The sequence below is a fragment of the Petromyzon marinus genome, chromosome 13 (genome assembly GCF_048934315.1).
Source record: "Petromyzon marinus isolate PM22_M1 ecotype Great Lakes invasive population chromosome 13, UKy_Petmar_22M1.pri1.0, whole genome shotgun sequence".
NCBI lineage: Eukaryota > Metazoa > Chordata > Hyperoartia > Petromyzontiformes > Petromyzontidae > Petromyzon > Petromyzon marinus.
The window spans coordinates 4,114,194-4,245,939 of NC_133679.1; the positions used below are offsets into that span (position 1 = coordinate 4,114,194).

Here is a 131,746-nt window from a genome sequence, read left to right on the forward strand (position 1 = left end):
AAACTAACCTGTGTCTGCGGCAGTAGTTACATTTGGGAACTAAGAGACATGTCTCGGACCATGTTCATGAACATAAGGCAGATCTGAAACACGGTAGGACCAATACCTCGGCCGTGGCTGATCATTGTTTTAATGCGGTGGGCTCACGCGAAATTCATATCTCTAAGACGAAGGTACTTTGCAAACTAACTGGCTATCAACAAAGATTCGTTCATGAAGCCATCCCTATATACAGACACAATTTCAACCGAGAAGATGGGTAAAAAACTTAGCAATTATTGGAAGGACGTTATCAACCAGTTTAGGTCATAACTGGCTGTGATGTTCTCATCCCACCACCGTCCGATGTTAGTTGTTATTTTCGGCTCTCCGATTTAACATTAACAGGTTAAATTTCTCACACTAACACAGCCACCTCGCTCGCCGACCTAGAGGAGGCGGCGGCTCTGCGATCTCCCATTAACATGCTAACCTCTCACATTAACATAGCCACCTCAGCGCGCTCGCCATGGAGGCCGCTCACTGGTCTTACATTAACACACTAATCTCTCACATTAACATAGCCACCACATCACGCTCGGCGTAGAGGCCGCTCACCGATCTTACATTAACACGCTAATCTCTCACATTAACATAGCCACCTCAATGCGCTCGCCATGGAGGCTGCTCACCGATCTTACATTAACACGCTAATTTTTACCTGGCAGCCCTTTAATTGGTGGAAAACCCACCACCGTCGTGGTCACCGCCCACCACTCACATTAACATTAGCTGACCCGCCCATGCTGCTGACATTTGGGCTACGCCCATTTCAAACCTTTATAAATAGTTTGCCTTTAGAAGCTAACCCTCGTTTTCTGATGACCGCTTGTGTTGCAATCGAAACGTGACTTTACCGAAAGACCTACAGAATATGAATCCACAATAATTACAATTTGACCTTTTGCTGGAAATTACATCCAGCATCATCGGGCGATTTGGTCGTGTGGATTTGTATTCGAGTTCTCTGGTTTTCCCTCCACATTTAGAAACGTGTTAAAGAGTATTTGGCTGCTATACATTTCCAGGTGATAAGCCACTTTGTTGAGCTGTCATTTGTGGCCAGGTCGCTACTGAAAAAGAGCTATACAGCTCAGTTGGTCTTACCTGGTCAAATAAAACATTGCTTAGTTCGTAATTTTAGCTAATCCACTGCGAGATAATGGCCTCACCTCGCGATGCGGGTGGTGAGGGGTTATATTTGACCATACTTCACCACGATGATCAGTGCAGTTTGGTGAATGTGGGGATCATAGATGTAGCTGAAGAGTGCAGCACAACATTTCTGCATCATCCACCGTTGCCCACGAGGTAGCCCCACAGCGTCCTATAGCACCTGTTTACTGCACGTACGGTGGTCTGGTTGCCCCATCCACGCACTGTCCAGGCACAAGCCAGCTTCGCCTCTGAGGTCTGACGGGGTCTTTGACCATGGGCAAAAAAAGGTTAATGGATGAGAAATTGCATTCCTTCAAGCCACTGAAAGAGCGTGACGGCCTAATACAGAACAGGTTTTATGGCCCGCAGCTGCTTAGCAAGTGCACAATCAGATAAAGGAGCCTTTTAAAATTGATACGCGAATAACACAGCAAGCCCTTAGCACCGATTCCCACGTAAACTTGACCTCGTTAAACCCACCGTAGCAAGAGGCATCTGTAACTACGTACGAGGTGAGCTGAACTCGAGACGTGTTGGAGCATAATGAGAACAGTGCAATTCTTGCCAACACAGATGCTATTCGGATCTTCAATGTAACTTGTGAACGCAGCCAGAAGAACATCGAACTGGTGTTAGTGTAAAAGTGATTGTCTGCTTCATGGGAAGCTGTGGTGTAGCGATTATCGGCACCGGTCCTGGGCCTCCCCTAGGTCGATTCAGCCTCAATTGAGTAGCTGGTGCAATGTGTTAAAAACTTAGCCACGAGGGAAAGGCAGACGGGCGTGGTTGCTCGTTACCCACCCCCTCGTATGCCGTGCTGACCTTCTTAGGGGCCGTCCATAAATTACGTCACGCACCTAGGGGGGGGGGGTCACACATTTGCGACGATGTGTGACGAGGGGGGGGGTGAGAAATGTGACTTCACATCAAAATGCGCAACTTTAAATAAATATAGACAACACGTTCTACCTAATTAAATAGACTTTTTAATAAATGTTTTCTCCTACAACATCAGAGTGCAGCGCGACATTAAATACGCACTACAATGACGATAGTTTAAAGCGATTTGAAGCATATTTTATTTTTTTATGGGGGAGGGGCAGAGCTTTGTGACGTCATATTTTAGGGGGGGGGGGGGTCTGACCTTTTGTGACGCCGCGTGACGAAGGGGGGGGGGGGGTGGAGTCAAAAATCGACCAAAATCGCGTGACGTCATTTATCGACGGCCCCTTAGGTGCTCGCTAACAGTACTTGCCCCAACAGTCTGTCATGGCTAGAGAGGGGATCTTCGTCTTTGTCTGCTACAGGAAAGGTTAAAAAATTGGTACTGACTATTTTCAGACCTTTGTCAATGCTGTGACGTCATTGATGAAAGCCTCCCCACGCCAAAAAGGCCGTGGTGTATTTGTGACCATACTTCACCGCGCTAGTCAGTGCGGGTTGGTGAGGAGAAGACCGGTTCAGATATCACTCACCGCTGATTCTTAGCCGTGGCTCTGAATCACACTCGGGTAACCTGGATTCATAGCACACTGCGGTTACCATTGCATAAGCCTAGATATATATACACCAATATATAAAAAAAAAACACAAAGTCTACTTGTTCGAGTGAGCATGGGGGTGGCACTGCACAGCTCCGTGATGTAAATCCACATTCCCCTGGTAGGAACTGATATCACCATGCAACCTCCAACCGGCACTTTTGCTGGCCTTCCAACAAACCGGCGCTGTCTGTATCTCGCTCGAAAGGGTTGGCTGAGTCCAACCGATATTTCAACTCCAAGCTACACAGGAAAAAAAAAATCATTTGATACCAACCTCAATTCCCGACCCTCCAGAATGAAACCGATTCGCACTCTATGACTCACATGTCTCGTTGGTCGGCCGAGTGTTCGTTTCAATTGTGCCGCCCGGGTAGTAACTTTTTTAATTTCTTGTTTTTGCTTGGCGGGCTGTTTGATCAGCCGTGTTTCTATGCTCATGTCAAGGACTAGCCTGGTTCCAATCTTGCGCATGACAATATGTTAATGGGATACATGCCAATATCGAGGTCTGCTGCTAGCCACGATGAGAGAGAGAGAGAGGGCTTCAGGAGAGAGTTCGTGTAGTTTTTTTCTATTTCTCCGTTGAAGGAGCGCAGAGTGCAGTAGTTTACTCTTTGCTCCGTAGTTTGGGCCATAGTAGCCTGGTGAATATCGTGCAATGCTGGCAGCGAATGATCGGAGTGGAGTCGTGTGGCTACGTGATGAAGTGTGCAGTATCTCGCTATGTCTTGTATGCTGTCTCGTTTGTATTTGTTGTACCGTTGGTATCGTCTCATGTGTGGTATCGCGACGTCTCGGTACCACTTCTGTCCCGTTCGTACAATAGCCCAAAGGCAACTTTAAAATGAATGTCCAAATCGTAAAATAATTCTGGCGCGCACGGTAAAATGCACGCATCGCGGTGGCAGCGCACGTCTGTGACCTGTGACCTCTGCACCGTGGAGGCAGCAGCGATGGTCGGTGGATGTCGTGAAACTCCCTTCCCGTGAGTGCCGAGGAGCGACCATACCCTGGCTCGACATTAGAAGGCAGTGCAGCCAGCGGACTAATCTCTATCTGTTTCCATCTGTATGGGGATGGAGTGTGTTGCCCACTCACGCCACGTGGGTTTTCTTCAGATGCTGCGGCTTCCTTCCCAAGTGTATAAAAAAACCCATCATTATTTGGCTGAAAACTTCGTGAAATATAAAAGTCAGTGCAGGACCTGCGACTCAATATGTCTTTGCTGGATAAAAAAGTACATGTTTATTTATTTTTTAATAATAATCTATTTTCAAAAATATATATTCTGTAAATTACTAATACTTATCAAACAGTACGGACCACTCTTGTTTGTGCACACCTAAGAATTCATGTTTATTGAAGTTATTTGGCACCGTACGGAGCCAACCGTGCTAATCGGATGTGCTAAGAAACGAAGCCTCGATACAGCATTATTACAAAGCGTATTATTAACGTACAGTAGCTCAAATTAGTACTCAGTTTGGTTTGTGAACATCATCATCATCACAGGGAGAGACAAGGGCGGCCCGGTGTGGGTGGTGCTGACCTCACACCAACCCGTGCGTGGTTCAGACCTTTAAAGGGGTGCTTCACGAACAGCACTTAATTCCGCTGTAAGAGTGTAGGGGTTACAATGTGCGGGTGGGCGGGTGGGAGGGTTGCGTTGGGTTGGGGTGAGCTGCCTGGCTGCCTGACTGGCTGTGTTCACCGAGCCGCGCACAACGCGGGCGGCGCGCGCTACACGCAACGCAACGCAGGCGAAGTGAATTTGAATCGCGCGTGGCCGCGCGCGCAATTCGCTTCCGACCAATAAAACTTCCTCCAGGGGGTGGAGGGGTGGAGGGGGGCGACCCGCGTCCCTCTGGTCGATACAAAGCGGGAGGGGAAAGTGCCACGAGGGCCACTTGTGCAGTTGCGCGCCTCGCTCAAGTGCAGCTTTTTTTGGTTCATCATCCAGCCACGAACCCCTCCCCACCACCACCACCACCAACCCAGGCAGCAATCCATCCGCCGTGCAATACACCAGCGTCTTGCTGGAGCTGTTGACACATCAGTCACGGGACGCATCAGCGGCAGCAGGAGCGCAGGCTACACACACAAACACAGAGAGAGAGAGACAAGGCTCGCGTCATCCACAGGCCAGTCTCAATTATTTTGTCACCGGCCACAATTTGTAAAGACCGCCGAGGTCCGTAGTTTGGTTGCTGCTGCTGCCGTTGTTGTTGTGGTCGTAGTTTTGCTGCGACGAGATGGCAGCTGTTTACGGCACCAGCATGCGCACCAAGTTGCCGCTTGTGGGGTTCATCCTGCAAGTGTCGATGATCATCCTGTACGGCGTGTTCGTGCGCTACGACAAGGACAGCGACGCCAAGTACGAGACGAACACCACGGACCACGCGGAGAATGAATTTTACTTCCGATACCCCAGTGAGTATGGCTCTGCCAGCAGCGGCAGCGATTCCGCGTGTCGTGCCGGCGGTGCCGTCGCTCCTGCAAAGCGCGGGCACGTAAATTCGAGTACACTGCCGCGAATCTGTACGCGTGCATAATGCAGTCTCTGTGTGTGTGGTTTTTGTTTTGGGGGGTGGGGGGGGGCGGTTAGAGCGCGTAAAATAAAACAACAGCGTCGTTAAACCCGCCACCACCCGACACAGCCAATGAGTTAGGGTCGTCACGTCAACACGAACGTGACAATTCGTTACTAGTACGGCAACGCGGGTGTGCTGGAGAGCATTTACAATGTGAGTACCGCCGACGTTTTCATTACGCACGATACGTGTGACGCTCGCGCGTTTGTCGCTTGAGCGCGCGCGCAAGTTGAGTCACGTGCAGCAATCCGCAGGCTAACGCGATACTATGGGGGCGATTAAATTATTCCACCATACTTCGCCACGCTGGTCAACGAGGTTTGGTGGATGCGAGGCGTGTAGTCTCGACGGGGGGCTGGGGGGGGGGGGTTTGCTTGGAGTACAGTGCAACATTGATTTTGCTGCACTTATCTCTCTGCTGCTCGTAGTGCAGCCTTGCAGCAACCTGTTTGTGCGCGTTGCTTGCACGCATCCAAACACCGCCCGTGGTGGATGAAGCGAGAACGCGCGTCACGTCGCGGAGCGCGTTGCGGGGTTTGAATTCGGTCTCGATGCCATTTCGTTCTATCCAGGAAGAGACCTCGTTGATTGTCAAGAGCCTGTTTTTGGAAGGTCTTGCGTTGGGACGGTTTCTCGACGCGTGTTCACTGCGTGTGAACGATTGGAGCGCCCGACTCTTAATCGGAAAGTTACGAGTTCAGATCCAGTTCGGAGGTCGAATTAGGACAGAATTTGTATGTGGCGCATACATATTAAACACCGCTGGCCCTCTCCATGGTAATGTGGAACTTCAAGCACTTTTTGACCACGCGTTGAATAGCCTCTACGCGTCTCGCTTCAACAGCTGTTTTATGTTTCGCAGTACGTCTATGTAGAACAGATGTTGATTGCTACAGAGCATTTACTGCTGCTCGCTCGTGCGCGTGCGTGCGCGTGCGTGCGTGCGCGCTGCTGCGTCCCGGTGATGCATCACCTTTGGTGGAGGGGTTAACACAATGATAGGGGCGGGCTATGGCGTTATCAATTATGTATCTATCAACCGATGTTGGGAGACAAAATAACATTTGTTTCTTCAATAAAACTGCAAATCTGGAATCGTGGCGACCGAATCTAAGACTGGCGTTGGATCGGGGGGGGGGCGAGGGTGAAATCGTTAAGCCGCAGGTACAAAGGTTTCATACTTAGCCCACGTGTGTGTGTGTTACCTGTCCAAACAGGAGTCTATCACAACACCTGTAGAAAGTCCAATAAGCGTGGAGGTGGAATGAAGTCGTTGATCGCGTCTATCTGGCCATCGGTGTGTGCCTCGCGAATGTGAAATGCCTCGACTAACAAAGCAAAAACGTGCACAGCGATCCCCGCATTATCGTGCATCTTTGCCATCTTCACAATGAGCAGCAGGTCAAGTGTCTACCGGTTACGGGGGCCCCGTAGTCACTTCTCTGTGATCCTCCCCTTCCTCCTCCGTGTGCATTAACGCGAAAAAACAAACGAAGCATAACTCGCAACGTTTGTTATTGAGGGTAGCCAAAGGTAAAAGGCGCAGGCATCCAATTGCTCGCTCCACTCCTATTGGGCTCCAGGGAAACTCCCGCTGTCGATATTATTTTAGCCCATTCTTCCACGCTGACCCAGTGCTTACCAATGTGTACGTAGAAAATAACTGTTATGTTAAAATTTGCAAAGACGAAAAGTGTTTACGTATCTTGGGAGTGGTGGTGCAGCAGTTTATCGCAGTGAGCTATGAACAAGACGAAAAACTGAGTTCGAGATCCCGGCCACGGTGAACGTCAGTGGCCAATGATAATCTGAACCGGTTCTAGGTCTCCACCGTCACCAACCCGCATTGACCAGAATGGTGAAGTATGGTCAAACAATCCCCATGACACTGTCATTAGCAGTTTTCCATTGACAAAGTTCTGCAACGTATTATTACCATATTTTTCGGATTATAAGACGCAACCAAAACGTGTACCCGGTATTAATTATACAATGTGGGTCACGCACACACTCACACACCTACCGGATTATAAGACGCACCTCCAACTTTTGTTTTAAAACACGGGGGGGGGGGGCACGCGGGGGGGGGGGCGCGTCTTATAATCCGGAAAATTAATACGGTATCTTAAATAGTACAATTTTGAGGTGTGGTATGGTTTAATCTAAAACTAAACTTATTTTTTTGTTTACCAAGTAAAGCCCACTGAGCTATGTCGCTCTCTTTCGGTAGCGACCTTGGGCACACATGATAATAGACGTATCATCATGTGGACATTTATAGCAGCCAAATGCTCTTTAAACAATAGGTCTATTGTGTAGTCAGTGTTTAACAGTGTTGTACACAGCATGTTTTTTCTTCTGAAGAATGTGTTCACGTCCCCTGTGCTATGCGATGCTATGCATTGAAACTTGCTTAGTCAGTCATGCACACGAGGACACACATCCCCACACACTCCACTCCTTCCCCTGACACACCCTCTCACACACCCCCACACACACCCTCTCACACACCCCCACACACACCCCCACACACACCCTCTCACACACCCCCACACACACCCTCTCACACACCCACTCCCCATTCCTCTCGCAAAGACCCCTAAGAACTCCGCGATGCAAATAATACATATATTTATAAATGGCACTGTGGGAAAGTCAGTCTTTGTTTCTGTACGAATGTGTTAGTTCTTGCTTGCAGCCCGATATAGTACTTCTCCTCAATCGTTTGGCTGACGGGTCTTAAATAATGACTTTTGAAAGTATTTTGCATGCGCCATATGGGTGCATTTCGCCCTCACGAGTGTCATCAGCAGGCCTTCTTATTCCCTACACTAAAACTGCTACGATTGCCCATAATGAATCGTCCGCGCTGACATGTGTTGGCGAAATATGCTGAGTTCGTCCTCTCGCACCCATGACCATCACAGCACGAGGACCCATTCATCCACCAGTGGATTGACAAAGGACTGTAAATAAATTCCGATTTCAAGCTTTCGTAACTGCAAGGATTCATCTTCTTTGGTTCTTTCGGTAAAGTCACGTAGAATGAGAATAAAATAATAAAATAAAACAATACAATTCTCACGACGTTTCGGCCACAACACAAGTAGCCTTCTTAAAGCTCTGTCGTCCCGACAGTTTGTTCCTTCACCTGAAGAAGGCTACTTGTGTTGTGGCCGAAACGTCGTGAGAATTTTATTGTTTTACTTTATTATTTTATTCTCATTCTACGTGACTTTACTGAAATAACCAAAGAAGACTGTAAATAACTAGAATTATTTCATTGACTCCATCAAGTATAAGCAAGATATGGTGTGAATTTGTTTCGTTGCTTAAAAGTGGAATTTAAAGAAATACCCCACCAGTATCGTACAGATACATGCACTTTAACACATGCAAGGTATTTTCCATTTACCTTCAGAGTCTCTGACCCTCAATCACAACGTTTGTAAAAAAAAACCCTCACGGCTGAGCTATCAGGCACTGTTGGTAGCCGTGTGTCCGTGAGTGATGGATGGCTGGACAGGTAAAAGTTATTAGTAGGTGGTGTGTCGCTCATACCATCAGTTGCCTGTGTCGGGTGGCTCACACTTTACACACGCAGGCTCATTATTTCGAAAGACACGAGGAGAGAGAGAAAACCCGTTTAATATATATTTAAAAAACTATCTATTTTTTTTACCAGGTAAGGCCCACTGGGCAGTATAGCTCTCTTTCAGAAGTGACCTGACCACCACAAACGAAAGCTCAACGAAGGGGCTTATCGTCGTGTGGAAATGTATAACAGGCAAAATGCTCTCGTTAATAGGAGCACACTAAACGCGTGATGTTGATTCTAAATGTGGAGGGCGAAAACTTGAGGATCCGTAGAGAAATCCACGCGACCACGGGGAGAGAGACACGCAAACCCCAAATATACAGCAGGCGTCAGGGTCTGGATCGAACCTACGACCTCCTGTATACCAGGCGAGGTAGTTGACATCTCGCCCCTGTGGCGCCCCTTAATTGCTCTGCAAAGGAAAATAGGAGACAGCTGTCATTCTCATGATCTTCTCGCAACCCTGTACTCCGAGCTCGAACGGTAATATATATTACACACTAATACAAGAACAAGATCATATGTATCGTGATTTGTATATATCTCGTTAATAGGAGCACAAATTAAAAAGTTAGAGTAATTTTAAATTAACCGTGTCAGTCTTCTGGATCTGTTACTCCCATCTCTTGTTCCGCCGTTTCAATGCAATGTTGATTTGTGTCACGGACAAATCTCGTGTAGCCATTTACCCAGCTAGCTTCGGTGGCAACGTCCTGCAGCCACTAACTATAGAATTAGTCTCGGAGTGGAGAGGAGCCCTGCTAAGCAGCGAGCCAGGAATCTGAACGTCTGGATTACTTTTAATAGTACAGTGTTATGATTGTGTAGCAATAGTTTACAGCCCTTTGTCAATCAAAGTATGGTTGCTTAACCATACTTCATGACACTGGTCAACGCGGATTGGTGAAGTGGAGTGGGTGGCATGACCGGTTCATATATCACTCGCTTCTGACGTTAGCTGTTTGCTGGGAATCAAACTCCGTTCGCCAGGTTAACAGTGCAGTGTGCTAATCACTGCACCATCGCTCCACCCCCCAAATTTAATAGATTACTTGCAAGGTAAACCAAAGGAAGACCTTAGGTAGTTGCATATTAACTACATTAACATAAATGATATAGTCAAACAAATAAAGAATCAACTGTAAACTGTACTGTGTGTGTAAATGTCTAAAAGGTTGGATGCACGTCCGTATTTTTGGTGCACGTATACAGGCCACGCACAAATACATTAAAGAAATTGGCCAAATATCACAACCAGGACCTTTCTTTAAAAAAAAGTCTTAAGACTCAGTGAGGCTTTACTACGCAAATAAAGCATTAGCAGCACTGTTTTATAGTGTGTATCACTCGTATTTGAGGAGAGTGGTGGCCAAGCGGTTAGCACACTGTGCTGCATGAACCCAGCGAGTTTCGAGTGCCAGCCACGACTAACATCTGCACCACACGTCACTGTGCCAGCACTGAGCAGCACATTCAAATATGGCCCAGTCTCCCTCATGATCGAGATCAGTTAAAGAGACCTTCATCCAGCAGTGGATTGACAAAGAGCCGTCACGATATCTTCACCAGAGTTGTCCCATCACAAGCTGAGCGGCGCTGCGGTAAGAGAGCACTCAGGACAAGTGGGTTGGCACCGTCTCTCGCAGCCCTTGCGACGCAGCCATCCCGGGTCCAGCAGCCGGACACACGAGATGATTTCATCACTCAATCTCCACGGCACAAACGTCCGCTGGTTTTACTGACACTCACTCCCATCGTCAGTGAGTCATCGACCGTCTGCCCGCCTTCATACCTCCCCCTGACGTGCCTAGCCCAAGCCAGGCACTTAATTATCAAGAGAGCGCGGATGCCTCGGCGTGTGTTCTCTGACGCTCGTGTTCCCCTCCCTGTCTCTCCATCGTGCATCTCAATTGTGCACTTTTCTTAAGCGTTCGTTCCATTCCCTTTGCCAGAGGCCATGTCTCTGATCCATGCGTCATTACAGGTAATAATACACTAATTTAAAAAGAAAGCCTTCAGTGTGTATTATCTGCGATGGATATTTTGTAAGGCATGCTTTACTTTGTATGCATGTACGTTGAGCTTCTTTCACACCGTACGTAACCAACCGTGCTAATCGGAGGTGCCGAGGAATGACAACAAACTAAACTACAAATTCATCATTTTTACCGTTTTGCCACGTTTGGTGAACTCTGGCTTGGTGGCTGCAGAATGACGAGATTAGACGCTGGCTATAGGGGAGAAACTTGCAAAACTACAAATATACAGGAACCATTGTCAGGGTTGGGATCGAACCCACGATCTCCTGCATGCCAGGCGAGGGAGTTAACATCTCGTCACCGGCGGTGAATCCTGATAGAAAAACCTGGTGTCTCGCTCCCACCACCCGCCTGTGACCTCACCCCTCGTACTCCCCTGCCGAAGAATCTGCCCCCTCATTGCCCCTTGTCCTGTTTACTGATTCCTGGCCTCACCACCAGTGGGGTATGTCTGTGGGCACTTCCTTTGAGGACCCTTTGCTGTTTAATGGGCCTACATGCTTTGCATGTGAGGAAGGGAGATAAGGGAGCCTCCACCCGTCCCTTATCTCATCCTTCATACGCAGAGCGGCGGCAGGCACCCTGCGCTGTCTACACTCCACCCTCTGCCATCAGTAAACACTTTAATTGCATTTGCACCATCGTAATACTGTATAGTGTTTGTATACGTCCCTGGTGCGCAGCACACTTTAAATCGTGCACAGTATTATTTGTATGCGTATTCATGCTTGCTTTCGTACATACCTGTACGTGTTAGCAATAGACGTAGCCTTTCGGTGCGAGTGCTGGCGGTGGCGTTATATAATTTAACCGCAGTCAAAACGTTGCAAGTTCCAATGCCCGTCGGAAGTTTGGGGTCATCTCATCCCATTATTCCTTGGGGGATCGTCGAAATGAAGACCACTTTGTGGGAATCATCAGTGGTAGTTCTAGAGATGTTGAGCCCTGGCGTGGGAATGTGGAATGTTTTTTTTGTATCACTGGCTTTGGTGCAACAACAACAGTAACGAGTGCGCCGTTTGAGTTGGGAGACACTTTTATAGAAGGGTCACATTATGAGGTGTTTCGCCTTGGCTCTATTATTGGCATACGTGGGATGGCACATCGAGTACTCTGTTCAGATACGTGCAGGGACCAAAAATGTTTACGGGTATGTAGGAAACCTACTTGTTGTCCTGCCGCGCACTGGCTATATTGGTAGCAGTTCCGAAACGCTTGCAGCCCACCAACTCCACCTCCAGTCGCAAGTGGACTTTGACTTTTCACGGGGCCAACATTATTCCTTCATGCCGCGGCCGAGTCAACTTATCTTTCTAAATGGGCGTGACATTCTGGAGGTGCCCAACAACAACAACAACAAGCACAACAACAATTAAATATGTATCCTGTTTTCTTTCGTTCATTTTCCCTGTTATCTTTAAGAGGCATTTTGTGAAATTCCACATCAGGCAGGGAAAAAAATGTCGTCGTCGTCGTCACACTAAACGGTGTTGGCCTTGCTCCCCGCATGTGCCAACCCCAATCGGCAAAACAAATCTTGTCTTTTCAGCAAAATCAGCAGCCGACATCTGAATGGGACGGCGCCCATGAGATTTGAGATTGTAGAGCCACCACCGAGGGATTGGGAGGGGTGGTTCATTACTCCAGTTGCACACACACATGCACAAACTCCACACACACACACGTGCGGCTGTGTGTGTGACCGCATTTACGCAAGGGGCCTTAAGGGGGCCGAGGCTCAGCGGCCGGTTTCATGAAACATCTTAGCCTGGAAATTTACAAATAATTTTCACTGATTTGGATTTTTGTTTTTAACTCGCATGTTTAACCAGGAAAGCATCACCGATGCTCGATACTCTTTTGCAGGAAGGTCCTGCCAAGGTTTATCAGTAGGGAGCAATGTTACTGTCATGCCATATGAGTAATTTGCAGGTAATGGGAAGACATTAGCTACATGAGGAAATTGGATAACACGGAGGAAACCCATGCACGACAGGGGGAGAACATACACACGCCACACAGAGACACCCGACTGGGGAATCGAACCCAAGTATATAATCCAAGGGACATTTCACCCAAATAGTTTCATGCAACTGGCCTCTGGGCCTCAAATTTGTAGGGACCCAGAGATATGCAAAGTGCTTGATAACGGTTGCAACTCAATACCGTAGCACTTCGATACACCAGCCCCCCCCCCCCCCCCCAGGTAATTTGGAAGATTGAAGCCATAGCGTCCCTATGTGTAATAATACTGGTTGCGGGTCAAAATTGCAATCGTTTTTTTTACTTGAGTTTAAAAATGACGATTTGTATGTCACGTAAAAAAAAGAAACTAGAGCCGAACTAACCAACGTAATTTACAAGGGAGAGTTTGGCATAGGCGCTTCTGGAGCACCCCAATGCGGCGCTTTAAAGACGGCCCCGTGACGCCATCTATTTATTATTTATTATTCAGGACCGCCGTCTCGTTCGCATTGCAACGCGCCTCTTGAAATATTGAGGGCGGGGGGGGGGGGTACCGAATTCGATGTTTTCAACAAACAACAACAAAATATCTTTTTGTTATTTTAGTTTCGGACCCCTGGCATAGGGGCATGTGTGGTTGGTAAAATAATGAGGACATCATTGAACATCTAAAATATGGGCCCCCCCCCCCGGGGCCCCGCCACCCCCCGCCCGCCCCGCCCCGTCCGCCAACTCCCACCCATTGTAATCTCCTGCATTGTTTAACTCGAAGGTTCAAGGTCGAGCAACAACACATCTCATTCAACAAACTCTCCTGGCTTCAGCGTGCCCGCGTGCGTGACTCTTCAGCCAGTCAGTTCGCTGCGAGTAGAAACTTGCACACAGAAACACACGCATTCAAACGATACGTCATTTACAAGCGCTTGGATTAGCCCCTCTTCATTGCAATGAACCGAAACATTTTTGTTGTGCTCTCTGTGTATATTGCTAACAAACATTAGCATAACTCGAACAAATTCAGCATTTGTTTATTATTATCACAGTATTACAGGGTGCTTCAATATTTTTGTTACACTTCTGAGAATTTGCAACGATTTCACAAGAACTGTGCCTCCAGGCTCTAGAGATCACCTGGAGAAGATTCCAGGCCACGTGTTGACAAACGATGGCGAACAAGTGGGAGACTCTTTGACTTTTTGAAGCTATTAACATGACATTTGTTATCATGTCACATTGTATCGTCCGTTTTTCCATTAAAAACAATAGTCCCATATAAGTGTTAAAAATGTTTTGGAGCACCCTGTATTTATGCTTTCGATCTTTACTGTATTATAAATGTGTCTTTGAGACGCATCATATTTTTTCCTGTCACCTGGCCAGTCATGCAAATCCAAGCACATTCAGTCCTGTCTGCAATGCCAACACTTTGCTATCAAGAATCTGCAAGACGTAATTACAATCGCGTTGGCAAGTTTTGGGTTGGCAAATTACCCCTTTGCCGATGGAGAATATCCACGTCTTTTACAGCTCCATGTCAATCCACTGCTGGATGAAAGCCCGCGACGGTGGCGACAGCTGTTTGACCATACTTCACCACGCTGGGTCAGTTCAGCGGTCCGGTGATGCGGGTCGTCCCAGCATCGTTCCCAGTGGTCGTTGGCCACGCATGTTATTTGTTGGCCGGGAATTGAACTTGGGTTTGACAATTGTACGGCACAGTGTGCGAACCACTGTGCCACTGTTCCACCGTGCAACCATCATAACCTTACGTAAAGCCTTGGGAGTGCTTAGTCAGGTGCTTGTCATGCTAATTTGATGTTTGCCTTCGAGCTTTCTGCGGGTTCTTTCGATAAATTATGCGCAGGACGCTGCACCATTGCTAATGCTGATTTAAAAAAAAAACATCTTTTGAGCGCCAAGAATGTCACATTCACAACTTCTTTGCTACTGTGTGTGTGTGTGACGCGTACTACCAGAATAAGCGAGCATTATTTGAAGGGATGGATTTGAAATGTTATTGCGTTATTTTCATGCCATTTCTTCCCCCCCCCCCCCCCCCCACGGTAATGACAATTGTAAGACGCTGTGAGAACAAGTTGACTAACAGCCCGCAAACGTTATGAGGATAATCGAGGATTTTCTTGGGTTAGATCGCGTAAACATATAAATGTGTCGTTAAACCCCACCACCACCCGACATAGCCAATTTAGTAAGGTTTGTCACGTAAACAGAACGTGGCCAATTCGTTACTAGTACAGCACACCGGTGTGTTTGGAGAGCCAGGCCACAACATATACAATCCGAGTACGACGTTTTGCCGGTAATTACAACTAGCTTCATCAGGCGACAGCCAGATTTGTGGAGAAGTCTTACTGTTTCGTTCCTTAATAATACATCTGGCTGTCGTCTGATGAAGCGAGTTGATATCACTGGCGAAACGACACGGTGCTCCGATTGTATAAGTTAGAGGCGTGGATGTTCAGAGCTGATTTTGGGAGTTCGATCGCCTGGACAGTAGCTGCGTTGTGCGGCAGTCGTGTGAGGCCACCATTCCGATGGGGTCTACAAACAATTAGTACAGACAGCGGTTGTTCTCTTGTGATTACACTTGGCTCCCTCCACAGGGATGCGGAATTTCCACCACTCAGCTCAAAGCTACCAGTGACTCGGTACAAGGCAACACCAAAGATATTCGGGGTTTTTTTTTCGTACCCTTTGGCATTCACCCGATATACAAGTTCAATACAGAAAATGAAAAAGCATTACATACTTAATAGCCGGTTATGTTGACATTAGTTTAGTCTTTTTTTGTCTAATTGCTTTATCTGTGTAAATGTGCGACGCAAGGTGCGCCATGCGCGATTTGAAAACTGCAGAAGCAACTGCTCTGTTTAGTCCACGCGGTTACCACCACATTTTGTCAAATGGCTCCTTGCAACTCTCGCAGCCGTCTGCCCTACTCCTCCTCCATTCATCCCCAAAGGGCCATTACCCCAAACATCGGCCTCTAATGTATTTGTTTTGGTTCTCACTTAAAAGCCAGAGTTTGCTATTCGTGATGGCGGTACATTGCCATATCTTCCAGGCCTTTGCTTTTCCACCACCACTATCAGCACCGCTGCCAAACACGTCTTTATCTTGCTTAAACGTCAAGAAAGCGCTCCTTTTGAAATACTGGGAGAGAAAAAAATGCCACGCTTGCTTCATATCTATCGTCGCATCTGCTCGGTGGTTCAGTTCAGCGAGAGGCCTCTTCACCATTATCCATTATCAGATCAGTCGCTCGACACGGCCTCTTCAATTGGCGCATTCGCCACCCGCACTCCATCACGCCTCCCTCCCTACCCATCACGCCACGTGTGTACCACGCGTGTGCGCGCTCGCCTACAGCAACAGCGGGCGCGGTCGTGAAGCATTGGTGGTGTGCAGTAGGGAGGGTAGTGGTTAGCGCACCGCGCGCGGCCAACACCGGTGACGATTATATCTGAACCGGTCCTGGGCATCCCCTAGGTCGACTCGGCCTCAAATGAGTACCCGGTGCGGTGTGTAGTAAACATCGCCACTGGGGAGACAAAGGCGGCCGGTGCGTGGTGTTGGCCACCCCCCCCCCACCCCCTCGTGTGCCGTGCCGGCCTTTATAGGCGCTGCTACTCGCTGACAGCACTTGCCCCCAACGGTCTGTTAAGGCTACACGGGGGTCTTTTTCTTTGTGTGTGTGTCATTGTGCCGGCTGATGTACACCGAGTGCCCCCTACTGGCGTCGGGATACGTTTCACGATTATCCAAGGCTTTCGTGACCCTCTCGACCTGGGTCTTAACCTGGGAGTGCACGCTGCGCCCCCTGGGGGTGCCAGATGTCCTTAATTCTGGGGGTGCGAGACGTGGCCAGATATATTTGTTTAGAAGGTAAATAATCGCAAACGCAAATTAAGCACGGACACCTAAGTACAACTTACTGTTTCATCAAACCCTATGTATTTATTAACATTTTTTTTCGATTGAGAACCCAAGGGCTGCAGGCCTGCAGCAAAGGTGAAGAACCACTGCTGTCTAACTCCCACCAACGGCTGTGGCCACCACCACCACCACCACCCAGTCATGGATAGCGTGGGGAACCAAGCGGTTCACGAACTGCTCCACGAACCCGGCGGTCTGAGTTCGACTCCGAGGCCACGCCGAGCATTATCAGTGGCGTCGAGCGATTTTTTTAACCTGTACCGGGCACCCCACCCCACCCCCTCCACGCCTTCCACCACCGTCGCCAGCCTGAACTGAGATCAGCGTGGTGAAGTTTTTTTCCGGATAAATCTCCATGACCAACAACGCCTTCATGCAGCAGTGGATTTACAAAACGCTGCAAAAAAAACACGTGTATATTGTTTTCCGATTATTAAGAAGGCTGCCTCCACCAGGGAGGTTTAAATCTCACTGGTTTCGACTGCTCTTAGCTAATTATTATGATCAGCACCCATGGTCATTGCTGGTCAGAGTCCTACTCTACTATAATTATATCAAATCTAGGAAAATCGTGGCTACTGCCTCAGTTCCGAGCCGACTGCCCATGCGCTGCGGTGTATTTAAAGGTTGCGTAATCAGCCCAAAATTTCACGGTGTAGTCCGTTGTAGCTTCACAGGAAGGGAGGTCCACGTTGCTATTTTGGTTGGAGCCAATGAGGACATTTGTGAGTAATTTCCAAATTTGGCAAACTTGGATCGTGGCGTCGGCACACACGTGGCCCTGCTCTCCCGTAGAATGACGTCACGAATTGGGCGACATCCAATTACGTTCGATACACCCGTAGAATTGTATTTAGTTTGAACTTCTTTCGCTCCGTACCTAGCCAACCGTGCTAATCTGAGGTGCCCGGGGTGGAAAAAAAAATCTATATTAAGGACAACAAACTACACGCAAAAAATATATGTTCGAAAGAAATTATATTTCAATCTACATTTAAAAGTACATCGCTTCAATGGCTTTCTAATATCGGAAGGAAGAGGGTTCCAGACGGCCGCAGAAGCGCATCTGAAAGCGCCGTGCGATGCGGTGACCGCTGTCTTTGTGTCGATGGCCAGCAGCCAAAAGCCGCTGCTGCTGCGAGGATGACCCGCAGTGCGTGCTCCTTGACGACGGTAGCGCGCCCGGGTTCCATCCGCAAATCTCTGTTAACAGGTGGCGAACGCGCCACCCGGCATAACCGTGGTCACTTCCCCCAATCGAAATTATACCGCTCACGTTACATGCCCCTCCATCCTCTCCCCCTCCAGGCTTCCAGGACGTGCACGTGATGGTCTTCGTCGGCTTCGGCTTCCTCATGACGTTCCTGCAGCGCTACGGCTACAGCAGCGTGGGCTTCAACTTCATGATCGCCGGCTTCGGCATCCAGTGGGCCATCCTGGTGCAGGGCTGGGTGCAGCACTTTGACTCCAACACCGGCACCATCAAGGTCAACCTGGAGAGGTAGGCCACCAAGACCCTGCGGAACGGAGTTCGTCTCCTCCCTAGCCCCCCACGCCCCCCGCCACGCTTTCCGACCCTGACGTGTGCCCGTTAACACGTAGTAGACCTTCACGACCAATGTTATCCGTAATAAAGGGGTTTTTTTTAAAGGTAAAAATCACGACGGCGTCGGTCGCAATAAACGCTCGGCGCTCTTGTCTCCCTTGTCTCCTCCCGTGTCTCCTCCTCCCTTGTCTCCTCCCGTGTCTTTTCCCGCGTCTCCTCCCATGCGTCCTGTGTCCCCCGTGTCTCCTCCCGTGTCTCCGTCGTTCTCCCCGCCTACCTGCCCGCCCGCTCTCCCGCAGCATGATCAACGCGGACTTCTGCAGCGCCTCCGTGCTCATCTCCTTCGGCGCCGTGCTGGGCAAGACCAGCCCTGTGCAGCTGCTCATCATGACCGTGATCGAGGAGCTCATCTTCAGCGTCAACGAGTTCGTGGGCATCTACATCCTGCGGGTGAGGAGGCAGCCCCAGCGACCGTTGGGGCTGGTGATTTAATGACCACCTTGTTGTTGTTGTTGTTGTCGTTGTGGCACCCACTCGCCACGGTGGCGAGATGTTAACTACCTCGCCTGGTATGCCAGGAGGTCGTAGGTTCTATCCCGACGTCTGTTGTAAGTTTTTTTTTGTCTTTAGTTTGTTGTCCTTCCCCCGCGCCTCCGATTAGGACGGTTGGCTACGTGCGGTGCAAAGGAATTTGAACATACATACATGCATATATTAGGAGTTTGCATGTCTCTCTCCCTGTGGTCGCGTGGATTTTTCTCCAGGTCCTCCGGTTTTTTGCCCTCCACATTTAGAAACAACACGCGTTCAGAGTATTTGGCTGCGATAAATTTCCACATGATGAGCCACTTCGTTGAGCCATCGTTTGCGGCCAGGTCGCTTCTATAAAAAGAGCTACTTAGCTCAGTGGACCTTACCTGGTAAAATAAAAAATAGTTTTGCGCAGTTTTCAAATCCTCTTTGCACTACGACGGTGAGGGTAAAGGTGCAGCACCAGCAACTGCTCACTCACGCCACTGCTGTCACAAAGGCCTCCGCCAGAGGGAGATCTAGAGAGCCCCTCCTGGGGCTGTTTGGCCTACTCTTCCACGCTAGCCAGATGTCATGGGAGGAGGTGGGAGTATCCCCACTTGACCCCCACCACATGTGCCCTGCCAAGCGACTCACTGCGGTGTATCCACCTGACGTTTTTGGGGCCTTTGGGTCTGTGCTCAGCAATTGTGTTTTTAAATCTGTAAATGCAATTATGCATAAAAAAATAAGAATAGTATGAAAAAATAAGAATAGGTTTTACCCTTTCTGGCAATAAAACAGGTGTTAAGATGTTCAAACACCAAATAGGGCATTATCATTATAAACAAGCCTGCTTAGTCATAATAAAGGTTGCTTTGGGTTAGATCGTGTATATATAAATGTGTCGTTAACCCACCACCATCCGACACAGGCAATCAGTAAGGTTCGTTACGTAAACAAAACCTACCGATTAGTTACTAGTTGAGCACACCAGCGTGTTGGAGAGTAAATCCACAACATTTACAATTCGAGGACTGTGACGCGTCGCCGGTGGTTTACAACCAGCTTTGTCGGGCGATTTGCCAGAATTAGGTCAATGATGTGAACTTTCCCGTGGCTTTCCAGGTGAAAGACGCCGGCGGCTCGATGATAATCCACATCTTTGGCGCTTACTTCGGGCTCACGGTGACACGAATGCTCTACAGGAAGGGCCTTGAGGAAGGCCACCCCAAGGAGGGTGCCGTGTACCACTCTGACCTCTTCGCCATGATCGGTGAGCGTGCGGATGGATAGACCGACTCCTGCCCTGAGAATGTGGAATTGTCACCACTTTTTCAAAATGACCAACTTCAATGGGCCCCACTCGATGCTCATTTTAGGATTGAGATAACTTATAATAATACACGAATATGCATAATAATGTAATAATATCATTGGATTAACTTTGTTCATTTCAACATAAGTACATATAAACAATTCTAATGGGCACGTTTCAGTAAACTAATTTCACATGCAGCTACGCAATATCAACGCTGACACGTTCCTACCAACACTTTTAAGTCCTTTTTTCTCTCTCTTTTTCTTCTTCATCTTCTCTCCACTCCGGCTAAAGGTTGCTTATTGAAAACTCGCTTGTTACATGTGTTGCGTTATCAGGGGAGGGCATGACGGGGGTAATACTGACGAGTATCATGAAAAATGATCAGCCTGCGCGTAATTAAAGAGTGGGAAATTGTGTTTTTCGCAAGAAGGTATAGCCCCAACAGTGAACCATGCCTCTAACCCCGATGTGCTCACCTAGGAGCAAAGTGTCACCACCCCTTCCCCCCCTTGAGTACGTGCGAAAAATGTAATTACATTTAATTACAGCCGGCTGTCACGAATTCAATTTCCAGACGTGTTGTGTGAAGCTCTGCTCGCCATTAGCGGGGGCAAGCCCATGCACGCGGCCGTTGTGTTCATGTGCTCTCGTGGATGTAACGCAAATTACGACGACTTTGTAGTTTTCCCAAGGAACCGAGGAAGTGTGTGTGTGCGAGCTGCTGTCTGGGTCCGCTGTCGGTCGCATTGGCTGGTCTTGAGGCGAGGCGTTCACGGGTTCCCCCTTTTTCATTTCCCCAGGAAGGTTTCTCCCACGTTGAGAATGAAACGGCGGATGGTCAAAAGGCGCGTGCCCTGGAAAATGACCCGTGCTCGCTCATGCCACCACCCAAGAAAGGGTTTTATTTTTGAAACGTCAGGTTGAGGGCGATCGTTGTGACATTAGAACGTGGGGGACTTTTTTTTTCCACCTTGTGATGTAAATTTCATCGAATATAAATGCATTGTCGCTTAACTCGCGACGACGATGAAAATAACAGAGGTCGTGTACCACTGCGCGTAATAAATGATGTGGTCACCATTGTTGTATTGTGAATACTGGGACCTCGGTGGGAATGGGCGAGGACAAAATCTGCAAGCAAAATCTCAACGTGCACACGATGCGATAGCTTCTTCAAAAAGATACTACTCTATCATTAGTTGTGGTAGCAGCGGAAAGGCAGCGCCCTGAGAACCATTGTTTAAGGGCTGCTTGATCAATTAAAATTATTATCAGTGCAATTATGAAAACAACAATGATTATTGTAATGCAGCAGCAATTGCGAGGATAACATCGAACAAACGCGGGCATAGCGAGCACGAAATTGTGCAGCGTCGTCAGAGCGGTGTCGTGGTGCAGCACTACCAGGACAGTGTCAGGGTGCAGCCCTACAGGCTACCGGTCTCAGCTCGTGGTCGAATGACAGCCGGAGGAAAGTGCCCCAGACACTCGAGGGCTCGGTCGTTTTCAGCATCAGAGCTGCTGTGACCGTGTGGTGTTGCGAGCGCATCGCAGATGTGAATTGATGTTGTTGCGCTCGCTGCTGCTGCTGCTGCCGCTGCTGCCGCTGCCGCTGCCGTGCAGGAACCCTCTTCCTGTGGATGTTCTGGCCGAGCTTCAACTCGGCCATCGCTCTGCACGGGGACGACCAGATGAGGGCCGTCATGCACACCTACTTCTCCCTGGCCTCCTGCGTGCTCACCACCATCGTCATCTCCAGCCTCCTGGACAACCACGGCAAGCTCGACATGGTACCGCCGCCGCCGCCGCTACCAACGCCGCCGCCGCCGCCGCCGCTGCTACCAACACCAATTTTTATTGTTGGCATCATCATCGTCGTCGCCACCAACAACAGCGGTCGCAGCACGACCGTCATCGTTATTATTGCGGTCACCATCACCATCATCATCGCCATCATCATCATCATCATCCATTTGCGCTATGAACTTCACCAGTGACGTCACCGCCATCAGCAGCAATGATATCTAACCCCAGCACCTCCAAAAACCGCACCGGCCAGCGTCATGAGGTACGGTCAAACAACTGCCCACAACTGACACGGATAGGGGAGGCCTTCATCCAGTGAGTTGACACAAAGGACTGCCGATCAGTTGTATCATCATCAACGTCATTGTGTTGTTGTTGTTGTTGTCGTGTTTGCAGTGACTGCTTGCGTCTGATTGCGCCGGTGCGGTGCGGGCACCTAATGCGACAGTTTTATCCATCGCCCCGGGATTCATCTCCCACTCGATATTTTCCTAGAACGCTCCTAGGCGGGTGTGACGTCACACACGTCGGGTGATTCGACGTCACAGACGCACGCGTGAGCGCGTCTTGACTAAAGGCAGTTTACCTTAAGGAGACGGAAGTCACGTTTCAAGTTCGTCTCAGTACGTCTGGTAAACCACAAGCGCTACTCAGGGACGCGCGCGGTGAGATATTACCTCCCTAGCCTGATGCACAGTATGTCGTGGGCTCGATTCAGACCCTGACGCCTGTATTTTTTGAGTTTGCACGTTCCTCCTGTGGTCGTGTGGATATTTCTCTGGGTCCTTCGGTTTTTCCCCTCCACGTTTAGAATCATCACGCGTTTAGAGTACTTGGCGGCTATAACATTTTGCACGTGATGAGCCACGTGATGAGCCACGTGATGAGCCACATCGTTGAGCTGCCATTTGTGGCCAGGGTCGCTTCTGAAAAGGAGCTACATAGCTCAGTGGGATTTTACCTGGTAAAATAAAAAATATATATATGCATATATTTAGTTAGTTAGCAGTTAGTTCAAACGATTCCCCGGACCGTCTTCGTGCTGCCATTGAGCGCCGTCCTCCTCCTCCCTGCGGCCGCCCAGGTTCACATCCAGAACGCGTCGCTGGCTGGCGGCGTGGCGGTGGGCACGTGCGGCGACATGATGCTCAGCCCGTACGGCGCCCTCATCCTGGGATTTATCGCCGCCATCATCTCCACCTTCGGCTTCAAGTACCTGACGGTACGTGGAAGCACCGCTCCCTCTCTCGCGCCGGACACAACGCAGCACCAGCGGCACCAGCAGCTCCAGCGGAAGAGTAACGCACGGCTTTATTGACATTTTGCGGCAAAGCCTCAGCGAGTGTTGACATTTTTCAGAACGGTCCAGGAATTGAAATGTGTTTGGGCCAATTCCATTGACGAGTGGTCGGCAACTCGAGGCGCGCCAGCCTGCTACGGCGCTGTGGTTAGCATGCTTGACTCGTAATCGGGAAGGTTGAGAGTTCAAAATCCGGGTCAGGGTTCAACGCAGTCCATCCATCATCCCTGTGGGGTCGATAAAAAATAAGTACCACGACCTTCTGGTCCCCGACGCGGAAATGTGTAATTTCCACCGCTGGCTCAGGTGGTGCCAGGAAAGATGAGCACTCCAGCACTGCTCTGGCTTTGTATTATAGGCTGGATAGGAGTACATCTGTTATAAGCACACTTCTATTATAAGAAACACGTGCTTACATGTCGTATGATGAGTGAGACGTTCAAGTCTTCTTCGTGCTCTCTCTGACGCGAGTGTGACGGCGTACATCTCTCTGCTTGCACCTCCGAACTCTCGGCGGAAATTCCACATTCCCATTGCACATTGTCATTAACTGCTACATCAACCCAGAACGGACCGTGAGCGTACGGAGCGATGTCCCGTTTTTATTTTTTTGTTGCCGGTAATGCCCCGCTCCGCCTGATTATGCACTCTGGGCCTCGTGTTCACGTGCTCGTCTGGTGTCTCATTGGGTCCAATTTTAGTTTTTCTTCATGAAACTATCCCATTTCCACCATCAGCAATAATGGAGCAAATTGGCGACGAGATTTGTTTCGCCGGATTTTTTCCAAGCGGTCTCTCCCTCAGCCGCCGTGTGTTTATGCAGGCAGACGCTCGTGCTTTGAACTGATAAAGTTTTTTTTTTTACTGGAGGAAAGCAGTGTTATACTGTGGCCTCTTAGATGTTTTTTTTAAAGGCCGATATACAGAAACCGACAATGAAATATATTGATCTGGTGGTCCCCTTGAAATTATTTGAGCTTTGGAGGTCATAAGGCAAACAAAAAAACATCTTGTGGCTGGGAGGTTGCAGCCCTGTTTAGTGAGAATCGCTCAAAGCTGAAAGGCTTCGTGTTAAAATGTAATAAAAACAAATGAACGAATTTGCCTTATTACCTTTATCAAAGTTAAAAGCCTGATAAGGCACGGTTGGCTAAGTACGCTGCAAAAGAAGTCCAACATACAAGCTTCCATATGTTATCAAATGCTGCAAACGAGAACGCGGCGTTGAAACACACAACAACAGTAGCTGCCATTTGTCACGAAGCGGTGCTAATGTCACCGGCTGAGCGCGTGCCAGGCTAGGTGCACTTTGCGGACCCGTGCGGGTCAGAGGTTCGTGGTAGAGACCCAGATGGTGTGCGCTAACAGAACAGAGATTTAAGATCTGGATTCCTGACTGTGGCAACCCTTTGATTTAATTTTATATTGCATCATTCGAACGATTGCATCTCAAACTCCTGTACAAATATGAAATGTTACATTAAAGTAGGGGCTCAAACCCCATAAATCAACATTGTGAACACGTACGTACCCACACACGTGCATATCCTGGCCAAGGTTCAACTCAGTCCATCATCCCTTTATATTCAACAAAATGAGCGCCAATTTGTGACTGACATAGGAATGTGGAATTTCCCACACGAGCTTAGGGCCATCATCAGAGGAGTAGAGCACTTCCTTACTGCCAAGTTTCTTATTTTATAAATTACTATTGTTATACTGTACTCGGGTTATACTAGCGTGGTGTCATGGCTAGCGTGTTGGACCTGCAAGGGTGTGGACACGTTTCTCAAATCCCTCCACCTCCATCCACCAAAGCGGTATGCATGGATACAGTGAAGTTATTCAATCGGCAGGTCGCGTGCCGTGGTGGCGGTAAAGTGTGGACGTTGCTCCCACTTCTTCGAGGACGTTTGGCCAGCGTGAAAGAGTAGGCCAATATCGAACTTCTGGAGGGTGCTCTCCAGAGCTCCCTCCAGTGGAACGATTAGCAAGAACTTGCAGGGCTCCACTTTAACCTCGTGATTACAATTTTGCGTAATTATTATCCAGGATGGCCACACTGAGCAGATGGACTCTTTTTTTAAGCATTTCAACCAATTATTGATGCGTTGTGTTTATTACACAAGCGTGAGGGAACCGGAGCATCCCGAAGTAAAAAAAACCCACACGCGCCATCGACCACTTCCGTACAGATGGAAACAGATGGGGATTAGTCCACACTCTGTGCCTGCCTTCTCCCGAGCGAGCCGGGCTTACGGGCACCTCGACTCCCACGGGAAGGGAGTGATTCTCACGACACTTCAGAATCAGAACATTTATTTATACCGCAGAGGGAATCCGATGAGCCGTAAAGCTCTTTTTCACAGATGTCCAGTAGGCGGCGGGTAAGAACGTTACAATATCAAACAATATGAACACGCGATAGGAGTGAAAAGTACAAGGAAGGTGAACAAATCACCCAAACACGTACAAATGAAACTGAACCATCCCCATCGTCCGAGGCAAAGCCGGTGATCCACCAATCCTTTGCCTGCGATGTCCCAAACCCCCCTTGACCACTTTCGCAGCCCATCCTGGCCTCCAAGCTGAAAATCCAGGACACCTGCGGGGTGCACAATCTGCACGGCCTGCCGGGCATCGTCGCCGGCATCGCCGGTGCCGTGGTGGCTGCGTGCGCCTCCGAGGAGGTGTACGGGTTCAGGTACGGCAAAACGACGCGGCGGAGCGGTGGTGGCGGTGGTGGCGGTGGTGGCGGTGCCAGCGATGTACGCCGGGGGTGCGGTGGTGACGGCGCTCTCGCCTCCGTAGAGCGGCGACCTGGGGGGGGGTGCGGTTGGCGGATCGCAGGTCGCGTGCGGCGGGGGTTAAAGTGTGGATTATAATCATAATAAGGATGACACTTTCGTTTCACATATACATAACGTTATTCATGCCAACAACGCTGTATGTTGATTTATATACGAGCAGCAAATCATAAATAAGCGGCCGGCTACGTACAGCGTGACAGAAGCCCAACACATACACACACACACACCAAGCAAATGAAAACCCTCCCAGCTCTTCCAAGATGTCTTGCTGGTGTGGAAGAATAGGCCAAAATTCCCCCTCTGGGTGCGGGGGAGTGGGTGGGGGGAGGGGGTGGGAGATTCTCTACATCTCCCTCCAGTAGACGCGGGTGCCGGCGGTGCGAGCAAAGTTGTATGAACAGGGCTGCGCCGTTTACCGTCACCCCGTCCTCTCGCCCGCCGCAGCCTGTACCGGACTTTCCCAGACCTGGTGCCGAGCGACATGAACAGCGTGGAGTTCAAGCGGATCGCGCAGGTCTACCAAGACATTAAACCCGGGCAGGGGCGCACGCCGCTGCTGCAGGGCGGATTCCAGGCGCTGCAGATCCTCGTCACGCTCGGCATGGCCATCGGAGGCGGCCTCGTCACCGGTGAGATCCCCCACGTGCATCGGTAATCCACCCACCGCTCGCTCGCGCCCGTTCGCCCGTGATGAATCGTTCTCGTCGTCGACATTGGAAGAGGCACCATCGTCATTGGTGAGATTTGCTGTGAATTCGTAATTCATAACCTGGGCCAGATTTAGTTGGATGGGGGGGGGGCCGGGTTGTTATAGCTTTGAGGGGTCCCCCTCTTTGCGTGTTCACTTCCTTCCATTCACTGTTTTCCGCCAGCCATGTCCGATAATCCCAAACGCGACATTGCGATTGACCTTGGCTTTTTCGGTTCTGGCCTTTTGAATGTCATATATGAATTGTAAAGTCAGTTCAGGTGTTGACACGAACGGAACTATTTTAATATCAGCCCGTAATTGGTATTGATACACATGGTGATGCGATGGCATTAATTACCAATAGGATTTTCATAGTGCTTCATTGTTTCATTTCCGCTATTAACAAGTAAGATATATATATAAAATCGGAGGTCCCATTCATCTGGCCCTCTCCTTGCCACTCGAATAGACAAAGATTCCCCGTATAGCCTTAATAGTGCTGTTAGCGAGCACCTATGCAGGCCGGAACGGTACACGAGGTGGTGGGTGGCCAACACCACCCCCGACCGCCTTTGTCTCCCTCGTGGAGATGTTTACACACTGCACCAGGTACTCATTTGAAGCTGATTCGACCTAGGGGAGGCCCAGGACCGGTTCAGGTAGCGGGAATCAAACTCGGGTCTCCAGGTTCGTAGCGCAGCTCAATAACCGCTACACTACCGTTCACCACTCATCCACCTGCTCACCCACATGTAATAATAACCATGATCGTCATCATCGGCCAAAACCATTACGCTGCCTCCCCAAGCCATGGCAATCTCGCACAGTCCTGTGACGTAACACTCTCGCCCAGCTTGCGAGCCGATTTCCATCGCTCCATCACCACGGAGGACGCGCCCTGGGACACGTTCCATCGCCTCGGCTGCCACGTCGTAGTTATCGTCACCTGACGGCCATCATCCCTTGCAGCGGCGTGGTGCGTGCGCTCTAACCGAGGCGCCCTTCCGGGCCCAATATAACTCGACGTGGCCAAACAAATGAGCTAGACGCCAGTGCGAGAATGACTCGAGCTTCTGCGCGAAATCTTGTGCTAAATTTACACAATGATTCAACACCGTTGGGGGGGGGGGGGGTGGGGGGTTCATCTTATTCTTCCCTTTTTAATTTGCACCTACGGTAAATGTTTGCGTCGCCATTGAACGTCACTCGGTGTGACACTTCTCGCCGAGAGAGAGAGAGAGAGGGAGGAAGAAGGAACCCGAGAATCCCCCCGCGCGTGGCAACGTCGCATTTCAATGGCCGGGGTTTTTGCACTCGGATGACACGTTTGTGACCGCAACACGTTTCCCCTTCCCCGCCCCACCTTCTTTCCCGTCTGTCGCAGGATTCATCCTCAAGCTGCCCTTCTGGGGGCAGCCCCCCGATAAGAACTGCTATGAGGACAACGTCTACTGGGAGGTACAAGGCGTGCGGCGCACACACGCACATGCGCACACGCACACGCACACACGCACACGCACACACACACACGCACATACGCACACGCACACACACACACACACACGCGCTCGCACACACGCACACGCACACGCACACACGCACACGCGCTCGTACACACACACACACGCACACGCACACACGCACACACGCACACGCGCACATGCACACGCACACACGCACACGCGCACACGCGCTTGCACAAACGCACACGGGCACACACATGCGCGCACACACACGCGGACACGCACGCATGCGCCACTGTGTTTGCCGTGCCCCACGATGCCACGTGTGTGTTGTTCGCACCGTCATTGCGATCCCCTCGATGTAACCCAGGCCCGGTTCCTAACCACACACAGCAACGGTGGCAACTACCCAGTAAGGATTATCTTCCTTAGGTCGACTCAGCCTCAAATGAGTACCTGGTTGCAGTGATGTGTAAACATCATCACTGGGAGACAGAGGCGGTCGGGCGTGGTGCTGGCCAGCCACCCCCTCGTGTACCGTGCCGGCCTTCATAGGTGCTTGCTAACAGTACTTGTCCCAAAAGTCTGTTCAAGGCTATGCGGGGGATCTCTGTCTTTGTCTATTTTCTTGGACGTAAACACACGTGCCGATGTGCTTGTATGTGCGATGTTTTTCAAGGTCCCTGGGGAGGGGGAGGAGGAAGAGGAACTGGGTTCCGTTCACCAGAAGCTTGGCGGAGATGGGGAGCATGCATAAGATGAGCACAGCCACCACCACCACCATTGCCATTGCCACCACAGCCAACACCACCACCACTGCCACCATCATGGCCACCACCATCGCCACCGCGACCGCGTCCACCACCACCGCCACCACTACCGCCACCACCACCACCACCGCCACCACAACCGTGGCCACCATAAATGCCAAGACTCTCATGCAACGCTCGCCCACAGACCCTTGCCCATGTGCCTTCCAGCATCTCAAAACACTCCAACGCCAAGCGAATTTCCATAGACTCACCAACAGTCGTATTCGTCAATTGGCGTCAACACGTCATTGGAATGAATGATCAGATTTTACAATTTTGCAGCATTATCCAGTACCCTGCAGTGTTTAAAGTGTTACACGAATCGAGGCCGTTTTGCTTTCTGGCAAAATGTTTTCAAAGAGGAGGTAGGTTTTGTGAATTAAGATTGTGTTTTTAAGATATTTTTCATCATCATCAACATCACGATCAATTTCCTTCCCACTTACACATGTGGACATGTCTTGCAATGTTTACTGCTTGACAAGTAACATTTTAAACTTTTTAAAAAGAAAACATAGTGCACAACAAATCTAAGGTGGTAGTTTTCAGCGGCTGAATAGAGTCTATCAACAAGGGTGCCATGAATTATTTAATGAAGTTAAATGAGGCAACGTTTATTGAATTAACAATCGAGTCTCCAAATTTCGTGCATCAGCCTATTCTAACCAATTAAACTTTTGTACTTCCATTTTTCATGCTATATTTTACCTTATTGACCTATTCTAGCCAACACCACACACATTTTTGACAATAACACAGTTCATGAGAGGCCAGACCCACCCAGCCCTTCTAGCCTAGAAAGCCCAGCCTAAACACCTAATGCTAGGGAAAACTTTTTTCAGAGGAAAATGTTTCCTAATTTTTGTTCTAATGGGGAGAGAATTCAAATATTACTTTACGCAAGCTTCATGACACTAGTTTTGTATTCACAAACGTTCGTGCATTTGCCACCGATTTTTGTCCGCACTGACATGTTGCCCTTGACGACTCTTACCAATGCCACGTGACTTCATCCTGCCAATAACAGCGATGTTCGCCTGTGCAACAGTCAAACCGTTTTCGCCTTGATGCTGAACAAGTTGCATGTTCGCAGAGCCAAATTCACCTTTAATTAGGCACTCATTACAGCCCCTGTAATACCGAACTACAAAACAATGATCACGTGCAGCATTATTGCTGAATAGTTGCACCGTTAAACGTCAGTTTTTAGGCACATGTTCTTGGGTCTTTCGGTAAAGTCACGTGGATAGATATTATTGAATTCCTGCAGTCACGAAAGCTTTAAGTCAAGGTTTTAGGCACATGCTACAATCAACCTGTTTCAATCATTATCCTCGTATCTTTCTGTCCGAAACTAATATTCGGTGACCAACTCAACAAAAGTAGTTTTGAAAGAAAAAAAAAACGCTGCGTAACTTTAACATGACAGGAAAAAAAAATTGGTTTTGTTTAAATGCTATGATGAAACAATTTACAGGGTGCATTGCAGATTTTGTTTTATGGTCTAAATGGGTTTATTTTTATTCTCTTCCCGAATACGGCATTTGCACTGCCCACATTCAAGCACAAGCCATTCCGTACTCGGGGAAAGCCTTAAACAAGGCGGACAACACTTCTGAATGAATATATTTTCAAAGAAGCGCGTTCCCATACAACTAATCCGCCCCAGGCATTTTTTAACAGAGATGTCATATTTTAAACGTTGCTATTCTGAATTAACGCATTTTAAAAGCGTGTATGCATTTTTTACTTAGTGCTTTTGTTCCCTTATTACTCAGCCTTTTCTGTTAAAAAAAAGCATCAGCTATTAAACTACGATATATTAATAATGATAATTGCGTAACAGCCATCGCAGCTGTCTTGAGTTTAAGTTAACATCACTGTGCGCACAAACAGCTTTCACTTGTTGACGCTACCCAACAGGTTTTTTTTTACCACCCTCCTGAAATAAAGATGAAGTAGCAATAAACGGATTATCTTTTCAACCTTTTGTGTAATCTACGTTTAGTTCATTATACACGCGCTGATGCTGCATTCCAGTGGCGGTTTGTGATTCCAGGTTAAAGAGTTGGCAAACAAGGAGGCAGTGAAGTGCCCACTTCGGGATATTCCAGTCTCAGACGACGATGGACTCACGTGGACTAATTGGTAATTGGAATTCGGTGGCAATGTGCGGCGGTGGTGGTGGTGGTGATCATGATGATGATGCTGCGCCAATGTTTGGGCACTCACACCTAACCAGTTTTCCTGCAAAGCTTCACGGTGGAGCCACCGCTCTGTGTGTACCTCTCTTGTCAGTGGGGTCCACCTGTGCTGACGATGAAGCCACTGCGAGCGAAGTTTTTGTTTCAAGTTTCCGCACTGAATCCACGTGCACGTGCGACATCGACCTGATACAGGGGGAAAAAAACCCTGAGATGGACTTTGTCTCCGTATATGCGGAGCAGGTAATTGTCACGACTGCATTTTTTATTTTACAAAAAGGGGCCCCACACGGTTTCACAACACCTCTGACCAGCAGCGGTTGAAGATGTGCTCTTTGGGCAATTGTGCCAAGAACAGTGGATTGCTCGCGATTCTAAAGGCTACAGTCGGTCGTCCCAACGTTTATTGAGTTAAACAAATGTGAAGGTAAATTAGAATATTTAAAAGGCCAGGAACTGAATCAACAGATTATTTGATTTTCTTTCGGAAACGTTCATTACATGTTTTGCTTTAAAACTGACGTGAATGCAGGGATTCATATTCTTGGTTCTTTCGGTAAAGTCACGTTGAAGGGAAACAATAAAATAAAAATATAAAACAATAAAATTCTCACGACGTTTCGACTGCAACACAAGCAATCATCATCAGGTGTGAAACCACAACAATAAAATGTGAAAAAGTGGCGGTTTTTAGCATTTTTACAAACTAAGTTGCCTCTGTGGTAGTAGTTACATTGGAGAAACCAAACGACATGTCTCGGACCGCATTCGTGAACACAAAGCAGACCTGAAACACGGTAGGACCAACACCTCGACCGTGGCAGCTCACTGTTATAATTCAGTAGGTTCACATGACATTGACTTCTCCAAGACAGAGGTTCTTTGCAAGCCATCTAGCTACCATGAGAGATTCGTTCATGAGGCTATCCACATATACAAACACAGAGACAATTTCAACCGAGAATATGGATTCTGGCTTAGCAATCATTCGAATGATTTTATAAACCATTTCGGGTCTTAATTGATTGATCACGCTTAAGGTGGCTTTCAGACCGCATCCATTATTTTTCGTCTCCCTCCTTCTCTTTTCCGAATATAGATGGACTCGTCCATCTGAACAAACTGTCAAATCGCTATCCGTGGTGCAAACGTTAAAAAACGCCACTTTTTTCAAATTTTCTTGTTGTGGTTTTCACACCTGATGATGATTGCTTGTGTTGCAGTCGAAACGTCGTGAGAATTTTATTGTTTTAATTTTTATTATTTTATTGTTTCCCTTCTACGTGATTTTACCGAAAGAACCAAGAATATGTTTTGCTTATTTGTGCTTCTGTTTTCACACAGGTCAGTGTAAATTAAATGTGTGGCTAGCCCTAAAGATGTATTTTGGTGACCGCATTATTGTCAATGGTGTAAAAACACTGGGTAAAATTATTTCGGCCCCATCTTACGATTTCATGAACGCTGTATTATATACAGGGTGTCCGAAAGTGTATCATCCGTGTAATTTTAATTATTATAATTAGACGGCAGCATAGGCTGGCTCCATACAACCGCAGACACATGGTCGTGTGGTGATTTTATTGTGGTGCGCATGTCTCACCTGTAAACACCTGCATGTGTCTGCCAACATCTCCAGCTGTACCACTTTATCGCTGAAGCTTTGCAGTAAGAAAACTTTACCGTTTTGTAATCGTGAACGTGTTGTAGTTCATGCTGCTGCTGTCTACATAATAATTATTTTAACAATGGGCCGTACCTTTTTCGGGACGGCTTTTTTTAAGTGAAATGAAATCTGCACCAAGTTAATGTTGGTGACTAGGACCCGCTTTCTATGCCTCCTGAAAATGGGCCTTTTGCCTGTGGTACCGAGTGACCTATTTGTGTATGACCACAACAACAAGGTTTTGATAAAAAAAATGTGATTGCATTGAAGTTGCCTTTTTGACATCGCTTAATAGATTTGGGTTTTTTTTTCTTTTACAAAAGGGAATAGTATTTTTCAAGTGCCTTTTTTATCGTGATGAAAACTCAGGAAATGTTGGTATCAAGACTCCATAAAAATGAGTTATTGAGAGCTGATTCACAAACCTTTTTTGTGTAACCCAGCAGACTGTTGAATCTAATAACACGCATCCATCTGCCACGCGAGCATTCACTCCGCCCACAGATTTTGTATTGCAGCACACCGCGTTCTATTGGTTTAGATAATCTATAACCTTCAAAATATTGGATTTTAATTGCCAGTTCGCAATCTCTTGTTTCCTGTTTTTTTTATGTTCGATGACCAATTCTCCAACTCGCCTGCTGCAAATGTGTTTTGAGGTATTTTATTGCGTGCCAACGATGCGTGTTCATTGGGGGTGAAGGCTTAATAACATTCGTCATTTGATTCCATTTCACGTCGGATACATTGTTACAATATCGTAACTCTGTTAGGAGGCCCTCCGTTTATATCTTGTCAGGCTTGGCGCGCAGTTTATTGGCAGAGAACATTCGATGTGTTTATCCGTCGGTACAAAGAGCTAAGATCGGTGCTTAATTTCAGCCAGCATTCTCTTCAAGGGATTTATTTGGGCATGCCTAAATCCATCTCGCCGTCTGTTGTCCTCATCGTACCTGTGGTAACGTAGGATCCCAGACGTATAGTACAATGGTCATAAAAATACGTATTACGTCATAATGGATAGGGTGTGCCTAGCAGTGTTCTGGCAAATTTCGTGAGAAGTCCTGGGTAAGAGATGGACGCATGCTGAGGTGTAAGCGGGGGAAGGGCTGCACGCAGACTTGGGGGTCGGATTATATGTTGCATTGAATCTGAAAATTTCAGCCGAATTGTGACTTGTTTGTGCATGGTAAAACGGATGCGCGTCACCAGTCAAGAGCCGTGCAAGGGGTGTATGGTTCGGAGGGACGAGCAGCCAGTCGCATGTAAACGTAGGTGGCCACGTGCTTTCTCGACAAGTGGGATGGACCGTAGCAGAGAAATAATATCTGTCCGTGATACGTCTGCTTAACGTTTTTTTTTTAAGCATGACCTTGTTCAGAAATGTCACCCTAAAAAATGTGCTTGTCAAATCCATTTATTTTCAATGGTTGTGATTGCTCCATGATGGTCATAGTTGATATTACCATTTTGTTATTGCTAATAACTTAACGTCGAAGTTGTCTGTGTTTTTTTTCCCATTTTGTTGGACAATGTTACATAAAGACCCATGGACATCCCAAAGGCTTACACATTCCATCGGACAGTCGCCCAATTCCCAACCTAAAGACTCTATTGGTGTCTGTTGCGTTTTTTTTGTATTAATCACCATGCTTGGCGCACTTAATACACTAAACCAGACGCAGCAAACGACAGTCCCCCCCTGCCCCCCTCCCCCGGCTGAATAAACCCTCACCGGCCACGCCGTGCGATGATGATGGTGAAGCCCAACTGCACCTGCCCCCCACAGCCCGATTTCTAACTTCCTAATAATCGGCAATGAAGTCATATTGTGAGTATCACGGACACGCGTAGCCACCTGTAGAGACGATATGAAACTCGCAAGGCACCATTCGGGCAAGTTTAATCGTGACAGCCGTGGCCCTGAGATAATGTCGCCGATCTACGCCGGGGTTTCGTCAAACGCCAGTCCGCGTGGAGCGACCCTCCACGCTTCGTGTTTTTTTTTTCTTTTTCCGGCGTTAACAATCTTCACTCCAATTTCAAATTAGACCCGAACCACGATGCGCCCGCCCGATCAATGTTTAAAGATTTTTTCCCCCCGCCCGGGCAAGCAACGAACGCCGTCTGCGTCGCGTGGAGGTGGTGCCGACGCACGCGCTGAGATCTCCGATCGTACGAATCGTCTCGGAATAATGCAGAGGGCATCATTTTTATTTTTTTCGCGTCACGTGGGGCCGTATTTAACAAGCATCGGGCGCGTGCAGCGTGGTTTGGGTTAATCTGTGTGGGGTGTTTTTTAACGAAGTAAATCTGTTAAACGCGGAAAGACGCGCGAGCCTCGTGATGAGTGGCGAGGGCTGGAGTTGTTGCAAGCTGCTGCTGCTGCTGCTGCTGCAGTTTACATCAGGTTGGGCTTGCGTTACCTGTGTGATTTATGTTTTTGCTCTCCATGTAACGTTGCTATGCATGTTGGTTGTACGGTATTAATAACCGATATTTTTTATGCCTAAATAAGATATGTTGTTTTATATTACAGCAATTGTAAACTTACTGCGGGTAGTTTGGGAACCCCCGCGGAGTATTGTTGCACACTAAAACTGTGTCATAACATTTTGAAACCGCGGGTTTTCTTTTTTCACCATGCAAACATCACGGAGGGGGAGACTGGAAAAGCGTCCCTGATGTCCCATCTCGTTGGTGTAGATGCACAGTAGCCAGACTCTCACTGGTATCTTTCGCAGCCAGTGCTGAACCGGGTCCCCATGTATTTTGGGCATCGTCAGCACGGCACTACTTTGTGCGCCAACACCACGCCACGCGTTGCCTTTTTGGACTGCTGAGGGCGACGGGCATGTCCTGCTACATACAGAGTCCTCGGTGAAACAATGACTCCGTTCAGCTTTGTTTATTTGTTAAACATAGCGCGGCATTCTCTCCAATCGTTAAGCCACAGGTCTACGATAAATAATAATATCACCATCGGATCAGCCATTACAATCCGCTGCTAGATGAAGACCTCCTCCCTAAGCTGTGGCAATCTCTCACCCATCTGTCGATGTAATGGGTCCACGTAAAGCCTGGAAAGCGAGCTTATCTCATCTCTCCGTTTCTGACGGATGGGTGAGAGTTGAGTTGCTCTCAGGCGCGTTGGCTGACCTCGGCTGTCCCTCTGTCCCTAGGTTGTCGCCCAACAGCCATCGTCGTTGAGAAGTGGGCATTGTAGCGCTGTGGAATTAGCACCTGGTGTTGTGCATGCTTACCTTCTTCATATATACGATTGTTACCATTTTTTTTAGATATTTTATCTCGGCTTGCACACGTTTTTGGTTACCAGACGATGGAGATATATTCGTTGACTGGACGTAACGTTTCCGTGCGAAAAACTGTTTTTTTATTGGCATTATGTGTTTACCGATGACATTTTTAAAATCACATTTTTGTTTAAGATGGTATTGTTTCAAACAAACTTTAACTTGCTTTGAATTTTGCCAGGATTGTGAACACCGATTTCTGTGAATGCTATCAAACACCCTCGAGTGTAATTGTTTTGTACAATGCTCGCTTTTACTTCGTATTATGCCGCCGTAAACTCTTTAATCCGAGTTTTTTTTTATTATGCCACCGTTTATCCAACGACACAAAATAAACTTCAGCAAAAAAATGTACTTGGCCCTCTGCAACTTTCTAAGATTTCATGTTTTTATTTTGTCGTTAATGTCAAATCCAAATTAAAAACGGTCCATTTGGTATATCTAGCGCGAGTGAGTTTGCCAGTGCTCATGTCTCTTGCTAGACCTGATCCCCTCTTGTAAATTCCATGTTCCTATGGCAAGTTTCCAACGACACATTGAGAACAACTAGCATCTCCGCTGTTGGATATCCCAACAAATGGTGATCACAATGTGGAGCTTGTTAGAGCAAGCTTAGACGGATGATCGTGGTGAGAGTGCCACGGATGATAATGCTGCTAATAATAATAATGGTGGTAGCTGATGAAGATGGTGTTAATGTTGCTGCTGCTGATGATGATTACAGTGCTGATGGTTGAAGTGGTGATGAGGATGGTGAAAGTGTTGTGTGGTGGTGGTGATCATGGTGGTGAAGCTGATGAAGTTGACTGGCTGGGAATTGAACTTGTCCTCTTTGTCAGTAGATAGCGGGAGGGGGACCTTGCTGATAGACCCCCACTGCCAGACGGTTTGGTGCCAGCTCGCGGTCCTACAATTTTCCGCCATCTCGTGCCAATGCGCGTCGACCCTCCTGCTGCTGCTGCGAACACCTCCCCGTTTTGCTACGATCTCATTATTCCCCACGGCTATCCAGTCCGGTACCCAAGGACAACCGCAGGACGGTCCTGCCCATCTAAACAAATTAATTATTATTACACCTAGGAAGCCGGGGGTGCTTGGCTCTGCTTCAGCGTATTTTGATGCCGTGCGGAATGAGGCTTATGCCAGTAGGGGGCGGCACAAGTCCATGGAAGTCACAGACACGTCGACAACAAGAGGAGGGGGGAGGAGCCAAATGTAACCCCAGCTGAAACGAAAGCATCTCCAATATTTGCATTCGACAAATCTGGCGCACGATAGCGATGCAATTTAGCGTGCTTGCTAAATGAATGAGTGTGGTTGGAAATTTGCTTGCCGTGTCTGTGTGTAGGTTGTGCTGTTTTATACACATGCATATTCTACACAATTTTAGCGAGCTTTCGGCTTCATTGGAATTTTGAACCGGAAAGAGCTATGGGAAATTAAAAAAACGGTTGACACACGTGAATGTATGGAAGCATTCAGATGTGGTGTAGTTTTGTTATGCTGTACACGAAGCACCCATATCTATATTTTCCCACTGACAAGTTTTCCAACCTTTTGCACACACCCAGAGATGCTGATGCCTTGGATCGCACAAGTAAAATTATGATAATATGTAAAATAGTGTGGGGGGCATGCATACTAGAGGATTGAATGTCGCATTTTTATGACTGGAGGTTTTCTACAATCATCAACTGGGTTTACGTTGCTTGCTTTCAAGGTCACGTGTCCATTTCAAAAGCCGTTTAGCGCGACGGGCACCATCCTATTTTTACTCGCGAGCGTTAATTGTACCGTCCAATTACTGTTGCGGCGAGGCATTGATCTTCCTCGTCTCTTCAAAAGCCACGAGAAATTGCCGAACATTACCCTTTGTTTTGCAACGTTACGCGAGGCACGGGCAAGAAGAAAAACACAACCTTTTTTTTAATCACGGATCTTTTTTTTATTGGTGTGGTGTTTCTAGCGACCGTTAATCGTGTAAATAAAACGACAATTTAGCAGCTTTTTTGGATAGTGAAATCGAGGTGGGGTGGTGGACCTACAAAATTATTTTTGCTATTTTAGCTAAAAATTAATCTTTTAAATGATTAAGCCTAAAGCTAAACATTTTTTTAAACAAACTCGATGTATTTTTTTAATGTTATACAGTATAATATTGCATAATAAATATGGTGATTAAATATATTATTGCACCAGCAATTATGCGAATAAATATTAATGAACAATGACAATTTTAGGCATATTTTTTATATTCATAATGTTTTGGTAACAAAAAAGTGTTTTTTATTAAGCAAAGCTCAAATTAATCGTAATAAATCACGTTACTATCCTCCCAGTTCCCCCGATTGCAGTATCAATTGTTTTGTTTGATATATAAATTATTATGATATTAAACATTGCAATGTATAATAACACAGATGTAATATACGTAATGTTTTGGTTATATTTTAAGATATGGTGCGTATTTTAGGTCCATATATAAAATGGCTCAAATTGGCTACGATTTTGGCATATTTACAAAACGAGTAAAATAAGGAATGCATACGGTAAGGCTACGTTTATTATCATGAAACAGTTTAGCGATATTAACATATCAAGAAACTGTCAAACACGTTTTGGTTTATGTCGGTGTATAAAGCTGTCTATTATCAAATAACATTGCAACATTCATTCCAAAAGGCAGCTTTTGCGTTCAGTTTTAAAGTTGGTCTATCTCCTCCACTCTCGGAGCCACGACGACGACCACCGCCTGCACCACCACCTCATGGTCACCTTCTCCGTAGCTCAACTCTCAGTCTCTCCACTGCAGCTGCCAACCCACACCAAGATGCGCAGAGCGTTTTCCTTCTCCTGTGTTGGCCTTAATGTCTAAAATCCCTTCATCTACCCACACTGCTCAATCCCCACCCCCTTTTCAATTCCTCCAATCCCAACCACCACCACCACTTCTTTCTACAACCTACCGTTAACCCTACATTCCCTGCCCAAGAATAAATGTCTCATTACGCATACTCTTGATCTGCTTCTTCCACACAATCTCGGCTTTTTTTTTTTGCAGCTTCGTAACCTATTCCTTTTGTTCCGTTACTTGGAAGTGGCCTACATTAATTCCCAATTATGCATCCACTTCTTTATCTCCTGTGTGAGATGTTATTTCTTAATGTTGGGTGGCATTTTGACAAAATTCTAAATTTGGACGTCGCATGAATGCGACTTAAAAAAAATACAATTCGCGGTATTGCGTCCGAGCGATCAAAGCACCACTTGAACATTGCTCGCATTAAGCGCACGCGCTCGCAATCGCGGCGTGGGTGCAAACGCGTGACGAAACAAAGATCCCCCGTATAGCCTTCGCCGATGGTGAGGGCAAGTGCGGTTAGCGAACGGCATCGATTCAACGCCGGGCACGGCACACGAAGAGGGGGGGGAGGGGGTCTCTGGCCAACACCACGCCCAATTCTGGTGTTAGCGCACCACCTCGGGTACTTGTTTAAGGCTGAGTAAACCGAGGGGAGCCCAGAACCGTTTCGAATATCCGCCACTGGTGTAGACCGCGAGCGGCGATTGACGTTGGGTATCCGGGTTGGTGGGGGCAGTGCACTAACCACCTCACCACCTCTCCACCCCACCACCGCTCCACACACACACATACCACGGACACAAACATAAGCCAGCATTGCGCGTAAAAAGGAATCATTATCCAAAAAAAATCTCACAATCTTGAAATCGCCACGGACGTGCGCGCGCACACACAAGCAGCGGAACTTCATTTCTATTTTATAATGAAGACTCATTTGCCTTTGTTCTTGATTGCTCTTTTAGTCATCAAATCATGTGTGCAGGTGGTGGTGCTTTATTCTTTCGAAGAAAGAAGGCCTTGTCATTATCATCATCATTAAATGAAAATCTGTTTTCCTTATTCCACGGAATAGAAATGGTGCCCGTGGCCCCCTCTCCTTGGCGGCTGAGTCCCCCCTTGCCCAGAGAGGGCCCAGGGTTCTTAGGCACCCAGGACACCGTTGCCTGGCAACGCAATGCGAGTAGGCAACATGCAGCAGCATCGGCACGGCATGATTGGGCACGCAGCATCAGCGCTCGCTAGCGATAAGTGCCGAGTGTGCGTGCGTGCGATTGGTGTGTCCTGTGTCCTAATGAAACATCTGCGCCGGTTTGAAACATCAAGGCTGGCTTGCAGACGATCTATCCTGGGTTTAACCAGGCTGGATTCTGAGGAGCTGGCAGATCCTAGACAGATCCTGGACACACTCCCATTGATGGGCTCCTCCGGCAGGCGAGGTTGCGTTGGCTGGGTCATATAACCCGCATGCCCTGCCACCGCATGCCCAAGCAGCAGTGGCTGGGGATCGACTACAGAATTGATGGGCTGATGTGGTACAGGAAGATGTGGAGCTCGTTGGACTTGCCGAAGGCAAAGTTGTAAGCAGTCGGGTCGATAAACCCACAGCAAGTTGGCACCGTGTGTCGTACAGAAGGTGCATCTGCCAAGTCTTCTAAATCCTTCAACCCATGGCACCTTGGTCTGTCCCGTGACCTATCAGCCGAGAGCCTTTTCCACTTCCGTTGGACTCTAAGTGCACCTTGCCTGCCACCAACGCCGTGGTGACATCAACTCTTTGCCTTGTGTGTCGTGCTCGCTGACAGCACCACTTGCTCTCGCAGGCTGCATGTGCCATCCGGAGGATATCTGTGTGCGCGCGTCTCTTTGTGAGCATGTGGGGAGCGGTAGTGCATGGCAACTGTTTGTCTCCTATTCTGTCGGTCTTTCGGTAAGGTCACGTAGATAGGTTCAAAGAAAATAATAAAATAACAAAATAAACTACGACGTTTCGATCGCAACACAAGCGGTCGTCATCCTGTTTGTCTTGTGCGTCGGCGTGTGGTGAGCGGCAGTGGAGCGCAGTTCGCGCGCTGCGCTTCAGACCCGGCGACCCTGGTTCGATTCCTTTCTCGCGGTCAACAGCAGTGACGATTGTCTGAACCGATCCTGGCCCTCCTCTAGGTCGACTCGACCCTAAATTAGTACCCGGCACTGGACAGGCAGTCCGTCAGGCACGGTGCTGGCCCAGCCACCCCTCGGTTTGCCGCAGGCTATGAGGGATCTTCGTCTATGAATGGTTGGGCACCCCAGTAGCTACATAGGTCCTATAGGTACCGATTTTTTGTATGATGGTCTGTACGTCTCCTTTGTTACCGTTCATCTACATACACTTGTCTGCATCACAGAGGATGTCTTCCTGCGTGTGAGACTGCGCACAGCATCAGCCAAAGCCAGTGATAGGCGCTGTGTGTGGTGTGTCTCAAATCAATGGTGCTCGCTAACAGCACCGACACTCCAATAGCCTGTACACAACTCTGCCGCCTATACGTGGCGTCTGTGTAGTCTGTCTGTGTGTGTTCCTGTCTGTCCCCCACCCGCACGCGTGAGTGTGGGTGTGCGTGAATATTGTCTGTACGTGTCTTTGCGTCTGTCTGCTTTCCTCAGTGCACGTGTGTCCGTCTGTGGGGAGCGGTGGTGGTGCGGTTAGCGCTCCGCTGCGCTACGAACCTGGCGACCGGGGTTCGTTTCCCGCGCACGGCCACCAACACCAGGTGACGATTTTCTGAATCGGTCCTGGGCATCCCCTAGGTCGACTCGGCCTCAAATGAGTACCTGGTGTTCGGTGTAAACATAGCCCGCTAGAGAGACAAAGGCGTTCGGGCGTGGTGCTGGCCACCCACCCCCTCGTGTGCCGTGCCGGCTTTCATAGGTGCTCGCTAACAGCACTTGCCCCTACAGTCTAAGGATATACGGGTGGGGGGGGGTGATCTTTGTCTTTGTCTCTCTGCGTCATGCGATGCGCGTGCACATATGGGACACGCGCACGCGCTGGCGTGCAGGTTCGGACATGTTGGGCTGCCATTTAAACACGTGGGCTTCTCGAATAGCGTGGAGGTGGGGGGGGTGTTGCTGTGTGAGCGCGTGCGTGTGTGCGTTTCTGCGCGATGATTAAACCGATCCCTTACAATGAGCATCTCTCGTGTGGTAAAATAATAGTGTGGGGGGAGACAAAGGCGGCACGGCTGTCGTGGCCTTGACCAAAGCAACCGGCTCTAGTGGCGTGTCCAAGCATCCTTCGCAGCGTGCTCGCTAACAGAGCGCCACTTGCTCTCGCAAGGCTGCATGTGCTGTCGGAAGAATCCCCGCGTGCGCGTGCATGTCCATGTCTTTGTGAGCGCGTGAGCAGCGGTGGTGCAGTGGTTAGCGCGCTGCGCTACGAACCCGCTTACGGCCAACATCAGTGACGCGTAAACATCCAAGCCCGACCCTTAGCTTCTTCCCTCGTTCGACTCCGCACCTTTGTAACGAGTAGCTGGTTCGTTCGGTGTGTTTTAGAAAATATATATTCAGCAATGGGGAAACAAAGGCGGTCGGGCGTGGTGTTGGCCACCCGGCTCCTCGTGGGCCGCGCACAGCACTTGCCCCAATGTTCTATAAAGGCTATACGGTAGAGCTGTGCCTTTGTGTGCGCGTGTGGCGGCATACACGAAGCAACCTATACCGGGGCTCTGCGCAGGCGCGGGCATGCATTGGGAGGCGGAAACATTACACGTGTGAATTATATGAGCCTGCGGGCATGTGTGTGTGTGGATTCCAGCTCAGAGCAGAAATAAATAAAGGCATTGAACCTCCCGGCTTGATTTGGAACAATCCCAGCAGATGGAGCCACACGTCTCCAATTTGGCAAAATCGGACAGAAAAAATTTGTAACGTCACCTTGCCGCCACTGCGCTTGATTCTGTCGCCTTACAAAGACCACAGAATTATTCAGCGTGTAAAAAAAAAAATTACAGTACATTAATTTTATCTGCAATTAAACCACGTTCTTAAAGAGTCAGTTATTCTTGCGCTGAAACGCACCTGCGTAGACGACTCGAATGCATCGCAGCGGAGGGAGGTGCACGCACAAAAAAACAGCCCCACGATCAGGAGCATTACAATGAAGATGCTTTATACAAGAGGTCACCTTGGGCATTTTCATTGGAAGCTTGGCCTTATTATTCGAGTGAATGATACAGCAGACCCTACGGTAAAACGTAACAATAAATACGCGTTTATCAGCATCGCGGTCTAACGCCCCCGTCTTCCACCGCACGCCGCGTTCACGATCGCGTCGCGAATGCGGAGAGAGCGCGCGGTGATGGTGGTTTGCGGTGTTTTGCGCACTGCGCTCCGAACAATACGGCGCATTGGAGTTGGATTCCCCCGGCCCACGGCTCACTATCGGCCGGGCGAGTGTTTGGCCCGATCAGTTTTCACGGGGCCCGGCTTTTCACTCGCCATGCCCCCCCCTCTCCCCTTACGTTCACTCCCGAGCGCTCTGAACATCGCGGGAAGAAGTCGTCATCCGTCAGCGGATTAACAAAGGGCTGTAAAATTCACGCGCGCGTGCGTTCACACAACCACCACGCGTACGATCAGTCATGCGGGGGGGGGGGGACCACACGGCATCGCCGGCGATCGTGATCGAGGCCTCTCAATCTGATCACGCTCCTCTGCTGCGGCCCCATCTGTATCGCCCAAAGGATTGGCAAATCGTCCGTCCGATGTAAATTCGGCGCCTGATTAGTGCGGGGGTAAAACATCTCAATTTACGCATTGAGGTATTGACCTAAAAGTGTGCCACTGGTCGGTGAGAAATCAATGGGTGCTTGTAAATTGGTAGCAGCCTGGCACCGACGACAGGAATGTGGAATTGTCACCATTTGGCTCGGGGCCATCAACGAAGATGAGCGTCGTCTCGCGCACTCGCCTTGAGAATCGCCTTGACTTGGTAACACCAGCCTCTGCATCGCAACAAATGAATCGCGATACAAATGTGGATGTTTATACAGTCGTGTCCGAAGACGCGAAATGGCAACGGCGGGGTCCCATCTATATTGTTCACAGTATCGAGTCGGTCGGTCGTCGGGCGGCGTGAAAAGACGCGAGTGTCTTTTTAAGGCCCGGACTTGAACGAGGCTCGAGGTGACGAGCGCGTGGATGGGTGCCCCCGGGGGCTCTCTCGCGGTGCTTTCTCTGGAAGACTTTGCTGGGTTTTTTTTTCTGAATGTTTCTGTTGTGCGTAGTCACTTTATGATGTTCCTTGTTCTTGTTTGTTGCGGTTGCGCCCGATTCAAGAGCCGCATGGCTCACAGGGCTATACCTAATACATTAAAATGAAGAAAAAAAAGGAAACTGAAATCTCGCGTAAAGCGGAGCTGTCGCGCAGGTGCAGGGAAGACGCCCTGCAGGAATGCCTTAAATCACTTCGCACTGTTACTCGATTTGGGAAGCCACTCGGAAAAGATCGCCCCATCCTGGCAGCCTACCGCCTGCTTGCTCCACACAGGGACAGCTGCCACGGCGGGGGGGTGGGGGGGGGGGTCTCCTTCCGCAGGGCGCCTCGTGAAATGCGGTAGAAACACTGAGCGGTGGCGAGATGATTCACACACAGGGGTGCTGCGGTGGCGAGATGTTAACTATCTCTCCTGGTATACATGAGGCCGTGGGTTTGATCACGACCCTGAGTCCTGTATATTTGCAGTTTGCATGTTCTTCCTGTGATCTCTGGGTCTCCTCCGGCATTCCCCTCCATATTTAGAAACATGCGTCTATAATATTTGGCTATACATTTCCACATGATAAGCCAATTCATTCGGCTATCATTTGTGGCCAGGTCGCTTCTCAAAAAAGAGCTATATAGCTCAGTGGCCCTTAACTGGTAAAATAAAAAATTTAGTTTTAGTTTACATGTTATCAGTTTTGATCCACAACTCTCTCTGACTCACAGGGAGGGGGGGGGGGACACTGGCGAAATCTTTACCTCTGCCCTCATTGTGTGACAAATCCTGGCTGGAACTACTGCTGCTCGTGTGCGATTATGCCAAGGTCTCGGTGGATCTAGACCAGGGGTTGGACTGCGTCGTGACATTACGTATGTTATGCATTCCACGTGCGTTCGCGTCTCTGGAAATATTGAGTTCCTTACCGAATTCGAAAGAAATTGCCCATTGCTATTTTGGCTGCCGCGAACCCCTGATCGAAAGCGAACGTCACGGCGTGAACTCGCATCCGACGAATCGCATTCATCTGGAGCCTATACTGACGTGCGTTTACATGGGAACATAAGAGCCACCACAATGATTGTGATCCATTTGAGTCCCGTTAATCAACACATTTGCTCCGGTATTCAAAAATAATGGCAACTGCCCCGACATCCTGCCGACCTAAGTCTGGAACCCCTCTCCCCACCCCCGCCTCTAAAAGTCACAGCCATCGTGAGCTGGCTGATGATGCCCATGACGTCACCAAGTGCCACCATCACCTCCAGTCCAGCGGCACACGCTGGACAGGACAGAGTTGAGATTTGTTTTTATTTTCTAACCAATATTCATGTTTATCCAATTTTTTTTGAGTGATCGAACCGATTTGAATAAGGTAGTCATTGATTACCTAAAGTAAATAGATAACGGGCAAATATTTCCATTTCAAAGTATTCGCACGAAGGCAACTTGATTCATATTCGGAGGACGTTTGATTTTTTTTCAAACGACAACAATAACAACATCGATAAAAGCCATTTGAGGTCCGGAGTAGTTTGGAGCTTCGCATGACGGCAACAAGTCTCGCTTTGATTTTATCCACACGAGCGCATCGCCCCTTACAAGGGAGACACAATGGCCACGTTCAGACGACGTTCGCAATTCGTGTACTACGTCGTCGCTGTTGGGATTGGCCCCCAAGGGGTAGATGCCCCCTGGCGACACTGGTCCTTGCCAGTAAAACGTGGAATTTCCGCTATTTGGTTTGGGGCCACCATCAGATTTGAGTTGTAGCGTCCCCACTATTGCTTTTGTTGGTACGGAGACGCTGCGAGTTTCGGTTGGACCTTCATTCCACCACAAGTCCATCGGCTAGACAAAAGTTTCTAACTCGTTTTTGAGCACTGCCCATGATCAATTCACTGGTGGATGAAGGCCTCCGAAAGCCATCGCCATCATCCCCCGATGCTTTGCTGATGCGACAATCCGTCTAGCTCCTCATAATTGGCGGTGTACCAACGTCTCCGTCGCGTTCCCTCCATTCTGGGTCTGGCTGCCACTGCATCATTAAGTCTCAAACCAATGGCCATCATCTGGCAAACGAAGCTGTAGCGTGCACAGCGTTCTCCGCCCAATGCTCGCCGAGCTCGCGTTGGCTTCTGGTTGCCAAGCGAACACATTGCCAGGTCGCACTCGTTCCACGCAAAGGGCTCTGCCGCAAATGAACCGCAATACCTGGGCCGATCTCTCCCCAAGGAGCGTAAACCCATGAGGCGAGTTCCGATCATCCTCCCAGTGGCTTTTTGCTGGCCATCGAACAAAGACGATCGCTACATCGCACGGCGCTTTCAGATGCGCTTCTGCGGGCCGTCTGGAACGCTCTTCCTTTCGCTATTATGAAAACAACTGGAGCTATGTACTGTAAAACCATCTGGATTAAAAAAAAACTCTTTGCTTTAGAACTGATTGCGTTGAGTTTGTCCTTCCCGTGCACCTCCGATTAGCACGGTTGGCTACGTACGGTGCAAAATAAGTTGTACATAATTTATTGCGACGACGCGTCCCGCGCAAGCTCCCACTTACATTCTGAACAGATTCATCTCATACTTACATTAAAAGTTGCGTCCTATTTATAAATGCACACACCAAGACACACTTTCTTGTTGTCTCGGAACTTGTCGAAGGAATCTCCACGCTAAACTAACAGGGTTCTCCTTTTTTTAGTCAGGACGCCTTGAGGACAATAATTACCGCGCACGTGATAAAATAATTGTATTTGTGCATTTTTTTTTACCGGATTGAGCTGCTTTGCTTATTTCTTGGATTATTAATGCCTTGTGCTCCGTGTCACGTGGCCGCATTTGAAAATGACTGCGGCGCCGCTAGGCGCACGAGCGATCTCCGCTCTCTATCTCTCTCGCCGTGCCCCTGGTTGCGGTAATCAAGTTGCAATCAACAGGCCGATGCGCGCATCTCCTCCATTAAATGGGATATTTAAAAAGGCACGAGTCCACAGTGGTGTGCCACTGTGGACATGGACACCGAGGCGATCGAGCAAAGAGGACACCGCTATAGTCTGCGCTCATTCGATGGAGGAGGGGGGGGAGATTTAGCTGCTGAAGCCCCCCCCCCCCCTCTGGTCGTGGCTAGCAGCTAGAACTTGACATTGGCATTTAGCTCGTGAACATTTCGCCATTTTGCAAGAAGAATGACATTGCGCAATAATTACGTGGCGATGGCACCACGGATCGGCGTTCTGGTTCGTGACGAGTCAAGTCGCAAGTCACAAGGCGGCCACCTCTGCTCGAGCAACAACAACAAAACACTCCATCGGTGGTCCCGAATCCGTGCACGAAATTCGACATCTACAGGAGCCAGGGGAGGGAGGCAGGGGAGGGAGGCAGGGGAGGGAGTTTAGGTTGCGGTGTCGTGGTTGCATTCAACAATTGATCTCTCACCGTCGTCTCGTTTTTTGTTCGCACGCTCAGCCGAATTGAAATCCACGTGTCTCACCTGTCCTGGTTTTCCAAGGATGGGTGGCTTGACTCGGCATCACCTCCCTTTGTTTAATCGCATTAGATTGTTTTCTGCTCATTGTTCTCTACGTACAGTTTGCTTTGGTTTAATGACACAAATGTAACATTAGCGTCTCGTTTGCGTATAACATTGCAATTACCTCCATTCCTCGATTTACTGCGAGCGAGATTCATTGTCTGTTTCCGCGAAAATTCTCCCTTTGAATAGAATCGGTGCTTTGTTGCATGTCCATATCCCCCCCCACCCCCCCCCCCCCCCCCCCAAACGTTTGGGACCTGTACAGTCTTTTTGGTCAATCCACTGCTGGATGAAGGCCTCGCCATGCCATGCAGGTCATAGATTGGTATTTTAAAGTACATTTTTTATGTGTAAAATTGAACAATGAAATTGCTTCCATGCTCAAACAAAGATTTTGCGGCCCTCACCGCAAAATCTTGAGCCAGTGGTAGAAATTCCACGTTTCCATGGTCGATCACAATGCTTACCGAGGTCAACCACTACTGCTACTGACATCTCACTGCGTGATACGACTCCAGGTGTTACCCTGCACGATCGAGATGGAGTTGGTTGGTCAGATGTGTTGGTCTTGTCCACGAGTACCTACCAACGGATATTTATCTTGGTAGGTACAGCAGCAGGTTGTTGGTCTGATTTTAGCACTCTCCCATTGAATTATTAAAGTCGTCTCTCGCATAATATCACGATCATCACAATCCGCGATCTTTACACTGCTGGATAAAGGCCTCCAAGCTGTAGCCATCTCTCTGCCCTGTGACGCAACGAACAAGAGAGCATCTGCACATGACCTGATTTTCCATCCTACGACTGCCACTCCTCTGTTAGTATCGCCCACCATCTATCCATATCATCCCTTCCCAGTGGCGTGCTCTGCTCAAGACCACTTACTTTTTATCTCAATACGATGCCTCCAAAACTTGCGTTTGTTCCACCAGGCCACGTGCGCTCCTCCTTTGCGTCTTCCGGTGTAATTCCAAGCGTGCGTCTCCCCGTGCATCTTTGAACATTGTCGAGCAAGTGTTCCATTTTTAATGTCATCGATGTCCACGTTTCACAGTGGACTTGCGATCCGGACGTAGCCGATAATCCACTCGGCGATTCAATCGCCACAATGTAGCGTCGTGATTTTTTTTTGCCTTCAACGATTGATCTCTCACCATCGTCTGTGGGTTTTTTTTCCCCCTTTCGCCACCTACTTGTTTTGTTCGCGCTTTCATACTGATTTTAAACCCAACAATTCTGACACACGCGCACACAACTCTAGGCAATAATCATGAGGATACGAATCTATGCTTGATCCCTCTCCATGTGGTTTCCCTCGCACCGGAATGGATGTCGGTGGATTTTTCTTTTGCACCCTGTTACCGCAACTCTTTGACGTCGTATGTCCGGTCCCACATTTCGTTGTACAACAACAACAAAAATCTTGTCTTTTTAAGTTGCGAATCGATTCATCGTTATGTGCTTACCACTCTGCTGCTGCTGCTGCATTCGTGTTTGTGCCGGCAGTGCTTCGAGTGTGTGCTTTAGGAGATGAGCCGGTGTTTAAGGTCACGGGAATCTGAGTGAATAATGTCGCTGATATTTGGACGACTGCCTCTCCGCGTGTCGGCCTCTCTGGGAGATTCTACTTAGGCTTGTGGGAGACATTGGTGAGGAGCAGGTTTCACGTGACCTCTTGGGCTCGGTTTGTGATGCAGATTGCACAATCGGACGGATATAATAACATTGCGTCTTTGTTGTGGTTTATGGCCACAACCCAATCAAATGATAGCGTCGGACTTTATTATTTGTCCTGTTTTTTTTTGGGCCAATAACATTCACCGGCTTTGCAGGAAGTCAAATAAGGAGAACATCGCAGCTTATTAGGGCCCAATCCTGCTGAAATAATGAAATTAATACAATCTGTCTAAGATACAGGCGCAGCCCTGCAATTGCTTGCTCGTGCCACTGTTGGTGAAAGGGGCCTCCGCTAGAGGGAGCTCTAAAAGTCCCTTATTTGTTGGTCCACACTTTTCCATTCCGGCCAGACACCCTTGGAAGAAACGGGAATACTCGAACTATATCACCAACGCACGTGGCCTGTGCAGCAAACGACTTTTCAGACCAACAGGGAACGGGGAGACCTTCAGCCAGCAGTGCAGTGCATTGCGTGGCATCGACCAAAGGGAGGCTGTAAATCTGTACATTTGCACAGGACATGTTCCTCCAGTCGGGTTTTGTTCAACCAGGTGAGAGAACTCAAGGGCCCAGGGATGAGTCCTCGATTTGCAATCGTGACCTGGGTGGTTGTTGACAGGCGCCATACAACTTCCATCGCCACCTTCCCATGGCTTGGGATGCAACAATCCGACCAGCTCCTGCACGCGAGCTGATTCCATCGCTCCGTATCCTGTGGTGGACGCGCTCTGGTGGCATGTTCCCCGACTCAGGCTGCGACTGTCATGAGTTTTGACCTCCGCCCATCGTCCTTCTTTGTGAAATGTCCTTCCCAGGCCCGCGTACTTTTCTTAAAATGTAATATGATGTTGTCTCATCCATGTGTTCCACGTGTTCCTTTTCCTGTGTTAGTGTAATTCCAACTTCACATGCTCTATATACATACGTATTAAACTAAACTGTTATTTGACCAGGTAAGGCCCACTGAGCTGTAAAGCTCTGTTTTTTCAGAAGAGGCTTGGCCACATGATAGGCCAGCGAAGTGGCGTTTCGCGTGAACATTTACAGCAGCCAAAAACTCGAAAACGCATGCTGATTCAAAGTGTGGAGGGGAAAACCGGAGGAAAATCCTCGCAAACACGGGGAAAAAGACATGCAAATCCCAAATATACAGGCTTCAGTGTCTGGCTCGAACCCACCACCACACACTCGCGCTCCCCACGCACCCAGCGACAACACAAACTCGCGCTGCATAGCCACCGAGCAGTCGGTCGCGCCATAGGCGAAGCCCCGTGCCATCTCTCACGTCCACAGCCGCACCCATTACCTCGCCCAGCACACACCACCTCGCGCAGCACACCACCTCGCCCAGCACACACACCGCCACGCCCAGTACACCACCACCACCTCGCCCAGCACACCACCACCACCACCTCGCCCAGCACACACCACCACCACCTCGCCCAGCACACACCACCACCACGCCCAGTACACCACCACCACCACCTCGCCCAGCACACACCACCACCACCTCGCCCAGCACACACACCACCACCACCTCGCACAGCACACACCACCACCACCTCGCCCAGCACACACCACCACCACGCCCAGTACACCACCACCACCACCTCGCCCAGCACACACCACCACCACCTCGCCCAGCACACACCACCACCACGCCCAGTACACCACCACCACCTCGCCCAGCACACACCACCACCACCACCTCGCCCAGCACACACCACCACCACCTCGCACAGCACACACCACCACCACCTCGCCCAGCACACACCACCACCACGCCCAGTACACCACCACCACCTCGCCCAGCACACACCACCACCACCACCACGCCCAGCACACACACCACCACCACCTCGCACAGCACACACACCACCACCACCTCGCACAGCACACACCACCACCACCTCGCCCAGCACACACCACCACCACCTCGCACAGCACACACACCACCACCACCTCGCACAGCACACACCACCACCACCTCGCCCAGCACACACCACCACCACCTCGCACAGCACACACACCACCACCACCTCGCACAGCACACACACCACCACCACCTCGCACAGCACACACCACCACCACCTCGCCCAGCACACACCACCACCACCTCGCACAGCACACACACCACCACCACCTCGCACAGCACACACCACCACCACCTCGCCCAGCACACACCACCACCACCACGCCCAGCACACATCACCACCACCTCGCACAGCACACACCACCACCACCACGCCCAGCACACATCACCACCACCTCGCCCAGCACACACCACAACGATCGCCACGACCACCACCACCACCACACACACGCGAGCTGTGACCGCGCGCGCTTTCTCTTGCGCGCGTCTCGCTGCCGCCGATGGCAGCTTGGTCTTGTGCGGCGTTAGACGCCCAGCGGCGGCGGCGTTAGACGCCCAGCGGCGGCGGCGTTAGACGCGCAGCGGCGGCGGCGTTAGACGCCCAGCGGCGGCGGCGTTAGACGCGCAGCGGCTCGGTCGTGTGGGCTGAGCATCGCGAAGCCGAGCCAAGGATTTGGGGGGGGGGCCTGCCCCCCCCCCCACCTCCCGCCCTCAGGCGCTGTCTAAAATGCCCCTCGTGTCGCAATGTCACGGCTATTTTGCGCGCATTGTTCCCTGTGTGGTTTATTTTTTCATGACGCTTCTCTGTGAATTGTAGGTGCGAGCGCCTTCTCTGCTTAATGAGACGATCCGCTCCGCGCGCTGCGGGGTTTTTGGTTCCTCTTTTTCGCCCACCGTTCCGTGTCCCGGTGTCGTGGCGAAGCGAGGTTTAGTGCGGTCAGGGGCCGTCCATAAATGACGTCACGCACCTGGGGGGGGGGGGGTCAAACATTGTGATGATGTGTGACGAGGGGGGGGGTTGAAAAATGTGACGTCACATCAAAATGCGCAACTAAATATAGAATTGTTATAACAACACTCCTACAATATCAGAGTGCAGCGCCACGTTAAATACGCACTACAATGACAATAATTTAAAAATATTTGAAGCATGTTTTATTTTCAAAATGCAAATATGGTTTTGGGGGGGGGGTGGGGCAGAGCTTTGTGACGTCATATTTGAGGGGGGGGGTCCAAAATCGTCCAAAATCGCATGACCTCATTTATGGACGGCCCCCTCGTAGATTTCTTTTGAAGAACCTCTCCCTCCTTTGATGAAGCGGTAACTTCTCGAGGGGGGGGGGGGTGGGGGAGTCTCTTAAGTTACTCCGCCTGACGGATCGCGCCTGTGTGCGAGTAACTCGAATGACGTGGACAGCGACATTACACAGTCGGCTCAAGCGCTACTCACATTGGCCAATGTTGTTGTTGTTGTTGATGTTGTGCATTGTCTGTAATGGGATTGTTCTTCGAGCATTGTTGTTCGGTCTGCGATCGCTTCCTTACTGAGCGATATTGACTGGACTGTTACCTTGTTCTAACACCTCGATGTCGACTGCATGGGAGGCGCGGTATATACACAATAGATGATGATGATGATGATTACACAAATCAGACCGATTAATCATTCAGAATTGTCGCGTAATCCTGTTTCGCAACACGTGGACACATTGACATTTCAATTCGATCACTTGGGTTACTTTTAACATTCACTGGTCTCAAATGCATGTTTGTGTGCGTGTTTTGTTATTCACGTGTGCTGCTAACGCCATCATATCTCATTTTTTTTAAATCTGTTTTTCGAAAATATATTCCACGAATGGTGACCAGTACAAGCTGACAGTACCAATGTTGCCACCTAAATGCCACGTATCAATAGTCTACACACTAAAAATGGAGCAGTAGCACATTACCATAACCTGCCTTTGGTAATCTATAGTTATCCACAACGTTAAACCATATTTATCACGTAGGCTTTCGCGACCAATATTATCCATAATAAAGGGCTTTTTTTGGGGGGGGGGGTTATATCGCGTAAATATAAATGTGTTGTTAAACCCGCCACCACCCGACACAGCCAACATATTGTTGTACTTCAGCACTCCCAGAGCATTTACATTTCGAGTTTGACGTTTCGCTGGTGACTGCAATCAAATTCATCAGGCGATAGCCAGGAAATGGGACGAATTCCTCCTGTTTCGGTCCTAAATAAGTGGTTTAGTGCCATCACTGTAGGCCTATCAAGTGTGAATACCAGAAACCCATGACTTCCCAAAACTGCCTAAATTATTATTATTATTTCATGAAAATTTGCCAGCTATCGTTCAAAAATGGGACAGCATATAGGCAGGTGTGGCAGACACCTGCACAGGTGTGGCCGAGTGAAAGTGTCGCGCTATCGTGAATGCGTTGAAGTTGCTATCTATTAGCGTCAGTGCAGCGGGTGAGCGTGATGCGCTATGAAACCAGCTCCACCCGAGTTCGATTCCCGCCCACGGCAAACACAAGTGACCATTTATCTGAACTTGGTGAACCAGTCTTGGACCTCCCCCAGGTCGACTCGGCCTCGAATGAGTACTGTCTCTGGTGCGATCTGTTAACGTCTCTATTGGGGAGACAAAAAGGCGGCCGGGCGTGGTGCTGGCCATCCACTCCATCGTGTGCCGTGCCGGCCTTCAAAGGTGCTCGCGAACCACGCGAGGAGCCTCTCCAGGCTTAAGGCTATACGGGGGGGGGGGGTCTTTGTCTGTTCGTCACATGATCGCTTGCACAGGAAGCAGCACGGACGCTACGCATCAAGGGACGACTCCCTCCCGATTCCTAACGCCATCGAATGGACGATGACCAGACTCCACTGCAGCTAGATTCTACACTACAGCTAGACTCTACATGAAGGCGAGGTGGCTTGTTGCAGCCAAGCGGAAACGTGGACTTCTTATTTTTTAACAACACGCGCTCAGATCGTGTTTACGCGTTCGCGGATGTGTTCCGAGCGACGCAGCAACTCCCCCAGGCGTTTTAAAACGGCACTCATTTACAACGAGTGACATCGCCTGCATTGTCGAATGGTTGGGCACCTGCCTGTATAATTTGTTGAACTGCGTTTGAACCGCTCTTACAGTGTTTTGGGCGCAAAGAGTGCAGATGCTATGTCACTGCATCTCAGCGTCAGTGACGGCCAATCTACTGCTGAATGAAGGCCGCCCCAAGACCCTGCCGCCGCTGTCTTTCACGATCCTCCGACGCAACAATTCACCTGGCACCTGCACACGGAAGCGATTTTCATCGGAAAAATTTGCTCGGTGGACACCCTCTCCATCGTGTTCCATTCCTTGGCTGCCGTTCCGTTACTATTCTTGACCAAAGGTCATCATCCCGTTTTTTTTTTCAGTGATGTATCCTGCTCGACAATTTTGTTTTTGTATTCGCAGTTGAACGATGCCATTTTAAGCTGCACACGTTGTCCAAATCCACGTGTTCCTGTATCTGTTGCAAGAACATTCGATTACTAAAATTGCAACTACTCGCAAGCAGTTGGTGAGAAGTTACCTCCTCCTTGCACTGTTGTAAGCCCATGTAACAAAGAAGAAAAGAGTCGTTGTGTCTCATTTCCATTGGAGGCCATGAGACGGTGGTGGAAATTCCACATTTTTGTGGCGATCACCTTTGGCCACCTACGAAGATGTCCGCACTTTTATTGCACCCTGGATGGGCGATGGGTTGAGTCGTCTGACAGCTACTGTGCTTGTTTTTAAAGGGACCCGAGTAATCGACTGCAATGGAAGCGCAGTGGGTTCTAATTTATCGGCGCTCTATCGCTTTTTTTGCGACTAAATCTCTCTGCTCTCGTACAAATGTTTCTTCGGCCGCGTTTTGGCACTCTCGACTTTGCGTTGCGGGGGGGGGGGCGGGAGTTTTAAGAAATGTTCTCTTGGGCTCGATGCTGTCAAGGAAGATTGATCAAGCTGGCATTTTAAGTTGGCTGTTAAAGAAATATATATTTGTTTACAGCACAATGAGATGCATAACAAGACAAAGAGGTTTCAAAGGGATTTTATTTTATTTCTTATTTTGCGAATACACAACCACCCACTCGTTGCCTGCCGTGGGGCAATGGTGAGCACACTGGACAATCCCAGATGTCACCGGTGTAGCAACGTAATCTTAGACAATGCAACAGTCTCCGACCTACCGAGCGGTATAAATGGGTGCACCGCGGATAGCCGGTCCTCCGGTAGTGTGTGGTGGGCTTAAATAAAAAAAAAGTGTGGGTACTCCGAGTTGTTTTCCAGGATGCATGGCCAGTGTTGTGGAAGAGGAGGCCAAAATCACCCCCTTGAGGGATTCTCCAGAACTTCCCCGAGCGGATGCTCTTACGCCAGCAGTAGCGTTTAGTTTGTTGGCGAACACCCGTACCTCCGATTTAGCATGGTTGGCTACGTACGGTGCGAAAGAAGTTCTACATGCATACAGGGTGAGCAGGTGATTGCAGATGTTGTACCTGAACCCACACAGAGCAGTACTTGAATTGTGTCCATACCACGTGCCCACACAATGTGTTTTACGTTGTGATTAAATGTATTTTATTTATTTATTTGATTCTCCGAAGATTTAAAGAGTATTCTAGCGAAATAATTACATGATGACAAATTGAAAAGTTGGAAGCGATTGTAAATGAACCGTGTCAAGTCTGCTGTGTTTGTTACTCACATCACTTGAGTGTCGCTATCTATTGTTATTTGCCTTCCCAACGTTTTCTGCTATTTCAATTCGACGTTTATTTGTTACACGGAAAATGCCGTGTAGCCAGTCACCCAGATTTTTTTCCAGGATATGTTAGGTAGACTGGAGATGGGGCGGTTTTCGTGTATATTATACTGTACGGCACTCTTGAAGCCCACATTGTTGGAGCGACATTTGTTGGGTCTGCTGCACCTTTTCTAAAAACGTAAATAAATGAAATAAGAGTTATCGTTGGGGGGTGCAGAGGAGCCCAGCCAGCGGCCAGCCCGGAAACTCGAGTCGTTGATTATTTTAAATAGTTATAGTGTTGTTACTACTAAAAACACGCCTACATCACCACTCGCAGGTTCACCATAAACGAGCAAGATTGGTGCGAAACCGCTACACATGGGACATTAGTCCGGCAATCACGTCGGCTTTGTGGCTGTGTGATGGGCGCCACGGTGGCTAGGAGATGTTAACTACCTCGCCAGGTATACAGGAGGTCGTGGGTTCAATCCCAACCTCCAACGCCTGCTGTATATTTGGAGTTTGCGTGTCTCTGTCCCTGTGGTCGTATGGATTTTTTCTCCGGGCACTGCGGTTTTTCCCTCCAGATTTACAAGCAAGCATTTAGAGTATATGGCTGCGATACATTTACACGCGATAAGCCACTTCGTTGAACTATCATTTGTGTCCAGGTCGCTCCTGAAAAAGAGCTTAAATAGGCCAGTGGGCCTTACCTGGTTTTAAAAAAAAGTTTTAGTAAAAAAATATGTATATAGCCCACGACCCCGGTCCAGGGCAATCATGACACCTGCACGCGGGGCATTGCCTGGAACAGCAGCAGCAGCAGCAGCAAAAACCAAAGTTTTTCATGGATGGCGTCACTCGGCCAAAAGTTCACGCTGAGAATGGGCTCACGAACATTGATATGAGCAAGCTTCATTTCATTACCGGGGGCCATTTGTTAAAGTGTCGATTGGCACAGCGGTCGTTAGTGCAGTACGTTGACAGATATATTATTTTTAACACGAAGGCTTTCGCGACCAGTATTATTCATAATATAGGTTTTTGGGTTGGATTGAGTTATTTATAAATGTGTCGTCACCCTCCACCACCCGACACGGCCAATCAGCAAAAAAAGTGCCACGTTGACAAAGACAAATAGTTCACTACTCTAGCCCACCGGTGTGTTGAAGAGTGAATCCACAACATTTACAACTGCACATGTTATTACGAAGATGTATTCTTGCTGGTGCTTCTTATGTGTATGCTACGCAGCCCGTGTTTAACGGTTTGCGCGCTGGCATTGCAATGTCGCGGTCACCACACCAGTCTCCGAGTGCGGCCGTCTTACACGATGGCGAAGGTGCCTTTTTGTTTAATATTATTATTCTGCGTTCATTAACAATCAAGGTCAGTCGATGGGCAGGTCGCGTGCATGAGATAAAATGTTGGTCCACCCACCTCCTGTGTCCAGACGGTCCGGCCAGCGCGGAAGGATTTGGCAGGACCGGTCCGAATGTCGTTCGTGCCAATGAATGTTTTCCGCGGCCGGGAGTCGAACTCAGTGCCGCCGGGCTCCGAGCGCGGTACGCCAACCGCTGTGCTATCGATGCACCCTTCTATCTTCAATCACGTTCATTAACAATCAATAAATGAAACAAAAATGTTATAACTTGCATGATCATCATTATTTACGCCAAATTAACACACCTTTTTTTTAGCTGTGAATTCGAAATTAATCCGCATCAGCAGCCATTCTTTATCCACTGCAGGATGAAGGCCTCTCTGTTGTGATCCCTCAGTCCACCACTAATGCAGTCTTGTTTAAATGCAATTGTATAGTACATTCTATATATATACACCTTTCCGTAAGTATTAATAATACGCAGTGCGTGCGTGTGTATGTAGCCATTTATTTTCAACTTATGAATATGCACATTGCGAATCTCTTCAACTATTGTTGACAAGTGTGCACGTGTTTGTTTGCGCACAGAATACATAATTGATGTTTTGACCTTGTCACCTGCAGCTCGTAAATAGATAAACATTACCACAATGAAACATTTTCTGAATGTTTGCGAATGCGAACATTATCACCTTGGAGTGCAAATATTTGCATTTATGAAAAGAAAGCATGCTTTTAAAACGATGCAGGCGCTACAATTCCCATTACCAGCGAATCTCATGCATCTGTCAATCGTCCTGACTCTTATGAATTTCTCCATTCCACCCTCTCTCCACAACCTCTCCGCCTCCCAACGTAAACCCTCCTCTCGCAAAAGCGTTTTTTTTTAGCGTCTTCTCTTTTCTTTAAATCGTCATTTGGACCGTTCGGAAGCCGTACGCATGCACATCGCATACTAAAGGTTAATCTTGTCGCCGCTCGGGATGGGGGGTGGGGGGGTCTGGCGGCTGAACGCGCTCGGAAATCATGAAGCCATGAGCGTCTGGGTCAGACACACGGGGTCTCTCTGTCCACCCCAGGGGAGCCATGGCCATGCGGGCCCCCTGGCTACGGGGTCAAGCTAGTGGCTTCCCAGCCCGCCTTCCGAGCCTAAACCCTTAACACGGAGCCAGAGAGGAACCCCTTAGCAGGGGCCCCGTGGGAGCCAATCAGTGCCGACAACCCCTGCAGTCCCCGGGTTTGATTTTGCAAATAAAGAGTTGGGGGAGATCCACAGGCTTGCTTATAGATTAGAGAAACATTGCAAAATTGCTCTCGCTATAATACCCCCGGGTCAATACCACCCCCACCCCCACCCCCCCCCCCCAGATTATGAGCAGCCTTCTCATTTGAAATAGGCTCACACATGCCTCGACAAATTAAACTTTCCCTCCCATTCACAACCATTCAGCGAGCAGCAGAGGAGCGCTGGGAACTTTGACACCCCACGCAAACCTCACAACTAAAGAGAGAGGAGAAGAGAGAGAGAGGGAGAGAGAGTCGCCAGCACCCCCCCCCCCGCACCTCCCCCACACCTTAAAATTTTCTAATAATAATAATTCGACAGAGTTTTGCGATGAGATGTATTATTTCTAAATTGCGTTTGTGCGGCTTAGCGGCCACACTTCTTTGTTGTTGTCGCGCGACCCATAGCGGCTCTCTCCGCCGCGGCGGCGGCGGCGAGCGAAAGCCACCGTGGATTCTTCGATTCCCTCCGCTCTGCCATCGGCCCAAATTCGCGATGCGACGCAACGGGTTACACCGTACCCCCCCCCCCTCCCCAAAAAAATCCGGTTCGTAATTAAGCGCGAACTAAAATAGGGGAGGGGGGGGAGGGAGGTCGCTCGCGTTACTCTGGGGCGCATACGGCCGCTTGTCAGTGTAGACTCTTCGGCGTGACGTGGGGTGGCTTTTAATGAGCTTTCGCGCCCTCGTTTTGCATACAGAAATCCTTCAATCCCGCCCCCCCCCCCCCTGGGGGGGGAACGGTGGGACGTGAACGGGGATACAATTTTTTTGTTGCTGGACCCCCCGGTATAATTTTCACTTAAATACAATGGCCACAAAAACCACCAAGCGCCCCCCCCCCCCCTCCCACCACCACCACCACCAATGCTTTAGTTTGATAAGAATCGTTTAAGAGGAACGACTGCGCGTGCGCGTCGTGAATATTGGGCGGATAATGTTCATATTCCGACTCGATTTGAGCCGCTAAAGTCGTCATTTCAATCCACGTCCAGACCGGATAGACAAACACCACCGGTACAGACTTCACCAGACTGCTAGAGATAGACAAACACCACCACTTGTACAGACTTTACCAGACTGCTGGGGATAGACAAACACGACCACTTTTACAGACTTTACCAGACTGCTGGAGATAGACAAACACCGGTACAGACTTCACCAGACTGCTGGAGATAGACAAACACCGGTACAGACTTCACCAGACTGCTGGGGATAGACAAACACCACCACCGGTACAGACTTCACCAGACTGCTAGAGATAGACAAACACCACCACTTGTACAGACTTTACCAGACTGCTGGAGATAGACAAACGCCACCGGTACAGACTTCACCAGACTGCTGGAGATAGACAAACACCGGTACAGACTTCACCAGACTGCTAGAGATAGACAAACACCACCACTTCTACAGACTTTACCAGACTGCTAGAGATAGACAAACACCACCGGTACAGACTTTACCAGACTGCTAGAGATAGACAAACACCACCGGTACAGACTTCACCAGACTGCTAGAGATAGACAAACACCACCGGTACAGACTTCACCAGACTGCTAGAGATAGACAAACACCACCGGTACAGACTTCACCAGACTGCTAGGGATAGACAAACACCACCACCAGTACAGACTTCACCAGACTGCTAGAGATAGACAAACACCACCACCAGTACAGACTTCACCAGACTGCTAGAGATAGACAAACACCACCACTGGTACAGACTTCACCAGACTGCTGGGGATAGACAAACACCACCACCAGTACAGACTTCACCAGACTGCTAGAGATAGACAAACACCACCACCAGTACAGACTTCACCAGACTGCTAGAGATAGACAAACACCACCACCTGTACAGACTTCACCAGACTGCTAGAGATAGACAAACACCACCACTGGTTCAGACTTCACCAGACTGCTGGAGATAGACAAACACCACCGGTACAGACTTCACCAGACTGCTAGAGATAGACAAACACCACCGGTACAGACTTCACCAGACTGCTAGAGATAGACAAACACCACCGGTACAGACTTCACCAGACTGCTAGGGATAGACAAACACCACCACCAGTACAGACTTCACCAGACTGCTAGAGATAGACAAACACCACCACCAGTATAGACTTCACCAGACTGCTAGAGATAGACAAACACCACCACTGGTACAGACTTCACCAGACTGCTGGGGATAGACAAACACCACCACCAGTACAGACTTCACCAGACTGCTAGAGATAGACAAACACCACCACCAGTACAGACTTCACCAGACTGCTAGAGATAGACAAACACCACCACCAGTACAGACTTCACCAGACTGCTGGAGATAGACAAACACCACCGGTACAGACTTCACCAGACAGCTAGGGATAGACAAACACCACCACTTGTACAGACTTCACCAGACTGCTAGAGATAGACAAACACCACCAGTACAGACTTCACCAGACAGCTAGGGATAGACAAACACCACCACTTGTACAGACTTCACCTTACTGCTGTGGCAAGCACCACCAAATGATGGCCGCACTAGCGCAAGAGTGGGTGGTGTTGTCACCACCACGCCTGACCGCCTTTGTCTCCTCGCTGTTGATGCTTCTGCACCCCGTTCCAGGTACTAATTTAAGGCCGAGTCAACCTAGGGGAGGCCAAGGACCGGTTCAGATCTCAACCACGATTGTCCTTGAGCAGAAATCGATCTCGCAGTGCTGGGTTCATCCCGCATTGCGCTAAGCACTACGCCACCGCTCCCCGAATTACGCTAACCACTACACCACCGAATTACGCTCACCACTACACCACCGAATTACGTTAACCACTATGCCACCGCATTACGTTAACCACTATGCCACCGCATTACGTTAACCACTATGCCACCGTATTACGCTCACCACCACGCCACCGCCCCCCGCTGGTCCTCCCTCTCCATAGGTGCTCGCTAACAGCACTTTACCAACCAGCCTGTGTTGGCTATATAGGGGACCTTTGTCTTTGCTCGGTTAGGCCCGCACACGTGCTCGGCAAGCGGGGCGAGGCAGTCATCACGCAGCATACAACCCACGCACGCCACACCCGTGGCGCGCCGAGTTCCCCCCCCCCCCTCCATATTAAAAACCCATAAATAATCATCTTTATGGATTTCTCCGAGACTAAAAGTCACACACCCCCCCAGCTCCGAATGATCCAATTTGCTTAGCGTGCGAGCAAAGTGCATTCAAATAATGTTGTAAGCACGGGGCTTAGGCTCACACTGTGCCCGCGCTGAATCGTCTGTCAGGCACCTAAACGCGGCTGAAACGCGGGCATTGTGCCCCTGCGTTGCTGGGCAGGCGGCGTCTGGAGAGTGGGAAAGATGGGAGGGAGCGTGGTTCGGCTGTGGCCACAAAGATTTTTTCTTTATTTTCCCTTGACCGCCGTACCCCCCCCCCCATCCATCCTCCCAGAAACTTCAATAAAAACGCATTGCTTTGGAGATACGCGCATTGAGGAATAGTGGCCTCGCTTTGCCGTAATTGAAAGGAAACATTGCGTTAAAAATAAAACACACAGCTACCGCTGTTATCACCATCGCTAAATATGTTTTTAACCTCGACTTGATTGATCGCGCACGGTCGTTAATTTACTCAAAAGTTTGTATGAAACGTTGGTTCCGTGTATTTCCCCCACCCCGCCAACCCCAATGCTTTAGTTTTCACTTAAGCAGCTCCCCCCCCCCCCCCCTCACGTTCCCCTATTGACTCAATAGATTTGGCACCCTCGGTCAATTTTCTTTTGATTGAGGGCCAGTTTCTTTTTTTTTCTGAAGCCACTGGTTCCCACAACAGTCCTGAATAGTGGCCCCGGGACGACAGCTGTCAATCTCTCTCACAGCTCGGAACAAAGAGCTAACTGTGACCGCGGAGAAATTGGTATAATTCTCACACGTCGAAGGTCAATTATAAATCCCTGGAGAACCCTCGTGTCTGGAGCGCCATGCGAATTGCGAAGCCCCAAAAGGCGGCTGGGCTGCATTCACCCCGCCAGCCCCTCCACGCGGGCCTCCCCGTACCCTCCCCGCCCCTTCACACCGCACAATGTCATGGCAAAACAAAGACAAAGATCGCCCAGACAGATTTGACAGACTGTTGGGGCAAGTGCTGTCAGCGAGCACCTTAATGAAGGCCGGAACGGCACACGAGGGGGTGAGTGGCCAGCACCACTCCTGACCGCCTTTGTCTCCCTAATGGCTATTTTTACACACCCACCCTAGGTACTCATTTGAGAAAGAGTCGACCGAGGGGGAGGCACAGGACCGGTTCATAAAATCGTCAAAGGTGTTGTTGGCCATGAGCGGGAATCGAACCCGGGTCGCCGGCTTCGTAGCACAGAGCGCGAACGTCTACCCCTACCGCTCCACCCTAATGTCACGGCACATGCACAGGCACGCAAGTCACGATTAGACAATTGCAGGGCGCTCCACTGTCAAGCTTGTGCCTCCTTGATGTAGGCTAGCGTGATCATTATTGCTTCGTATTAGTTATGCATACTGCGCTCGGAACCCGGCGACCTGGTCACGGTCAAATTCGGTGGCGAGCGACGTCTGAATCGGTCATCGGTCAGCCACCGCCACATACTGCCTGTCGTCTACACTGATATTTAAGAGACGCTATTAGGTGGCCGGGTTTAAGGCAAATGCCCTATAAACCCAGCCACGCTGAGTTGGATTCCCGGCCACGGCTAACGTCATCTGTTGCAAATGATGGATTAATCCTCTTCACCATCCTCTTCACCAAGCAGCATTGACCGTTCTGGTGAAGTATGGTTAAGCAACTCCCAATGATTGATAGAATGTCTGGGGCCAACATCGAGGAGTGGATTGATAAAGGGCCATACAGTGAGGGAAACAAGTATTTGATCCCCTGCTGATTTTGTACGTTTGCCCACTGACAAAGAAATGATCAGTCTATAATTTTAATGGTAGGTTTATTTGAACAGTGAGAGACAGAATAACAACAACAACATCCAAAAAACGCATGTCAAAAATGTTATAAATTGATTTGAATTTTAATGAGGGAAATAAGTATTTGACCCCCTCTCAATCAGAAATATTTCTGGCTCTCAGGTGTCTTTTATACATGTAACGAGCTGAGATTAGGAGCACACTCTTAAAGGGAGTGCTCCTAATCTCAGCTTGTTACCTGTATAAAAGACACCTGTCTACAGAAGCAATCAATCAGATTCCAAACTCTCCACCATGGCCAAGACCAAAGAGCTCTCCAAGGAGAGCTCTACACAAGGCTGGAATGGGCTACAAGACCATTGCCAAGCAGCTTGGTGAGAAGGTGACAACAGTTGGTGCGATTATTCGCAAATGGAAGAAACACAAAATAACTGTCAATCTCCCTCGGCCTGGGGCTCCATGCAAGATCTCCCCTCGTGGAGTTGCAATGATCATGAGAACGGTGAGGATTCAGCCCAGAACTACACAGGAGGATCTTGTCAACGATCTCAAGGCAGCTGGGACCATAGTCACCAAGAAAATAATTGGTAACACACTACGCCGTAAAGGACTGAAATCCTGCAGCGCCCGCGAGGTCCCCCTGCTCAAGAAAGCACATATACATGCCCGTCTGATGTTTGCCAATTAACATCTGAATGATTCAGAGGACAACTGGGTGAAAGTGTTGTGGTCAGATGAGACCAAAATGGAGCTCTTTGGCATCAACTTAACTCGCCGTGTTTGGAGGAGGAGGAATGCTGCCTATGACCCCAAGAACACCATCCCCACCGTCAAACATGGAGGTGGAAACATTATGCTTTGGGGGTGTTTTTATGCTAAGAGGACAGGACAACTTCACCGCATCAAAGGGACGATGGGCGGGGCCATGTACCGTCAAATCTTGGGTGAGAACCTCCTTCCCTCATCCAGGGCATTGAAAATGGGTCGTGGATGGGTATTCCAGCATGACAATGACCCAAACCACACGGCCAAGGCAACAAAGGAGTAGCTCAAGAAGAAGCACATTAAGGTCTTGGAGTGGCCTAGCCAGTCTCCAGACCTTTTTCCCATAGAAAATCCGTGTAGGGAGCTGAAGGTTCGAGTTGCCAAACGTCAGCCTCAAACCCTTAATGACTTGGAGAAGATCTGCAAAGAGGAGTGGGACAAAATCCCTCCTGAGATGTGTGCAAACCTGGTGGCCAACTACAAGAAACGTCTGACCTCTGTAATTGCCAACAAGGGTTTTGCCACCAAGTACTAAGTCATGTTTTGCAGAGGGGTCAAATACTTATTTCCCTCATTAAAATGCAAATCAATTTATAACATTTTTGACATGCGTTTTTCTGGATTTTTTTGTCGTTCTTCTGTCTCTCACCGTTCAAATAAACCTACCATTAAAATTATAGACTGATCATTTCTTTGTCAGTGGGCAAACGTACAAAATCAGCAGGGGATCAAATACTTTTTTCCCTCACTGTACGTTATTTTCATTACATTATTATTGTTACATACGCAGCTACATTGTCTAGCCAGATGGTGCTCTGGTGTGGTTAGCGGATGACCGGTAATAATCGGACGGTTACGAATCAAATCCCGGTTGTGGGGCCACTCAGCTCATCATCTTCCCTATGGACACGTGACGCATCTGGAAGTCCACTCGCCTGTTGCTGAAATTACAAATATTTTACCTTTAAACATGGAGGTACACAAAGGAAGGTGATGCATTTCACATGTTAATTGAAAGAAAAATATATATTACAAAAGCAATCAAACAAGTAATGAATTAGTTTAACACGTAGGCTTTCGCGACCAATATTATTCATAATAAAGGTTTTTGGGTTAGATCGCGTTATTTATAAATGTGTCGTAACCCTCCACCACCCGACACGGCCAATCAGCAAAAAAAGTGTCACGTTGACAAAAGACAAATAATTCACTACTTTAGCCCACCGGTGTGTTGAAGAGTGAATCCACAACATTTACAGTTTGAGTACGACGTTTCGCTGGTAAATACATCCATTCTGGCGAATTGCCCGATGATGCTGGATGTATTTACCAGCGAAACGTCGTACTCAAACTGTAAATGTTGTGGATTCACTCTTCGACACACCGGTGGGCTAAAGTAGTGAATTATTTGTCTTTTGTCAACGTGACACTTTTTTGATGATTGGCCGTGTCGGGTGGTGGAGGGTTACGACACATTTATAAATAACGCGATCTAACCCAAAAACCTTTATTATGAAGTAATGAATTACTATAATCCGTTTGATTTGTAAAGACCAAATATGTGAATGTATCACATTATTCCTAAAACCACATGAAGTACATTGATCAAAAAATTATTACTTTTGAAAAGTAACCCACCCAAGACTTAGGAGTAATAATACACCAAGGTGAATTTACTGCATGTCACGTGACATCACTGTTCTCCATGTGTAGTGCACACAGCTTTGTTTACACCAGCGACTCAAAAGGCATAAGAATTATAACTATTAATATTATGATTTAAACAAACCATATGCTAAAACTATTTACACTTTTATTTTTACCAGGTAAGACCCACTGAGCTATGTAGCTCCTTTAAAAAAAAAAACACCTGACCACAAATGGCAGCTCAACGAGGTGACTTATCACGTGGACATTTCTAGCAGCCAAATGCTCTAACGCACGTTGATTCTAAATGTGGAGGGGAAATCCGGAGGACCCGGAGAAAAATCCACACGACCACGGGGAGAGAGAGAACATGCAAAATCCAAATATACGCGTTAGGGTTGGGATAGAACCCACAACCTCCTGCATACCAGGAGAGGTATTTAAGTCGTCAAAAACCACACAAATTCCTCCTTCACAAGTGAACAATTCCACACACATGCTATATGAAAAAAAAGCTATTCAAATTTGAGTGGAGCCTGCTAATGAGTGAACAAACGTTTCAGATTTCACAAATTTATACATGCATTGTTGGCAAATTCAATCCTGAAATAATCCGCAAGGATTATATACGTTTACATTTCACAATGTGAGACATTCCACGTAACTTCTGAAATTGCTATTCCAAAGATAGCGCTTGAGCGTGTTGGGGAAAACATGCCAACGTAATTTGCGTGTTTCCACGTAAAAAAATTATTATTATTTTTCCTCTCGAGATGGATAAAGAATACCCAGAGCGGTCTTTACAGTGCCGTACTGTATATCAGATACAGTGCTTGCGGTGCAGAAAATGATCTTCCTGACCCATTCTGTTAAGCGACATTTCATGATCAACGACGTTGTAAAATAGTCATGCCGCAGCATGCAAAATTAAACTTTCCTGCTGTGGGTGTGCAAGACGCATTTACACAAAGCGTGTACATAATAAAGGCGGAGGGGGGGTTAGATCACGTAAATATACATGTCGTAAAACCCGCCACCACCCGACACAGCCAATTAATAAGGTTTGTCACTTAAAAAAAACGTGCCAATAAGTTACTAAATGGCACGTTTTGTTTATGTGCTGAAGTAGTAACTAAATGGCACGTTTTGTTTACGTGACAAACCTCACTAATTGGCTGTGTCGGGTGGTGGCGGCTTTCACGACACATTTATATTTACGTCATCTAACCCGGAAAAAAAAACCTTCATTACGGATAATATTTCCCGCGAAAGCCTACATGTTGAAGCGTGTGCAAACCTGTTGTTGTTGTTGTGTGGGCAACAAAATGTGGCGCTTTATATAAAAAAGAGCTTCAGTGAACGGTACAGGTGTGACCCGATACCACTTTTTAATGAGAAATGTGAAAGTGCTTGTTCCAAATTAAAACTGTGAGACGGGACAGAAAAAACACCACTTCCTGCCACATTTACCTTGCAAAGTCTCACCGAGTGAGACTTGTTTGATCGAGTCCTTTTTTAACGAGAAAGCCCGACCCGTATTAAGCGATATCATCTCAGCCAGTCGACCCATGGGCACCTGGGTCTGTCCCGTGACCTGCCAGCGGGCATTTGACACTTCACGTGGCCTTAAACTGCAACATAGCCTGGAAATTTAGATACAGCCAAATATTCTAAACACACGTTTACAAATGTGGAGGGAAAAACTGGAGGAGGACCCCGACATAAATCCATGCGACCACGGAGAGAGAGAGACATTCAAACTCCAAATATACAGGCGGCAGGGTCGGGATCGAACCCGTGACCTCCTGTTTGACCAGGCGAGGGAGTTAACATCTTGCTACTGTGGCGCCCTCGTAGAGTACAAGGGACAATTGACCATCAGCAACATTGTGCCGCGAGTGTACATACCCAGCCACCTGCGTTGTTGATCACTTTTGAATGGCTCCTCCACCACGATAGGTGTCCACCCCAGGGAGGTGTCCACCACAGACGTTGAAACGGGTGCACTCTCCGTCAACGTTGCTCGGGACGGAGACATGCAACCGGGGAGGTTGAAAATCGAGAGCAGGGAGACTCCGTGTCAGATCGACCGCCAGGATGGCCAGTATTACGAGGACATTGTCCAAGAAGTTGCTTTGGTGAGGCCTTCAGCCAGCAGTGGCTAGATCATGGTTGATGAATGACGACTTGCTTACCTCAGATGCTCGGCACTAAAAATTACTTTCACTCGGACAAAGACATTGTTAAAAGATACTGTACCACACAACCAGAAGAATAGTAAGAGTAATTAAAAAAAAGTGCTGCAGATTTTCTAAACGATTGGTCCATTATCAATTGGCCCAAAAATGGCTCATCGGTACAACGGAGGGTTGCACATGCTACCGATGATTTTCTTTCAGAATTGTATCTCTGAATGGCAAATCCGTATGGTAGCAAGGGCACGGTGGTAGTTTTATTTTTAAGAGTGTCGTCAAAAGGGAACCTGCGTTGTATGTTTTGAAAATAATTGGGAACTGTGCATTATAAAAACCAATGCTCTCTGCCTATAGTGGACACTAGAGTCGCATTTTCCACCCCGAGTGGTACCAAGGAAAAAACCCCTCTCAGCCCCGTGGGTTGAAGAGGGCAAATCCAATAACGTGTGTGCATCACTCACGGCCAAGCCATCTTCAGCCAGCACAAGAGTTGGCGGTGATTTATCATCTATTGGCAGTACCTATCGGTCCCTTTTTGAACCAAAGAATTACTAAAGTAACTGTGGCATTTTATGACCTTTTGCGTAATTCTTTGTACCGCACCCTACCCTTTACATAATGCTCGGCGAGTTTAGTTAATTTATTCAATTTAATATACTGACCCTTGCTCTAAAATGTATTCAAATTTCAAGCTGTTCTCACATTCGAGCAGACATTATTATTAGATTATTGTATTATTATTTTACTAAACAAATAGGCATTGAGTTCTCGTTATATCCATCCTTAGCATTAAAATAATAGCGGATGCTTCCCTGGTGTTATGAGTCCTGCGATGGACTTGCGAACCAGACATCACCCTCTGGTTCGCCTTTCGATCTCCCGGATGGCGACGTTGAAACGATGAACACGTGGTTAGTCGATCGGCAATGTCACGTGTGGTGGCGGTGGCGGTGGTGGTGGTGGAGTGAAGCGTGCGTACTCCGAACCTCTTCCAAGACGTCAGGCCAGCTTGAACATCTGTGAAAAAATTGCTTTATAGCTCATCGGATTCCTCCAGTATGAATACATATTCTGATTCTGGTCAATATTCTGATTCTGGAATAGTCGAGAAAATGCGCTTTCGAGGGTGGATTGGTGGGCGGGGGAAGATTGCTTACACCTGCCGCGCCTTTTAGCCAAATGGATCGTTCCACTCGCGCTGCTGCTGCCACCAGCACGGCGTATCGTCTCCTCAAATGGTCAGAATCCGAATATTTATATATGTACTGGAGGAATCCGATGAGCTGTGAAGCTCTTTTTTGCAGTCGGAACGGGTAAGAACGTTACAACAAACAAACAAACAAAAGACGATAAGTACAAGAAATGTAAACAGATCACCCAGGCACAAACAAATAAAACTAAACCGTCCCCATGCTACCAGGCAAAGCCCAACTGAGGTCTTACCATTGAGACCCGGGGGTCAGTTTATTTTTATATTTTTATGTTTTTGTTTACCTATCGCGAGTGAACTTTAATTCTTGTGCATGATGACCGCAATATATTCGTTCGGGAGCTACGTGCCAATGTCGGAGCTTCGCTGGCCAGCAACGAGAGAGAGAGAGAGCATCGCAGGAAGAGTTGATGGAGTCGTTGTTATTCTGCCACCTCCTCGTCCTCCTCTTATGGGAGCACAGACTACCGCAGTGAGCTCTCGGTGCGATTCATAGTTTGGGTCGCACGTCCCCACTGTCGTCGATATCGTGTCTCCCGTTTTGTCCGCTGGTGAAGGGGATGCCGCGCATTTGGCCTTGTCGGTGTTCTGATGCAGGTTTGATGGTTGTGCACCACCAGCTCCTTCGAGGGACGTCAAGGCCAAGGAGGTGGCGACGTTTTTGGGGTCTCGAACGAGGGTTTTTAATTATCGATTAAACGGTTGCACGGTAAAGACGAAACCAAGGTCGGAGACGAAATAACCTTGCATCTTCTACGGCAGAACAACAGCAAGAATATCCCTCCCAAAAATCTCTGGAAAATGATCGGCGTCATACATGCAGTCGCACTAGAGAGGTCTTGAAGGCAGTCGTTAGTTTGGCCGAGATACGAAATCCTGAATATGAATTACCAACCGGGGGCATAGGTCACGCTCGCAGTATCATACATCACCCACTGTTTAAAGTTCCCCTTTCAATTAAAGCCATTTAGTGTTTCTCGTGTGCATACTTTCCCCGTGCCTGAATGCGTTCTCCGCGAAACGTGTTGGTCATCACCCATTCTGCACGCGGTGCTACGCGTGCTAACACTACAACAATCATCGGCTTTGTTCGACATTTTAGTCTTGTTTATTTCTCGATCCCTTCCTTTTAAAAATATACACATTGGAGACTTTGTTGAATACTGCAGGTCCTATGCATGCGTATACAGTACATATAATCCCGCTATACGCCTGGCCAGTTTCTTGCGCATATTCCGCCGGAGTTAAACGCCCTCGCCTTGTTTTAATTTCTCCCCACGTCCCCCTTTTTTTTTTAAAAGAGAAGTGTGCGTGATTAGCAGCGCGCCCAAGAATTCCCTGTAAGCTTCTTAAGGCGTTAGTCACGCCATGACTTCTGGGAACACCGCAGTAAGCGATCGCCGTAGGCCAAAGGGCGAGTCTTACCCTCCATGCATCAGACTCCTGGCCGTGACACTTTCTCCTCCCGCACCTCCCCGCAGCGTCTCCCTCCTTCCCTCCCCGCGTCCTCGCCTCCCTCCCCCACCTCGCTGCAGTGCCTCCCTCCATCCTCGCCTCTCTCCCAGCATCCCTCCCTCCCTTCCCTTTCCAGGCTCCCTTCCCTCCCAGCCTCCACACGCCCTCCCGCACCTCCCCGCAGTGTCTCCCATCCCCTCCCTCCCTTCACCGCTTAGCGCATTCAACTCGCTCCGCAAGCCATCTCAACAGTCCCCCCCCCTCCGCCACCGCCTCGGATTCCTACCCCCACTACCCCCACGCCCATCACGGGCAGATTTATATCTCAAGAGCACAGCCAAAGCCACAGACTCGCGCACGTACACACGAAGTTACGCACTCATAAGCCCACGTACACACACACGTGTGTCCGTATAGCCTGAGCAGATTGCAATTGCTGTTAGGGAGCCACCTAATGAAGGCCTGCAACGGCACACGAGAGGGTGGGTGGCCGAACACCACTCCCGACCGCTTTTGTCTCCACGAGGGGCGACGTTGACACACCGCGCCGGGGGTGTCGTCATTTGAGGCCGAGTCCTACCCTACGTTGAGGCTCGGGTAACCGGTTCGGAAAATCGTCACCTGGCGGTGAAGTCCGCGAGCGGGGGTCGAACCCGGGGTTGTTGCCGGCTTCGACTCCCGCTGCGCCACAGCTCCCACGGGGCTCTCGCGCGCGTATTTGGAAGACGTAAGGGGGGCAGGTGCCTCCCGCAGAGAAAACTTTGCTCCTTAACTGCCCCCCCCACCCCCCTCCACCCCTGAAATGTAATGCTAAATACGAGGACTTTTCAGCACACAAAGGATTACTGGATCGCAATAGCCATAGCGACCCCTGTCTAAATTCGCCCGCGTCCAATGGGGTGGGTGGTTTAACACCGTAAGCTATGATACGTTTCATTTTCAATTAAGCTTTTTTTTTCAATTAAATATCAGCTTTATTTATTATCAATTTAGTTCCAGCTTACGTTCAGATTATATACTTTTTTTTTAAACGTGTTTTCAGCTTGAGCGTCGGTGGAGATTGAACTACCGCGAACAAATACTCTTTGGTTTTTCATTATGAGACTTCCTTTGCCAGTAACAAGATATATCTTGTTACTGGCAAAGGAGGTCTCGTAATGTAAATGCTCACCCCGAGCCCTCAATACTCTGATAGTGCTCTGTTTTTGAGTTGTACGCCTTTTGGCGTCTTCTGGTCCAACACCAGTGGAGACTAGGCACTAAGAAAAGATGTCTCGGGTGTGGACCAATCAAATTCAAGGACAGTGCATATTATTATCAGAGTTGTCTCTTTTGTTTGCATTTTGACTGCTTGTGTTGTGGTTATTGCAAACATGATGCCTTGAATAAAGGTGTCAGTTTTTGTGCCAGTTAAAAGGGTAAAACCTATTCCTATATACTCTTTGGTTCTTTCGGTAAAGTCACGTGACTTTACCGAAAGAACCAAAAAGTATGGATTCCTGCAGTCACGAAAGCTTCAAATCGAGAATGACCGCGAACAAGTTTGTTTGCTGAAAATGAGCTTCGCTGAAAATGAGCTTCGCACCTCATCGGATTCCTCCTCGAGTCTAAATAAAGATTGCGATTCTGATTCTGCGCAGGTAATGGGTGTGGAGCGTTTCGTGGCAATATTGTGAAAGGTGTCAGCGGTTTTCAGGGGGGGTAGGCGTTCATCCAGCAGTGGATTAGCCATGGCTGATGATGATGATGACAGCGTCTAGATGCTACCGCCTCTCAAGATGCTTACGTTAGCAGCTGGCACTTTAAAGAGAGGCAATGAGATGCTGCAGTCAGTCAAGAAAAACGGATCCTGGACTGGAACGGGGGCAGGTTCGTCGACAGCATGGAATGATTTTTAAATGGAGTCATAGATATGCGGTCAGCAAAGGAGAATGATAAATTTCCTCATTACTTCACATTTGGAGAAAGAGCTTTATAGTTCATCGGATTCCTCCAGTATAAACAAACATTCTGATTCTGACATCCGAATTTCATAGCAGCACCTAACCTGATCTGGACTTGCTATAATGCACAGCATATCGTTTACATTGTCAATTAAGTTAACTTAAGGGAGGACCAGGACCGATTCAGATAATCGTCACTCGGGTTGCTGGGTTCATAAAACAGCGTGCTAACCGCTCCCCTCCACAGTAAAACACATGCAAAGACTAAACTAAACTATTTTTTAGTTCACCAGGTAAGGCCGACTGAGCTATATAGCTCTTTTTTTAGAAACGACCTTGCCGCAAATGATAGCTCAACAAATTGGCTTGTCGTGTGGAAATGTATAGCAGCCAAATACTCTAAACGCGTGATGTTGATTGTAAATGTGGAGGGAAAAGCCGGACGACCCGGAAAAAATCCACGCGACCATTGGGGAGACCGAGACACGCAAACTGCACAATACAGGCGTCAGGGTCCAGATCGAACCCACCACCTCCTCCATACAAGGAGAGGGAGTCAACATCTCCTAGCCACCGTGACGCCCAAGACACACTTACATTCGCGATTGACATTGGAAACACAAAATGAATTCGAGGAGGCGACCCTGCACCCATGCTAATTGGTTCTTAAGTAAACAATCTGATGGGCGTACGAAACTACTTTAACTGGGTTAATAACAGGTGGGTTCATATTCTTGGTTCTTTCGGTAAAGTCACGTTGAAGGGAAACAATAAAATAATAAAATATATAAAACAATAAAATTATCACGTGTTGCAGTCGAAACGTCGTGAGAATTGTATTGTTTTATATATATTATTATTTTATTGTTTCCCTTCAACGTGACTTTACCGAAAGAACCAAGAATATGAATCACTGCAATCACGAAAGCTTTAAATCAAAATTTAACAGGTGGGTTGATTGAAAACTAATTTCTGTATAACTGCTTTTTGTATTAGTTTGTTTTTTTTAAGTTTGTCGTCCATCGCCACACCTCCGATTGGCACGGTCGGACCACGTACGGCGCGAAAGAAGTTCGACACATACGGTACATCCACGATCGAAACATGACAAAAGGTTTTACCCTTTCTGGCAATAAAACAGTTTGTGTTAGGGTGTTAAAACACCAAACTGAAACCTTTTGCAAGGAATCATCTCCGCATTAACCGCATAAACTTGCGATGAACATGCAAGCAGAAAAAAAAAACACGTGCTCTGGTAGTATATGATGATGATGCATTGTCTTTGAAACTGATTGGTCCACACCAGAGACGGCTTTCTTTAGCGCTCTAAAGAAAGCCGTCTCTGACACCGGCAAGAGAGAGTCCCACGACAATCGGAACAATACGTCTATTCAGCCTTGGCGTCACTAGGTGTCCCTAGCGAGCAACCACAATCAACCAATGGCACCGCTACGATGCGCGTTCGCTCCTTTACGTCACGTCCGCCTCACGCAACAAACTCGGGAATGCTCACAGTAGAGGTCTTTGGGGTTAGATCGCGTAAGTATGAATGTGTCGTGACACCTCCACCACCCGACACAGCCAATTAGTAAGGGATTTGTCACATAAACAATACGACAATTAGTCACTACTTCAGCCCACCGGTGTGTTGGAGAGTAAATCCACAACATTTGCAATTTGAGTAGTACAGCGTTTCACTGGTAATTACATCCAGCATCATCATCGGTCGATTTACCAGAATAGTGGGGCAATCCACCTGCTTCAGGTCTTAACTAGAGCAGCAGTACGACGTCATCACTGAACCCATCAGGTGCAGAGATCAGAGGCGGAGGAAGGGGGGGGGGTATTGTAATTATATAATAGATTAGTAATAATCAATTGATTAGTATGTTTCCTCTATAAGGAATTGTAAGAAGTTTTACTTAATAATACGCTTCCAGGCCGCACTAAGCCTGGAGCTGTCAGAGCGGGTTAAAATAATTTGTCTTTCAGATTCCAAAGCTCACCCGCTGAAATCGAGCAACGGGGTGAGACGCGGCAGAGATCTCACAACTGTCCACGCGAACGACAATTCCACATTACCATGACGAGTACAAGCATCTCTATAATCCTATGTACAGCGGCGAAGATCTCACAACTGTCCACGTGAACGACAATTCCACATTACCATGGCGAGGACCAGCATATCTATAATCCTATGTACAGCGGCGAAGATCTCACAACTGTCCACGCGAACGACAATTCCACATTACCATGGCGAGGACCAGCATCTCTATAATCCTATGTACAGCGGCGCAATAACGTAGGGGAGCTGGTGGGCGGGGGGGGGAGCTGCGGTGTCGCCGTGGTTAGCGCAACGCGCTATCAACCTGACGCTCACAGAGTTAGATTCCAGGCTTACGGCTAAGCGTCACTGGCGAGTGACATCTGCGACCGGTCGTGGGTCTCCACGTTCGCCCACCAATCGCACTGCACTAAACGCGTTTGCTCCTCCAGATCACGTCGTCCTCGAGAAACAAACTCGCATTTTGGCGCGGGGGGGGGGTGTTTTTTGGCGCACCGCACTTGGTACCGTGACTCTGGTGTGTTGCTCACCTCTGGGTACTACTTTGCTTGGAGAATTATACGCAGAATTTTTTGTTTTAAACAAACTCAACAACGTTTAACTTCTTTTACACCATACGTAGCCACCCGTACTAATCGGAGTTGCGGGGGAAGAACAACACACGTGGCATGACAGATATATTGGGAGCACAGGGCATGTGTCTGTGTGTTTAGAGGTGTTGCTAAAATTGACAAGGCACCAATAATTTTAAGAGAGCCTTGTGGACTTGACTAGCTCCAATACTGCATCCATACCTGCAGACAGGTACTCGCGAGACCAAATATTCTCCCTTGACCAACCCGCACTGACCGGAATCGTGAAGTATGGTCGTCGTCCCCCCCCCCGCTTCCCATCCCAAATGTATACTTTAACACAACATTGACTCATTTCATTTTGGGAATGACTCGTCTCATGTATCCTATCATTTGGGGCGTTGTGTTTAGACTTCCCTTCACATTGCAGGGCTTCGATTCACACGAATAAGTCCAGTGACCCGGACGAGAGGTCTAAAGTGGCATTATAATGTCTGCAGCTATTTCTTTAGCGAGTGCCCATCAATGGCATGAATGGTTGTCCTGTATAATGTGTCACGGGGTGGCAGGGTGGGTGGAGGGGACAAAAATGACAACGCTTTTATTGGCGGGACAGGGCGTGATGTGTGCGTGTGTGTGTGTGTTTAGGGGCGCGTGTGCGTGTGTGTGTGTTTAGGGGTGTTGTCTAGAGATGTGTGGTGAGAATTTCTCCAGTGGAGTGGTGTACGGAACGGCTACGGTTGGAAGTGATGATCCGTCGGGGAGAAAGAGGCGTGTGTGCGTCTCTCTTTTTTGCGATGGCGCTTTGCATAGAGGTGGTGGGAGGAGTTGGTTAAACAATTTTCGTGTGATCACATCATTTTCTTCAAAGGGCTTCCACGAAAACAATGGGCTCGGCCGGGATTAAAGCGCTTCAAATTTTGACAGCACAGTCAAAGACAGGCACGAGTGTGAAGTCGTAATTCAATGTCATCGCTCGCTTTTTTTCCACACCCCCCTCCCCACTCTCCCTGTTGCTCCTTCAAAAGGTTGTCCCCTATTTCAGGACCCCCCCCCTCCTCCACCACCTCGCCCCCCCCCACACAACGGGGACCAGACAGCATTCGCTTCCCCGGCTCAACTGCCCCATTTGACACGGTCATTAATGGCTGGGAGCTGCCTTCTCGGCAGCCTGCTGCTGCTATACGCCTGTGTGCGCGCACGTGTATGTGTCCACGTGTGTGTGTGTACACGTGTGTGTGTGTACACGTGTGTGTGTCCACGTGTGTGTGTGTCCACGTGTGTGTGTGTGTGTACACGTGTGTGTGTGTGTCCACGTGTGTGTGTGTCCACGTGTGTGTGTCCACGTGTGTGTGTACACGTGTGTGTGTCCACGTGTGTGTGTGTGTGTCCACGTGTGTGTTTGTCCACGTGTGTGTGTACACGTGTGTGTGTGTACACGTGTGTGTGTGTCCACGTGTGTGTGTGTGCGGGGAGCGGTAGTGTAGCGGTTTGTCTCGACGCGCTACGAACCCGGCCACCCGAGTTCGATTCCCGCTCACGGCCGAATTACAGTGACGGGTTATCTGAACCGCTCCTGTGCCTCTCCTAGGTCGGCTCGGCCTTAAATGAGTACGTTGTGTGGTGTGTAGCAAACATCAGATCTTGGAGAGACAAAGGGGCGGCTGGGCGTGGGCCTGGCCACGCCACCGTCTCTCGTGCCGTGCCAGCCTCCGTTGGTGCTCGCTAACAACAAATGTGCCTCGACAGCCTCTTCAGCACGGCGGGGGCTTTGTCCTTTGTGTGTGCGACTGACTCTCTGGGTCTCGTGCGTTGTCGTATCGGTCTGTTGATGTAGCTGTACGCGTGTGTGTATGTACGTGTAGTCTTTGCGTCTGCGTGTACATGTGTGCGCTTTTGATACGTGTGTCTGTGTGTGGTGGCCGGGTGTGGTCATAGCCACCCCCCCTCGTGTACCGTTTCAGCCTGCGTAGGTGCTAACAGCACTAACTTGCCCCAAACAGCCTGTTAAGGCTACACGGTGGGATCGTTGCCTTTGTTTGGCCCGCCGTAATAGGGGCTCGCATAGCAGCAGCAGGCTGCCGGGAAGGCATGTGCACTTACCCTAGCAGTCTGTTAAAGGCTATGCTGTAGTTGGATCTTAGTCGATATGTTTGACTGTGCATGCGTGGGAGCCGGTATGTGCTGAATGCACGCACGAGTGTGTGCCTCTAAGAGGGAGTGCATGTTATGACAGCCGTGTGCATGTAACTGTGCATGCGCTGTGAATGATACAACATTTTTAGTGGCAAACGGTACTCGGGCTGCTGCCGAGGTAAGCGAGGATTTAACAGAGTGCCTGGCACTTTCGGGTGGTCCATTATCAGTCAGGAGGCAAAGGTGTGGTGTTAGCCAGAGCATGTGCCTTGGCAACCTTAATAGGTGCTCGCTAACACCACTTGCCCAACGGCATCTCACATGTTAAACCGAGTCGATGTACCTCGCACACGCAATGTGTACGCGATGCTGCCGTGGTTTGATGGCTATCAGACTTGAACTCTTAGATCCAGTCGAATCATTTAAATTCTGCCGGAGCGATAGTTGAAACACTGGTCCCAAGTTTGGGAATTCCTCCCCCGCGCCCTTCAAGGAGGTTAAGTGGCTAACAACCACCAGGTTAGGCGAACGGTAGGTCACTTGCGGTGGGTTAAAGCGTGGGAACTCCCACCTCTTCCAAGACGTCTGGTCAGTGTGGAAGAGTAGGCCAAATACCATCTCCTGAAGGTGTGGGGGGGGAGTGGATGCCTCTTCTGCCAGCAGTGGCGTGGGCAAGAAATTTGCAGGGGCTGCACCTTCACCCCCTTTCGTGTTTAACAACACCGCTATCCCCGCCATAGATGCATTGAACAGTCCAATGTCTCCGTGCGTCTGCTACCCCTGGGTCGTTATATGGACAATTTATCACTGTTCAGACTGTCTAGCCAAGCCCTCTCACACCAGCGTGAGCGAGGGGGGTAGCAGGCTTTACGCTCGTCCTAGAGGGGGTAGAGAGAAGCAAGTTGACGGTGGGGGGCAGGGTGTGTGGTGGTCGTGGTGGGTGGGGGGATAGAATGTAGCAGGGCAGTGTATGGAGTCTGAGGATCAAGCTTCTGTCTGTCTGTCTGCATCTTAATTACAATGGCTGGGGCGGGCATTCAAACTGCAGCCACGCGATGGAGAATCGCGCAGTGCTGCTGTGGTCCTACAGCCTCGCTGCGATAGCAGTGCATCTTGAAAAACTGCGATAAGGCATTATCGAACGCTGTTTTTAATATATTATCTATAGTTTGTACGCGCATAGTACGATGTAATAGATGAGATGCGTGCGTGCGTATGTGTGTCCATATCGGGTATCGGTGGTGTAGTGGTTGGCGCACTACGCTCCGAACCCGGGAACCTTGGTTCGATTCCCGCTTACGGCTAATATCAGTCACGAGTTCCTATGTCGACTCTGACTTAAGAAAAAATATAGACGCTGGGTGTGGTGTATATACATCAATCCAGTCCTGTACTGGAGGAACAAAGGCGGCCGGGCGTGGTGGTAAGTTGTTGGCCAGACCACTCCCTCGTGCTCTGTACCGGCTTTCATAGGTGCTCGCTGACAGCACTTGCCCCCAACAGCTTGTATGTCTTTACGGGAGATCTTTGTCTCTAGTGTAATTATATCCAGATGGCAGCTGTGTGACCGGGCGCTGTATGCTAAGCGCCCACGCGATTGAGCCTACCGCTTTCCAAAGTGCAGGTTCGAGTACCTAATACAGCACCGTCTGTGATTTCAAGAGAAGGACTTACCAAAGCAGCCTGTCTGTTGGCGCGCACCTCCGATTACCACGGTTGGCTACGTACGGCGTGAAATAAGTTCAACGCACAATGGATGTTTTTTTTTACTTTACAGCCCTTTTGTGAATTCCGTGCTGGATGAAGGCATCAACGCGTCACTTCCACTTCGCACGATGCTTCTGTGATGTAACAAATTCACTCGGTAGCAGTTATTGGGGATATGCCAATATGCTTACGGTATGAACTTAAACACGTCTCAACTTAATGAACGTATTTAATAAGCTTGTTTTGATTCAATTGCTGCATAGTTGTTCAGGTTACATAATTACAATGTCACATATTATTTGTTCGAATAAAATTTTGCCCAAACGGTTAATGATTAAACTGCATATCTGTTGTTTCAGCTTCCCCCTGTATATGTTCGTGTAAACATTTTATATCGCATTGTGTGACATTTCTTCAACAGTCTTCTGAAATTCCTTTTCTCAATGTTTGTCAAAATGAGATGGCTACTCACTCTACTTTGTGCCAAATTGAACGTGTACATTTATTGTGCCAATCCGATGCTTGTAAAGTATATTCGAATGTTGCAATTATGACGATAAGGGTGTATATCTCCTTGCCCAACTACACTATTGACTTTGCCAATTTATCCATGCAATATCAAATGTTCAGTTGCGTCTTAATAAATACCTCTCTTAATGAAGGCATTTGGATGTCTGCTATATTTCCACACTGAATCCAATGCCTTTTCACAACCAACGAGACCCATGTGTGATATTTAAAAAACGAGGTTGTTTTCTAATTTTGGGGGGGGGGGGGGGGATATTCTTTAAATCAGAAAAAAAACTGAAGCCTAGATACAGCAGTTAGAATTATCCCGAAAATATGACGTGAAGCTCTGACGTCAAAATAAATTACGTCAATTCCACGGTTTAAGCACCGGTGGTGTCATGAGCCATTGATTGAGGGACACAAAAAAACATGTACCAAGACGATTTAAATTACTTACAATGGAAATAATCCGATAATCGGAAACCAAGAATGGAAAATAAAATGTTCTTTAAAATCCCAAACAATAAACGTTTCATTCCGAAACGTATCTGTCGTATATGATTCGCATTCGTCTCTCCTGCGATCTGATCCACAGTGTTTGCATGGCCAATGGTAGAAAAACCTTTCCTAAAATCCATCTTGCTTCACGTGGTTGGTTGGCCTCCAACGTTTGCGAGTTTCACTTCCCCCTGAGGTTGCGAATGTGTCTGAAATTCTTCACATCGGTTGTTTACCTTCTTCAGAAGAGCAGCATGGTCAAGGCATCATTTCACGTTTGAGAAATTTTAATCTCCGTGTACAGGTTTAATAGTCAGGTAAACTGCGTTTGGTCAGCAGCTGGTCGCGCTAGTTTTTTTTTAAGTTGGATTCAAATAAGTATGGCTCAACATAAACACGTCTTCTTTTTTTCAACAAAGGTCATTGTTGGAGAGATACAGCTGTAAAACAGCCAGAATGTGTACACCTAGGAGGGCAATTATTGATGTCAGATTGGGATCACAACGATATAATAAAGAAACAAACGAAAGCTGGATGAAATTATATGTCGGAAAACTGATTAGACTTTTATCATGAAAACCAATATCGCAGTGTTATTGGAAATGAATCCACTTGGTGTGATTTACATGAATCAGAAACGTGAACAATGACGAATCAAATTCCACAAGCTTAAATTCACGTAAAGAAACGTAGAGCGGTTGTATGCTTGGAATTACACCGATAGATAGAAAGAGAAACACGCGGATCAATGATGACACAAGAATCGGAGACATTTTAACACGTAGGCTTTCGCGACCAATATCCATAATAGAGGTTTATTTGGGTTAGATCGCTTAAATATATAAATGTGTCGTTAAAACCCGCCACCACCCGACACAACCAACTAGTAAGGGTTATCACGTAAACAGAACATGCCAATTCGTCACTGGTACAGCAATTTACAACCCGAGTACGACGTTTCGCCAGTAATTACAACTAGGGTGGTCAACACATCTACGCCTCTATATAAGAAACGAAACAGTAAGACTTCTCTACAAATATGGCCCTCGCCTGATGAAGCTAGTGGTAATTACTGGCTAAACATCGTACTCAGATTGTAAATGGTGTGGCTTGGCTGTCGAACACACCGGTGTGCTGTACTAGTGACGAATTGGCCACGTTCTGTTTACGTGACAAACCTTGCTAGTTGGCTGTGTCGGGTGGTGGCGGGTTTTAACGACACATTTATATATTTACGCGATCTAACCCAAAAACCTCTATTACGGGGACATCATATTGACTCTAGGATAAAATAAGTGTGCTCGGTTCGGAGTGATAGTCTGATGGATGAGACTAGTGACAGAGTGACAGCCAAAGGAGGGATTACTCCCGTAACAGTGGAGCAAAAAAATGGGTTCATTTGCAGCACTGAGATGGATCATAGCATCGCGAGACTGTGAGGGATTGAGAAGGCATGTGTAGGTCTTCATTCAGCAGTGGATAGACAATGGCAGATGGACTGGGTGCTCGGGAAGTTTATAATGGGAGTGGCAACAGAACGATCTGGAACACACGTAGATCCTGGGGGTTCGAATCCATGGTGCTGCGGCCAGTCGTCCCAAGATTCATTTGGATTCTCAAGTGGCGTGAGGTTGATGGACGCCAATGACTGCACGGAAAGAAAAGAAATACAATTGTGTGACCTTGGGTTTTTCATTTGCTTTGGCCTCTTGTAACTACGAGGACCAACATTTCGGGTTGACTGACACGTGACAAACACTCCTTACAGAGGCACGAAAGCATGCCAATTAGTGGTGCATGAAAGAGAGGCCCCCATTGAAGGGCCTCCAGAAGTAGCTCGGCGGTGTCACCTTCCACGGCCAATCCCGCGCGTCGCGACGAGATGCTCTGCCGAGTGAACAAAATCGCACGCGGAGGTTTTCTCGGGCGCGTGAACTGTCCGCAGCAACGGCAGCAGCAGCAGCAGCACCAACCAATTGGCCCTCCCTGACAGCTCAACAGCGGATGAGCCGTGAACAAACCTGGCCGCCATAGCAACGTGGAATTTCAACCCATTGACTCTGGGCTGTAACAAACAAACAAGCAAAACGAGAGACGCTTATCATGCACACGCTCGTTAGAAGCCACCCCCGACTTTCTTTTTTGGCTTTTCTGATTTGCAAAAAAAAATAAAAGATTTCCCGCTCGTTAAACGTCGTAATCGTCACTGGCAGCTCCGTTCGTGGCTCAAAGCCAGTGATGCAATTCCCCGTTCCTATGACGGGGTGAGGGGGGAGTATATCCAAAGGGCAAACTTTGGCAATCTCGCTGCACTTTTTATGTCCAGTCACGGCGAGCACACGAAGCACGGAGGCAGTCGTACATCACGAATGTTATTATACATATAAACTAAAACACAACTGTACAATAACTGTAGGACGACTTAGGTGAGCAGGCACCGCAACTCAAGTGCGTGTTAATTTTAAAGACGGGAGCGCGTGTGCCACTTAGCGTGCAACTGCATCACTTAAGCATTCAGATTGAACGAGTCCACGCGTAGAGAGAGGGGAGACACGCGTGTTACGCGCAGCGGTGGTGCAGTGGTTGGCGCACTGCACTTTGGAACACGCCAGACCCACAATGGATTTGTCAGGCCAAGGGAACGAAATCTGAGCGGACCCGAACCGTTTCTGGAGTCGTCCTCCTAGGGTCGTATCCCGAAACGTCACCTGTTATTTGCTGTTATATATATTTGATGTATAGGTTGTTTCAAACGATGGACCCAATTTGAAATCGCTATATCTCTGCAACGACGAACCGCCCATGAATGAAACTCTTACCACTTGAAAGGGCGGCTCGTAGAGTTTCAAATGATTACCGCTCGATGCCTCTCCCAGCGCACAAACAGCCCCTAGCCTCAGTCATTCAGAAGATGGTGACCCCCCAAACACAAGGGGGCGTTTTGCGTTCTGCAGTTCAGCAAGACTGAATCCGTTATTGCGGTGCAGCGTGCGTTTCAACGGCGTTTTGGCATTGATCCGCCAATGTCAAAGAGCATGGTGGCACAAAAGGCCGTTTTTTTGTGCCACCATTAGCGACTAATCTGGATGACCTCTAAAACCGAATCACGGCAGCGGTGACTTCAGTGGAAGAAGACACTTTGAGAGGCGTTTGGGACGAATTCAACTATCGTCTCGATGTTGGCCGTACAGCAGGTGGACGGCACATAGAGCATTTGTAACATGGTTAGTAAAATTTAATAACTCCTTAAACTTTGTAACTTTTTGTGTAATTGTAACATGTTGCCATCGTGAAATATGCTGCTTTGAAATTGGGTCCATCTCTTTAAAACACCCTGGATAAGAAGAGTGGCCTTGGGGACGACACGTCATGGCGACAAGGGACGACCGGTGGTCGAGACAAACAACGGAATGGTTGCAGAAGGAGGGGAAAATACATCACAAGGACGTCCACCTACCTCACAAGGACGTCCACCTACCTCACAAGGGCGTCCACGTACCTCACAAGGACGTCCACCTACCTCACAAGGACGTCCACCTACCTCACAAGGGCATCCACGTATCTCACAAGGACGTCCACGTACCTCACAAGGACGTCCACGTACCCCACAAGGACGTCCACGTACCCCACAAGGACGTCCACCTACCTCACAAGGACGCCCACGTACCCCACAAGGACGTCCACGTACCTCACAAGGACGTATACGTACCTCACAAGGACGTCCACGTACCCCACAAGGACGTATACATACCCCACAAGGACGTCCACGTACCTCACAAGGACGTATACATACCCCACAAGGACGCATACATACCCCACAAGGACGTATACATACCACGTCCACCTCGGAGATGGAGCAGTGCATTCCGCCCGTGTGTGCTGGTGGGTCGTTGTATCGCGTAACCGTGACGGAAAGCAAAACGGCTTTGGGAGGCCTTTATTCAGCAGCAGATTGATCATGGTTGAAATATTACATATCTGTGCTATGTCAGATTCAAACGTTGTGTTATGTTTGTCGAGCTGTACTTTATATACGGTGTGTGTATATATATACCATTTTTTATTGTCTATTTTTGGGCTCTATTAATACATCTTTTTCATTTAACCACCCCCATGAATATTTAAATAAGTACTGGATCAATATTTATACACACAACTTCATGGGGATTTTGTACGCTGCATATCGACTTGTGCTTTCTATCGTGCAGTCAATCTTACGTGAAGGAAGATCCGATCATACTTCCCCAGTGTGAAGGGAATGGCCCAGAACCGGTGCACAAGCAACTGACGATGAATTTCTAATGACACCACCAAGCTCCCGAAGAAGACAAATACAAAGATCCCCCGTATAGCCTTAACAGACTGTTGGGGCAAGTGCTATTAGCGAGCACCTATGAAGACCGGCACTGCGGCACACGAGGGGGTGGGTGGCCAGCACCACGCACGACAGCTTTTGTCTCCCCAGTGGCGATGTTTACACACCGCACCAGGTACTCATTTGAGGCTGAGTCGACCTAGGGAATGCCCAGAACCTGTTAAGATAATCGTCACTGGTGTTGGCCGTGAGCTGGTATCGAACGCGGTGAGCTGGGCTCGTAACCGCTACATTACCGCTCCCCCTACATAGCCACACAGACAGAAATACAGTGTGCTAACCCCACTGCACCTTCGCTTCCCAAATAGACACGTGAACACATTGACAGACGCACAAACACATGCATACAGTGTATAACACACACTTAAAAACAGATAAAGATCCCCGTTTAGCCTTCAAAGGCTGTCGGGGCAAGAAAACACCGAGATACCGGCAGGCAGTGTGCTAACCGCTGCGCCACCGCTCTCTCGTGAGCCTCATATTTCCATAGCAAATCATGCACGAAGGTCTATGCGGCAAAACCAATCTACCTTTAAACGTACAGTGTTATGCATTTAACAAGCATCTTAATTAGCTCGCCGTATTTATAATAGTCTGCGATGCTCCTGCTTGCTATATTACGCATTCGCACAATGCGAAATTGTAATGGTAAAGCAGTCGTCATATAAAAATGTGACTTTAAAAATATATATTACTCCTATTATTACCATTATTTAACAATACTGAACCATTTTCAGGCGAGGTTCCATCAGCCCCCCCCCCCCCTATATACATTTTTAATTCGGCTAATGAATTATGTAAAAATCCATTAATGTCGTCACATGGTCAATCATCGTCCAGAGGAGTTCTAGCTGGTCACGTGGCCCGGCAAATGTGGGTCGCCTGTGGCCTGAATAAAAGCAACAAATCAGAAATTTGGTAGAACACACACTGCTAACAACAACAAACAACAGCAGCAGCAGCATCTCACACGATGTGTAATCGCACACACGTTAAATTCTAAGTGTATGCGCCTCTGTGTATCTGCGTCCGTGGGAACGGTGGCGCAGTGGTTAGCGCACTGCGCTACGAACTCGGCAAACCGAGGTTCGATCACCGCTCACGGCCAACACCAGTGACGATTGTCTGAACGGGTTCTGGGCCTCCCCTAGATCGACTAAGCCTCAAATGAGTACCTGATACGGTGTGTAAACATCGCAACATGGGGTGCAAAGGCGACCGGGCGTCGTTTTGGCCTCCCACCCCCTCCTGTGCTGTGCCATCCTTGATAGGTGCTCTCTAACAGCATTTGCCACAACAGTCTGTTGAGGCTACACGGGGGATCTTTGTCTTTATGTGCCATCATCTTTCGGGTATGTAGTTTGCGTTTGTGTTCATGCTTTGCATGTCTATATGTAAATGTGTACGAGTCTTTGCGTCTGTGTGTGGTGGGGAGCGGTGGTGCAGTGATTATCCCACTGGACTACGAAACTGGCGACCCGATATCGATTGTAGCTCGCGGCCAACACCAGTGACGATTATCTGAACAAGTACTGGGCCTCCCCTAGAACGAGTCGGCCTTAAATGAGTACCTGGTGTGGGTTACAAACACCAGCATTGCGGAAACAAAGGCGGCCGGGCGTGGTGATGGCCTACCATCCCCCTCGGGCGCCGTTTCGACCTTAATAGGTGCTCGCTAACAGCACTTGCCCCAAACAGCATGTGCAGGCTATATCGGGGGGGGGGGGAGGGGGCTCTTTGTCTTTGTTTACGTTTGTACGTAGGTATGTGTGAGTTTGTGTGTCTGTGCGTGTCATCTACGTACGGGGTGTGTGTGTAGAAACTTAACTCGTAGTTAAGTTGCAGGTCAGCCCCTGACCTTTGTGAAACACTGGGGGTCAAGTGCTTGACATGCTGGGTGGAGCCGCCACATGAACTGATAATGGCTCTGCCTATTTGTCCATTTATTCTGTCCCAACCCCTTATTGTGTCCGTCAGGGCATTACCTTCGGTAACAAAATGGGCATCATTCATTTGTTTGTCAAGGCATCGTCCCCATGTGATGCGCAGGCGTGTCTCCGTCTGTGTGTGTGTCTCCGTGTGTGTTCGCTAACGGCACTTGTCCTGTCTGTTAAGGTCATACGGGGGGGGTAGAGGGGAATCTTTATCTGTGTTGTTTGATGGCGCGTGTTGGTGGGGAGCGGTGGTCGCAGTTGCTTAGACCCCTGCGCTGCGAACCCGGCAACACCATATCTCAGCCGATCCTGGGCCTCCCCTAGGGCGACTCGGCCTCAAATGAGCACGTGGTGCCGATGAGTGAAGCATCGGCACAGGGGAGACCACGGCGTCCGGGCGTGGTGCTGGCCACATCACCCCCAGCGTGCGCCCTGTTGGCCTCTTATAGGCGCATCGCTAACAGCACTTGCCACAACAGTCTGTCGAAGGCTATACGGGGGGGGGAGTCTTTGTCTATGTCTGTCTGTCTGTCGATGGGGGAAGTCCGTTCAATAGAGCCATCTGAACACACGCGCGTACATATGTGAACACGTGGGCTTCATATACACGCGCACGTGTGGAAACAAAGATCCCCCGTGTAGCTTCTAACAGACTGTTGGGGCAAGTGCTGTTAGCGAGCACCTATGAAGGCCGGCAACGGTACACGAGGGGGTGGGTGGCCAACACCACGCCCGGCCACCTTTGTCTCCCTAGTGGCGATATTTCCGCCACGGCACCAGGTACTCATTTGAGGCTGAGTCGACCTAGGGGAAGCCCAGGACCGGTTCAGATAATCGTCACCGGTGTTGGCCGTGAGCGGAGAATCGAACTCGGGTGGCCAAGTTCGTAGCGCAGCACGCTAACCGCTACACTACCGCTCCCCTCTCACATACATATACACATGCAAAGACACATATATGCATACATATATGGTAACACAGTCACACAGGGGCACACCATAAATAAATACACATAGATATGCACACAAAGATATAGACTCACCCATACACTCGCACTCGTAGGCTCACACATGCGTACATACACACATAAATACATACATTCACACACACAAATGTATACACAGACAGATCTACGCGCATATATGCACAAAGACATAGTCACATATATATACACGGGCGCAAAGACCTCCACACAAGCACGCATACGGAGGACACAAATAGATGTGCGCACACAAATAGACAGAAACACTGATATATATACATATACACAAAATAAACAAAGACGCAATAAGACAAAGACACATCCGTATATCTGCACACTTACACGCATACATACACACATATATACGTAACCGTTACAAGGTTTATTATTGACCTGTTTGCTATATTTTATTCATCTGCTGGCTATGTTTAACATCGAGTAGGTGGTTACTATCGACATTAAGTATCGTACTGGCCTTCCTCAGCGGGTGCTTTTACTGCATTAATCTGACTATTGTTTGTAGTCTACGTGCTACACTCAAATATGGTCCCCGTTTTCACTTGTGTGATTTGCGACGTTGTTCAAACGCGACGATAGCGTCACACCTGACCAAATGAACCGTGTTCGCCCAGGCCACCTCAGTTTGATTCCAGGCCACGGCGAATATCGGTGGAGCCAGCGATATCTGGACCGGTCCTGAGCCAACTCCACCGTTTAACCTATGCCTGTGATTGACCAGCGCGGTGAAGTATGGTCAAACAACCCCCGTGCCCAAAAGGCGTGGGAGGGAGCTCTCCATCCAGCAGTGGATTGACCCAGAGATGCGGATTGCTGTGCTGTGTGTGTGTGAAGCCCAGATCACCGCGTCAGGAGTTAGCGGAGTCGTCTATCGCTGTGATGTCTCACTTCGTATTTGTGGATGGGGCATTGCGTATGCGCTGTCTGTGTGCACAGAAGTTAGCGGAATAGGGGCGAGGTACATGGACACAGGTAAGAAAACAACTCGACACATTCAAGGAACAACATGTAACGTCACGGGGCCCCGCAGGGCCTTCACGCTGTGAAGAAGCGAGAGATTCCCGTGCTGTGAAGAATGGTTATTGCCCTAAACGTCGACCGTTGTATCTGTTTTCTTTTTTTAGAAGAATGCAGTGTTTAGTGTCTGCTGAAATGGCCTAGCTTTACAACAGTCTATAACCCATTAGAATGATTATTATATCCACGATTAATGATATTAATCAATAAATTAAGCACAACATAAATGTGGATATTTTTTTTCGTGTGAATTGTTCATCGTTGTGAACAACATTTAGCACATTATCACGTGAGACACTTCTCATGTTAGCGGCGTGCCGATTCCTATCAATTCATGTCTGAACTGAAGTCGATAATTATTTAAGGCTCGCAATGCATAATCCACGTTTTTTTTTACAATTCGCGTTTATCGAATGAATGCGTTAATCGTACGCGCATCATCATCATCAGGCCAATGAATTGACGACACCTTGACAAAGAGAGACAAAGACCGAACACGAGCAAACAATGCGAGGGAGACGAAAAGTGGGAGATGGAACGACTGGATTTGTGGATTTAATCGAGACCCCCGAATTGCGACGGCTAATCGAATCGTCACGGTGATTGCTCGTCTCCGTCAGCCCCCTCCTCCTCTAGTTAATATGCATAGCAGCAGAGATTAATATGTACACAAAACATGAACGCATTGAGATTCGTATATAACGGTGCCTACTTATTACGGACCATTTCAGACCTATATATGCTGGTCACGCCGTGCCCTTAAAATCTCAACTTTCATCCTAAAAAGTCCCGTCACAAGGGAGAAACACGAACAAATAGAATTTGTTTTTTTCGTTTGCTCGCATTGAAACGGCTGTACGCCGTATGGACCTCTAAAGTCAATTTCCCTGTTCAAGAATACGGGTAAACCGTATGGGTTGACAGGTGTGCGAATAGAATGCTATTTATTTCATATAGATATTGCATATGCAAATACTGCGTCTATGTATAACTATACGTACTTTTATGTAATAATCCGCTGTACGAGAGTTTATATATACTGTATAGTAAACACTTGATGATGTACAGTCCTTGGTCAATCCACTGCTGGATAAAGGGCTCCCCAGGCATTGTGTCGGTCATGGGGGTTGTTTGACCATACTTCACCACGCTGGTCAGTGTCGGATGTGGTGAGGGCAGAACCCTTTGTTATTGTCAGTATATGCACAACACACAATAGCAATACGTCTATAGTATATATACCGCATCATCATTATAATATATATTGTCGGCAGTATTGATTAGCTTCGAGCAGTGAAGTATATTCAAGACTGAATATACATGTTAGACATATACGCAGGGAGTAAATTGGTATTTTAATCAACAAAAAGTTGGTTGCATCACGTCTCTTGCACAGCCCTAACAATATTATCTGTTATGAAAGAGGGTCATTGCCCGAAACGTCACGTATTATAAATATATGTGAGTTCCAAATGTGAGTTTTATTTGTGCAATTTATGCACCACTACCAACGTCAAATTTATAGTACATATATAAAACATGTATTAATTTACGAAATTCCCATTCATGTAATTAACTACAGGGCTTGTTATGTATATAAAAACCTCAATGCAAACTCTAACAATTATGTACACATACGTATATATATTATATGCATTAATATACAGGGGGTTTCAATGTAATTGATATGCAAGCATCATATTGACATTTCAGGAAATATGAAACATCGCAGATCAGTCGCCCGAAACGTCGATATTTGTATTACTCTTATTGGCAAAAAAAACATGTTCATATTACGTGTAATTAACCTTTTGGTTTCTGTCGAATTCGCTGAAGGAGTAGCAGCAGCAGTTTGTGCCTTCCAGAATTTACAGAGCCTGTAATTGTCTCCGGTATTATCCGTTTCGTGTACGTTGTCGCATTAATTACATTCCACGTCATTTATTTCATCACGCGACGGTATGCGTAGATCTGCCGTGTGGTGTGCAGGATTTGGGGGGTGGGGGGAGGGGGTTAGGGGAGCGGGGTGGTTGAGGTTACGTGCTCGTTGTGGATCGCGGTGCTAACCCACACCGGTACAAAGAACGCGTTACAGGGGAGGGAGAGAGATTGTGCCGACCTTCATTCAACCACCACGTGAGATGCATTACCTCTTGTGCAATCGTCTGCGTGATATGAAGAAGGGCCGTTGCCCGGAACGTCGCCTATTGGATGTATTTATTTCTGTTAGGCCAATGTGATTGACGAATATGTGTGTGTATCTATTGTGTAGGACTCAGCCTCAAATGGGTAGCTGGTGCGGTGTGTACACATCACCACTGGGGGAGACAAAGGCGGCCGGGCGTGGTATTTGCCGCCCACATCCTCGCGTGCCGTGCCGGCCTTCATGGGTGATCGCTAACAGTGATTTGCCCCAAAAGTCTGTTAAGGCTAGACGGGGGATCTTTGTCGTTGCCTGCAGCGTATTAGTGCAGGATATCAGTGCTACAATATTGATTAAAAACAATTATACCGTGGGCCCAGACCTAATATATATCCTGTTGGTCCCACCTGAGATGGAAATCCAATACTTGAGTCGTATCTTTGATTCGCGAATACAGGTGAATGACACAGTGTTATCACAAGCTTACTAAATAACCATACACAACAAAGACTGGTATCGCTATATAGGGGCCGTCCATAAATGACGTCACGCGATTTTGGACGATTTTTGACCCCCCCCCCCCCTCTCGTCACACGGCGTCACAAAAAGTCAGACCCCCCCCTCAAATATAACGTCACAAAGCTCTGCCTCACCCCCCCCCCCCCACCCCCAAAAATATATATAAAACATGCTCAAATCGCTTTAAACTATTGTCATTGTAGTGCGTATTTAATGTGCCGCTGCATTCTGATGTTGTAGGAGAAAGCATTTATCAAAAAGTATATTTCATTAAGTAGAACGTGTTGCCTATATTTATTTAAAGTTACGCATTTTGATGTGACGTCACATTTCTCAAACCCCCCCCCCCCCCGTCACACAATCGTCACAAATGTCTGACCCCCCCCCCCTAGGTGCGTGACGTCATTTATGGACGGCCCCATAGGTGCCACCTCGATGGTTACCGCGATATGGCCTAGCCCATTGGCCAAAATGCGTTCACGTGGCTCAAGCTCAGAGGCGCACACGACTCTGTGGGACGTCACCGGGAGGTGTCCTCAGACCAGACTTGTCATGCCGCCATAGGAATGTGGAATTTGCAACGCGTGGCTCTGGACCGCCAATGAAACCCCGGCGTCGTGCGTTTGAACACGGGGGGACAATTTGACGTGGAACGAATTGTTCGGTTTGCATAAATCATACTCACCGTATCTCCTGGGTTATAAGACGCTGCGGAAAGTGAGCCTCACCCCAACAATTGGCCTTAAATTACTGGGGAGGTAGGGAGGGGAGGGAGGGGAAGGAGGGGAGGGAGATAAAAACGCGCCTTATAATCGCGTGAATGCCGTATAAATTGCGAGGCGGAAACGGGAATCGAATCGTTTACCCAATGTCGAGCACGCAGCGTGACTGTTTTACGGTACGGTATATTACCCAATGCCAACCTCGCGTATTTACAAAGCAAAACTCATCATTTCAAGCCCTTTGTCAATCCACTGCTGGACGGAAGCCTTCTCCGCACCCCGTGACTGTTAGGGAAGCTGTCTGACCATACTTCACAACCCTGGTCAGTGCGAGTTGGTTGATGGCAGTGCCGACACCTATTCAGATATTACTTGCCAATGTTATTTCATTCTTGTGCAATGATCCAGTGGCTTCTTAATGTCGGAAGGGAAGAGCGTTCCGGACGGGCGCGGAAGCTGCGTGGACTTGCTAATGATGTTCGCCGTGACCGGCACTCGAACTCAGATCGCCGGGTTGATAGAACGAATCGCCCCTCACCACCGCCGCAGCCACCAATATTTTATACAGTGCCAATATCCATCCCCTCGTGCGTGTGCATCATCGTCATGTCAATCGTCGTCAGGTCACGAACCATATTCCTTTCGTGAACACGCACGTGTACACCGGTCTGCTACAGGCGTATTCGCCAGTATCTCTGGAGCCACGTATCAGCAGCTAACATTCTACTTCGGGCAGTGCCAAATGTTGGGTGGATTGTTACGCCACCGGCAAGATGGGGAGGCCTTCATCCAGCAGTGGATTGACCATGGCTGAGGACGGTGAATAGATGTATGCTCATTTTCCGAGATTTTCCAAAACGGTGCCGCGCATGTAATCCGTGTAAGTTTCTTGCAGCTCATACGCTCAAAGAGTGGATATTGATCCTTCCGTGTGGTAATATTACTCGGCGGATGGCGAATGGGGGCTAGGTTGCGAGCGCACTGCGCCTATCAACTCCAGCCACCCGAGTTCGATTCGCGGCCACGGCCAGGGGAGGCCTTCATCCAGCAGTGGATTGACAAATGCGATGTAAATGATAACAGTAATGATCCAGTCAAACGAGAGAACACCGATTAGTATTAACTAAGGCCGACATTGCACGCGACAGGGAGGTAGAGCTATTCATGGCCGAGTCGACCTAGATTAGACTCAGGAACGGTGCAGTTACCAATTGCCACGTGGGTCGTGAATCATGACCAAGAATGTAACTCGATATTTGCGGGAACAGTTAAGCGACCTGTTATAAACTGTATCACATCTCTTGCTGTATACACACACATAGATACGTATATATATAAACTGCACGCTCTTCACGTATACAAAGAAAGACACATGGGCACATGCAGAGCAAATGTAGATGCACGCCCCTATCGTGAATCCACTGCTGGATGAGGATCTTGCCGCGCCTTGCCGGCAGTGGGCATTTGATGGCGACACGGCGCTGGGTAGGGTTGGGGCTGACGTGCATGGCTGCATATAAATGTGTTGTACAACAGTGATTTTCTGCTGCACTATCCTCTGCCGACGACTCAGCCCCGCACTAGCCTATAAAACTCCGGTTGTGTACGCATGGTAGTCGCCTATCCGAACACGATCAGGAATAAATCTACTGGACATCTGTGTGGGGGGGGGGGGAAGAGCTTTATAGCTCATCGGATTCCTCCAGTATGAATAATTCAGATTCTTAAAGACCTGCTTAGCTTGGTTGAGATCTGACGGGATCGGTTGCATTCCGGGTGATTTGGTAATAGGCAGAAGCATCGACCCGGGTACAAAGGCGACCAATGATTTAACGTCGCATTAATTATGGGTTTATGAGCTGTGAGTGGGTGCACGAGGCATGCGTGAACACACAATTACACGTGGCTCCCATATCTATTCCCCGTCTTGAATCCCAAGTCTCGAGCAACTTCTCTCACGGAGGAAATGCGAACAATTGCAAACATGATTTTGTTTATATATATGTGTGTGTAAGTAAAATCAAATAAAAGCAGAAGTCCAGTCCCTTCTCCACAAATGTAAATAAATGCATACAATTGGTTCGTCCATCCCCCTATTGGCTTTCAAGACCAATACTAACCAGTGGCATTTGTTTTAAATAAGTAAACGTTGGATCGGGATCGACCTCCTGGCTCTCATCAGCAGAGTGGGGCTTTGCCTCGTTAAAACAAATGCTGCCGGATTACCAGATGTGATTGGCAAATTCAAAATAAACACTAACTCATCGCGAGCTTGCTTCAACACATTTCGCTTAATAATATTGGTCTGTAAAGTCAATAAATTGGCTGATGGACAACACGACATGTTTATGATGAAGTTGTTTGAGGTTAGATCGCATAAATGCAAATGTGATCCGACCCCAAGAAAACGTTATCACGAATAATATTGGTGACGAAAGCCCACTTGGTTAAACATATTTCTACTTACACGTGGCGAGACAAATAGCTGGCGTTAATTGGTAAGCTCATGTTATGCCCGATCCTGATTGTAATCCACTGTTTGGAAGAGGGCCTTCCCCGCGCTAGAGAGTGAGAGGGAAGCATAGAAGTTTAGTACAACGGTGGATTTTTCTCCCCCACCCGCAATCCCGTGTCTCTCATCAAGTCCGTGATCATGATCGGCACCCTGTGATTGTCACCTGAGTGAGACGCCACCTTTGTTTTGTCAACGTGTCTGCATTATGGAAATGAGGCGTCGCTGTAGCCACGTCCATTGGCGAACCTGAACGAGCGGTGGAAATTCCACGGTCCCATGGCCGGAGGTCGGTGTCTGTCAATCCAACTGGATTGTCAATACTGTTTCCGTGAAGTGAACGTCATTGTTATCAATCGATCCATGACGGATGAGGATTTAATCAATTGTGAAACGCAAGACAACTTTGAACAGGTGGACACGTTTGTATCGCATTGCAATAAAAACTAATATTTATATTCAAGCTTCAAAAGCGTTAAAGAGTTTTATTTAAAGCTTTCGTGACTGCAGGGATTCATATTCTTAGCCAGTGAACTCAAGCACGTACACCAAGCTCTTAAGGCTAATGGTTACTCCGACTACACAATCCGCAAAGCTATCACTCTAACAATGAAGAAGGACCCTCTTGAGGAGCCTTTCAAAACCATCACTTTACCATACATTGCGGGGATCACAAAAAAAGTTCTCAAAAATCTTGAATAAACACAAGATCCAGGTCCGATTCAACACATTACATAAAATCCGTGATCTGGTTCCATCTGTAAAAGATGTGATTCTGGACATACAGTACCCTGGCGTCTACAAACTAAGTTGCCTCTGTGGTAGTAGTTACATTGGAGAAACCAAACGCCATGTCTCGGACCGCATTCGTGAACACAAAGCAGACCTGAAACACGGTAGGACCAACACCTCGGCCGTGGCAGATCACTGTTATAATTCAGTAGGCTCACATGACATTGACTTCTCCAAAACAGAGGTTCTTTGCAAGCCATCTGGCTACCATGAGAGATTCGTTCATGGGGCTATCCACATATACAAACACAGAGACAATTTGAACCGAGAAGATGGATTCTGGCTTAGCAATCATTGGAAGGATGTGATAAACCATTTCGGGTCTAAATTGATTGTTCACGCTTACGGTGGCTTTCAGACCGCATCCATTATTTTCGTCTCCCCCCTCCTCTTTTCCGAACATAGATGGACTCATCAACCTGAATAACTGCCAAATCGCTCTCCGTGGTGCTAACGTAAAAAAACGCCACTTTTTTGTTCAAATTTTCTTGCTGTGGTTTTCACACCTGATGATGATTGCTTGTGTTGCAGTCGAAACGTCGTGATAATTTTATTGTTGTATATATTTTATTATTTTATTGTTTCCCTTCTACATGACTTTACCGAAAGAACCAAGAATAGCGTTAAAGATATTAATGTCACCATAATTCCCTAGTCTAACATTGCACACATACACGCATACACATCAACAAAATCTCACACACATATACATATATACACACACAAAAGACACCAATGGACACGTAAAATGCAAAGACAATCAATAGGCAAATCAAACAATTGGATAACAATGCGAACTCACGCACACAAAGACTCATACACTTCTGCGCAGACAGTGATCACACGTCATTTTAACATTGCACCATTTTACAGTCATACCCAGATTTACGTCGTTTGGCAAATACGTCGTCACTTTATCCACACCACTACCTGATATGCGTCGCCTCGACCCCACACTTACGTCCCTGACAGCATCATCCGTCCTTTCTCGTATCTGTCGCCTCTCAGCCTTCGCCTCCACCACCACCACTCTGTGTACATCACTTTGAGTTCATGTCGTTTCGGTATTTGTCATCACATTTCCGACGTAACACTGCGTTAGTCGACTGTGATCCCCCAGACCTCGTCTCATTGTCAGATGTGTGAAGGCCATTCTGCAATTAACGCGTGGCCAATAGCCGCGTCTGGCAATCGCGTGCGCCCTAATTCACATAGGCCATTGTGGCGTGACCTTGCGTACATGGGTAATGCATGTACACGCGACTTTGGACATCGGTCGTGGACATAGCGGAGTGCTTTGTGTGTTGTAGGTACGTTGAATGTACGGTTTTCTCCCGACAATACGATTCAGGGTTTCTCTACATTTTAAAGGCAAAGAAAGGGTAGGTTTGCGTGTGTGTGGGGAGCGGTGGTGCAGCGGTTAGCGCTACGCTGTGCTATGAACCCCGCGTCCCGGGTTCGATTCCCGCTCACCGCCAACACCAGTGGCGATTATCTTAACCGGTCCTGGGCCTCCCCTAGGTCGACTCAACCTCAAATGAGTACCTGGTGCGATGTGTAAACATGGCCACTGGGGAGACAAAGGCGTTCAGGCGTGGTTACTGGCCACCCACCCTCTCGTGTGCCCTGCAAGCCTCCATAGGTGCTCCTCGCTAACAGCACTTGCCCCAACAGTCAAAGGCTATACGGGGGATTTTTGTCTTTGTTTCATAGCGCACATAATTGATCAGATTACTGACATCGTGACACACGTTTGGTAATGGGGGGGAGAGCGAGAGGGGTTACTTTCCAGAGCTTCTTATAATACGGAGAATACGGTAACACGGCAATTCTTTGCAGCAATGCTCAACTAATTAATAGGAAGCTCCGAGTTGGATTCGTGTAAAAAAAGAGCGTGCATTATTTAAGATACAGTACTTCTGCGTTTCGTACAAAGAAAAAAAAAGAACGCGCGAAACGATTTCGTTCCGCACTTAAAGGCGGTTTTGCAGGGGAGATTCTCGATCGCGCTTTCTAGAAATGATCTTAAGATGCCGGATGCGTTATGGACGGCAATTGCGTAGAGGGTCCTTTTAAACCAGTCTTGGTGCTCATTAGTGAGAATATAGAATTGCTATCCGAGATCCCAGGCTTATCAAAGACGCACCCATGTCACCAATTACATGAGTAATGCATCTCCAGGTATGCACGTTCTTTGGTAATGCGGCTCCAATTGGCCAATGGCGCAAAAGCACAAACATTTGCGATAACTCAAATCAAAAACACTTTGCAGATTAAAACTTTTGTTTTAATACGCAACGTTTCGAGAAATGGCTATTTGTGAAGAAGGCACATTGCTCGAAACGTCGCCTAATTATGGACGTTTCCCCTTTAAGGCCACGCCGTGTTAATAACGAACGTGTGTTGAGTTATCGTGAAATCGACGTTGTGTTAAGTGGGCAGGGAGCAGTGGTATCTGCGATTACGATCTTTATAGCTCCAGAGTGTGTATGTGTGTGTCAGTGTGTGCATGCTGTGCCGGTCTTCATAGGTGCTCGCTAACAGCACATGACCCGCACATTCTGTTCAGAATATTATTTGAGAGTAATTCGCACAAGGCATCAAAACGCTTTGCGTGAATCTCAAGTTAAGGATAAAAGCCCGTTGTTAAAACTGCTGGGTTTTAATAATCTATTTAAATCACGTAACAGACTCCCATTCTCGAATGGACCGAGGAGAGGGACTTCCACAATCGCGGTGCCTTGCTGCTATTTTTTTCGTCCACTGCTCCTCCTCTGTCCCGTCCACCAACCCGTTGCGACCAAAGTGGTGAAGTATGGTCGAACAACAACTCTCACGACCGACGGACACGGCGTGGCGAGGGAGGCCTTTAATATCGAGCAGTGGCGATCGACGGAGGGATGCAGATGTTTATGTTCGATTATTGCAGCTGCCAATATGCTCCGGACATGAATGTGGAGGTCTTCTGCCGGTCACGACGAGAGGGCTTCGACAGAGAGAGAGTGAGAGAGAGAGAGAGAGTCCGTGTCGTTTTTCCATTCCCTCCGTCGAAGGAGCGCAGACGACAGTGGATTTACTAATTGTCATTGGACGAAATACATTTTCAGTGCAAGTATTATGAGTGCACGTTTGGTTTTGCATATTCGATACCACAAGGGCGTGTGTGGCCAATGCGGACTTGATGCCTTGCAATGAGTGTCTATTTCGTGTTCGAGCATCAATTAATCTGTGCTATTGCCGCAAAGGGAAAAGCCTCTTCTTGTTTGACATCATTTTGATACTGGCAAAAAAAGGTTCCATGGACGAAACGCTGATTGTAACACCCGTTGTTTAACCAGGGTATTAAAGAAGCAAACTCAGTAAGAAACATGAAACGGCGAGGGCGACCCGGGTTCAGTACAAACAACAGACTTTGGGGGCAAATGTCGTTTGTCGAGTCGCACCTACAAAGGCCCACACGGCACAAGAGGGCCAACTCCACGCACGGGCCGCCTTTGTCTCCCTGGCGGCGATGTTTACACGTCGCACCAGGTATTCATTTGAGGCTGAGTCGACCTATGGGGGGTAGGCACAGGACCGGTTCAGATAATCGTCACCGTGAGCGGGAATCGAACCCGGGTCGCCAGGTTCGTACCACTGCACCACCGCTCGCTCCATCCCCCCTCCCCAATACACACACACTGTACAAGCATGGCAAAACATACACACTACACACATGATGAGTACCGTCTTTGAATTACATTCGCGTGCATAATACATGCGCGTGTTAAACACACCAACCTGCACACGCCATCTGCATGGTCGCGCGCTTTGCCCACCGACGCTGATTTATCTTGACGTACACACAAAACACACTTATGCGCACGCTACATGCGATGACACACGTGAAGTTAACATCTCGCGTGTGCGCAAGTGGGCGCCCCTAACATTAATACGATCAAGGCACAGCGGCTAGCCTGATGTACTCCCTCGCAGGGATCTATTCATGCGCACGGTGGAATGCGTGACGAGTCTTCCCGATCTTGATTTGAAGCTTTCGTGACTCCACGAATCCATACTCCTTTGGTTCTTTCGGTAAAGTCACGTAGGTAGAAATAACATAAAATAATGATTCGTGATTTGTTTTATGTTGTTTCTACCTACGTGACTTTACCGAAATAACCAAAGAGTACCAGTCTTCCCGAGTGCAGGCGACGGCGCGGTCTGTAACAACTGCCCGTGCGCTGTGTAAAACGTGGCCAGTCCATGTCGCCGGGTGGTTAGTCACCCGCCGTGGATATTTCAACACGTCCCGACCTGGCAACACATCCACCAAGACGCGGCGACCGGCGGCGATGGAGCCAAACAACAACCGCGGATTGCTGTGGATCCAGCTGCGGATTGACAGACGATAAGTGCATTTGGTATCGTGTTTCAAATCATTGAAGAATGATGAACGGAGTGGCAAGCCGGGGGAGGTGGGGGCGGAAAGGGGCACGTCCGAGAGAAATCGGGGCCGGTTGTCGAAGATGGAGCGATTCTGTCGGCTGGATTGTCGGATCGCGGGTTCGTGCGAGATGGCTTAAGGCAAGCTTGCAGAGACCTTCACCCACGAGTGGATTGCGCATGACAATGATGTTGCTGCTGCTGATAATGATGATGATGATACACAGCTGTGTATGTAAGATCACTAAGATGGGGAGTGTCCTGCCAAATCCGGCCGTAATCTAAGCAGCCAGAGGCAGGCAGCCTTAGATGATACCATGTCAAAATACAACGATCCCCCGTAGAGACTAAACAGACTTTTGGGGAAAGTGATGTTAGCGAGCACCTCGGCAAACGAGGATGGTCAGTGGCCAACACCACGCCCGGCCGCCTTCGTCTCCCAAGTGGCGATGTTTACACACCGCACCAGGTACTCATCCGAGGCTGAGTCTGCCTAGGTTGGAGACCAGGACCGGTTGAGAGAGTTCGTCACCGGCGATGGTGGCCGTGAGCGGGAATGGAACTCGGTGCGGCGGGTTCGCAGCGCAGCGCAGAACCTAACCGCCGCACCGCCGCTCCCCAACTCTGCCATGTCACACACGCGCACGTACACACAACACTGCTCTCAGAGCCGCAGCAGTAATTCATTACAGGACACGCATTCACCATTAATTGCGTAGACTGCCCCCCCCCCAACCACACACACACTTTTGCATATATATGTTCTTCGGTCTCTCTCACCACCTAAAAGAAAAGTGACCCCCCCTCGCTCCCCCCCCCTCGCCCCCCCTCGCTCCCCCCCTCGCCCCCCCCCCCCGCCAACAATTATGTCGCTTCTATTCCACAAACGTAACGGAATTCATCAACCCGTAGCTCCGTCTCAGTCTGCCTGTCTGCGGTGCGTCTGTGTCTGTCTGTTATGCGCGTGCGTGTGTCTGGGGGGGGGGGGGTGCGTGTGTCTCTCCGTGTGTCTCGCTAGCTGGGGGGGGGGGGGGTGAACCGTCTTTTCTTGTGGCACGGCCACTACAGTCCCGCAGAGACAATAGGAAAATTATTTACCGATGTTTTGCACGTAATTGTAAATCTCTCTCGCTCCAGTTGTCGCTGGCAGCGGTTAGCATCACAAAGGGGACGGAGCCTGTGAACCGGTCGCTCCCACCGACCCCTGCGATGAATGGGGGAAAGGGGATCGCGCGCCGTCACCGTTCAGACACCCGCGCGCTCTCTCGCGCGCTCTCTCTGTCGCTCTCCCCCTCTCTCTCTCTGTCGCTCTCCCCCTCTCTCTCTCTCTCTGTCGCTCTCCCCCTCTCTCTCTCTCTCTCTGTCGCTCTCCCCCTCTCTCTCTGTCGCTCTCCCCCTCTCTCTCTGTCGCTCTCCCCCTCTCTCTGTGCCGCTCTCCCCCTCTCTCTCTGTCGCTCTCCCCCTCTCTCCCCCTCTCTCTCTCGCGCGCTCTCTCTGTCGCTCTCCCCCTCTCTCTCTCTCTGTCGCTCTCCCCCTCTCTCTCTGTCGCTCTCCCCCTCTCTCTGTGCCGCTCTCCCCCCTCTCTCTCTGTCGCTCTCCCCCTCTCTCTCTGTCGCTCTCCCCCTCTCTCTGTGCCGCTCTCCCCCTCTCTCTCTGTCGCTCTCCCCCTCTCTCTCTCTGTCGCTCTCCCCCTCTCTCTCTCCCCCTCTCTCTCTTGTTTACGATCAGAGGAAACAAGAAGATGCTCGGTGTATTGGCACTTTGCTCCGTTCATCATTTCGTTTTTTTTTGTTTTTATGCTTTGCTTTATGTAACCCCACCCCTTTTTAAATGAAAGACCCAACAAAATATATTTTTTCTTTTTTTTCTGCTATCCTTACCCCTTCCCTCTCTCTCTACCCCCCTCTCTGCCCCTCCTCTCTCTCTCTACCCCCCTCTCTCTCTGCCCCCTCTCTTCCTACTCCATTTCGCTCTCTCTCGCTCACTCTCTCGCTCTCCCTCTCTCTTTTTTCATAACTACGACAAGTGCTGCATCTGCACGCAGCCCTTCCCACAGTAAAACGGCCTCCGACGGGTAGCTTATATCTGCATGCAGAGCTCTCCGTCATCTGCCACCGAGCACACGGCCCTCTCTCTCTGTCGCTCTCCCCCTCTCTCTCTGCCGCTCCCCCTCTCTCTGTCGCTCTCCCCCTCTCTCTCTGCCGCTCTCCCTCTCTCTCTGTCGCTCTCCCCCTCTCTCTCCCCCTCTCTCTCTGTCGCTCTCCCTCTCTCTCTCCGTCGCTCTCCCATCTCTTCCTTTGTCGCTCTCCACCCCTCCCTCTCTGTCGCTCTCCCGCTCGCTCGCTCTCTCTCTTCTCGCGCGGCGAAGACGGCGCGGGACTCCCTTCTTCTTCTTCACCCTTCGTCTTCACTCTACTAGTGCCCCCAGCGCCACCGCAGCGATCATCATCATTGCACCATCAAAAATCGTGGAATTAAAATGGCCATTCTGCGTCGGCAGTTGGTGCGTAAACCTTCAATCTAAAGCAAGCACAAATTAACAGATGAGGTTAACCAATAACGATGACCTACATATATCCAATATAACTGGCGACGTTTCGGGCAATGGCCCTTCCTGTGAGGGTTCGTTGCCCGAAATGTGGCCTCTTCAGGGCGGTGTTATTGAAAAACGTGAGTTTCTCTTTTGACCAGACATGGATGTGTAGGCATTGTCAAGATACATCGCAGCATGGCCAGATATGGCAATCCACGTGCAAACATACAAAGACAAAGATGCCCCGTACAGTATTAACAGACTTTTGAGGCAATTGCTGTTCGCGAGCAGCACCTAATGAAGGCAGACATGGCACACGAGGTGATGGGTGGCCATCACCACGCCCGGCAGCCTTTGTTTCCCCAATGCTGGTGTTTATAACCCACACCAGGTACTCATTTAAGGCCGACTCGATCTAGGGGAGGCCCAGTACTTGTTCAGATAATCAGCACTGCTGTTAGTGGCCGTGAGCCAGAACCGAACGCGGGTCGCCAGGTTCCTAGCGCAGTGCGCTAACAATATATATGCACACACACATGCCAATATATAGACCAAGTGATCTCTTGGTCAAATAGGCATTGGAAGGGCGTTCACCTCGTTTATAGCTCGAGGGAAAATGCTCCCCAGTGATTTCGGACACAAAACTCTTTTAATATGCGGCAAGTCCATTCACAGTCTCCCTGCTCAGCTCGCCATGGGGAGGGGGTGAGGGCAGCGTTCAAATCCATTTGCAGCCCTTATCCGGTGGTGGAAATTCCACATTGCTATGGTGAGAGACACTCTTTGCAATTGTTGAGTGGTTCTAATTTTTCAAACCCCGAAGTCATGATATTGAGTTGATTACAGACCATGACATGGACTTCATACCTCCCTATTGCATATGTGATCATCACAGATATCTGGCCATAACAATAACCTCCATGACCAATTAACCCCCATCCCCCTCCCCCACCCAGTTCAGTATGAACGCTCGGTGTGCCGCTTTCCATAGATTTACATAAATCCGACCTTGACATATCCACCTCTACCTCGGTCCCGACGGAGGTGGATATGTGGCATTGTACTGCATGTCTATATGGGGGTTCATAAAATGTATGCTGTTGTGTGTGTGTGTGTGTACAATTTCTGATAGGGAACACAGTATATAATAACGAAGGATTTTAATCATTGATCCAGATTGCGGTGAAACAACCAAAACACATACTTCAGATGATGGATTCAGAATCGTACTAGCAATGGCTGTATGAGTTTATGTTTTTGGGTGCAATGCCCAGTTTAAGCAAATAACTCCAATCTGCCTTAAATGTGTTCATGGAAAATGTATTATCGTAATAATTTGCTGCCCATTGTCATTCCACAGCTGGATGGAGGCATCCCCATACTATTCACTCGTGGGGATTGTTTTACCGTACTTGTTTAACCATACCAATCTCTGTAAATCACACTGACATATTGCACTCAGCACCACCTAGAGCTCATTTGGATTCGTAATTGATTTTTATTTTAAGGTCACATTTTATTGACGCGATCTGACCCCCCCAAAAAAAACAATTGTGAATCGTATTGGTCGCGAAAGCCTACTTGTGAAATTGAGAGAGAATTTACAAGCTCCCCATATTTTTTTGGAGAAGGTATTGATTAAATGTAATTTAGTAAATTTGCTGAACTGACGAGAACCCACTGGTATGTTTGTAAAGTATGTTGGCGTATGTATGCAGTAAAAGGGATACGTGAAATTATTAAGAACTGAACATTTTTCATGTGACTTTTTCTAATCACTGCTGAATGTACAAACTAAACATTCGAATCAATATACCGATATGCAAAGCACTGTAAACGATGATGACGACATGTGCAACACTGAAATGTGGCACACTTCCCAGACTTTACAGACGTGTATCGTCAACAACAGCATATGCGCGCACCGTGTTACAGGGTTACGATACAGAGACAACATTTAACTTTCACGCAAACGTTACATGAGCTATGCACAGATGCATGCGTGCTTCGCACATACAAGTATAATACAATTATCATACGTACACAACACATTGTACATGTGTGCATGCAAATAATGCAGACATTGCAGAGGCATCATTTTCACGTACAGAAAATATAACGCACGCATATCAGGTGGGAATAACGTTGCCCGAGCTAAATATGTAAATTAATGTTCATCATTCATTTATGCGAATTCTAAATTTGTCTCATGGTTTTATTTTAATAAAGGAGTTCATGTCCAGGTGCTGGATTGATTGTTGTGAGATGGGATTTTGACAGATGTTGGTGACTTGGAGAGGCCTTCATCCAGCAGTAGATTGATCGTGCCTAATAATGATGTTAGTGATTGTTGTTATTATTATTGCTCAAACAAACAAGTAGACAATTAATGAATGTGGCTTTTTATCCTGTAATACGAATACTAGGTTAAGCCAATAGTTTATGTGCAACGGTGGCGAGATGTTAACTATCCAGGAGGTAGTGGGTTTGATCTCGACCCTGACGCCTGCTGTATATTTTGAGTTTGCAAGTTCTCCCCGTGGTCGCGTGGATTTTTCTCCGGGTCCTCCCGCCTTTCCATCCACATTTAGAATCAACGCACGTTTAAAGTATTTGGCTGCTATAAATTTCCACGTGATAAGCCACTTCGTTGCGCTATAATTTGTGGCCAGGTCGCTTCTGAAAAAGAGCTGTATACAGTGAGGGAAAAAAGTATTTGATCCCCTGCTGATTTTGTACGTTTGCCCACTGACAAAAAAATGATCAGTCTATAATTTTAATGGTAGGTTTATTTGAACAGTGAGAGACAGAATAACAACAACAAAATCCAGAAAAACGCATGTCAAAATGTTATAAATTAATTTGCATTTTAATGAGGGAAATAAGTATTTGACCCCCTCTCAATCAGAAAGATTTCTGGCTCCCAGGTGTCTTTTAAACAGGTAACGAGCTGAGATTAGGAGCACACTCTTAAAGGGAGTGCTCCTAATCTCAGCTTGTTACCTGTATAAAAGACACCTGTCCACAGAAGCAATCAATCAATCAGATTCCAAACTCTCCACCATGGCCAAGACCAAAGAGCTCTCCAAGGATGTCAGGGACAAGATTGTAGACCTACACAAGGGTGGAATGGGCTACAAGACCATTGCCAAGCAGCTTGGTGAGAAGGTGACAACAGTTGGTGCGATTATTCGCAAATGGAAGAAACACAAAATAACTGTCAATCTCCCTCGGCCTGGGGCTCCATGCAAGATCGCACCTCGTGGAGTTGCAATGATCATGAGAACGGTGAGGAATCAGCCCAGATCTACACAGGAGGATCTTGTCAATGATCTCAAGGCAGCTGGGACCATAGTCACCAAGAAAACAATTGGTAACACACTACGCCGTGAAGGACTGAAATCCTACAGCACCCGCAAGGTCCCCCTGCTCAAGAAAGCACATATACATGCCCGTCTGAAGTTTGCCAATGAAATCTGAATGATTCAGAGGACAACTGGGTGAAAGTGTTGTGGTCAGATGAGACCAAAATGGAGCTCTTTGGCATCAACTCAACTCGCCGTGTTTGGAGGAGGAGGAATGCTGCCTATGACCCCAAGAACACCATCCCCACCGTCAAACATGGAGGTGGAAACATTATACTTTGGGGGTGTTTTTCTGCTAAGGGGACAGGACAACTTCACCGCATCAAAGGGACGATGGACGGGGCCATGTACCATCAAATCTTGGGTGAGAACCTCCTTCTCTCAGCCAGGGCATTGAAAATGGGTCGTGGATGGGTATTCCAGCATGACAATGACACAAAACACACGGCCTAGGCAACAAAGGAGTGGCTCAAGAAGAAGCACATTAAGGTCCTGGAGTGGCCTAGCCAGTCTCCAGACCTTAATCCCATAAAAAAAAATCTGTGGAGGGAGCTGAAGGTTCGAGTTGCCAAACGTCAGCCTCGAAACCTTAATGACTTGGAGAAGATCTGCAAAGAGGAGTGGGACAAAATCCCTCCTGAGATGTGTGCAAACCTGGTGGCCAACTACAAGAAACGTCTGACCTCTGTGATTGCCAACAAGGGTTTTGCCACCAAGTACTAAGTCATGTTTTGCAGAGGGGTCAAATACTTATTTCCCTCATTAAAATGCAAATCAATTTATAACATTTTGACATGCGTTTTTCTGGATTTTGTTGTTGTTATTCTGTCTCTCATTGTTCAAATAAACGTACCATTAAAATTATAGACTGATCATTTCTTTGTCAGTGGGCAAACGTACAAAATCATCAGGGGATCAAATACTTTTTTCCCTCACTGTAGCTCAGTTGGGCATTACCTGGTAAAATACAATAAAAAATAATGTTGAATTCGTTTATTTATTTCTGCTTGTTTAGCAGTTTTTGCCAAACGACATTTTTGCGCAAACACAGCCGCGTCCCCACAACTGACAGCCATCATTTTGCTTCCTGCGTCGCGAAACATTCTTCTTACCCTCTCGTCTTTTCTAATTAATGTGACAGGTTCAATTTGGTGGTGCACATTGCTTTAACGCAGAAGTCACCCAATTAAAATAATTTTGGCTCCTCGTTTGCATCTCCAGATGGGATGTCCACCATTTTATTTTGTTGATTGTCTTAATAATATGTCATAAATGTCCTTAAAATGATATGACCTTACACACATTCACTTTGCATCCTCCCTGACTGCTTTGTTTAACAGTAGGCCCTAAAACGACATTTGTTCTTACATTATTGCATGGCTTTATCCGATTGCAAAGCCGCACGAGAAATCACAATCATCTCTAATAGCGCCGTAATTAATACATCATTCTATCACATTATCTTTAATCTTTTATCTGTAAATTGAAAATGATAAGCTAGTTGCACCGAGGTTTTTGCAAATCGCTACAAAGTTGAATGCTTGGCAAATAAACTGAGTGGTATTTTTCCCATGGTTGCCTTCAGAATGAACAAGTAAAGTGGACAACTATCAACGATCCCCAGGCACGTTTAAGGAGTGAAACAAACAATACACACATTTGGCTGGAGTATAAATCCATCCAGCCCATCAAAATTATATTATTCCCCCAAAAAAAGAATTATTGCATCAAAGTTATTTCGGAATTTTAATACTGTTCAATGGTTTAGACGAAGGTGTGCACGTGAATCTAAATGTGCTTGCATTAAAGCTCCAACTGAGATTAATTAGCAAAGCGCGGCACGTGACACATTCTAAAATCACGCATACACCTAAATGACGAATCGATTAATTGGATTAGTGTCATTTTAAGTGAACTTATTTTTTCACAAGGGAGATTCATAGAAGGAACGTGTGTGGTGTTGGAGAGATCTACTGGTAAAGCCCCTGTCGTTATCACTGTGAAGGTCTCTGTTATTCTTGAACACATTTCGATCTCAAATAGCGATCAAATTCAAAGGCATGGGCCCCTTTGGTGTGAACGTTTTGTAGAAACCATTAATAAATGTATTAACGGAGTACAATACGTATTATTTTGCATATAAACATGCAGCATAAGTGCACTGATGATCTTAATAATTATTTTAAGTAAAACATTTTTTTATCGACGATGTTCCTTCAAGACGTATTTTTGCAGGTAACAGTTATTTGGGACGACAGATTACAAGCTGAATTCTTGAAGCAAATCATCAGCAAGCTATAGTTGTATGATTGCAAAATTTGAAAGTCAAACATGCGCAAGAAAAATGTATAAGTAACAAATGAAATATCAATAATTTAACAATAATAAACTGTGTACCTGTTTGCAAGCTTCAATGATTACTAAATATGTACCAATGCAGTCACCTTTCAACTCAAATGCCCATTGAAAGTGTATTAGCCAACTATAATGGGTGGCTGACGAAAGATTTTCAGAAGATTGTATCAACACTTAGAGTAATAAAACATTAGTATCAAAATGCATGAGATTGACCAACTTCACATATTGCAACAAAGCCATTTGCACCTCCTAATAATAATAGTAAATTAACTAGCTCAATTCTCATGAGCTCTCCCCTGTGTCGTGTTATACCATGCGTCGTTGGGTTATACCGTCCATCGTTGGTTTATACCACGCGAAGTTGGGTTATACCACGTGTCATTGTTATACCACACGTTGTTGGGTTATACCTCGTGTCGTTGGGTTATACCACGTGTCGTTGGTTTATACCACGCGTCGTTGGGTTCTACCACGCATCGTTGGGTTCTACCACGCGTCGTTGGGTTATACCACGCGTCGTTGGGTTATACCACGTGTCGTTGGGTTATACCACACGTCGTTGGGTTATACCACGTGTCGTTGGGTTATACCACGAGTCGTTGGGTTATACCACGCGTCATTGGGTTATACCACGCGTCGTTGGGTTATACCGTGTGTCGTTGGGTTATACCGTGTGTCGTTGGGTTATACCACGCGTCGTTGGGTTATATCACACGTCATTGGGTTATACCACGCGTCATTGGGTTCTACCACGCGTCGTTGGGTTATACCACGCGTCGTTGGGTTATACCACGTGTCGTTGGGTTATACCACGCGTCGTTGGGTTATACCACGCGTCGTTGGGTTATACCGTGTGTCGTTGGGTTATACCACGAGTCGTTGGGTTATACCACGCGTCGTTGGGTTATACCACGCGTCGTTGGGTTATACCGTGTGTCGTTGGGTTATACCACGAGTCGTTGGGATATATCACGCGTCATTGGGTTATACCACGCGTCGTTGGGTTATACCACGCGTTGTTGGGTTATACCACGCGTCGTTGGGTTATACCACGCGTCGTTGGGTTATACCACCCGTCGTTGGGTTATATCACGCGTCATTGGGTTATACCACGCGTCGTTGGGTTATACCACGCGTCGTTGGGTTATACCACGCGTCGTTGGGTTATACCACGCGTCGTTGGGTTATACCACGCGTCGTTGGGTTATACCACGCGTCGTTGGGTTATATCACGCGTCGTTGGGTTATATCACGCGTCATTGGGTTATACCACGCGTCGTTGGGTTATACCACGCGTCGTTGGGTTATACCACGCGTCGTTGGGTTATACCACGTGTCGTTGGGTTATACCACGCGTCGTTGGGTTATACCACGCGTCATTGGGTTATACCACGCGTCGTTGGGTTATACCACGCGTCGTTGGGTTATACCACGTGTCGTTGGGTTATACCACGCGTCGTTGGGTTATACCACACGTCGTTGGGTTATACCACGCGTCGTTGGGTTATACCGCGCGTCGTTGGGGTATACAATTTCAAGAACGCAACACAAACGTATATCGATGTACGCCAGTAAGTATATAGCACTCAGCAGATCTGCATCAGGCCTCCATCTGCCATGTGGAAAATTACTCAATAGCCACACCAGCCACCTACTGGTCAGAATCTATATTGACCACCCGTGAACAAACACGTGTATTTTTGAAACTCACAAAAAGGTATGATTGACCGTGTCCATTTCTGTAGTTCGATAGATAGATCAGAGCTGATGATGATGATGATAGACAAGGGGGAGGAGTGGTGGTGCAGTGCTTAGAGCGTATTGCGCCCTGCACCCGGTGACCTGAGATTGATTCCCAACCACAAGTGATATCTGCAGTGAATGACTTTTTGAAGTGGTTCTGCCCTCCCTCCCCCCAATGTTCACGAATCTGCACTGACCAGCACGGTGAAGTATAGTCAAGCAATCACATGACGTAGGGAAGCCTGTAATTCAGCAGTGCATTGACAAAGAGCCGTAACTATTATTAATATTAACTCTATATATCAAACAGCATGTATTTTAACATACCATAATAACAACAACAAAATCATTGTAATGCTTTTTTTCCATGTACCAGCAGTAATCTTACCTTGGTTGTTTGTTGCGTAGCAGCCCTTTGGGCATTATCTCTTGAGAACCGCCGTCCTTCCAAAAAGATTACCACTCCATGGCCTGCGCACAGCAAACCACGGAATAAGTTTCCCCCTTATAGCCAGTGGAATGGAATTGGCCCCTACCATCACAAAACTCCAAAACAAGGCTGCGTATTACAATCAACCAGAAACCCAAAGAGATTGCATTAGTCCTGCGCTTGCGACCCCAGTTTGTACGATGAAAACAAAACGTGGACGTTGTTGAAGCCAGTCTCGGCACAATCCACGGCATCGCGACTGCTTAAACGTGGGTGCATGTGATGCTTTTTTTTCGTCGTAATCTCGGGACACTTGATGAAAGCACACGAGTGTGCTAAATGCGAATGCCAGACTACAGCAGGGGGGCTTGTTGCTTTGCAACACCCATCCCCGAACGCTGGGGCGAGCGAGGAATAAAAGGTGTCGGGAGAAAGCGGTATCTGTTTCTTTTCCAATTCAGCGTGTAACTAATTGTATAACGTGCAGTTTTCTGATGTCTTTACTTTCAAGGCGATGTGTTTGAAAAGGGCACGGTTATGTGCACACTGATGTGTTTATTATTATTATGCTTGTTCACCCAGGAAAGCTTCACCGAGTCGCATGTCTTTGTTTGAAGACGGCCCTGCCATGCTTACAGTCGGTGGGTGATGATTCCTAAGCATAATAATCCTAAATTAGTCATTTACGGGTGACTTCTAGAATTTGGTAAATCCGGACCGTGACGCCTACTCTTGAGAATGTTGTCACGGGATCCGTAATAACGACTGCGAAGCGGTTAGTACACCGGCAGTAATAACCAGGGTGGCGGCTGGATTTGAACCAATAATCTTTGCAACGAGCCGAGAGAACACGTCATTACACATACACATTGCGCAGATGCGTACCAACTACAAATAAAAAAAGACCCACAATATAGCCTTTAACCGACTGTTGGGGCACGCATTGTTCGCGAGCAGCTATGATGCCTGTCAAAGCACACGGAGGGGCGGTATGACCAGCACCGTCCCCTGCTGCCTTTGTCTCCCCAGTGCAATATGTTTACACACCGTATTAGGTACTCGAACTTGGGGAGACCAAGACCGATTCTGATGTCACTCATGACTAATTTTAAGACGTGGTTGGAAATCTAACTCGGAGAAACTGGGAACGCAACGCGGGGTGTGCGAACCACTCCTACCACCGCTCCACACATCCAAACCAACAACAACAACAACCGCCATTCGCCACTAAGTGGCGGTGACGTCACCACAAACATGCGCACGTGCGTATGCACAAGCACGCGCACAATGTGCGCTCCCTCCTTCAGTATAACAAATATCTGCACTAACGTGTGGATTAATGCTCACCTACGGAAATATTTGCAGCAGGCGGTGACAACCTGCAGAGACCATTAGTGCAGCTGAGTAGTGAATTGCACTGAATACCAATACATTCACATTAACTTTTATATTATCCGCAGCAGACGCAGGGATATTATAGGAGCAGGAGGGTGCGGGCTCAAGGAAATAACTTAACCTCTTCACAATGGGGTCCAGACAGGGAAAGACAAAAGTTAAACAAGGATCATGCACGTCTACGACAACTGATTTAAGGTGAATAGCCATGCTGGTGCTCCCTTCACATAACCTAAACAGTAAGTAATGTTTGAGCATTGGTCAGTGCTCTTTTTAATTGGCGGAACTGAGTTATTATTGGGGGGGGGGGGATATCCACATTCATATGACAAGGGTCCAGTTTATCCATAAGGCAACCACTGTCGGTGCAAAAAAAAGTGGTACTAATTTGTATTTTTTATCAAATAGAAGGATGGTCTGGATATATGGATGGACTGATGGGTTAAATGACACACTGTCATCGTTGATGTTTTTAAATGGGTTATCCAATACTCTCTCAAGTGTTCTTCCCAAGTGCAGGTCCATGGCTCAAGCTCCCTCCATCTGATCCCATTCCCTCTGTATTCACATCCCTACACTGCATTCCGTCCCGGGGTTCTTGAGACAAAACTAGAGACGGAGAGTTGGCGTGGCTTCCCCTTACGTTCATCAAACAGTGTGTTTTAGGCAATGGCGTGGTCAGGTGGGGCCCCGATATTGTATTTGTCTCGCACGGTCGCACCTAAGCTATTATATATCACGGCTCTTCTTGCCTAATCACATCATTACATAAAGTTTTGTTCTTTAACACTGTTGTTGAAAACATGTCTCATGGCGGTTGTCAAGGTGGGCCCCAACTCGTAGCTTTGGCCACCAGGACGGGCCAAGGCACCCCCTTGCCCCCACGCTAGTTACGATCGTTACACTAGTTACACTAGTTACGCGACTGGTTTTGGGTGACACCATCGCTGGGTGCAGTATAACGTCACGCAATAATATCCGAACTTAAATGTGCATTTGGAGGCGCTTATCTCTACTGAACGCCCGCGCCTGTGGTGGAAATTCCACATTCATATGGCAAGGGTCGATATTTAAATATGGCCACCAACTACCGACATCCTGCAAGGTGGTAGAAATTTTATTGACCTCAGGTGGATATGATGGACCGTGTTAATCCTTACCCAAAATGAGTTTGCCATGGTAATATTTCTAAAACCAGCTTTTCTTTTTTAACTGAACCCATAACAGCCACAACGGAGGACACGTACACCTGCAATTAAGATCGACATGTCTGGGTAGGATTTTCTACCTAAACAGGAGCTTGTTAAGGTGTGCAAGGTTCATTTTATAACCAATATGGCGATGGGGGGGGGGGGGTTTAAACAACCTGCTTTTAAATTTGCATCAATGTCCACGCATTTGTTCAAAAGTTTACGTGAGCGGCAAAGGCGCGTAAATAATAAATGAGATCATTTGAGTTTTGCGGAAAAAGACGTTTTTTTGAAAATAACACTGAGAAACATGTTTTGGTGGAGTTCCCTAGAGAAAACGGAGGTTAGGGTGTACAATTACAACATCGCATGCAAAAAAAAAGCAAGCGTTTTATTTGTCACCGTGACTTACGGAACAATGTTTTCACAAATTGGGCAATATCTGCTTTTTCGAAGAGCTCTGAAACAATTATGCTGTCGTGTGGGTATTTTGGTCATCAACAATAACACGATGAAAAACAGCCCCAACATGTTGGGGCTTTTTGTTGTTGTTAACAAGCTCGCACAAGACTTCCTCGTAGTACGATGAGTCCTTGTGTATGGTCACAAATGGGTCGGTTTTTTCAGCCACGGCTGTTGCAATGAGTTACAGTGTTGCTTTTCAAACCTTTGCTAAAAATTCCACCCATTTTGTATACCTACACACACGCGCGCAAACCAATATTCAGTAACCTTACATGGTTGAATGTGGAAATCATCATTATTGTATGCTGAAAGGTTGTTTTTTTGTACACGAAACATTTGTTATTTTACACAATTGTATGCCGATTGTGCTATTGAGAGATGTAGTATCCATTCAGATCCCCCACAGAGGAGTGCATCCCTCGTGTGTTTTTAGCGAACGACCCACTGAAGTGGATATCAGAGGTCAATATGAGATCCCTTCAAATGACCTCTGGTGTGCACAGTAGAAAGCAGCACGTTCCCACCCAGTAATGTCTTGTCACATGGCAGCAAAACTGATTTTTCAATTCTTAGAGCTGGAATTTGTCCAAATGTAAGTGCAGAACTCAATTTAATATGAATAGCTGTTTTTTTTTTCCTGTAGTCATTGGTGACCAGGCTGAGAACATCAATAGACGACACTTGAGATAATCCGGTGCAAATGTAGACATCTTCCCGATGCCAACTCAGCGCTCTGACCTCAGAGCCTACCGGCTACCTCTTCTGCATAATTATTTTTTTAAATTATATTATAATTTGTAGACGGATAACAAATATTTTGAGGCAAATAAGTAACAAAAAAATTGATATTGAAAGCCGTTTTGTGATGTTTATTCAGAGCTTTGCCGCACGCCGATGTCTAGCTCTCTCTTGTACGTAGTTGATTTCATAACACAATATAAATCCTTTGCCCTATGCAATGATAAAATACAATTGAGATATCATGAGAGATTAAAGACCACGTACACAATCACATACATGAAAAGAGGCTGGGTGGCTCATGGAGGCTAATATTGGGTCAGATCGGGTCACTAAGCCAGTGCTTCTGAGAACATAGGTTCAAATCTGGGTTTTGGCCACCTGTGATTAATCCAGGCTCTTCACTGTAGAGGGCTGATAGCTTCAGCTTGGTCACCAATGACTGCACAACATCTGTGAGGTGAAATGTTGTTAAACGTGTATAATTATTTATCTCCCGGCTGCTGAGAAGTCAATGTTTTTTTTTCTTTTGTAGGGTATATGAAAGGTGTGCCCCTTCGTGTGGATAGAGATGTCTACACGAGGGATTTCAGACGTCATTCTACGACATGGGAATGGCTTTTAGTATTTAGTGTTGTTGTCCTTCCCCCGCACCTCCAATCAGCACGGTTGGCGACATACGGTGTGAAAGAAGTTGAACATACATACACGATCTCTCAGGATTATTCACTTACACGAGCGATGGTGGTGCAAGATTTCCCAATTGTGCTCTCCTCGTGCTCTTGAGCGATGCCGATAACAAAATTGGAACATAATTGTTAAGGGGCGGGGGGGGGGGATACATACCTGTCAAACCATACGGTTTACCCGTATTCTTGTAAGGGAATTTTTATTTGCAAGTCCATACAGTGTACAGCCGTTTCAATACGGGGGGAAAAAATTGTCTTTTTGTTTGTGTTTCTCCCTTGTGATGGGACTTTGTAAGGATGAACGTTGAGATTTATATAAGGGGCACGGCGTGACCAATAAGGTCTGAATTGGTCTGTAATAAGGTAGGCACTGATAAGGGGTTGACAGATATGGAAATAATTCATAAACAAACTTAAAGTGTATCTGTCACATTTACAATTCAGAGGCCAGGAAAGGAAAAGTGTTGACTTCCTCAACAAGTCGTAGAAAGTGGTACTAATGTCACCAACCATGGAGTAATAATGGTTCGGATTCTATGCAGGATAAAGATTTGAACGTGCAACTTCCCAACAGTGAGCCCGGAGGTTCGCAAAGACATACCAAATGTTCTGAAGGGGGTCATAATAGGGTGGGTCACAAATTCCAACAAAAATTTACAATGGTCAGCCCTTTGCCAATGCCACTGCTGGATGATGACCTCCCCACGCCATGCAATGTATGTTTGGTGGTCGGGCGGCTGGGATGGGGGCGAGATTGTTATTGTCCGACAATATTGTTTTTATCACGCTGGTTCAACTGCGAGTTAGCGCAACGTGAAACACAATCCGACTGGTACAGTGATGCTACATTGTTGTTGTTGTTGTTTGGGACACTGCTGATGGCGGGCGACGCGTGTAATGAATAGCGAGTGTGGCTGTGCGGCCCGGTGAATAGCTACAAACCCGCGCTTTTGGGTCAACAGCAGCAGTAGCAGCAGCAGCAGCAGGAGCAACAACGACAGCAGCAGCAGCAGGAGCAACAGCAGCAGCAAGAGCAGCAGGAGCAACAACGACAGCAGCAGCAGGAGCAACAGCAGGAGCAGCAGGAGCAGCAGGGGCAGCAGCAGCAGACCCACGCGGTGCCAGGGCACTGCCACAGACATGGCGACATGGCCGCCTCTTGCCTCGCGGTCGCCATGGCAACGAGATGGGGAACCGATGCGACGCGGCCATTAAAAACATAAAACATTACAAACATTATAAAACATTATAAACATTATAAAACATTATAAACGAACCGCGCAATGCGAGGGCCGGACAATTAATATGGGGGGGGGGGGGGGGGTGGGGGCTCTGGCGATGTGTTTGAACGTGAACGTTGTGTACCGTCGCGCGCGCGAATTGGTAAATAAGCAACTAAACACGCGCGCACGGGAGCGATGTGGACATCGGTGCTGCGCGAACTGGCTAAAGTTCGCCGCGTTCCTGAGGTCAAAACTCATGGCAGTCGTAGCCCGAGTAGGGGAACATGCCACCGGAGCTCGTCCACACCGCGGGAATCAGCTCGCGTGCAGGAGCTGGTCGGATTGTGGCATCCCGAGCCATGGGAAGGTGGCGATGGGCCGTGGGGAGGCCCTCGTCCAGGAGCGAGCAGACTAGGTAACGGCTGGTGATGATGATGGTGATGATGATAATTACGGCCAAAATTTCACAAGCATACAAATAATCTGCACAACGTGTACACAATCATGCGGCATGTACATTTAGTGGTGACGCGCATAACAATGACTTTCCGAATTCCACGCGAAATTAATTGTCGTGCTTATAGACATTTTTTAAAAGATGTTATTTCTTTAGTCTCATTCACCCCAAACACAAAAATATAAATTATAATCTACAGTACAGTACATTATCAAGCCACTTTTGAAGGCATCCGACACGCCTCTCGATCGTGGATGTTGTTTGGCCATACTTCACCCCGCTGGTCATTGCATGCTGGTAAAGGGTGGTTCCCAGGATTCGTTCGGACATCACTCATCAACTGATGTCAGCTCTGGCCTGGAATTAAACTCGCAAGTGGATGAACCACTGCCACCACTCCATACCAATGTAATAATTATAATAATGAGGTTGTAAGTATTTGTCCTGGTCTTAAATGGAAAACATACCATTTTAAATATTTCTTAACTTTTTTCCATCATTCGTATTCATTGTCATCATTTTTTTTTATTTGCCCTACCAATTTATAATTCAAGAAAAAAATGTGGCTTATTAGAGTGTGAACGCTCACTGTAAACACCAGTGATCGTTGTTGTCCACAACTGAAATCAGACGATTTGAAGGAAGGGTTGGTGGATCAAGCAGAGATCACCATTGTACACGGGACACCCACCTACCTGTACGTCAATGAGATGGGCAGCATAAAGCAGTCCAGCAAGTATGTTACTTACCTATAAGTGCACAGCTTGACCATTCTTCTTTCATACTTATGGGTTTTCTCTACAGACTGAAAAAAAAACATGCCCAAAGATTCTACACAAGGCTCGTTTGGAAAATAGTTTTGAGGCAAAGTGACAATTTAATCGATAAACATGGCATTACATCTATTGCTATTCTTCGTATTGCTGCGCTCCAGTGAAAAAAAAATGCATGCAAACGTACTGTGGACGCAGACCGCGTATGATGTGTGCATGCACATGCACGATGAGAATATGTACAAAAACCGCCCAGTGTCCAGATATGGAACACTGTGTACACTTTAAGAATTCAGTTTGAATAGGATGAAAAAACGTATTCAGCATTGAGGCTTTTCGTTGTTGTCCCTCACGAACACAAGCACAGTGCCTCACATACTCCCCTTAACTCCCAACACAATCTTTCTCTTCACCACCATTCACTCTTCCTCTCTCTCTCTCTCAATCACTCGCCCCCCCCTCTCACCAGCCCCCCACCCCATCTCTTTCTGTCTCCTTATTTTTTGTTATATTTATTTCTTTAATTATTCCTCAATCTCCCATTCCGCTCGTGTCTCTCTCTCTGTCACTTCAACCACCACCGCCACTGCTGCCACTTTCTCAGGCCCGTAATGCCCCCCCCCCCATTCCTGGAGACACGGGGGCGCTTATGAATGGCCGAGACACAAGGGGGGAGTTGCGGGCGCTTTGACCCAGCCAAGTTTGGCCCTGGATTTTCCTGGAACTGGGCACCACCAACCATCGCCACCACTCCTGCATGCAAATGCGGCTGAGGAGGGGAACGCTTCCTTCGCTTAGACCCGCGCGCTCGCTCGCTCGCTCCGAACGAGCGACGCGCGTCTTGCACCGCACCCCCACCCCCACCAAATGCGTTTTTTTTCTTCCGTTTGTACGTATGTCTGTCTGTACGTGGAACTTCTTTCCCACCGCACGTAGCCAACAGTGCTAATCGGAGGTGTGTTCCAATGCTGCCCCGATAACAGCAGTGCATGCGGTGGTGGCGCTTGGCGAAAGCCTGCGACTCAGCAAAAGCTCCGAGCCCCAAGCAGCTCAAGGAGAGACAGATTAGTAAAAAAAAAATCTTGAGTTTACACCCTGGGTTTAATTTCACATGGAATGACCTCTCCGTGAATCTCGACATCTATGTGTCTATCTCTCTCTACACTTGGCTGTCTGCCTGTGCTTCTGCATATATATTTAACCATATATGTTATAAAGATATACATTGCCACTAGGGAGACAAAGGCGCTCGTGCTTGGTTCTGGCCACTCGCCCCCTCGTGTACTGTGTCGGCTTTCATAGTTGCTCGCTAACAGGACTTGTCCCAACAGTCTGTTTAAGGGATCTTTGTCTTATATTTAACCGTGTGTATGTCTGGATATGCACCTGCTTATCTGTACATTTATATATCTGTATACCCATCTACCTATGTTAAATACTACGTATATATATACGCACACATGTATAACTGTCCAGCTATCTGTCCATCTATGTTGTTTACTAAAAACCATCCGTCTATCTATTGGTGTTGGTGTGTGTCAAGTCCATCCCTCTGTTCGTCTGCCCATCTACATAGGCTGCATGTGTAAATAATGCATTGTCAAAACGAGAGAAGACAGGTCTCCCTCGCGGATGATTATATGCAGCGAACTACAGGACGTACGCTCTATAATCTGTAAGGTGGAGCACCACATGCCAATTATCCGTTTTTCAATCCGCCACGCGTAAGGACCTCATACCCATACGGGCCCAGCGTTGGGCTGGCCAGAGCGTGGCTGATTGACATAAGACCTTTAAAGCAATCCCGTGACAGTGCAAGTCTGTCCCGTTTTTTAAAAATAATAATAATGCCCAAATTGTTTAAGGGGGTTCTCAATAGATCGCAGGTAGAGGAAGGCAACCGGGCGGACGGGCGATCTAGCGAGCAATCGAGCGCCCACATGACAGGTCTTTTTATTTTTGGGGGGGAGGAGGAGAGGGGGTTGGTGGTGGTGGTGGTGGGGAACGGGGCCGGGTAAGGACGCAATCTGACCTTCTGACCATGTCGAGTGCCATTTCTGGAAATGTTGTCGTGATGGCCCGTACGGTTTTTTTGCTTTGCGGGGGCATCGTCAAACGAGGCGGGACGGGACAGGCGCTCTTCCTCGGTGGCCCATCGCGATTGGGATCATTTAAATTATCGATTTTAATTCATCGACTGCACGCTGTTGCTTTAGTTCTGAAATCACAATAACTCATAACTGTCTCTAGTTCAAACGTTACACACGCACACTTTTACGTATATATTGCGTGGTTTTGATTCACGCTGTGTTATTGAAAAAATAAATATGCGCATATATATTTGTTTTGATTACAGGCCTTTGTCATTCCACTGTTGGATGAAGGCCTCCCCACACCGGTTCGGTTATAGGGGTTGTTTGCTCGTACTTTGTGTGTGTATGTACGTTGGACTTCTTTCGCACCGTACGTAGCCAACCGTGCTAATCAGAGGTGTGGGGACAAATTCAGTTATCACTTGCCACTGATGTTAGCCGTAGCCGGGGATCGAACTCAGGCCACCAGGTTCATGGCATAGTACACCTCGACTCCACCCCACGTGGAGATACACCGAAACGATGAATAATGTGATTAGGCATTGAAATTTGACACCGTCCCAATGCTAAATAAATAATAAAAACCATAGTTCTTGACCTGTCCACGTTATGCAAATAACTGATGATAAATAAGAACATTTCAGTAATATTGTTTTTTCAACTAAATTGCTGCATGATGTTCAATTAGTTTGATGGTTTTTTTTACTCAACAAATGAACTCACCACTGCGTCTTGTTTAATGTCGGTTTGAAACTGACTGGGTGACTAAACCGTGGTTGATGCGTGGAAGCTCTGCTGGTCACGCCGACTAACGTTCGCTCCCGTTTTCCCCACTCGTGTCTATTGTCCCACTCATTCGCCACCATAATTGAATTCATCCTAATCAGCATCGTTGACATCATCAGCGTCATCGTCGTAGGCCATGGTCTGATCCACTGCTGGATGGTCTCCCAAGTCGTCGCCATCCGTCGTGGGCTGATGCTCACCAGCTGATCTCATCGGTCCTTCTTTCGGTGAACGTGCTGGTCGAGTGTCTTCTGTCCTTCGGCTGCCAACCCGCCGTTAGTGTGGACCACATAAACACGTAAACTGCAATCGTCATCGAAACATTTTTCTTGCATTCGTATGTAGTGAAATGCAACCATGCATTTTTTGTTATAATCTAATTATTATATGAGCAATAATACACTACTGAAACAAACATTTGCTTGATGAAGGCCTCCCAATGGCGTGTTGGTCGTGTAGGTTATTTGCTGGTCATATTGAATTTAAGCTTGATAATATGCACGACTGGAATCGAGTTCAGATCAGCTGGTGCATAACATAGTGTATTAAGCACTGCGCCGCTGATTCACCCGCGTCCCATGGCATAGAAACGTGGAATTTCCACCACTGGTAAAGGACCAACAGTGATGACAAGTACTGCCCCACGCTAAGATTCCGCACATCTGATTAGCACGGCTGGTTACTTACGATGATGAAGAAGTTCAACAACATACATATTTATTATGGCGACAATTTTGACTTCCTTACAAATATAAATACGATATTTTGCAGCTTTCTATTAACATACACGACATATTTAATCAAATAAGACATAATTCTTGCTATGAAATCTGCCAGTTTTCACGTGCTGAGCGATCACACGGTTACCTGCGGAATAATTAGCGAAAGCTCATGGGCGAATGATCACCGCAAGCTGCATAGGCATCAGTCTCCAACAAATTCTGCATGAGTTGATGGAAGGGACGATGCTTTTTTTATGCTCGGACCATACGATCAGGCTTAACAACAATGCAATTCTGCCTTTACATGGGCCGCAGATAAACAGAAAGATAACCCTAATCTTGTACATACAATATTGGCTTTCACAAAGTACAATGACACAAATATTTGTTTAGGCAGCTGGCACGGTTTACATTGCCAGTATGTTTATGTATTAGTTAATTTGATTTTGTAAAAAAAAATGCGAACAGACGGGACTACCCGCTGGTGATTTTCACAATTGGGGAAAACATTCATGGGCACACACTGACCTTCCCTTGTCAATTAACGCATGGCTCTCCGTCGCCGAAGATGATGTACCGTCCCAACAGCGAGAAGACATGAGACTTCAGTTGCCAAAATGTTTACCATGTTTACACTCGGCTTATGCACGCTAACCACTAGGCCATTGCACCACAAATGCAATCAACGGTGGTTCTCTTATGGACAGACAGATCCCCCGCCGCAGGAATGTGGATTTTTCAACACTGGCTCAGTGCCACCGATGGAGATGAGCACCACCCAATGCTCATTTAAGTACTGGGTGCTTTTATTTAAACTCTGATAAGCAATACAAATACCAATCTAAAAAGAGGTGGAGCGAAACGTCGGCGCAACTGTGAAAACACAACGCAGATGGACCACATTCAAACATACATACTTCGAGTGGTTAGTCTCAGCAAGCATCTGCTCAGTGAAGGCGACTGACGACAACACATGGGGGATAGCCAGTGCTGATGTTGCCACGGCACAGGGTTACTCATGCTAGGTTGAGTTGACAATCGGTGGCCCACAAATTCAAGGATCACATTCCAATTGCAACCTGGGTGGCAGGGATGGTGAAAGCGCAGTGCGCCAACCGCTCTGCCACCGCTCGTCAGACACGCAAAGACAAAGATCACCCGGATAGCCTTAACAGACTGTTGGGGCAAGTGCTGTTAGCGAGCGCCCATGGAGGCCAGCACGATACACGAGGGAGTGGGGTGGCCAGGGCCACGCCCAGACGCCTTTGTCTCCCCAGCGGCGGATGTATACACACCGCACCAGATACCCATTTGAGGTTGAGTCGACCTAGGGGAGGCCCAGGACCGGTTCAGATAATGGTCGTGAGCGGGAAAGCAACAGGGTTTTGCTGCGGTTCGTAGCTTAGAGCGCTAACCGCGACACTAATGCTCGCCAGAAACACACATCACCACACACACGCACACATTCTCTCTCTCTCTCTAATATGCACTGCGAAGTGTGATGTCAGCACAACGTGCTGTGTCAGGCTGCAAGCACCGCATGCCCACAATCGAGAAGAATACGGAGCAAAGCGTCGTTGGAGGAACTGACACTCGTCCCACCAATACCACCACAAGCACCACCAAAGATCCCCCGTGTAGCCTTTAACATACTTTTGGGGAAAGTGGTGCTAGCGAGTAGCACCTATGATGGCCGGAACGGCACACGAGGGAGAGGGTGGCCAGCACTACGCCGGACCGCCTTTGTCTCCCCAATGGCGATGTTTACACACAGTACCAGGTACTCATTTGAAGCAGAGTCGACCGAGGAGAGACCCAGGACCGATTCAGATAATCCCCCCTGTTGTTGGTGGTGAGCGGGAATAGAATTCGGGTCGCCGGGTTCATAGCGCCACCGCCCCCCATAAGCAACAGCAAAGACAAATATCCCCCGTATAGCCTTTAACAGACTGTTAGGGCAAGTGTTGTTACCGAACACCTATAAATGCTGGAACGGCACACGAGGGGAGTTGTGGCCAGTACCACGCCCGACGATGTTCACACAACGCACCAGGTACTAATTTGAGGCTGAGTCGACCTAGCGGAGCCCCACCACCACCGGCACCACCACCACGACCCCCAACGCGCCCCACTCAACACGCCTGAAGCCTCCCCCAACGCTCATGCTGACCGTGGTTGAGCGTCGCTGGCAGCTGGCCAGTGCTGCTAGCGTCATTGCAAAGCCTCCTCCACAGAGGCTTTTATATGCATATGCACAAACGTGATCACACAAAAGACAAACATCCCCCGTATAGCCTGCACAGACTGTTGGGGCAAGTGCTGTTAACGAGCACCTGTGAAGGCCGACACGGCACACGAGGGGGTGAGTGGCCAGCACCACGCCCGGCCGCCTTTGTCTCCCCAGTAGCGATGATTACACACCGCACCAGGTACTAATTTGAGGCTGAGTCGACCTAGGGGCGGCCCACGAACCAGTTCATATACTCGTCACTGGTGTCGGCCGTGAGCGGGAATCGAACTCGGGTGCCCGGGTTCGTAGTGCAGCGTGCTAACGGCTACACTACCGCTGCCCACTGATCACACGTACATACACATACATGCGTATGTATCATCACACATACACACACATACACACACACGGGTAGTTCGCACACACATTCATCCTCACGCAATCTCTTCCCAATCTCAGAGGATACACTCGTTAGCCAGTTCAGACACGGTTAAGACACAAGCACCTATTAAAGTGAGGTGCGATTTTGACCGCATAGTTTCGAACTCCCACCTCCCGCACCGCCACGTCAGAATACTAGAGATGGTTAAGGTGTCTGCCCAAGGTTTTTAACGTTGCTCAATTTGCCGTTTGTCTGTTTGAAGGCATACGACTATAACAGGCTAGCTCTCAAAATAATTACAGCTTTGAGAAACGCAGACTGACCCAAATTTCTCTGGGGATTAGACCACCGCACTAGGCTGGGTTCAATTGATATGTACGGTATAGAAGTCTGAACCCGGAGTCTGAATTCTATCGGACCAAAATACTATCTCACACTGGCACAGATGGTGGAGTCGGTGCCACACCGGACTGCCCTTTATCTGCCCACTGCTGATGATCTCACACCACTCAATGTGCCGCCCATTTCAGTCTGAGTTGACTTAAGAGAGGCCCTGCACAGGTTAATATTCCATTTGCCAAAGGTATTGCAAACGTTGCAGAAATAACACGCCGGCGGATGGTATTGTAGGGCAGTAATCAAAACCATTATGACATTTTACCTGTAACATACAGTGCCATAATTCACACAAAGAACCCCCCTCGTTTAACCCTAATGGATAACAGTTGCAAGTGCTGTTCGCGAGTGGCTATAAAGGCCGATGTCGAACAGGCGCGCGGTGCCGTAATCACGGGGATGCCTGGCTGCCTTTCTTCCACCCGCCGCTTATGTTTACACACCGCACTGAGCATTTATTTCAGGCCGAGTCAACCTAAATAAGGTCCTGGACAGCTACAAATGTTGACCCATGTAGATTGTGTATGGACAACATTCGAACTCGGGTCGCTGGTTTTGCGATGGAGCACGTGGGCCACCTAAACCGCCACTCTCCACGTCAAATACAAAGGCAACTGTCCCCCTCCCGTGGCCTACACAGACTGTTGGGACAAGTGGTGTTAGCGAGCACATATGAATGGCGATACGGCGCATGAAGGATTGCTGTGGCTAGCACCACGTCTAGCCGCTTTTGTCCATGGCTAATGTTTACAAACCCTGCCAGCTGCTCGTTTGAGACTGAGGCAACCTAACGGAGGCGCAGGACAGGTTCAAATCATCAGCATTGATGTTGTTGGTACTGTAGAGGGTTTTAAAAGTAATTTGTCCAAGTCAGCTTTTGTTAAAGAAAAATGTTAATTTTATTTCTAATGGATGTATGTTTGTGCAGTATTTTAGATTCCGCGTGCAATGTGGGCGGTGAGCTGATTTATATTTGCTTTGTTGCTGTACATTATTTTAGTTCATTACTTTTGTGATTTTCGTGGCCCAGGTCACGCTTCCAGTTTGACTTCTCAACTATAATTAAACAAATACATTTTAAAGTTCACTTGGACGAGCCATGGCCATGAATGGAACTCGGGAACAAATTACCACAATACCACTCCCTCCCACAAAGACGAAGACCCCCGTATAGCCTTTAACAGACTGTTAGGGCAAGTGCTGTCAGCGAGCACCTATACAAGGCCGGCACGGCACACGAGTGGGTGATTGGTCAACATCACGTCCGACGGTCTTTATCTCCCTAGCGGCGATGCTTACACACCACACTACGTACTCATTTGAAGCTGAACCGGCCTCAAATGATAATCGTCACTGGTGTCGATGGCCGTGAGCGAAAATCGAACTCAGGTCGCCGATTTCGTAGCGCAGCGCGCTAATCATTACAATACCCCCCCCCCCCCCGTACACACATACACACTCAAGTGTGCATGGACACCCACACACCCACACACCCACCATTTACACACGCCACCTTAATCAGTAATCACTCTTGATCGCCAAGGGCTGGCGACATCACAACATCTGTGCCAGGCCACTGTAGGCGAAGGCAGGCCGGCGTCTGTGCCAACTCAACCCAATGCCACCCCGCTGGCCCAGCCCCCTACTCCCCCGCCCCCCCGCTCTCCCGCCCCCCCGCACCGCTTCTCTGGCTGGCCGGCCGGCACGCACCGTGGAGGTGACTCATGAACACAGAGAGGGCTGTTAACTGCCTCGCCTGGTATGCAGGAAGTCGTGGGTTCTATCCCGACCCCGTGGTCGCATGGAATTTTTCTCCGGGTCCTCCGGTTTTTCCCTACCACATTGAGAATCAACATCACCACGCGTTTGGACTACTTGGCTGCTATGCATTTACACGCGATAAGCCACTTCGTTGAGTTATCATTTGTCATAGACAGGCCGCTTCTGAAAAATATCTATATAGCTCAATGGGTCTTCCATAATAGAAGTTTCTTGGGTTAGATCGCGTAAATCAATGGGTCTTGCCTGGTAAAATAAAAAAAAGAATAGCTCATAGTTCAGAGGCGGCTTACATGCAGTGGTCAGTTGCATCAAATTTATCGAGCGGGTGTGTCCCTTTAGTTTGCAATATACGTGCGTGTTGAACTACGGGGAGATTTCACTTCAGAGCATCAGGAATTTTATGCAATTTCCCCAACCCCCTCCCGCCCCACCCAGCGCCTACCCCCCCCCACTCCGAGGTCAAATGTCAAATGACCGGGTGACTGGCTTGACGAGTGGTTGGAAGGTCGGGAGTTCAAGTTCGCTCGGAGAGATAGCTCGACATGCCTTCGGCATCCTTCCGTCGGTGGTGGAATGAGAGGAAAGTCAACCGGAGCCGCGAGTCGTACCTTAGATGCACTGGCTCCCCCGCCATGAGAATTTAGAATTACCACCACTGGCTCCCTCGCCATGAGAATGTAGAGTTAAATCTTGATTTTAATGTCGAGTGTAGAGTTACCACCACTGTTCTCTAGTTGTTGATTCGTCACCGATTTGATCCGTTCGCCTCGCCGTGCACTCACACCCTTCGCTCCTTTATTTTGTTTTCTCTTGCCTCTCTTTTCCTATTGTTCCGTATCTCCGCCTCTTCTTACTCTTGCCTTCCTATCCACCCCTTGTTTCCTATACAAATATCCTCCCACCCGACCCACCGTGTAGCCTTAACAGACTGGGGAAATGCTGCTAGCGAGCAGCACCTATGAAGGCGCCCGGCCGCCTTTGTCGCAATATCAGACAAATGCTGCTGGGTAACCTACCCTCTGTTGTTGGGATGGGCCCTCCATCTACGCCGTAGTTGCTCATCAAGTCCCAAAAACAAATGTGGCTTCGCGTTCGCCTGCCACCTGGCCCGATATCTAATGTAAGCACACAGCATCTACCGTGTGACAAAACACCAACAAAACAGTACAAATATATCTTAATTATTGTAATCATAATTATTATTCACTCGGCTCCGTGTGTCGGTGCACCGTGAATTATTACTCTGCAGGACCTTGAGAGTTGGCGATAGATTGGAGATGCCTTCATCCAGCAGTGGATTAATCATATCTGATAATAATAATGATGATATTCATAGCATATGCTTTGCTTAGCTCTAGCCAGCTAATGTGGATGGTTAAAATACTTTACGGATTGTTTTTTTTACTTATCAAGTCATTTATATGACTCATGTATTAAGTAGACGACTTCACTGATAACAGGCACCGCTCTGGATGCATTATTGAAAAGTTTGGGCCCTTTTGTAGACATTAATGCCGAGACTTTGAAGAGTGAGACGTGTCAGACGGCTAAGCCGTCATCCCGTTGTATTCAATTCTATTTACTAGGCTTTGATGATACGTAAATCACATGCATTGCTTGAGTATATGATCTGCTATGTGTCTGTGTGCAACGTACACACACATTTGAGTGCATACTCGCGCAAACACACACACACACCGTCATCACCACCAGCTATGATCAATCCACTGCTGGATGAATGCACAAATCCGCAGAGCACCCGCGCACGAGCTGATTTAATCGCTCAGTCTCCTTGCAAGACGTCCTCTCTTGGCAAGTCGCATTGCTTGGAACCTCCGGTAAGCATGGTTGGCTACGTACGGTGCAAAAGAAGTTTAAAACCCCACCAATCTTGACCATCGGCCATCATCCCTGCCATTGACGTGTCTTGGCCAAGTCTACTTCTATAAACAGTTTAAATGCCGATGTCTTTAACCTACCTCGTGCACTGTTACAACATTAACAGGCGCTGGCGAGCAGCGACTGGCCCGTAAATCTGCTCAAGGCTTTGTGTTTGTGCGTGGGAGCGGTTGGCGCTGCGCTACGAACCCGGCGGACCAGGGCTCGACTCCCGCTCACGGCCACCAACGCCAGTGACGATTATCTGAGCCGATCCTGGGCCTCCCCTAGGTTAACTCAGCCTCAAATGTGTAAAACAAAAAAAAACATCGCAACTCGGGAGACAAAGGCGGTCGGGCGCGGTGCTGTCCACCCACCCGCTCACGTGCCGTGCCGGTCTCCATAGGTGCTCGCTAGCAGCACTTGCCCCCAATAGTCTGTTAAAGACTATACGGGCGATCTTTGTCTTGTGTGCGTGTTGACACAATAGAGTGCAGCAGCAGCAGCCGAGGGAGTTCCCTAACTCCCCCACTCTTCATTAGCCGGCTGAGGTCCACGCAGGGTCAGAGGGTGCGGTAAAACCTCCTCCGCTCAAGGACCACCCCACTCACCCCTCCTCCACGCGGTGCTAATGGTATTGCCCAATTATACCCGGCCTGGGTGCCCTCTGCTCAGGCCAGGTCCTTTTCAATTGCGCTCGGGCGATTCCACAAGGTCAGAGGGGGGTGACAGCGTCGCCACGCCTTCGGTTTAAAGCCTCGTTCTGGGCTACACCGAGGTCATTAAGTTCACGACTGCATGGGCAGCACGCGTGGCAGTCCTAGCGTGGCACTCCTCGGGAGTTCTGGCCGAGGGGGTGGGTGGGTGGGGAGTGGGGGTCAAACTTCACACGTGGGCGCTTGACCTTGTTATACGTTCTATACATCTGTGCACAGAGGCCTTACAGAGGTGGTTATTGCCTATAACATCTGGCAGCTCACGAGCAAGTATTGATTCAGGCGAGGCTGACTCTGCTGATGAGAGACACTGTTTGTCAAAACCGGCTCCAGAATTTTGCTTTGTTCTGAACCAATGCTTTTGATATTATCGCACTCCCAGAAGGCATTGGGGGCGATAGGTTTACGTGAATAAAAAAATATGTTTTTTTGTTTATGTGAAGAGACATACTTAAAAGAAGGATACGTATTGTTCAGATTTTTTTTAAAATTGATATTCTCCGCAAAGACAAAGGTCCCCCGAATACCAGGCACAGGTTGCAGGGTACATGGAGCAAGTGGCCGTTAGCCGGGTGCGTTGACCTCGGGGGGGGGGGGGAACCGGTCCATAACCGGTTCAGATATTCGTCACTGATGTTGGTCGTGAGCCGCAATCGAACTGGCATCACGGGGCTCGTGGCGCAGTGCAATGTAGTAGCCGTGGCACAGTGGCTAAGCACATTGCGTGATTAACCCGCCAACCTGAGTTCGATTCCCAGGCCCTGGCTAACACGAGTGGCGAGTGATACGTGAACCGATCATGGGGCCTACCATTCACCAACCCACACTGATCAGAGTGGTGAAGTATGGTTTAAGCAGCCCCATGACCAATGGGAAAGGGTGGACCTTAATCTAGCAGCTGATTCAGAAAGGACACCAGAGAGTACACATTGTATTGACGACAGGAGCATTAGTGAATGGAGTCAACACCCAAAGTGCATCCTTCTAATCGTAAGTCTATCATTTTGCCTACAGCGCCACTCAGAAAGGCATTGGTTTGTAGTCATACATTGTTAATTATAATGATAATGTACCACGCTTTGTCAAACAACTTCTGGATGAAGGCTCCTCCCCCCGCCCCTCCACTCTACGTCGTGTGCGGTTGCTATTTGACCATACTTCACCACGCCGGTCAGAGGGCTCCTGGATCGGTTCAGATACCACGCGACGCCTAAGTGAGCCGCGGTCCGGAATCAAACTCATGTTCGCCGGGTTCATATTGCTCTTGCAGTGCGCTAATCACTGTGCCCTCCCCTCCACCCTCAAGTCTTAACAGTACACAGCATGGTTACGCCTTTGTCATTACTAATACCCTTACGTGTCTGGCACCATGTCTCCTTCAACAAAATGCAATTGTCCTTTCCTTAAGAGGCAGTGAATACAACTGGTTCACCATTGTGTCTTAAATGCACTCCCCTCTCTCTGCTCTCTCTGTTCTCGCTCCCTCTCTCTCTCACATCCACCCGCTCGAAGTGCAGAAGCGACCGGTCTTGTCACACCGCGTACAAACCAGGTGCGTCGAATTAAGACCGAGCGAGTCCAAATGGAGAATGAGGAAGGTCTGCTGAGTGCGTTCAAAACGTCCACTATTGATTTTTTAGAAGGGGGGGGGGGGGGGGAAGGTATTTGACGCACACACACACACAAATAATGCGCGCATTTTTTTGCGAGTTACTCGAAATACCTTGCTACCCCCTCCCCCCCGCACACGCTTGTATCTCACCTCATTCCGCGTGGCTGGCCGCTTATTGTCACCTCCATCCCCCCCCCCACCCCTCTCTTGGCAGAATAATGGAATGCTCTTAATTAAATAGCCCACTCCTGCACCATTACACAGAGAGAGCGGGGGGGGGGGGGGTTGCGGGGGGGGGGGTTGGGGGGGGTGTAATTCGGGGTGTTCCATTTCATTGTGCGGCGCGCGCGTAGAGAGGGGTGCGGGGTTGGGCCGGGCCATCCGAAACGATGCCCGGTACGGCCCGGCGGCTATCGATGGCCACGGCGGCGATGGACGTCCGAACAACAACAACACGATGTGACGATGTCGTTGTTGTTGTTGTTGTTGTTTTTATTCGTGAAAAGCAAATAAACAAAGACGTTTCACACAAAAAAAAACTAAACACTCAACGCATTTGTCAATAGCATTGACTTAAAAGTGGAGGTGGAGGCTAGGGGAGGGTGGGTATACTCGACGTTTCGGGCAATGGTCCTTTTTCATTGCACATAGATCAATAGATCATTACACGGATCATCTATGTGCTACGAAAAAGGGTCATTGCCTGGAACGTCACTTACAGTGAGGGGATAAAAGTATTTAATCCCCTGCTGATTTTGTACGTTTGCCCATTGACAAAGAAATGATCAGTCTATAATTATAATGGTAGGTTTATTTGAACAATGAGAGACAGAATAACAACAAGAAAATCCAGAAAAACGCATGTCAAAAATTGATTAGCATTTTAATGAGGGAAATAAGTATTTGACCCCCTCTCAATCAGAAAGATTTCTGGCTCCCAGGTGTCTTTTATACAGGTAACGAGCTGAGATTAGGAGCACACTCTTAAAGGGAGTGCTCTTAATCTCAGCTTGTTACCTGTATAAAAGACACCTGTCCACAGAAGCAATCAATCAGATTCCAAACTCTCCACCATGGCCAAGGCCAAAGAGCTCTCCAAGGATGTCAGGGACATAATTGTAGACCTACAGTGAGGGAAAAAAAGTATTTGATCCCCTGATGATTTTGTACGTTTGCCCACTGACAAAGAAATTATCAGTCTATAATTTTAATGGTAGGTTTATTTGAACAGTGAGAGACAGAATAACAACAACAAAATCCAGAAAACGCATGTCAAAAATGTTATAAATTGATTTGCATTAAAATTAGGGAAATACGTATTTGACCCCCTCTCAATCAGAAAGAGTTCGGGCTCTCAGGTGTCTTTTACAGGTAACGAGCTGAGATTACGAGCACACTCTTAAAGGGAGTGCTCCTAATCTCAGCTTGTTACCTGTATAAAAGACACCTGTCCACAGAAGCAATCAATCAATCAGATTCCAAACTCTCCACCATTGCCAAGACCAAAGAGCTCTCCAAGGATGTCAGGGACAAGATTGTAGACCTACACAAGGCTGGAATGGGCTACAAGACCATTGCCAAGCAGCTTAGTGAGAAGGTGACAACAGTTGGTGCGATTATTCGCAAATGGAAGAAACACAAAATAAATGTCAATCTCCCTTGGCCTGGGGCTCCATGCAAGATCTCACCTCGTGGAGTTGCAATGATCATG

General features: G+C 48.1%; 1 protein-coding gene and 1 long non-coding RNA gene across 9 annotated transcripts; one reads left to right on the top strand and one right to left on the bottom strand.

The window, feature by feature from the left end:
- Positions 1–4,501: 4,501 nt before the first annotated feature.
- On the top strand, positions 4,502–31,138 carry LOC116941867 (ammonium transporter Rh type B-like). Of its 2 annotated transcripts, none has more exons than XM_032953177.2 (10): positions 4,502–5,171; positions 18,200–18,392; positions 18,737–18,887; positions 20,076–20,223; positions 21,895–22,061; positions 23,162–23,299; positions 25,948–26,081; positions 26,632–26,816; positions 28,263–28,336; positions 29,021–31,138. In XM_032953177.2, the coding sequence occupies exons 1-10, from the start codon at positions 4,994–4,996 to the stop codon at positions 29,096–29,098; spliced, it is 1,446 nt and encodes a 481-aa protein (XP_032809068.2). In that variant the 5' UTR covers positions 4,502–4,993; the 3' UTR covers positions 29,099–31,138. The 2 variants fall into 2 exon arrangements, with proteins under 2 accessions (XP_032809068.2, XP_032809069.1); XM_032953178.2 differs by lacking the exon at positions 4,502–5,171 and adding an exon at positions 5,398–5,485.
- A 32,805-nt stretch (positions 31,139–63,943) lies between these two features.
- Positions 63,944–117,825, bottom strand: LOC116941869 (uncharacterized). 7 transcript variants are annotated; one of them, XR_012941606.1, is made up of 7 exons: positions 117,415–117,825; positions 110,467–110,549; positions 94,818–94,911; positions 92,314–92,378; positions 82,194–82,288; positions 68,258–69,561; positions 63,944–65,637 (listed from the first exon to the last, which is right to left on the bottom strand). It is a non-coding gene; the product is annotated as an uncharacterized LOC116941869 (long non-coding RNA). The 7 variants fall into 7 exon arrangements; XR_012941608.1 differs by lacking the exons at positions 92,314–92,378; positions 94,818–94,911 and adding an exon at positions 82,491–82,705; XR_004402725.2 differs by lacking the exon at positions 94,818–94,911 and having other exon boundaries at positions 117,415–117,824.
- Positions 117,826–131,746: the final 13,921 nt, after the last annotated feature.

Bases quoted from the DNA above. Each gene is read 5' to 3' on its own strand.
- LOC116941867 (XM_032953177.2), top strand. From the start codon at position 4,994: ATGGCAGCTGTTTACGGCACCAGCATGCGCACCAAGTTGCCGCTTGTG. The intron at 5,172-18,199 runs GTGAGTATGGCT...CTCCCCCTCCAG, and splicing joins ATTTTACTTCCGATACCCCA to GCTTCCAGGACGTGCACGTG. The intron at 28,337-29,020 runs GTACAAGGCGTG...ATGTTTTTCAAG, and splicing joins AGGACAACGTCTACTGGGAG to GTCCCTGGGGAGGGGGAGGA.